Source organism: Vidua chalybeata, chromosome 8 (genome assembly GCF_026979565.1).
Source record: "Vidua chalybeata isolate OUT-0048 chromosome 8, bVidCha1 merged haplotype, whole genome shotgun sequence".
NCBI lineage: Eukaryota > Metazoa > Chordata > Aves > Passeriformes > Viduidae > Vidua > Vidua chalybeata.
In genome coordinates, this window is record NC_071537.1 from 20036574 (window position 1) to 20180752 (window position 144179).

At 40.9% G+C, this 144179-nt stretch overlaps 1 protein-coding gene across 1 annotated transcript; it reads right to left on the reverse strand.

Annotated features, from left to right (window-relative positions):
• Positions 1 to 1863: 1863 nt before the first annotated feature.
• SORBS1 (sorbin and SH3 domain containing 1) lies at positions 1864 to 76140 on the reverse strand. Its single transcript, XM_053948846.1, has 30 exons — positions 76100 to 76140; positions 67411 to 67466; positions 66521 to 66586; positions 61336 to 61455; positions 59811 to 59837; positions 59516 to 59631; positions 52397 to 52538; positions 47928 to 47957; positions 46566 to 46741; positions 45717 to 45780; positions 40372 to 40419; positions 40134 to 40257; positions 38033 to 38147; positions 34754 to 34837; positions 31958 to 32023; positions 31291 to 31392; positions 29898 to 29947; positions 26847 to 27022; positions 23734 to 25251; positions 22899 to 22984; positions 21156 to 21323; positions 19650 to 19696; positions 18058 to 18172; positions 17825 to 17950; positions 16608 to 16802; positions 13938 to 14660; positions 12529 to 12645; positions 6250 to 6440; positions 4889 to 5001; positions 1864 to 4083 (listed from the first exon to the last, which is right to left on the reverse strand). The coding sequence occupies exons 1-30, from the start codon at positions 76129 to 76131 to the stop codon at positions 4016 to 4018; spliced, it is 5061 nt and encodes a 1686-aa protein (XP_053804821.1). The 5' UTR covers positions 76132 to 76140; the 3' UTR covers positions 1864 to 4015.
• Positions 76141 to 144179: the final 68039 nt, after the last annotated feature.

Consider the following 144179-nt stretch of genomic DNA (forward strand, 5'->3'; position numbering starts at 1 on the left):
TTAGACAGAGTTTTGCTTATCTCTAGCCCCTTAAGCACGGTACCACCAATAAAAGGAATTCTTCGATACAGTTTTTTCGGCCAATATTTTTATCTGTGGTTTAGGAAAAATAGTTGTTTCAGTTGCATATTAAGCCCTCAGAAATCTGGTGGACAAGTGGGAAAGGTTGGTCACAGCAACGGCATTGGCATTTACAACTGGAGTGCAAGCATTGCTGCTCATTTAGTTAATGAATACAGCTCACCCATAAGCACATCATCAGCGAGCTATAGCTGAAGTTGGGATTGAGCCACAGCTGGGGAGCAGGCAGCGAGTAGGAATGATGCAGGTCATCCAGGTACTGGTCCTACAAGGCACGGCCACAAATTATCCCATCACAAGGCACACTCTTGCTTCTGCAATCCCCTTTTGTGGTGGTGCCCTTTTTCCTGCATTAGCTTGCCTTTTCACAGGTTCTTTCTTTCTAGGGTCCATGTGTCCAGACTATTAATATCATCACTAGCAGAGAGAAGTAGTTCTTCCACTACATCATTGGTGCGGCACTCGCGACAGTAAAGAAAGTGACTGCTTTGCCACAGCAGTGTGCAGAATCTCCAGAGGGCTGTTGCACACTGCTGGGTCACCTTCCCCTCTCTGCTTGCCCAGCTTCTGAAGTCACTAGCACCTCTAGCTTCCTCACCTTAGAGAGCGAGTAAATACCAATGTTGAGCAGACACAGATGAATTTCTTTGAGCAGATACAGATGAATTTCTTCCCTCCCTGTCCAGGCTGCTGTAAAGCAAAGGTGAGCACTGCTTGTCAGCAAATCCATGGTCAGGCTGCCCTTTTATATAAAGTGACCTGTGAAACAAAAAAAGGGCTTGTGTCTGTGTGCTTTCTAAAAACATGTAAAGTAGCCTGGGGCTTTTGCTGTCGTGGTAGTTTGGTTTTAGGATTGACTTGTTTACAGTTTGACTTCCTAAAATCATTGTGAGAGCAGCCATGACGTTTATCTGTCTGCCTGGCCATCCAGTCGCATCATCACGGAATTTGAATCTGTTGCACAATTTTGGCTTAGCCTGAGATGGAGGTCTCCAGAAAGTTAAAACTCCTTGTGAAATACCAGTCTTTAGCGTGAGCGCAGTCCTGCACAGGCACCATGCAGGAGTCAAACGTGGAGCTGCAGGATGCATTTTTTGGGTACTTGTGTGTTACCGCCCCCCAGTGAGCCCACCCAGGCAGCTCAGCTGTTGCCTTCCCTCACTCTACACCTTCAGAAACTGTTCCCTAACACAAGGTATGCCCAGAAAGTCCCAGCTAGGTGTATTGCTGCAGGACTGGGAGGCATGACACAATCACCACAGACCTACAAACTCCATGAGCTAATGCAGTAGCCATACCTGCCCTGTCAGGGTGCAGCTACCAGATGGCGGAGTCTCAAAGCTTTTGACCCAAGTCAGGGTTAAAAATGCACATGTAAGCCCAACACCAACTGATAACCCTTCCCCCACAGGTTGGCATTTTGAGTTTCTTGCCTGACTTAACCTGGGTGGTCTTTTCATCTGAGGTCACAAAGACCCTTTGTAAACTAGTGGACAGAGGTGTACTCCTGACCTCCCAGGTCTGCGTGCACGCCACAGCAACTGTACCCTGACACCATGTTACGGTGAGATCTGTGTGCAATCACCTTCTCCTCTGCCTTTACACCTTGGTTCCTTTAAGCAAAAGTCACAGCCATCCTACAGCTCAGGAAGGACTCGTGAGCTTGAGCCAAATCACAAGCAGGATCCTCAGGTGCAGGACAGTGGAGAAGCCCATGGCAGACACCCACACGTCAGTATGGATACAAAGCCACAGCGGGGCACTAGTACAAAAGTGCATTGCTACAGGAACAACCAGAGTAGATTTTATTTAATAATTTGTACGAGGAACACAATAGTAATTCAATAATTCCATTTATTAATTGTCAAATAGTAATCCACTGCAATAAGAAACAAAAAATCAACACAAAAAGAAGTTGCAGTTTGTGTGGATATGTGTGGCGTGTGTGTGTGTGTTTGTGTTTAACTTAAACTGGCAAGAGCAAGAACAGAAAATTAACTTTTAAATGAGTATGTTATATACAATCAATATCAACATGTTACTTTGCTGGATAGATTTATTTGGTGTTATCCAATCTTACCAACAGGACTAAACATTGTTGCAAATAACTGGAGGGCAAACCCAAAGCAGAACAACTAACCCATAAATAAGATGCAGGATTCAAGATACCTCCTGCAGAAAATAAACAGTGGTACTTTGTGTCATATCTGAAACCCTTTCATAATGAATATTTTGTGCTAAAACTCTTTATGTGAACATACATGGAATTCCATCACTTAAATTAAAGTGGAAAAAAATCCCAACCTTTCACAACTGCCTTTTTTCCCCTCCCTTCACTCAATGTGTTTAAATTATTTCTCTATACAAGGTAAGTACATTGTCTGTACAAAGTTAAATATACATATTTACAGTCAAACTTCTGAGACACAGAGTCTTCTCTTCCGCTGACTGAGACGGAAGACAAGCCTACTTGATTTCAAACCCAGGAGCATGGCTAGTTTATCAAAACATTGCAAGTCGTGCTAACAGTTAGTTGTAGTTTACTCTTAATAAATCTGTATAAAAGCATCAGCATAAAAATAGGCATTTTATATTATTAAATACGGCTTATGACAAAATAGCAATCTACTCTTTGCTATTTGTACGGCAATTGTAGGAAGCAGAGTCTGATAGAACTGGTTTTGTTTATGCTTTTTCTTAATAACAAAAAGTCTATCAAAAGAGTATTCATAGTGGATTTACAGGCAAACATACAGCCAAGCCATGGGTTTTTTTTCCCCTCAAGGAAATACAAATCTATGTAACTGGTAATAACTGCTGGGAACAGCTTTCCAAATTGATTAGACTTTTTTGTATGACTAAGAGGCAGCCAAAATGCATGTATTTATTTGACCTACCATCAACACTGTGACCAAAATGAAAAAAAAAAAAAAAAGGCACCCTCAGTGATACATGGCTCAGATTTATCAGAGCCTCTAAGATTTAATGCTTGGAAAGAAGTCCCAGCATTTCATCCCAAAGCATATACTGGAAAAGGTGTGTGATCCTTTAGGGCAGCGACAGGGCAAGAGGAGCAGAGAAAGTGAACAGCCATAGGACTCATAAACACCATTTGCCCTCACGGATATTCTGTTTATTGGTTCTATTCTTTGTGCAGATAAACGTCAAAGCTAGGCTGATTTCTCTTTAAAAAAACAGGACTCAGTTAATTTTGCACACAATACATTCACACACACACACCCTGCACAAAAGAAAAAAACCCTGCAGAGATCAGTAGTACGTTATTAAAGGGTTTGGGATTTTTGCACATTTGCATTATGCTTTGGCTGATCTCTCTGGATTAAACCACCAGTCCCAAACTCCTTTTCCACACAGAGCTCTGCAATTCAATTTTAGCAGCTGTCCTCTGCCTCTGCTGGTCTTAAGATGCATGACATGAAGGAAAGGTTTTCTATGGAAATGGAAGGCAGAGAAAAGAGTCTTCAGCAAGGCAGAAACTGGGCAGCAAGCCTGTTTCTTGAACTCCTGTGCCAACGAATGTGAGCAGCTGCAGCGTTGAGGACTGCCCCAAAGCACTACCCTATCTCAACACACAAACAAAACCTATACCATGTGCTTCCCTGAAGCCTTCTCAGAGGTAAGTACTCCGTACAAATTAAGATTATCATCAAAACTCTTACTGGGGAAGGGAGAGGAATACACAAAGGCAGCACTGTAAACTAGAATCTGTCTCTTCTTCAGCAAACAAATCACACCCTGACTCCATGGAAGCAGGGCTACACATTCAACTCAATAGTGTACCACATAACCACATCCTCCTAACACTTCTCATCTCTTGTCTATTACATTCATAAATTGTCTGTTTCTTCACTGTTTAAAAACACCATCTGGAAAGGAGTCCCACCATCCTTGTCATGATGGGATCACTGTTATTTTACAGGTACAGAAGCTTCACATAATTGCCTGGGAAGGTGCCAAATTGCCTTGTTCTCCTGGATGTACCTGTTGCAAAATAAAACACAAGGAAGACACAGTAAGATGGAGACATGCAAGGAAGGCTCCAGGGTTTAAAAAGGTACAGGTGGCAACCTCTTCTGCCTGCAGGCATTGATTCCTCATACTAAATAGGAGCCCTAGTCAAAGAGTCTTTTGGTAGAAACCAGATCACAACTAGTTCCGCTACTAATCACCTTTAGTCATCCCCTTTAACAATTAATAAGGTGCTGGTGAAAGCACCTGGGCCTATAGGGTAGAAGTCAAACTCTTCTCAGTGTAAATGAACTAATCTCCCTTAAGAAGGGATGGCAAGCCTGGATTTGAAGTGCTGAGATGGAGAACACTGTCCAGACTTGCACTCCTTGAAGGTAAAGGATTTTGCTAAACATGCACTTGAGGCTGGATTTTCAAGGACTGAAACTCCTATCCATGTGTTGTCTTCACCCCCTGCTTGCCACTCTCTGTAGCTAGTCATGGTTTCCTCAGCTTTGGAAATGCTATAGAAATCCAGGTTTTTTTTTATTCCCTCTGTTGCTCTGTCATCTGTGTAAACAAGAAGGATCAGGATGAAGAGACAAATGGGGATACCAAGAAGATAAAAAAGAAAGTACTAGAGACCTAGTAAGGAAAACAAAGTTCCACCACCTTGCAGCCTAATTTTAATATTCTTGGTGGGAAAAGATGGGAAATTGTGGAAAAATTGAAGTCAATTTCTTTCACCATTTTGACCCCACAAATGGAAGCAACTTCCAGACACTCTGCAAAACTGCTCTCCCAAAAAGCTCTGCTCACAGGCAAGTGTCACACTCACCCACAAACCAGCCGTCATCACATTTCTCCATGACATCGACAATGTCACCGTCCCTCAGTTCCAGCTCATCATCATTCTGAGGAGTGTAGCTGTAGAGGGCTTGGTAGCTAACTCTAAAAACCAGAAAGATAGTACATGTTAGCCATTGGATTTCTCTGACATCCCCTCAGGAGAAGACGTTCCCCTAATTCCTATTACATACTGTTGAATGCAGTCTCGACCTACGTTTGCCTTTTGAGAGGTGGAAGCCAACTGCATTGAACTCGCTGATGTCAAAAGGTCATGGTAGTAAAAAGCATCATACCTACACTGCGTGGGGTATGTGGAGAGCTTCTGCTCCCTTTCTGTAGTTGTCTGCACAGACAAACAACCAGAGTCTTCCTAACACGTAGCACCTAGACAGCATTCAATTGCAGATACCCTATTAAGTGCAAGCCAAAACCTGGATACACTCATTCCTGGGCTAAATGAGACAGCTGTTTCCTTGCCCAGGCACATAGGCAGAGAGAGCCATAACTGACCAAATGGCAGAGCAAAGTACTTTAGAAAAAGTTATTGCCTACTCCACTGCACTAAGGTTGCTGGATAAATCATGGCTGAGGAGGTCTGGTGGAATTAAAAACCCAAGCCCGAATCCTACACTGATGTAATTTGTATCACAGGCACTCTGTATTCACTAGAAAGGATCCTTATGGAGTGCAAACAATCTTTGGGCAAATCTGGGGAGGCTTGGGTCCCCTGTCTATAGAGCATGAAAATAGAGCTGATGTGAGATGTTCCTGCTCTGCATGAACCAAAGGCTCCTTTCACAAGCCAACTTCTGTGACCATCAGTCCCCAGCACACAGCACAGGCTGCTGTTCTCAAAATCATCAGTGTAAGGCCCCACCAAGCTTAGTGGCAGCTCCACTGAACAGCTTTGAAAATCTCAGCCTTGGTCTCTCAGCTACCAATTCACCTGTGGAACTGGTCAGCAATGCACCAAGTGGCATTGGTGTTGGGACTGTCACTGTACTGTGAGAAGCTAAGAACAGAGTGGAACACATTGATTGACATCATATGATCATATATAGCCAGTGGATATGAACCTGTTGCCAGCTTCAAGATACAAAGACACTGAGACAGCCTCTGTAATGGAGACCCTATCAGGATCATGAGGTCATTGTTTCAGTGCTACAGATAGAAAGGGCACAGTCTCAAACTCATGACGATATATGGCTACTTTTGTTCTTTAAAGCAAAGCTGACATTTCCACATAATTCTAATTTATCTTCTGAAACACTGAGAGCTCTCATACCTCCCTATCTTCACCACCAGTCAGAAATATGGGCCCTGGAAGAGATGGGAACCAAAAGAACTTACATGTCTCGTGGTGTTTGACTTCGCTCAGGGCTGGCTCCTTGCTGCTGTGCTTGAGGTTGCTGAGAAATGATGAGAGATGATTTATGGTCATTAGAGGTCACCTTGTGGCGAGAGTCAAGAGGCTGAGAAATAGTACTGCAGTAATGAACAGACTTTTCTGCAATGTTTATGATCTCATTGCAAACAGCTTCCTGTGTGGTAGGCAGCATTGACATCCAAGAACACCCAAAGGACAGTCAACAGGGGGAAGGGAGGGGAAAATACAGATAAGAAGAGATGGGACATTCCAGTTGCAGCATATAAGTCCAGTAAAAAAACCAAAAACAAAAGAAGAGTTGTAGATCCAGGTAAATATCCAGGTAGTGGAGTGCAGAAGGGATCCAGATGTAAGCATGGAAAAACAGGCAAGATACAGAAGAATTTGGCATTTAGTTTGAAGATTTGTAACAAATACATTTACATATATTTTTTTAAAAAAGCAGCATAAGAGGTTGCTATTAGTTATGCAGTGGCACCATTCCAAATGCTATGAAGTCAGTTCAAGAATGCAAGGTGAGGTTGGGCTGCTCCATTCATGCATTTGGCTTCATTTAACTTATACCCAGGGTCTGGCAGCACAATTAGCCCAACTTATCATTGGTTGTGACAGTTTTTTCTAATTGTTAAATTATCTTTCTTCTGTTGCAAACAAGCAATATATGCAAAGAGATAAATATGTATCTACTTTGCAACTAAAAATAGTGCTGGCATTTTATCTCTTACTGAGATGTTACTGTCTGGGTGAAGAGTGTCTAGGACTACACATCTGAGTTAAACAGGGGCCTTACCACATAGCTCTTTTCAGACTCTGTGAGATCTGGTCCAGCTCTCAATGAATGGTGGGAAGGCTGTGTGATCACCAAGCAAATGATAAGGAAGACATTTTAGCAGATGTTATATTGGTCAGAATTAAAAAAATGTAAATGGAGTGCAGACAACAAAAGGAAATGAACAACTCCTCCCCTCCCCACCCCAACACCATACTTTTTGGACAGCAAGATCCTTCATTTACACAAGAGACATTGAGGCTACAGTAACACAACAGCAGCACACAATGCTGCAAGGGAAAGCAAAACAGAAGGTAGGGCAAGGAATCAGAGTGGAAGGTTATGGACACTGTTACAGTCAGAAATGGTACAATAGTATCATACTGCATTCCTGTAGGGGAAAAAGAACACAGACAGGAACACAAACTTGGGAGCATCAAAATTGAAAAGCCAAAAGCATGCTGGAAGGCATCTGTTGCTGTTTTCAGAAAAGTCCTCCATTATTTTGACACAGAAGAGAACTGCAACTTGCTTTCTTTTTTTAAAAAAAAACAACAGCTCAGGTCCTCAGAAGGCACAATGCCGCGTAGCCCCAGAAAAATCACTCTACCCTGTACCAAGCAAGGATCTGAAATGTTTTATTAATTCCCACAACAAGGCAGAGATTCAGGTCAGAGGAGGCCTTGACTGAAAAACCCAGCTCCAAACACCACCACCAGTGAAGCTGCTGGACTCTGCCCTGCCTCACTCTGCAGTCACAGCTCTACACAGGGACCGTGTGTCTCAGGACACATAAAGGGAAATCAGTGTTTGAGGCTGGAGGTTTTATGGGGAAGGGGAAGATCACTGAAAAAGCCATAAATATCCACAGCTTGGTTTTGCACATTTTTTCATATTCAACACCCACTGGAAGCTGTGAGCAAATGTGAGCAAATGTGAGCTAGTGTACTGCCTGCAGGACTGCTTGGCAAAGTGGATTGAGATACAGAGCATGGCCATGCTCTGTGATCATTCAACACAATTTTCAAACTAAATTTCACAGGCCTCAATTTTAAGCTTTCTGTCCTTCTCTTTATTCACCTCATCAGTGCCCTCCAGTAAAAAGCTGGCTTTTTCATGGCACACTGAGAGAGAGCAGAAGCAGACAGTAGAGAGGTGTGTGACACCTTCAGCACAGGCATGCTCAAAGGCTTTGGAGAAGTGCAGGGGGATGAGCTCATTCCTCTCAAAGCTGTACTGAACGACATCTTGGACCTCTGGAACTGTGCCCATCACTGTACTAAAGCAAACCATCTCTTTTGTCAAGGACTGTGACCCATTCTAGGCCAAGCCAGCCCCACAGCAACTCCTTTGTAGTCAGCTCTACTCTCTGGGCTGGAATCTGGGATCACTGCGCTATGAAACAATGCTCTGTTACCATGTCTATTTCTAGAGAAAGAAATTTAAATGTAAGTTCAATGTACTAATTGCAGTGGAATTTGCATTCAAAGCATTTACTGTGGAGCCTGAAATTCTCACAGGATTTCTGGAAGACCCTCCTGCCTATCATCAGCCCTGAAAGGCAAATGAAAAAATAACAAATTTAAAGTTAATATTGTGCAGACCAACTGGATATAGTGCATCAAATCTAATGAGACCAGAGCTAACTCAGGTGGTTAAGTAGCTGGAAAAAACAATTTTCAGGCTGAGACAGCTGTAAGAATGTCTTTGGGTGGTTTTCTTTTAATTCAAGAAAGCACTTCTCTGTTCCATACCAATAAACTGACTGCTGAAATTGCTCCATGAGCTCCTAAGATCACATGGTCCATTTCCCACTGATTACTTGTGACCTCCCTGCACAGCTTTTCCTCCTAAAAGCATTAATATCTAAGAATGAAATTTGTTTTTTGAGAGCTAAAAATTTGACACTGCCTCTGAATGTTCCACAGTGCAGGTTTGTATTACCAGGAGGTGCGGCATCAGAACCTGGGTCACATTCCCTTTCCTGGCAGGATTCTCATGGGGACTTCCAGGAGGCAGCTGGGCAGTGGTAAAGGCCAAGCAGGAACTTCCAGTTCCTGACAAGACACATAACTAAGTGGATGTCCTCTGGCCTCTGCTCTAGAGATCCATGCAGCTCCTACCAAAGCACTAACTCCCAGAGCTGCAGCAGAGCCCTGCATTGAGGTGGTGAAACACCCCACACTCAGCAACTATGCAGAATCAGCTAAACAGGATGAAAAACTGACCAGATCAGGTCCCATAATTTTGGCCTGTAAATGTACCACCCCACTAATGTAAACAAGTGACCCTGATAGCATGATCTATGTGGCTTTGTATTTTTTTTTTAATCAACCCACCAAACCCAATTCTTTCAGGGAAGGAAGAGATTAAAGGGGAAAAAAAGTGTTAGAGGTCCAAATGCTCTTCAAACATGGGTTTAGACAGTCTATGTACTACATACAGTGGTGGTTCCCTTGTGCCAGGGGTGGCTGAAGAATCAGGAAGTGTTTGGCACAGCTCCAAAGTATAAAAGATTTCCCCCAAAACACTGAGCCAGCCCTGTAACTGCTGAGGGTAAGCTGAAGGCCCTAAAAGTGACCAAGTATTCACAACCTGTGAGGACATCTCAACTTCTACCAGCTCAGCCACACTATGTGCTTTGTTAAGGCTAAGTGAATAAACTTAAGCATGTGCTGAAGTCTCTATGTCTCTGTTTCTACAGACTGTATACACAAATATGCAGTACAGTTAGTCCTAAAGCACAGCTGGCCAGTGTTTCCACCTCATATGGAGTTTGGAGATGGATCTAAAGAGTGCTACAAGTTTGTAAAATTACCAGAAAAAAGTTCTACATTAAGAGCCTAGAAAAGCCCTAAGGCAGAAACATGCTGGAACTGCTCAATAGTGCTCCCCCCTTGCTCCTAGTGAAATTCATGTCATCATCCATTGCAGCTCTTGCTTAAGTGTCTTCCATCCATTTCAGGTGGGAGTTAAAGAACTACATAAGGAAAGACAAAGCTAAACAAAACAGACTAATAGACACACAAGACAGACAGACAAATTGGTGTTCCCTCAGAGGAGAGCACACATCAGCACTGATGCTCCCACATGTGAATGAAGAACCAAGACCAGGGAGGCCTCCCCAGACCAGGTGAAACAAAAGGAAAAACCCTGCACACACCAAGCCCAGCTCTGGTGAAAGCGAATGGAAACCTGGCTGAAGAGCTCTCACAAAGGACACTGAAAAGGCTGCAGAATGGAGCAGCCTGACCTGAAGGCTGTCATAATCAGTGGAAAGACTCCCCAGACCCTGGATCAGAAGTTGAAGGCTGTGTCTACAGCAGAAAAAGGCATTTCCCTTGGAAAACAGGTACCAAATGCCTGCTGCAGGCTGGGCAGCTCTGCCTTGCACAGCAAGCACTCAGCAGAAACATTGCTGTGCTGAATTTATGGAGCAACAGAAAACCACTGGAGGAGGTAAAAGCTTACCTTGAACATGGTGCAAAGCAAGGAGCATGCTAGGGGTAGTTGGTCCATGCTGGAGAACATGGGGTCTGAACATCCACCTCATATGCTCCCCTCTCTACCAGCCAAAAGCAGGTGAACTTACCACTCTGCTGGAGGGGTTCTGTACAAGTGCAAGGGAGCAGATGGATCCCAGCAACATCCGTCACGTTGCTGATACAGGGACCCTTGTCCAGCCAATCTTGCCTTCCCCTCCCCACAGCCACAGTCCAGCCCCAGGGCCAAAGCCACCACACTGCTCAAACACTTTTTACTTAATGTAACAGGTAGGAACAGAGTCCTTACACCAGTCCTATACCAAAGGATCCCGCAAATAACCCTGGGTCAGAATTTCGTAACTGGAGAGGTTATCCATAATGAGAAAGAATACTGAAATTCAAAATCATAAAGTACCTCAAACACCAGGGACAGACACTAATGGAAGGAAAAGCCAAATGTAATGTCTCATTTCCATGTCTGCTAAGTGATTTTCTCATTTGATTAAAATCAGTTGAGAGATACAGATTTTTGAAAAGCCTCCAGGGTATTACCTGAAGTTCTGCTGAAATCATCAACCTCTGTATGGACCACACAGATAATGAGAAGCCATTTGCACATATAAACACCACTCCTGCTCCCTAAAGAACTGTGGATGCACAGCTGCAAATGAGGTCAAGACTACTGCTAATGTCACACACAGTTTTAACTTGATACTGACAATGCTCTGATTGTCAAGGCATATAAAATATAAATATTGACTTGACTTTGACTACAAAGAAAGGCCACAGGGTTTTATTACAACCAGGTGGAACACCCAAAATAGAACTGGGTGCTAATCATCACTGGAGAGAAACATCTTTGTCTAAACATGGCTCTTTCCTCCTGTTCTTTTGGATCACATATATTCAATGCAAGCACCAGCACGACCAAGCAGATCAGAGCTCAGGAAAAAGGCCAACACAGGAAACTTCCATGGATTTTTAACTTGAAGCAGAATATGTATTCTAATGGACTCAGATGTTGAAAGTGAAAGGGGAAGCAGGAGGTGGTTGTTCAGTAAAAAGTTGTGCAAGCTTCAAGTGGAAGAAAATGAGTAAAGGTAATAGGAAAATTTCAGAGTTTAAGCTGTCTCTGTCTTAATCTAATCAAGAAAGTAGGAAACACTGGCAACTACTTCCCACATTTATCCTGCATGACCAACTTGCCTGGTTCACTGATCACGCTAAAGATTGCTTCCCCAATACCCATCACTAAAAACTCAGTCCATTTTTTGTTAATTGTGTACTTTCTGTTTCAAATATTGCCATCTTGTGGAAGCTGCCTTGAAGGACTGATGAGGCACCAGCAGATGTAAGCATTGTTCATTCCCACACTCTGGGCACCCCAGACAGTGCTGAGGCTGAGCCATGCTGCACAGACTCTACTGCAGCCCTCTTTAAAAATGTTTGTAGCTCTCAGCAATAGAGCTTAGAACCTCTGAATCCCACCTGAGAAGACCAGAGTAGGCCCCTGGCATTGTGGATACCAAGTTGTGTGCACCTTATCCCCACCTCTGAGATGCTCAAATCCTGATCTCAGGTGGTTAAACAATACCTGAACCAAATTTTCTTGTGCTACACCATTCCTACTAAGAAGGTCACCAACACTGCTGTATAATGCAATCAAGCTGTAGGAGCTTAAGGCCAGAACTAAATAAGCCCTGAGTTAATCTTTTGGAGGAACCAATAAACAGATCCTCAGCTGGTACAAACAAGCAGAAACCTAGACTTGATCTATGTAGATTTGCAGCAGCTGAAGATTTTGCCCTTACCTGCCCTTCTGCACAGCCTGGAAGTAATTTTTCTCTTTTTTTAATAAAAATTCTAACTTAGAGGGAAATTATCTCACCTGTGTAATCAATGAGTCACTAAAGAAGCATATGACAAAACAATGGCATGGCATGGAAACAACTGTAAGTGATGGAAGATTAATCAGCAAAGATGATTACCTGTGGCTTATTGACTCTGCGTGTAAGTCTGGGAGGTGGCTGTGTTGTGACAGTAGAGGAAGAGAGGGTAGAGGAAGAGAGAGGAGCAGATGAAGAGAATACTTTTGAGTCTGCAGTCTTTTGAAGAAAAGAAAAATTGGTCAGCTTGGCACATACTCTCTTATCACAACCACTGCTAGTGGTAAGAGCATCTACTATCCAGTAATTTTGAAGCAAACACAGCAACAGTAACTCCATGCAAGGACAAGTGCAGCTTCCAGTTGGTTTGTCTGAGCTGACTACCTCACTCTCTTTTACACATGCAGGTTAAGTCTAAAAAATACCACTAAAATATATCTGGATGATAAACAGTACAGTCTTGACACAGCTCCCAGTAGACTTCTGGTTATGATTCAAGCAGAAATCATATTATTTGTCATAAGTTTGCCCAGTGTGAAACATGTCATCTTGGAAACCCTAGTTTCTCATAATTTAATGTTGACTAGATGGGATATGTCATGGAGGCTATTGCAGTACATCCAAGACAGTATTTAGAATTCTATGATTTCAAATCTTCCAAACTTACACTTATGGGGGTACTGTAATGTAATTGGGCTGGCTGTACCCCACAATGTGCCCCAAGGTAACAGAGAGTTGCAAAGTAAAGCATATATCCTATACAAAGACTGAGAGCTGAAGATATGTTGTAGAAGCTACTGGAGAGCTCCCTCTGTGTTTCCTCTAATTGTAACATATGGCTGCATATAACTTAAAAACTCTTTGAGGAAAGCATCAGTAGGTCTAATTCTCTTTTGTGGCTAGAGCCTTTCATATAATTTTAGAAAGGCAAAGGTAATAACTTCCCCTCAATACATAGGTAACAATCAAAACTCCCTTAGTCATGCACATCCTAGACTAGGGTTCACTAAACCATAGGCTCCAGGATCAACAGGGGACTCCTTTCATGATTCTAGGAGCCAGGTTTATGTTTAAAATGCTTTTTGGTTCTTGGTTTTAGGGAAAACAAACAAATTCTATAACCAAAAATGATTCACTGCACACTGTAAAATCTCTGATTAGCAAGAAAATGTCTGTATTCTGCAGGTGGACCTGTGTGATGCTTTCATCTGATGCTTCTGGTAATAGCCACTATCTGGGATAATCGCCTCATTAGATGTGACTGATTGTGTCAGTCCTGTGTTATCTATTCTAAAATAATTTTCTATACACTGCTCTTGAGCCCTCTTCAAAACCTTTTTGATCTGCTATAAGTGAATGCCACTGGTGACCCCTGAAAAAATGTCTTAAGATCATCAAAATGACATGTGGCAGCCACTGGCTCTGCTTTGCCTGCAGAGCAGCACAAACATCAACCCACCAGTTAAACAAAAATCAGCAATTCAGAGCAGCACACACACATGCAAAAGTACCTTCTTTTCCCCGCTTTGAAACTTTCCCGTATCACCTTTCCTCATGTCTCTTTTCTCTGTTTTACCTCCCTGAACAATAGCCATTAGCTCCTGACACAACTGGTTGTCCTCAGAGGAACCCACAGGTCTCCTTTCTGGGCTCGCACGCATGTCTAGTTGGGATGGTTTCAGGCAGCGCTCAACAGAGATCTTGGGGACAGCATGAGCACTCTGCTCAGGGTGGCCACTGCCCTCTCCTGTCTTTGGGAGCCAGGCTTGGCTGGCAGTGGTGTCACGCTGCTCTGCGAGGATGCTTTCGGGGCTCTCCACTGCCCAGCGAGAGGAGTTAGTCATGCTGGGAGAAGGGGAGTCAACAAACTTTTCTTCGTTTTGTGGAGTGGCCTGGTAGAAACTGCGGGCAGAGGATTGAGGTCTGGATGAGGAAGAGGGCAATGGGGATTTAATGGACCTGGGAGTCGAGGAGCCAGAGAGATGAGAATGGTGGAGGCTGACTGTGGGGGAAGGGCTGGCTGCAGCAGAAGGCGAGAGATAGTCAGTGTGAGAGAGGGAGGCTTCAGGCGGAGGAGGCAATGGAGGAGTTATGGCAGGAGTGGTGCTGGGAGACACTCCCACGGTCAGAGCAATCCACTCGGATGTGACCGCCTGCACCTCTGGAGACAAAGCGCGGCGCGCAAAAGGCAAAGGCGGAGGAGTTGGAGTATGGAGCAGCTCAGAGCTGGGAGACTTGTAGGAGACAAAAGCAGGAGAGAAAAAGAAAGAAATGAACAAAAAAAAAAAAAAAAAAAAAAAAAAAAAAAAGAAAATACAAAACCAAGCAAAAGTAAGAGGAGAAAGAGCCAGTGTGGAGAGAAGCAGATCTGTGACCACAAGCATAAGTTTTTCTATGGATGCTCTGCTGTGTTGGAGACAATGCTGTCCACAGCTACTCCAACCACAGAGTCCAGCCTGTATCTGTGCTGCTAATACCCTTCTCCAGCCTTTGCCAGTATCCCAGACACAAAACACCTTGTGGCCTCTGACTTCATACCATAAGCCCTAAATCCCCCAGGGAGCAGCTGAAGACACCATCATAATGGCAGAATATGCACCATTGGACTGGCCTGGCAGCAATAGCTGGGGTCCCAGCAACTCACACTGTGGATCCAGCCAGAATTCACTGCTGCAATGAACTTTGACTTTATCCAACTCTAGCATGAGCATTGACTGCTCCTCAGGATGCATGCATTGCAGAAGCTGCATAGGAGAAAGGGACCAAAAAAGCCAGCTGTGGCTATTTGCTCTTCATTGATTAAAATAGGTTCTGTGTTTAAAGGGCAGAACACGCTACCAAGTCCTGCCTGTGGCTTTTACCACCAGCAGCATTGGTGAGAACAGCTACATTAGCACTTGTCAGGCTGTTTCTCAGTCCTCAGCCAAGTCAAGCAAAAAACTAGGGGGAGTACTGACTTTATAGGGGAGGAATCAAAAGAATAGGAAAGGAAACTAAAAAAAGGTGGATATGATCCCTTCCATCAAAGGGAGAAGCTTGCAGGGAGCTTGTGGAAGATAAGGAACAGCTATGGAAAGGCTGCCAAGCTCATAGAAAAGCTTAGCTGACATCCACTTTGACTGATAATCCCAAACGAGCAACACGTTTTTCCTCTTTAAACAGTGGCTAAGACTGAAAACACTCCTTTTAGGAAAGATCCAGACAGACAACAGGCATGAGTCATGGCATCTTTTTTCCTATCCTTTCTGTACCATATATCCCTTCCTCACAATCCCAGTTCTCTGCTTATGTTTCTTGCAGTCTTGACCTTGTTTTGGTCCCATGGGTAAGAGGGAGATGCACCAGAACCTCATGGCCATGACCCAGACATGTATGCTGACCTTCCCCTGGCATGAGTATTTGCAGGATGGGAGCAAAACATCGGGGGATTTAGAGACTCACTATTTCCCTGATAAATTTGCCATGGCAAACATTCTGGGATCCCCAAATAATTACCTGCTGCCATTTTGATTTCTGCTTTGAACTGCAGTATGGTTTGTAATGAATCTAATATTCATGGAAGATCCCAGACTGACCTGCTCTCAAAACCTGAGCTCATGTAGCAGCAGTTTCAAATAATACAGGCTGTTCTCCTGACCCTGTCTCTAAAAACCTTGGTCATGAGTTAGATCATACAGGGACAGGTATACAGCGTAATTCAAGTTGACTGGGATCAATATAATGACTCTTACAGACTATAGCACTTAAAACCTTACAGACTAAGACACTTCTAATAGTCATAATGTAAAATTCCCCTCATCACAGTAAAGGTGTGTGAACTGTAAACACATACCCAGAAGAAGTGGATCACTCTGGATCACTAATTCATTCCATCTCCAGCAGTGAAATTTAATCACATGGCTGTGAACTGCAGTCCTTTCAACCTGGCCTGGATTCAAGCTACATATCAGAGATAAAAAGCTGAGTCTCCAAATCCCCAAATGATCCATTCATTAACCTTTCCGGTAAATGAAACATCACCTTTTCCTGTAGTTGAAGTTTACTACAGGGAGCGCGTGGCTTTATGGCACAAAATTCTAGTCTTAAATACAGCTTTCTTTCAGCTATTGCTTCTTGCACAAGAATGGCAATATTCCACTGTTTTGCAAGGTGTTGAGCCTGCCTGCATCTAGTCCTAGTACCTGTGGTGAAGCTGTCATGCTGCGGCTGGGGGAGAGGGACACGGGTGGGTCAGGATAGTCAATGGCATTCTTGACCACTGGCCGCTTGAGCACCTCCACGTAAGTGACGGGGAAGATGCCTTGGCGACTGGTGCCAGAGATTCTTCCTTCATACCAGTTCTCATCCACTCGTCGAATCAACGTGATCCTTTCACCCTGTGGGAAGGAACAGCAATGTAGTTGTGATTTTAACGTTTCATCATTTCAAAGCAGATTACATTTTAAATCTTGATGCAGCTGACCTAAAATAATTGGTGGTTCTCAATTTCCAATTTCCTAATTGGAATTATTCCTATTTCAAATTATCCTAATCCTAAACTGTGGATTAAGAGTTAAGAGAAAGAAAAAATTGCAGATCTTCTAGTACTGACTGGGTCTGCCCGCAGACTCAGTTATGCTCACATTTTCAAGACCCTACTTGCTAAAGCCAGTTAAATATGGAAACCAGCTGTTTCAGGCTGACCATGAGACTCTCAGGCATATGAGGTGTATAGAAAGTATGCACAGGTCTGCAGTTTATCCTAGGTCTCTCTGTGGTCTCTCCAAGTTTTGCTGACAAAGTAACTTCCAGATCCTTAATATACACTGCAAGCCTCACCTTCATATATAATTAGAAGACAGAGAAGATCTAATCTGAGCATCAAAACATAAAGCTGGTCAAGATGGAGAAATTCTGCTACTTAATCTAAATATGGCTGACTTTCTTCTGAACAGGCATTACACAACCCCTTCCCACACCTTCACACTTCAGTCTAGCCAGTCACTTCAATACTGCAGAACCTGGCTTGCTCAATGATTTGGCTTGTAGTATGGGGAAAGTGAGTCCAGTTTCCTCCTTTTCTACATCACCATTATCATATAACTGTGTGGGCCTCCACTGAATCTAACCAACCTGGAAAGACCTGTCACCAAGTATCTAACTTGCCTTGCAGAGCCAGATTTGCAGCACACTCAGTTGGACCTAAGGAAACAATTGGCACTTCTTGATTTAGCCTACCTGCAACAAAAACTGCAATGCACTACATAATGTCTGTGGATTAAAAACATGGGTGATGAGGAGGAATCCTGCCTGAATACAGTTTATTTCATTGGAGCTTTCATTTGGAAATTGCAAGTTCCTAGTGCTAAAAAACATCATCATGTCTGGATTCAATTAATCAACACAACAGAAGTCCTACCTTCCTGAAGGACATTTCTACTTGGGTATCCCCATTGAAGTTGAACTTAGCAATCGCATCTCCATATTCCAATACTTGCAATGGTAACGGCTTTTTGGGTTGAGCCTTCTCAGCTGGTGGAAGGAACTAGAATGAACAAACAGAATCAGCTAAATCTCATACACAAAGCCCATAAAGTGGTCTCAGGCAGAAAGGGAGTGGACAAAGAGAACACCTGCAAGGAAAGCAGCTACCTCTATGTATGATCGTGGGAAGATGCCAACTCTGCCATGGTGTTCACCTTCGAGCCAGTTCTGGTCAATCTGCTTGTAAATGTAAACAATATCTCCTTTTTGCAGAGGAAGTTCCCTGTTAAGAACACAAGCACTCCATCAGAACTTCACTGGAGGAGAACAGATGTGTTTTTCAGTCCAGCAATCCCTAGGTACCAAGGTGTGCATCAGCATGTTGATGCACATCATTCTCCACCCAAAGCACAGGCTAAATGTTGAGGATTACTCTGTTCATATCGTGATGTGCAAGACCTTGCTTGTTCTTTGGGCATTCTGTCAAAAATGTTGGCCTGTGAGGGTCCTAATAACCACATGCTCTTCAGAGGCAATGGGGCAAATATGACTCTGGCTATTTTCCATGTTGTATATGATGAGCAGCCCTCAATTCATGTTTTGAAACAGTCATGTCACAAGCACCTTCCAAAGAGACATATGATTTTAATCTGAGCTAGTTTGCTGATTAGATTAACATACTCAGATGGCAAAGTTGATCCTGCAATGGTTGCACTGACAGTCAGCCTGCAGTTGTGCAATCACTGACCTCAACTGGGCTAAAAGTTGGAATTTCAATCCACAGGCTTCAGTATTAAAATTATGAATGTCTGCAGCCTGAAGAACTGTGGCCAGCTTGTACTAGGCTCATAAACTTACTACTTGGGTCCCCAGAGGAAAATAAGCAACACAGCCTTTTCTAAGATGATTTTTACAAGCTCTGCTTTATTTCTGTCTGGCATCCTGATATGTTCTACTCAAGGGACACAACAACTACACCTAATCTGCCTCAGTTTTATTATAGGTGCCGGGGAGATGCTATTTAAATTAATACAAATCATCACCTATAAGAATATATAACAATATTCTCAGGACATTAGCTCATTCATGCAGGTCCTTCACTGAATTCTGTTCTTCTTTCTTCCCTCTCTAGCAATGTTAATATGAGAGTTTCTCCAGGCTCATGCTGAGACAGAGGCTTTCCAGGCCTTCTCTTCACAGCAATCTTCCCTAAAAAGAACAAGTAGTGCCATGGGATTCACCCAAAGGACCACAACAGGACTTGGAAGTACCACAATGACATCTGAAACATCTGCTGATGTATCCCTAGATGCCAGGAGAGCAATGAGCACTCTGCACACTTCTTTTTCCTGAATGAGGAAAATGCCAAGCCAGGGCCCCACATACTTAGAGTGGGGCATCTGTTTAACTTCTGCTCATGGACTATCCTTTGCACAGTGAAAAAGATGATCTTCTCCTGTGGCTCCACCCACCTGCAGTGCAGAGCACTCAGTTGTTGCAGTAAAGAATGCAGGTTTGCCCTAAAAATCATGTGGGATAGAGATGCCCTGAGAAAGAAGACATTTTCCTGACGGTCCTTTAGATGCTATGAACTGCAAGGTTCATACTACTTTTCCCTGCCTTACTATGGACAACTTTGCTTTGGGTACTGAAGACACCCTAAAACATAAGTCCAATTACATGACACTTCAAAAATGCTGCATCCTAGGGGAAAAAGCAGAGAAAGAACACTTCAGGTAGGAGCAACAAGCTGTACTCACTTTAGTGTCTGTGCTTTAAAGTCAAACTTGGCTCTAGCAGGTCTCATCTGGAGATAAAAAAAAACAAAAAAAAAACCAAAACAAAATAAAAACAAACCAAAATCAACATTAAAATAATAATTAGGTTTTCAAACCTCTTCTGAGGAAAATCACCCAAACTCTTCTACAGCTAAGATTAGCATGGGGAGGAAATTGAATGCAGGTATTCTGCTACAAGCTTGCGTGCAACTGGTATTACAGTCCAAATATGCTGGATGGGCATCTCCCACCAGGACACAAAGTGCCAACTTCTAGCATAGCAATAATTAGGAGCTCTACAGGAAATGGATTTAACAGCAGTCAACTTTTAATGTGACTAACCCTGATGAATGAAAGCTGATCCAGTAACTACAGTTACTGGGGCTCCAGGACCAAATTTCTCTTGACATTTGAATGGAAAAGCAAAATTTACTAGCTGGGGAAAATAGTAGGATGTTATTTGATGTGGCTCTTATTATTCCCTGGCCCTGCTGAATACTGAAATGTGACCCATGTACTCTGTATCAATTGGTAGGAAAGAGACAAAGGTGAAAAGGAAATATGAATAAATTAGGCACACATTTAAAAAAAGTCTTCAGTGGCTAAAGAACCAAAATGTATGGTGACAGCAGGCCTGGGCTCTAAAAGGTTTACTTGGCTGATTTTCTAATGGCCACGAAATATTCAGATAACTTTACAGTCATTTTGGTAGCAGAGCATAAAATACAAAGCAGTCACATTGATGAGGTTCCAGAGCATTTGAAACTAAAGAGCAGACAGGTGTACTCCATCCACATGGTGAGCACCCCACCCACCACCACAGTGCAGCACCGCTGGGGAAACAGCTGCTGCCAAGAGCCCAGCAGCAATCCATGCGAGGCAGGAAAAGCATTTGGCCATAACACCTGGATACAACATCCAGCCCTCCAGAAAAGTGCCTTGGGCTCATGGAAAAAATATGTACCTCCTCCTTTGTCTCTTTCAGAAAGTCCAACCAGGTTGAACGCAGTGAAACATGCTGAGACATTTTTCTGAATGTTTCTAAAGGACATTAAGCATGTTTCAAGAGAAGAAACAATGTATTTCTAAAAAACCACAACTATGTGACAGCCGCATGGCCCGGATCAACAAGACATGAAGTTTCTAAGCATAAGGCACAGACAAGAAGACAATGTAGCAATACGATGCAAAAGATGTAGAATGCCTTCGATTGACTACGTAGCTGATATTTAAAGGCATGCATCACAGGTGTGCACCAGCAATTCTCAGCAGGCATGCTTTAATATATGCAGCTTGGTATAGAGATATCAATTAATTTACCAGGCATAAAAGTCAAAGCAGATCTAAATGAAGCCAGAATGGGAAAGGGGAAGGTGGAAAAAAACCAACAAACATTCTCTGAAGAGCTAATGTCGGCCTAAAGCACAATATTGTGAGAGGCAATTATTGCTTTGGGTCAAGCAGCAGACTGAGGTAACTAAAACAGACCTCTGACCCAGATTTCCTCTTTGCTGTATCGTCTACATTTAGGAGGTCCCCAAATCGTTCATTAGTGATAAACTGATGGTGCGTTGGAATAACCCCTGTGTGCCTTCTAGCGGCAATATCAGCTTCTTCTTGCTCACGTTTAAGCCGTCTCTGGTCCTCTAAAAGTTTCTGCCATAAAATTGCATAAAATGGGCAGTAAATCATCTAGTTAAAGGCATTCAAAAGCTGCCATAAATTTGACTTAAGATTTCTGAGTTCCCTGCAAATATCTGGGCTTTGCAGTTTAGTATAAAATAATTGTTTCTACTAACTAAACAATACCCTTTCATTTTACAAACACAGAATGTACATCATCATTACGGCGTAACTGAAATCCAGCTCATACAGAGGATCTGATCCAAAGCTGATGGAAGTCAATGAGGAGTTTGTTTCTAAGTTTTGGGCAGGTCTTAGAAGCTTCTAAGAAGATTGCTGATAATGCAGAGACCTGATCTAAACCCCCTTCCACCAAAAAGAAGTATCTCTCATTGACTTCCAAGAGACCTGAATCAGCCCCATTGAGTTCCGAAGCATCAAATTCTCATAAGCCTTGCAAGGAGCTTGGGAGAGTGCCTAACCACATTCAGGTTCTCCCATACTTCTTTTGGGCTCTTGTAACACACTTTGTAAAATAAAGTAAATAGACACCTAAAAATTATTTTGGATTTCTAAAGTCTCTGGCATGCTGTTCTTTCATTCATTGAATGGAAACATGCATTCTTGTGCATCTGTACAGAAGGATTCTTCCACCTTCTGGGGCTGACTGTAGGCTGAAGAGTTCAGCTGTGTGCTAACTCATTTGAAACCAGGTGGTCTTACTGAATTCAGGTTTTTGTTCTTACATGAGTTTTCATGCTGCATTTTGGAAGTGGGGGAATTACTAACTTTCAAAGGAGAAGAGAGCAAAAAACATTTTTCACACAGGAATTAAGAACAGGTTTTACCATATTTCAAAGCATGTATAAACCTTATCTGAACCCAGAAAGTTAACACTAAAAGCAAAACTGCCCCCCCCACCCCCCAGCAAGGGAAATTAGTTTCATCTTGCAGGAAAGCAAGCACTTTATAATTTCTTTAACTCAGCTTGAACACTCTCAGTGCTGAAAAGTCTATGTGGCTTTCCTATTATTTCAGCCTGTCCCACTGTTACCCAGCCATTTCAAAAAGGACTGCTACATTCTGTTGACAACAACTTCAGACACCATAAAGAATTCTAGTTTGCACTGGGGGAAAACTTACCACGTTCTGATAGCTTAAAACATCTTACACTCACTGCTCAAAACTTGAGGACCCCCACAGGAATAATAGTGTTTTCACCAGTTTGGTTAATACTGACTCAAGTGGCTTGCATGAAGAACAATTACAGATTACCAATCTTTTTCTGCAAGTACCAGGGTGTTGTACCACTTCTCACACACATTTCCAACCTGTTTTATATTACTTAAAGCCTCTGTATGTAATTTTGTGCAATTGATAAGAACTATAAGGTTTATTTGAAACAAGCTGAACTGGACTATACACATTACACAGCAAATCAGTGGCAGAGAGTATTGAAAGTAAAACATACTAGTTACTGCTTGTTACTCTTAACTTCCAGGACACATAGCCATGGACATACAAGCTGCCCTTATGTAAGGCTGAATGCTGTATCTCTTGTGTGTGGAGCTGCTACTACTGTTATAAGGCCATAAAGGAGGGCATTACCTCTTTATCATCATGCCGCCTGCGGAGAATTTCCTCTGGAGTTTCCATGTAATCAACTGGTGCAAAATGCCTTGGTGATTCTGAATCTACCTCAAAACAACATAAGGAAGTTAAAATACACGTGGATTTATCTAGCATAACCAGAAAGGAAAAAAATAGATACTTTTAAACAATTTGTTTCCATTATGACAGTAAGGATTCTCACTTGCCATTGACCAAATTGCCAATCAGATGTTGTTTATTTATCCATTTTCATTTTTTTCCCTTTTGGGCTCTACACGTGAACAAAGATCCAAGAACAGGGAGAAAATAATGATACAGGAAAGAGTAAAGACATAGAAGGACTTTGTGAAGAAAAGATTCACTGTCATCAAAGTATGACTGTCATCAAAGTATGATTTGGCATTTTACTGTTGAGAAAAGTTTAATACACACACGCAAACACAACTAGACCTTGAGAAACTACTCCTTAAAGCAATAATCAAAAATCATCTGGGTTTGGTTTCTAATTCCCACGTGTGTAAATGATACAGGACTAGAAATATCTCATGTTGAGATTCTTGCATCCCCAGAGCTGCTTGAGAGATAAATTGAACCTGATGTGATTAGAAATGCAGCGGAAATTGTTTCTCAGAAGTGCAGCTGTTAATAAGCCCTGAACAAAACTGCTCAGCAAGACACGCAAAAGGACATTAGACACACTAGGGGAAAAAAAACAGAGAGTCAGGGAATGTAAAGGTGGGACATAAAAATGCAAGGGCTGTGGAAGAAAAGAGGAGGAGAATGGAAGAAAGAAGACAGATAAAGGGACACCGGTAAAGAACACAAAAACCACCTCCTAGGTACGTCCCAAGTTCACTTTGCGGGTTGTTGTTTGTGTCCAGGCTGTGGCAGAGGGCATATGAAACAGGGTTCCCATTGTTTAAGGAGTCAGGAATGTCAGCCCGGCCCATGAAGCTATCCCGGCTAGATCCCATGGTGGGGAAGTAGCTAAGCCTCTCCACAATGTCAAAGGAGGACAGGCGCCTGGGAGCAAGAGGCCCACTTCTGGAGCAGGGTTGGTGCTGGGAGTGGTGACTCTTGTTTCCTACACTCTGCAGCTGTATGGGGTCGTCTGGGTTCTCAGGGCTAGGCACTGCCAGGCTTGCCAGGCAGTCTGGGGGCGGAGTTCTGCAGGCTTTGTGTTGGAAGGGCTTTTTCAATCGGAATGGAAGTGGGCTCATTAGGTAGACATTTCTGGGGAGCATATGCCTGTCCCCATAGACATCCCCTTTGAAATCAGTGTTCCTGGAGGACTGCTGCTGTTCATGCCTTCGGATGGTAGTGAACCTGGTGTAGGAAGCTGGGCATGCGCCTTTGCATCTATTGATTTTATGCTTCTGCGGCCCATTCAGGTTGCTGCTGCTGCTGCCACTGTCATTGGAGGCATTTGAGAGAAGATCTATCTCATCAGTGCAAGCTGAGAGTGTGTCCATAGGGATGACATCACTGACATCTGAAGCTGTGTCTTCCACATTGCTGCAGGAGCGGGAGGATTTATCTGCAAAGCTGGCAACATCTTTCTCTTCTTGGTGTGCTTTTGACAAATCCAGAAGAATCTCTGCAGAGTATGCAGCACTCAGACAAGTTTTAGACTGAAGAGAAGTGGTGGGTTTGTTTTGCCTAATGGAAAAGTCAAGTGAGGGCATTGATCGGGATCTCTGGATCAGCTGCTCAAAGGCACTGATACGGGAGGAAACGGTGTCTTTGGGGATCTGCTCTGAATCCTCTCGACTAAGGCTCTGCTCCATCCTGTCCTTTGCTTCATTCTCAAACTGAGATGCAATATCCTTCACGCTGCAGGAGGAGACTGTGTCCAAATGGATCCTGGACCGGTTGATCTGGTGCATGTCTTTATAGAGTGTTGTAAACTCCACCCCACTCTTTCTGGAGGCAGCGAACAGGTAGCCTTTCCTAGAGTTGGTACCATACTCCTGCAGGCTCATGGTACTGCCAGATTTAATGGCATACTCTTGCTTCGACTTCATCAAGATGTTTTCTATGCTTTCCCCTATGTCTACCATGAAAGCCTTTTTATTATCAAACAAGGTGGTGGAGCTACGAAGGTTTTCGCAGCTTTGAGCTTTCTCATGAGACAGCAAGATACCCGTCTTGTCCTGCACAAAAACAGCTGGAGCTGCTAGTTTGGGTTTGAATTTAGAAGGGAGGATTTCAGTAATGCAGGCTTTGGCAGCTGATAAAGGCTTCTTATGTTTACATGCGTGACCTAACATACTGGTATGACTAGCATTAAAGGTTCGGCTATTAACTGAAGAGGGTGCAGTCATATGAGCATTCCCACCTTTACGATCCACTGGTAAGCATGCAGAATAAAATAAATACAACCTGTTAGCTTAAGTGCTAGAAAGCTATTGAGAAAGGAGAAAGAACATGCTTGGATTTCATAAAATGCACCTTAAAGAAACAAAATTCCAAAACATAAAGAAAAGCAGGAAGAAACTGTAAAACAAGCCACACTTAGAGGAGTAGGTGAAGTGCTGCTAACGTTTTGAAAATGAGAGGCTTGGCCAGAAGCAAATCTGGAGCACTTTTAAGGTACCCTCCTAAAAAGTGCTAAGCATCATGAGCTTCCAGGGAAGCTGTGGCACCATGGAAAAGGGCAGCTGAACTCTGGGCAGGATCAGGGTATCAGCAAGAATGCAGAGACACTAACATTGCAAAAATGGCTTAATACCAAGCCTGTAATCACACCTACTATGGTCTCACCACAGTGCTTGCCAAACAGTTTATTCCTGGGAGGAAAAAAACAATCAGAGGCTGACTGTGCTAGCACAAGCACACCGTATCAGCTGACTTCGCCCAAGAGATGCCTGCTTAGAGATTCCCCATACTAGGAATAAGCTGAGTGTCCTTCAGACAATGTGGTTGGCCATGGTTGCTTTAAAATTGAAGAAGTCAGATAAGGACATTGTTTGTTTTTTTTTTTTAATAGGATTCAGTCTGGTTTCAGCTTAGACTGCAGTTTTTAGGTCTGTTTCCGATTTGAGTTCACATTCAAATGTCAAAATAACCATTCAGGTTCAATTGCAGTTTGGGGAACTATTTGAACAGATTTCTTTGTTCAGATCCAGTTTGACTCCCTGCCCTACAGGCCTGACAAAATGCTGAAAAACAGCTGGAAGATGGAGACAGAGAGACCTTTTTGGTATGATGTACTATTTTTAGGGAGAGTAGTTCAGAAACCCAGCACATTCCTTCTCCAGTCCTCTCCCCATCTCAAGCCATTTTTAGGTTGAAGTTGGCTCAGAGATACATTCCCCAGTACAATTCCCTGATGGGAGTCATGCTCTTCCTTGTCTCTTTTAGGGAGTCTGCAATAGGGGGAGGGAAGAGGAGGAGATTGGTCTCTTCTGGCTCACATTCCTGGAGCCTGCAGGGCTGGTTCAGCCAGCAATTGCTGGTTCAGTGTCAGTGCATTCTCTGCACAGCCCTGGCAGGCAGGAGGCTGAGCAGCACAGGGCACCAGCTACACCAGGGTAGCCAGGCCAGCAGACTGCTGTGGCCTGCTGAGATACTGCTGTGGGAAGAACAGAGAAGTCAGGGAAGGGCTCTAGAATGGCAAGGCAGTGGGAGCAGATGGATAGCAAGGCCAGCCTAAGCAGCCTTGAGGAAGAACATGAGGGTGTGGGCTGTGGCTGAAGTGCTGAATGGAGGGAGCTGATCTCTCTTGACAAGAGGAACCTGGATCAGTTAAAGGCATCATTAAAAATATTGGCCATTGTGGTCTGAGAGAAAAAAGGAGGGAACACTGGGGATGGCAGAGAGGAAGGACAGCATAAATCTCAACTGGCTTGAATAGGACTCTAAACCTTGCAACAGTTTGCCCATATCACCTGGCTTTTGACACTTTGCAGAAGGAGAAGTGGTTACTGTGCTCTAACCACCTACCTTTTGTGGAAGCAGAGCTCGAAGGTCGCTTGAGACCACTCAGCCCCTGGAATGGGATATCTCCACCTTCCAGCACACTCTTGTAAATCTGCCTTTCATTCTCCAAGGCAGCAGGGTCCCCCACAGCTAGCTCTGACTCCCTCTTCACTGCATGGTAGCTGGGTGAATAAGTGGAGCTGAAATACACATGAAAAAGGAAAGGGACACCAGGAGGTCACACCTGTCTGCAGAGAGCTTCATGCAAAGTAAGAGAAAACCACACTTGTGAACACAGAATAGACTGTGCATGAAGAACTGATGCTGATGAAGAGGTTATGAATACATTGCAATAGTGTTCTGTGTTTGGCACTACCAAAGAATCCTCCACTTGAGGGAACTCTCCAGTCTTAGTCCCCCAGGAAACAGGCAGCAGGAAAGCATTCCTCTATTTTACAGATGAGACAACAGTCACAGAGTTGATGCATGATTTCTTTGCAGACACAATGAAATTCATTGGCTAGCTAGAAGTACACAAAACCTTCCAGCTTCCAGTTCTCTCTCCTTAAACACCAGCCATGCCTGTCCCATGCCTACAAAGCACAGCTGCTCAGGGGGTCACCTCACCCAGTTCAGCCTCCCAGCCAACACTACAGTTCAAGATCCCCTGACCAGTTTCTGAAGTCCATCAGTGAGGGACTGTGCAGAGAAGCAATAGTAAAGTGCTACAGATTCTACACTATTTTAATTGCCAGAGAAATTCTCAGATGCACACAATTTTGTTTAGCTTTGCCAGAGGCTTCCACTACATGGAATAAAAAATCCTGGACTCTAGGTCTACCATGCATATGTATAAACAGAATTATGTTAAAATTAGTACAATTTTAATTTCTTAGGTTTTTAAAGACTGGGCATTTATTGCAAATCCCTTTTCTAGTCATGAACCTAAGCAAAAGTATGCTTACGCATCTGATTTCTAGATTTCCCTGTTTTCTCTCCAAAATAATAACTGGCAATGCTATGGTATAAATTGCCTTTCCAGGTGCAAAAAACTTACTAAGCAATCAGGCAGATTGCTTTCCTAAAAGCTAAGCTAATCTGATACCAGTTCTCCTGCTCAACCAGGCTCCTTAGAATAAGATGGAGTCTCACACAAAGCTATTCTGGGGCCAAAGCATGACTGCTGGAAAATTTGAAAAAATAAAAATATACAGATTTTCCAATTAATAGAAATATTTGACATCCTGATGTCCAAGAGTGATTCAAATTTATGAGAATTTGGAAATGTTTGTTGTGGATAAATTTGTACATGTATCTGTTTATTTTGGATAGATGCTGTACTTCTGGGGTAAAGAGAAAGCTTTAAACACATCATAGGACTGGCTATGGAGGTGGAATTACACAATGTCTGGATCACAAAGATGACTTGTCCAGAAACAAGGAAAACCAGGTCATATGCAGTCCCATAAATTGCTTTCTGGAGGAAAAGCTCATGAAAAGCACCATGAAAGAGAAAGGGAATGCAGTCAGTTTTTCAACCTAGACAATGCTCAAACAGACCCATAGCTACAAAGCTGTTGTTTATCAGTGTTATCTCTTTGATAAAGAGTGCATCTCTTTTTCAGGTACCTGAGGAAACCCAGCCAGTTGCTGCAGGGAATAATGATTGCCCTGAGGTTAATTGTTAACCTAGTTGTTAAAAACCAAAGAGTTAAAACAATCCTCCTTTGGGACTAAACCTGGGGGCGACAGAGGAGGCATTTGGTGAATCTCTTTACTAGCTGCTCCTTATTCAGGCCAGCAAGCAGTACTGCATTGGAGCCAAAGCAGCCTGCAACATCAGGTGAATGAAGGGAGAGCAACATTGCAAAAAAACCCTGAAACAATAAACTCCAACTATCTTTTCTCTCTGCCCTCTATGGCAGGGCAGGGAAAAATGTGTAACTCCACCGGGCCTCACTCTTGTGTCCCATTCCCAGCATACTCAGCTTGCTTCCTCTCCACTGGCATTCCTGAATGCTCTGTGTGGCACAGACAGGGCCACATGAACAGAAACCCTACCAGTTGTTTGCAAGCATACAATATTTATGCTAATCTCTGGGATTTCTATTTATTTTACTGCTCTCTTCCTACCAAAATGAAACAGTTGCGGTGGTTGTGTGGGTTTCCCAGCAGAATGAACACAGACAGAAGGAAACTGTGTTGATTGAAAGAAGTACTTTGTGAAGATTGAAAGATCTCTAAGGCCTCCAGAGGGGCAGTGAACATACACAGTATTAATGGACATCTGGAGGAGAAACTGCCTTTTTTAACAAACCATCCTCATAGAGGGGATCACTGTGCCTATGGACATGAAGCATTCAGTACAATTAAAAGGAGCAGTAGGCTCACAGTAGGGGCTGGCTCTGTGGCTCAAATAACTCAGGATAACTCAAGTAACTCAACACAGCTCAGCATTTTGCTCTGCATTTTGTGTGTGTGCGCTCCTCTTCTAAAACAAACTAACTCTATGTACAACTAATTTACACAAAATATACTGTTCATTACATATTCTGCTGAAAAAGCAGTGCCCAATAGATCTTTGAGAAGTATTGTTACTCCTACCACTGTTCCCTTCCTGTAGGCTGGAAAATTACTGCTTTTCATCAACGGCATCCATCTGATCTGGTGCACGTAACATGGAATACCTAGCAGCAGCCAATCTATTGCACATGTGTAACAAACAATCTTTGTGTATTCCACACAATAATGTTACTTGCATGAAGATACAGTCAATTTGCAAAATTCATCAAATGAAGTTAAAGGTCTGTTGATTTTTTTAAAGCCACTGCCTAGCACAATCAGCAAATCTTACTTAGACAATGCAATCACTCATGTAATCACTTCAAAACACATTCTGGATCAAAACGCAGACAGTGTACCAGGACTCACCTAAAGCACACGTATAATTCTTATGGTACATGCATTTGTCTATATCCATCCCCCAAAAAGCCAAAGTTTTTCCAACATCCAACACCCCGTCCTACATGACCTCAGATTTTAAAAGAGACATCAACAAGCAATTGAAAAACTTACTAGGAAGAATGGTCTGTGGAAGTTTCCAGAGGAGTAACACCTGCTGTATTCTGCAAAAGTCCAAACAAAGGAGTCATTGATATGCACTTACATGTGAGGAGAAAGAAAAAGGTTTGCTTAAGTAATTTTCCATCTATTGCTTCAATATTAGCCTATAGGAGACATTGAGGTTTAAATCTAAATGCAATTTAAGCTGTCAATGTCTTTGCAGAAAAGCAACAATTTTCGTGAGTTCCTTCAGGGCAGTGACAGGTTTTTAGCACAGCCGATGCCTTTTCGCAGTGCCTATTCTTTTGTCCGCAAATGAGTCATTGTGAATAAAGCCAAAAGCAAGAAGAGATAACCAGCTGGGCCACGACCAGGAGACACATGCTCATAATTATTTCCCCAAGCTTTCCCCAACCGGTCACTGCCCGCCTTAGCTTTAAAGGTGTATTACATTTCTGCAGCACAATGCATTCCTCAGCGTTCAAAAAATATCAAAGCTCTAAAAAGAAAAGCAATATTTCAGTTCAGTTTCCTTACTTAAGAGAAGCAATGCCAGCTGCACAGGTTCAATAGCAAAAGCCAGTTCTTAGCCGCTTGCTTTAAATCCATCTAATGCTTCTTAGACACATTATTTAAAAATTGAAGGCAATTTTAGAAGCAATTCTCTATTTGGTGCCCCCTCATCTATGTGAGGATTTCTATCTAGGAAGAAAAAGCAAATCTTGGCTTTGAAAAAGCAGCTTTTCCAAGTCCTGGTAAAATGCCGCAGCTTCGAAAAAAATCAGCAACAGAAAAAAAAAGAAAAAATGGCGTGTTACCAATTAATCTATCATTTCATGGTTTGAGTGCTGCAGACCCTCGAAGCAGCAGCAGCAGCTGACCTGCCCTAGAAGGCCATGGCGAGGTGCAGCATAAGGAAAATTGTGTAAAATCTCTCAGGAATATCCAAAATCTTGGGTTGGCGTGAGCTCCAAGCAGAGAGCGGGGCTTGTAAGAAGGGAGAGTAGATGGCAACACGCTTGAAAGGCACGAGATGATGACGTGACACGCCAACCAAGAATTTTAAGCTGATTGCTGCTGCTGCCTATTCATGTGAAAAATAGAGAGGGTTTTTTGCAGACACTGAACTCTAAACCTGAAATGGGGACTGGGATGGGGGTGGGGGCAGCCGAATGCAGACGTGGTGGTGGGGTGAGAGACGAAATCACTGTATCTGAAATGGATTTCAAGCTGGATTCTCAGCATCACATTCTATTATTTCTGACAGCGACACAGCAAGCCATGCAGTCAGAACACTCAGAACCATTATTTATCCCAACCTCATTTAATAATCATCCAGCAGTGAATAGATTAGAGCAGAGAGTTTGGAAACGGGGATTGGCAGCATGAAAAGAATAGGAAATACCTTCTGTGGCTTTTTATGTGGTGCTTTATAAAGCTTCTCCATTTTTTCTAAATCTGCCTCTAACTCAGTCTGGTAGAGGTAGAGGTCTTTTTCTAGATCACTCTGGTTAAAGAAGGAGAAGAAGAATGGGAAAACAATGCTTAGGGTTAGGGGAAACCAAAGGAATGTTAATTTTGAAAAAAAAAAAGAGAGCTTTTTTAATTGAAAAAGAGGATGGTGGTATGGACAATACAGAGAAAATCACTAGCAACTAATCATGTTTCAATCATTATAGAGGAAATAGTTTTAGGCAATTAACATTAAAATCAAGAGATGCACAGGCCTGCTAGAATCTATTTCTACAATCCATAAAGTTATAAAACCCACCTGTAAAGAAAAAAAAAGATACTGTAATAATATGCAATATGCTGTTAGTACAATTATCATTGCAAGTCAAGATAGCAAAACAACCACTCTAAATTATGGCTGATTATGATTTAAGAATTGTTTATTAAATCAATTTACTAGCTACTTAATTGTTAGGCTAATGAGCTCAAGCCCAATTAAAAAAGAAAATCACTCACAAGCACACAAAACCCAAGCAATGCTACAAGAAAAAAAAGAAAACCACATACACACATATATACACGCTAGATGCTGTAGTGCAACGTACGTGAGACACAATTACCTTTCTATCCTCTCTAGTAAGGATAGAGCAATCTCCAGGAGTATAATCCCAAATCTTTTTTGGAGGCTGATGGAAAGCAGAGGAAGGAAATGAGGAAATGAAGATAAGGAAAGACATCACAGAGAATATGGAAATTGGATTAGAACAGAGGGGAAATACAATAGGGAATTTGCATCAACACTGAAAAGAAATTATAAAATAACAACAAACCACAACAGAGAAAGAGAGAGAGAAAGAGGAATAAATCTGCAATAGCATAAATATCAAGAAATCATTGCGGGGCAAAAGGGAACATACATGCAGTGTGGAAGGGGCTGTTTTCAGAATTTTTTTTCTGCAAGGTGCTCTATGGGATTTTGGACTCTCTAGAAGGTGCCCATAGCTGTTGCCTAAAGCATTCTTAACAAAAAACCAAAACAAAATGGGGGTGGGTGGGGGAACCACACAGTCATAAAAAGCATTTGTTTTGCTCATTCTTCTTTTCAAAATGAAAGGGTAAACCAAGGGCCTTTGATAAAGAAAAGGGAAAATCTTTCTCACTTCCATCAGCGTACGAATACATACCATGTGAACAAACGGCTGATTTCCCTGTGGTGGCATTGTGGGGCAATGAGAATGCAGAGTTGTTATTTTTTATTTCACTGGTTTGGGGGTTTGTTTGTGGGGATTTTTGGTGGACAGAGTGGGACACAAGAAAGTTTGGGAACTAGCTATTTAAAATTCATCCTACAACTGAAAGGGCCGATTTCAAAATGGATTTTTTTCCTGTTTGGATGAACATGTAAGCATCAGGCAGGATTATGCAGAGTAAAAGACTGGACCGGACTCCCATGACTGCAGTGAGCAAAGCTACAAAAAGCATTTTCTTTGGGCTGTGGCAACAAAGCTCAGAAAAGGCTTGCCAGCTATAAAAGTCTGAGATGGCATCCTGAATTCAAGTGCCTGACATTGACGCACTATTTATGGAGTTCCACATTCAGGAACTGGCATTGTTCTTGGGAAGCATGGCTGCATGGCTTTGGAACTGAAGCAAGTTCAAGGCAAGCCTTATAAGAGAGCAGCACTTGACAAAAGTGCTCTGAGCAAGGTGGGCAACTTGTCACCAGAATAGATGGTCTGCTGAACATGAGGCAGATTGCCCTGAGATACCCTCTTCTGGAATGAGGCCAAGGCTGCATGACACTAAAAGCACAAATCCACACATCTAAAGAACAGGTATACCCCCACATGTAGAAAGGACCAAGGGCATAAATGCTTTTCTTTCTTTTTACATATTTTCCATTAACTCACACTAACTCAAAAGACCACAGGGATGGCAAAGCTTCCCTTCATTCATTGCAAAACCAGATGGCTATTAATTACACGGCAACAAATATAAACAGATTTCTTCTCACTGTGGAAACCTTAAACCATTACAAGTTCTGAGGCGTTAAATCCTTACATTGACAACACTTAAAAGCCTCATCAAGGTGTGATTTATCTGACTTTTACTGCCTAAACATTAGGAGGTCTCATCTCAAACACTGCAGAAAATTCTTTAGCTTAGTATGGAAGGTCCATAGCTATAAAACATAGTTTTCTATGAAAGACTAGACTACTCAACCACTGTACATTCTTGCTTTCCAGCAAAAATTACACTATTTTTACGATGTGATCAGACTGAGCACACAACTCCAGGTAGCTACATTCTGTGTAGAGGAACTTTGCCACCTCTGCCAGAACAAAGATTAGATTTAAAGGAAATCTGCTCTCTAGTGTCCATGTGCAGTTGCCTTTGAAGACAGTACTGAACCTTAAAAAATACTTCTGTTTTGTTGTACACACATGGAATCTCAGCAGCACTCAAAATTTGTGTGCATAGGCATTTGACTACTGACATCAAGGGGAAAGCAGAAATGAGAAACCATCACTATGTTTGAATACATGTGAGAGGCTGATACTGACCCTCTGGTGCAGTAAGAGTAGCTTATTACACAGTATTTAATAACTAAGTTAATAGTGTTTAATCAGTAAGAACCAAGCCATAAAATGCTTTAAAGTCACATTTTTTCCCCAATAGCCATGACCACCGATGTGTTCCCTCCACCAAAATGTTATTTGTCCTACTGAATAATTAAGCTTAAGTTCATCTTTTTCCAAAGGGGAAATCAAAGCCTTTTTTTTCTCTCCACACATAGCAACACAGCTCCATTTGAAAAGAAAGAACACTGTTCTCAAACTCCTTTGGTTTCAGGGAAGGGCAAGGGCTGTTCAACACAGGCTAATGCCATTTTATCCAATGGGCAGCTACATGCATAAGGAAATAAGCAGGAAACAAGGTCATGATCAGTTTATGTAGAGCTGGAAATTACTGATCTACAGTTTACAAGCCAGGAACAGGAATAAATAATTCTCCTTGACTTAAAAGCTACCTGTCAGCCATCCTAGATCTTGTTAGGCAGAAGGAGACTAAGGGCTTTGAATAAGGACTTTTAAGAATGAGAGGAGGGTATTATTTCTAATGTTAACAACAAAAATGCAGTTTGAACTATGGTGTGTGAAAAAATATTACCTTGTTGATACATAGTGCTGAAAGGTGGGGAATGTTTGTAAATGGCTTCAAAACACTAAAAGTGGCCACAGAACAGCTGCTTTATGTTAGTACCAGGATGACATTATGTACAATCACATCTTTAAATGAGTAAGGCAGCTGTTTCAGATTTAGGGCCTAGGAAAGAGATGTGACAATCATAAAAAAATAAAAAAATTTAAAAAAGGTAGGTTGACTTCATTGGTCATTGCAACTATCAAACTTACCGGTTTCCCAAACTCCAATTCCGAAAAGAATTTATACCAAGGTTCATTCTTTAAATCTATCTCTTCTGGGCTTATATCCCGAGTCTAAAGGAGTTGGTGATAGGGGAATGGAAGAAAGAGAAGGATAACATTATGCAAAGAATACACAGAAAGGGACTGTTAGAGATGCAGATCCCATGGCTTCCATTTTAAAATGTAGATATTTAACCTTATAATTTGGAATTTCTATAGCACGTTTCTCATAAAGGCCATGAACTGCTTTGAAAACATCAGTTAAGCCCAATAGCATCATTGTGACCAACATGAATATGAATGAATTGCATTTTACAGGTCAGGAGACCCACAAAGAGAGAGAGATTCTGCAGAGCTTGCCCAGAGTCACAGGGAGACTCAATGTAAAAGCAGAGAGAGCAGCAGTCCGTCAATCCTACTGTCAGACACTTTTATCAAGTCAAAAGCTGCATATACATTATTATTATTATTTTAAATCTTAGTTTGGTTAAAAAAAGAGAGACTCAGTAAGACCTGAATCAAATACTGCATCTTTAACAGCACATGAGCATGTGAGAAACCCTGTTCTATACACTGCAAACAGAGTGGAAGGTGGTTTTCTAAATCATACGAGACACATGTCAGAGAGAGCGCATCCTGAAAGACCTCTGAAAGGATGGATAGAGCGACAATATTACATGTTTCTTCACAAATAAATGTTAGAGTATCAGACAAAACTACAATGAAGGAAAATCAGACAGGACAGAAAACAGTACAGCTGAAAAGGAAAGTCCCTTTCATTCATACCATTTGTCTTAATGAAACAAAAAAAAAACTGAAATAGTTGTAGCTGTTTGAAAACACTGCTGGTGAGGTAAGAGAATAAAAGTCCATTGCTAAACCTTCTGAGGTACTACTCCCCAAAAGTGTGGGATAAAAGATATCTAGCTAATTCTTGCATTTCAGTGTACCTAGTCAAAGGCAGAGTGGATCTCCGTGCATTAAAAATATAAGCACATAATGTCTGCTGTGCCAGTATGATCCCAAGTGCTCCATCACAAGGAAGAAGGAGCCCCACAGATGCACAATGTCCTCATGGAAATCATTTTGTGACAGGGTTACTGAGGCAGTTGACGAAAGTGCTGGTCTTGGATGTCCCCGATTCTGCCATAGCCACTAGCATCACAAAAAAAAAGCTCTAGGAAAAGAGCTCAGGATTGATGCTGAATGAGAGGCAACACAAGATAAATAGTTACATCATGTTTAATGCCTGATGGCCTGGAGAATGATTTGGCTATTTCTTAAAGGCACAAAGGAATCGATACCTCTCTTTTTTATTTACTGCACTCCAACTAAAAGCACTCATCTTATATAACTGTGTTTACATTAAAACAAAGCTCAATGATATCAACAGGAGGCTATTCATTGCTCTGAAATGGTCTTGGATTGGGATTCTGTTAGTCAGAGCTGTGGGTGTGATTATCAGGAGACATTCACAAATCTCCTGTACCTCCCTGAAAGATGCAGTCACTAACCACTATGGTACTGTTCTATTTAATGAGACTGATGGAAACTGTGAAGCTACAACTCCCAAGGCCTTCTTTCTTCTCTGGTCTATGGCTTCAAATTAAAGCTCATAAAATAACATTGGAAGTAGCGTAGCTATCACTTTCATCTTGGTTTTGATGAGCTCTGTACGTAAAATGTTTTTCAGTTATGCTGATAATGGTTTGGCTTGTGGCTTTTAGACTCTGATTCCAAAGCTCAGTTCAATACCTGATGAAGTCTGAACACGTAAACAGTGCCACTGGTGATGACAGACCTTTTGCAAATGCTCAAGTACACAGATGAAGCTGGCCTTTTGCCACAAGTTTTAATCTTGTCTGTTTACCGTGAGACAAAATTGATGCTTAAGTCAGCGGAAATCTGGCTCCAGGATGGACTGCAGGAATGGAGGTGTCATACCATGTTCAAACCACTCCTCAATGGCACTTCTCTAATGGGCTGAGGCAACACCCAGTGGTATCAAGAGGGAGTCATCCACCGCCCATTGCAATAGGCACTAGGATCATGCCCCCATCAGGAGCAACTTTGTTGAAGTCAATGAAGGGACACAGGTGTGAAAAGAAGTTGGCTGCAGCATCTTCAAAAAGTGATGGACCTTGATTACACTTGGAAGGAAAAAAGAAAACCCACCAAAATACTAAGGAGAAGCATCAGGTCCCACATCAGACTTGATTCTTACATTTCTATTGATTTAAATTGTTATTCACTCTTGTGTAAAATCCTAGGCAGGTTTTTCAGGATATTCCTTTATCTATTCCATGCATGGATCAACATCTGAGCTGTTAAGGTACAAAGTCCAGTTTACATTTGGAAACTCACATGCAATTAGCAGTTCTAATTGAATCCTTTAAATCAATGCCTTTAATAGAACAATTATATCTTTATGCATTATCTTTATACACTACTAACAGCATTCAGTATTTTCTAGCAGTTACAGTGTCACACTTGCACCATGGAAGGACACCTTTAGTGATCTGTGCTGATTTATACTGGACTGGGCGATGAGGTTAGCATCACCTCTCTGCCTATCCCTTCTCAAGTATTCTCAACCAAGGCTGAAGAAAGAGACTTTTGTATGTCCCTGGCTGTCACAATTCACAGCACTGCTTACTAATTCAGACTGAAATTGGTAATAGCTCACTTAATATGCCAAGTTACATTCCACCATAGCTGGAGAGCTTACATTGAGTCCTGCCACAGAAGTGGTGAGATCCAGCTGAGGAAAAAAGCAATCCAGAGAAAATAACCATATCCTAATGCACCTCAGAGGCATCCACTGAGGCACACTAAAGACATTCTGAAAACTAGTTCAGTGTTTTAAGCAACAGAGGAACATAGAAACTGAACCTGCCTTCTCTGTTGCATAATGCCTTCAACCCTCCTGCATCAGCTAATGCTGTGCCCTAGAAAAAGTACAGCTGGCAAAACAGCTGCTGAACAGGTCACAGTGTGAAACATGGATTAAAAACTAGGGTTAGTGATCCATACTTAACACGGAAAACAACACGTCCAAAAGGAAAGAAGCCTCTCAATCCCCCCTGGATCTTGCTTTATAGAGAACAAAAATGTTAGGAAGTTATGCAAAACAGTTTTCAAAAAAACATCACACGAGCACTGCAACATCAGCATAAGGAATCCCATCCAAATAGAACCACACAAGCATTTAGAGAGTATTTAATAATCACAGGATAAAGCCACAAACTAGGATAAATCAAACATTACCATCTTTTCATTGTTCAGAACAGAGGACTTCCCTGGCTGATAGTCATAAATGCTCCTGGGTTCTGCACGGTATTTTCTGGTGTCAACCTTCTTGTCTGGAGGCTCCCAGTCAGTCCTGAGGCAAGAAAGATCAATTACCCCAAAATACTGTGGTTTCTGTGGAAATAAACGCTCAATTTGGACTGATGCTTCGCCCCATTCATTATGGTTTAATCTGGGTACTTTTTTTAATCTAGGAAAGAAGACTGCTAGAAGAGGAACAGTTCAGATAGGGCTCCATGTGTTTGTCTATCACAGGCAGAGATGGAAACAGCTCAGCTGCTGAAATAATTGGAGTGGAGGAGGGTTAGTCTAAGAACTTTCAGTAAACTTCCAGACTTCTAAATCTTTCCCCACTGGAAACAGTTTAATGATGGGCTTCAACTAAGCTCACAAATAGAAACATGTCCAAACTTTAAGCAGAACTCAGATTAAATTGCTTTTGCTAAACTTCTGCCTTTTAGCCACATCACTGATAACCTGATTACCACTGCTCTGGATTCTGAAGGCACTCTAGATTCCAAGAGGAGGTTTTTTCTGGGTACATGAATAAATTATCTCAGGCTCTATTTTAATATAGCTAAGAACAGTCCACTGACTACCCAAACCACAATAATTTTGTGCAGTGCTTATACTAACACAGTTGAAACAACAACAGTCACAAAGCATTCAGGGTCCATATCCTACAAGGTCCTCCTGGTCTCAAAATTTATATAATCAGATCCCTAATGCAGAGTAACAAATGCTGTCAAAAAAAAAAAAAAAAGAAATCAGCCCTTTTAAGATGATAAACTAATTCTGATTTTGCTCTTGGCATGTTGTCTTTGATTGGCAATGTGTATGTGGATTCATCTCACCCAGAATTCACCAAACAAAACTGAGGCATCTACACAAAACTGCTGCTCCAGGTTTTCTCTCCCTTACCTTTCTGATCTGGCTAGGACAGAAACAAACCACTGATCTGCCTAAACTCTCTCCGCTGGCTGAGAAGAGACAAAGACAACCCATTTAATTTTTTTCTTTCTAAAGTAAGGCAAGATGACAGCCAAAATGCTTGGCATACAAACAGCCTACAAATTTCAATAAGGATGATCTTTCCTGTCCAGACTAACTTGATTGCTTAAGACTCCAATCACAAAGAAAATTCTGGTGAGGCACTGGTTTGCCACTAGATAATAGGAAGCATTAATGATGGTAATCCTTTCACTTGCAAGAGTTTTCTCAGAGGGCAAATACACTATGTCTTAAATTCCTGCATAAGGACGACACCTTCTATCAGTAAACTTTTTCTCCTAATCCAGTGACCTGAAATGCTCAGTGACCTGAGATATGTCAAATTACAGCTTTGCTCATGTAAGGCAGCAAGTGAAAAACACTAGGAGCATGTAAAAGGTGGTAAAGGAGGGAGGAACAGTTCAAGAGCTAGGAAAATTCAGCAGGACAAAATATTCTTTGCTCATTCTACTTTCCCTTCATTTCTATATGCATTCCTTACTTTACAAAGAGGTTAAAAACACATGGTAATAAACAAAGCAAAAAAAGCCAGGAGGGAAGTAATCCTAAAGATCAGAAATGACACTGCTGACTAGAACCTACTTGCAAGAAAGTTTATATGGGTAAGACTCCTCAGAGATGGAAAACTAAGTTTTTACCAAGACTCAAATCCAAATTTTGCTTCTCCACAATTATCACTACTTTCTTGTATTCTGAGGTGCCTTTACAGTGTCACACTGGGCCAAGAGTTTCCACTGTGCCTATGTGGTAGGCATTGTATAAGCATGACACCCAACTCTTCACCCAGACAGGAGACTATGCAACAAACTGTGTGACACCTGATGAAAAAGACAGACAGAACGGGGGACTGGGCTGTGACAATGAAGGAGTCCGCTGCCACCTAGTAAAAGACTCAGAGTAAAAACTACATATCCAACTTCCAAAAAAGTTTAACTGGAGTTGTGGACCTAAGGCCACAACTTTTATCCCACACTTTTATCCCCTTCCCATTTGACAGCTTTCAGATATTCTTTGAGAATTGGTCTATATACAGCTTAGTTGAGATCACCTTTCTGGGCTTGATTTCAGCGATGAAGTACGGTTTGGCAGTGGCAAAGTGGCAGACCTCTTTACAACCTTCTCTGAATCAATATTGTCCATCTCACTCTTGGAGCGGGGAACTTGGGTTCTGCCTGTAGGATATATCACATATAGGAATATTGGTGAACTGGATAGGAGGCAAACAAATACATGCTTTACATGCCCTTTCTTTTTGACAGATTTAACAAGAAACGTGAATTACTTACTGTCCTCAGAATAGGAATAACGAGGAGAGAATGAATCAGAATCTTCATCTGAAAGACAAAAGCATTTTGCAAGTGAGTTGAAAAAACCTCAAAGAAGAAGCACCAGAAACCCTTTAATTTCTTCTACTACTGCATTCACCATAATTCAAGTGATATGCCTAATACTTACCACAGGAAGAGGATCCTAAAGAGTAAAATTCCAATGAGGTTTAAATTGCATTTGAAAATAATTCCTAGTTTAGATATAAATATTAATATACTATTTACACTAATACCTCTCTCCAGGCTCTCAAAGTACTTTAGAAAATAATCCCTTATTATCATAAAACTCGTCTACAGCAAGGGTTATAGATCCACTTTATCAAAAGCTGAGAGATAAACAGAGGATCCAAAAGCCATAGTATATTATTAAAATAACTCATTAGGTACTAGACACAATAATACAGCTGAGGAGCCCTGCTGACAATCACATATGACTCTTGTATTTAGCTACTACAGAGCATCCAAAAGAAGGCAATGAAGATGGCGAAGAGTCTAGAGGTGAAGCCATGTGAGGAGCAGCTGAGGCCCCTTGGTCTGTTCAGCCTGGACAAGAGGAGACCGAGGGCAGACCTCACTGCAGTTAGAATTTCCTCCTGAGGGGAAGAGAATGGGCAGGCACTGATCTCTGCTCTGTGGTGACAGTGACAGGACCTGAGGGAATGGCCTGAAGTTGTCAGGGGAGGTTTAGGGTGCACACTAGGGAAAGGTTCTTCACCCGGAGGGTGATCAGGTACTGGAAGAGCTCCCCAGGGAAGTGGTCACAGCACCAGCCTGACAGTTCAGAAAGTGTTTGGACAACGCTCTTGGGCACATGGTGTGACTTTTGGGGATGTCCTGTGGAGAGTCAGGAGTTGGACTTTGATGATCCTTGAGGGTCCCTTCCAACTCAGAATATTCTGTGATTCTGTGACTGCAAAGAGAATTGTGAGCCAAAGTATTACTAATATCTCTGCAAAGAAACCACTCAATGTGACAGAGAAAAAGACATAAAAACAAAGAAGATGAAGCTAGAATCAACTAGATAAAAAAAAACATTTCAAAAAAAGTGTTATGTGAATTTAGTGATGACAATCAACACCTTGAAACAAGTTCTAAATTTTCTCTCATGGAGGACATCAATCAGATGCTAGAGCCAATCTCATCTGCTGGGAAAAAACAATTTGGCTAACACAGCTGACCTGAAGTTGCACTTAAGCCTTCATCAAGCCTTTCAGGAAGGCTCAGGGTAGTCTAAACTTCTAACCTATCTGCTTTAGTTCTCTTGGTGAATAAATTAGAAGGTTAAAGTTCTAAAAAGATGGTTATTGATTCTTATTATGTCCATCATAACCTTCAGGTTAAGAAGGCCAATTCCCATGCTTTAAACCTTACTGACAAAAACAAAATAGTTATATTATGCTGAAGTGTTGACAAAAATGACTTGTATTCTTAAATACAAGTTTGTTTTACTCAGATAGAAAAATACATGGTAAATCACAAAACTCAGTAGTCCCTACAAGTACAGATAAACAAATGTCTGAAACTATCTTTACAGCTATTCACCTCTAATAATCTTCTTTAGTGCTGTTAATCAAAGATAATTATATTTACTTACTGGAAGAGAAATATCAACATTCATTATAACTCATCATTCAAACAAGAAAAACCATACTATAAAAATTCACTTCAGATAATGGCTGTTTTCCAATTTCTTATATTCTAATGTCTACAATAATGAGGAGAATAGGTATGCTTTGTCTCTGAGTATCTTATGAAGAAGAGTGTCTACATTTCTTTCCTTTTAAAACAAGAAATACTGAAACAAATCTAGAGTGATTTGATAACATTAAAGAGTAAATGAGAATTCAGTATTAAAATATCTTCTGTTTCTCAAAGCTGCATTCTGTCTATGGGACTCTACTTCACAAAAAAGGTTATCACACGTTTGTGACTTCAAAATCAAATTTCTTTAAAGAAGAGAGGCTATTTCCCTCTAGATGGTAGAGAATCTGCAGGGTTGGATTTCATTTCATGGATTGGACATACTCTGTATGGTTTCAGAAATGCTGAATATACTTTTGAAGGGAGCCCAGATCTTGATGTTTCTAGGAGATCCTATGCATCAATCCATTCTGACATTAATTGTATGAAAGCGAGGCTCCAACCCATCTCTATATAAACACTGCCACTGATTATGGATCTTTGAAGTGTTTTCTAAACATGAAACATGTCCTGCAACCCCTCCAACTCTTCTACATCAAATATTTTGTATTTCTTATCAAGAAAAGAATCCAAGCAAATATTAGAGAAATGTTTCCCAATATATTTAGAAAAAAAATTAAGTGTTTAGTCCAATAAAATTTTAACTATATAAACCAGCAAATTACTTTCATATGCACATTTCTAAGTGCATAGGAGACATTTATGGGAGAACAGACTCTTTAATATATTGTCATCATGGGGTTTGAAAACTATGTTAGTCCAGATGAGCAAAATGGATTTTCAAACCTCATTATGAACAAGGAAATATTCTCTGTAAAACACTTTTATCCATTAATTTCTGAAACAGTTTCTCTCACACCCATACCCACATACCATTCTGCTAAGAGAAAATAACTTACCCTGCATTACAATTTGCAAGACAGGGCTCTTCATCTAATATATTTCAGTAAAAAATTATCAAGTATCTTAGATACCTGTACGACACTTCATCCACGTTTCTTTTAACAGTGAAATACACCTTACATTTCCTTGCCTTCTTTGAGTATCTCAGCTAATACTGCATGCTTTCTTCTTACACAATACCCCCCAGATGTTTAGTACAATATTGAATAAAATGGTTAATGAAGTGTCTCACCAGGGCTGGCTTGAGGCACAGGCTAAGTAGGCAAGTTCCTAGATTGCAGGATCTAAAGTGTCACCAAAGCACCAAGACAACAAGGCTGTCACCAATAACTTCCCAATCAGGAAATGTCTGTACACCCAATGTGTGCAGCAGATTCCAGTGTTTCTCATATACAAATATTTTGCACAGTCACACAATTATCACTGCAACAGATGCTGTTTCACCGTCCCTGAAGTATGACTGCAAAGTATTCTGATTTGAATATGAAGTTTAAAGGAATCTGCTGAGCACATGAAGAGATAAGGTAAAGACAGTGTTATTTCAAGTTGCAACACGTGCTGATGAATCCAAACTCTGTCCTTGCCTAGATATGCCAAGTGCACCTATGACCAGCCCTGAACCTATGCTATCAAGTTATTTTTATTTTAAAAGACTACACTAAGGGACTGATCCAAAACCCACTGAAGCAAGTAGCCTTTTTACTAATATGCTTCAGTGACATTCTGGGTCTGGCCCTAATACTATGTTAATGTTAAAAACCAGAAGCAAATAATTAATGACATTTATTGATTTGGGGGAGGGGGGAGAAATCTCAGTTAAACCCATCTTTACACAATAAAGTCAGCAACATGTTAAATAACCACTGCACACGCAACTGATAAGTGCAGAAAACCAAGCAAACCCCAAATTTGCAGCATTAGTCAAATACTAGTTACAAAGCCAGAGGAGCACTGCAAAGCCAAAAAGGCATCATACAGTCAAGGCAATGCTTAGAGTGCAGCAAATCATTATGAGGCAGCATAAAGCTCAGCAACTAGAAAAAACTCCAGGAAGAAAATAAATTGATAAGGCAGCATTTGTGCAGAAGAAAAATATATGGACCTTTATTATTACCTTCAGAGATAGGACTAGGAGTAGACGCAGGAAACTGGTATGTAGGAGAATAAGGATTGTCTTCTGCAGCAGAGAAAAGCAGTGGATTTTGAGACTATCCACAGTGAAGTGGAGGTTCTGCTTCATCCCCCAACTTCTATCACCACAATTTTATTCCCTACTTTAATAACACTATGGTATTGTACTTTAAAAGAGATTAATGGATTAGCAAAGATTTAGTTATTTTATGCATCATACCAGAAGGTATACTGGGCATAATTGAATTTCCAGGCAGTGTAACAGAAAACTAGAACCTGAATCTAGTTATTATTAGGGCACTATAGTAGAGTTAACTCAAAGCACAAGACAACAGATACTCTGACTAAACTTCTGGTACCTTCAGGTTTTTGCTGGATTTCAGGAAGTTCAGGAAATGTGTAGGTAGGGCAATAAGGGTTTTCTTCAGGATTGTCTAAGGAGAGGAACATGATTTGCAAAAAAGAACAGAGAGGACAGATTTTAAGGGGAAGAAGGGTGAGCCAAGAATCCATTCAAGTCGACTACAGTCCCTCTCATGCTGATGTTCTCGGATGACACAACCTAGAATGCCTCTTTGTTCATTGCTGCCTTGCATGTCTGGGCCTTATGAGAGATCCTGGAAGCCAAGGGGACTGAACTCATTCTCCTCCATCTGAGCACAGGCTTTAGCTGAGCTAAAGAACCTCTGTTAGGAGCAGTAGGATTAGGAAATAGTTTAACTCCTCCTCATCCCATCCACTACAGCACAGCATTTATCTATGCATAAAGCTCATCAGGACAGCACCTGCAACAGCAAATACAGCTCCAGTTTTGCATGCTCTGCATTTTGTTCCAGAAGCACAGACCTGAGCTGCACTTGCCTGCGTGTCAGGCTGTTCAGAGGGTTCAGCTTGCAAGTGCTACTGCAGCCATTTCTCACACAGAAAAATGTGAATGTATCAGCAGTCAGGCATAGAAGTGCCCCAAGGTGGGAATCCCCTGAGAGTTCACCACTATGAAGTTTGCAAGTGCTCACCACAATTCTAGGTTTTCATAGGAGAAAGATTAGGGTTTTGAAAAAGCAGAGTTCAGATTCTGAACTCACCAAAAATTAATGGAAACCTTTCCACTGGTTTCAGTGAACTTGAAATCATGCTTTGTTGTGCAGGTACTAAAGCTTAACAGTGTAAAAAGTTTCCTCTTATGCACAGAGAAGTTTCAGAGATAACCTATTGTATTTTAAAAGTCTGTGGATTGGGTTAGTGGGTAAAACTGGAGTTCAGGGATCTGTTTTCTCTTAGTATGGAATTATTATCAGCTCTTCTGGCCTCAAATAGTACAGTTGATTTCATGAGGGCATTGCAGTTCACCTTTCAGAACAACTCAGACCTTTCTTTGGACTTCATTGTTCCCCTACCTTTGACTTCAAAGATTTCAAATACATTGGTTGAGTTCTGTGGTGAAGAGCACACACTAATTAACATAAAATGCTTTTATTTAACATCCAGTAAAATTCCTCATATGAATGAAACAAAATGTCATCAAGGTGGTGTTTTAAAGTAAATAAAAACCATCTGTGCTACAGTACCTCTATTTAGCTTGTGGATCTGCTTGAACATTGTCTTGTACCAGTCCTTCGATCTGTCTGTATTCTGTTGGAAAAATAAATACACACAGAAATAATCAATAGTGACTTTACCAGCCTTTCAAAGTTATTACAAATCTTCCAGCAATGAAAAAAAATTACACTCTATGTGAGAGCTGTATCATATGAATATCCTGAAATATGAATTATTTCACTCAGATATATCATCTCGTATGTTTCACTCAAGTAAGTAATAATGTAAAAGCTTTGCAGAGGTAGGTTGTAACCTCTTTAGAACTGCAGATTATATGAAATGTTTTGTGTATTGATCTGGTTTGACATCCAAAATTAAACAACTTCCCTGTTTTAGTCATACATACCAATTTCCTAAGTATTCAGTGGACAGTTAGAAACATTGAGTGTTTAAGTCATTCCAGAAACTAGTGTAAGAATAGGTTAATAATTCTTTTCATAATTTCCCCTGAACACTGAATGAATGTAATTACATATAAAAGAGGTATCTGCCTCTAAGATGGCTAAAATGAGACAAAACTCTCCTTCAGCTGCTAGATGGGAAGGAAACAGAGGAGCAAAAAATATTATTTTCAGATATTATGAAAAGAAACACTAATTTTTAATTTTCTTTCCCCTGAAGCAGCTGAAACAGGTCATAGATAACAAATAGAATATAAATACAAATAGATAACAAATAGAATAACTAATCATAAAATATATTGGAATTAGAATTCTATCTTCACTTAAATCTCTGCAGCTTTAGTGAGTTCCCTCAGTCCTAAGGTAGGCAGAATCTAGCTCAGGATTTGTCCATCAACCACATGCTCAGTGTTTTACCCTCAGTGGAATTCCAATGTCATCGACAGAGGTATCAGCCATGTAGTGAGGGCTCTTGGCAGTGCTTCTCTTTTCCTCCACTGCCCTCTTCTCACTTGGCACAGTCTCCTGAGCCGGCTTGTCCCGCAGAAGTGCTGAATCAACTTTATCAGAAACGAATCTGTCTGGCACTGAATCTGGAAATGACAATGGGGGATTTTTACCTCATCCCATCATTTCACAACATCACCATATTCTGCTCTTTTAAGGAAAAATTCTAGCAAGTAGTTGATGAGACAGACTGTCACTGCTGGTTGTGATTAGCAGCTACACTGAAGGAAATCTCCCAAGAAAATCCCCAAATGCCAGCAAAAGCAGGCAAGCATCTCCGAGGTAGTTATCATCACACATCTCATGACAGTCTCAGCTGTCATAGAAGACAACAATTTTGGTTTCAACAATTGTTTGTTTTGACCAATTAGTAACTCTACAATGTCAGTCTTCATCAAAAAGCACCAGTAATACAGTCTCCTGTACATCTTTTTCTGCCAATTGCAACCTAAAGGAGAATGGTATGTGGTAGTGGTACACTACTTTTTAACAGATTGCATTCGCCTGTCTGACAATCCCATTTGTTGCAGACAGTATATGATGCTTCCAATTCACTTCCATGCCCTAATCAGAGTGTGTAAACAACAAATATTGTTTAAGCATACATACGACATGATTGCACAGGAGTCTGCATAAAGATGGAGGGAAATAACTAATTTCTTCAGATTGCCTTGCTTCCAAACTGGAATTCCTTGACACTGCCCAACTGACACCCAGAGGTAGCAGCAGGCATCACCAAGGGACTTCAGCTTGTTCTGAAGGTCTGCTCTGCAGAGCTGCAGTACAGCAACCCTTACACTCAGTGAAGGATTTTTTTCTATGTGGATTTCCTGCAGAGGAAACACCTGCAATTTTAGTCTGCCTCATCAAGACTTTTGCAAATCCTATAATTTTTACATCACTGCATGCACTGAAGAGAGAAAGATATGTTTATTCACATGCACATCACCATCCTGCCCAAAGCCATTAAATGTGTAGAAATTTGATAGGGGCAGACAATGGAGGAAAGGCTCGTGCATAGCAATGCATTGATCTGTTGGTACCATAAGCAAACACAGTTCCGTCCTGCAAAACTCAGAACTAACTGATTTGTGTTTAAAAGGTTGATAAGTTTTGACTTAGGACAAACAGATGAGTAATTTAGGTGTTTGGTATATTTCTTTGCAGTTCCTGGGCAGTGTGTTTGCTAAAGGCACCCCACAAGCTATCAGAGCAGCAGCTTTGCTCCAGCAGAGGTAGCAGCTGGGGGGTAGCAGACCTTTCACATCATACCTGCCAGGCTACTAAGCCTTTTTTGCTGTTCTGTGGTAAAGGAAGAAACAAAACAAAAAGAAATACAGGACAAATGTGTGAGACATAAACAGCAAGTGCTCTGGTGCTGCATTTCTGACAGGCAAGAAATACACTGTAGAATGATAGCAGTTGATGGAGAGAATCTGTTTTCAAATACCCTGCCAAAGTGACAGCCCACAGTCCCTTCTCCACATAGCAGCCTCGTGGGATAACATAAATCTCATAATGCAGTGACCAATACATTTGCAAAGAGCAATTATATTTAAATTTTCATTTTTTTTTCATAACATCAGAATATTTAAAGCATTGGACAGGAGACAATTTGAAAATCAGTAAAAATTCACAGAGTCAAGCAACTTGATACCATTATCATGAAGTACATTTTGAAATAATACTGTTGTAGCATTTCAAAGGGATATAGGAAAGGATAAAGTCATTGTTGATGTTTGCTGAGTCTCATCACATATTACTGAGCCACAGATTCAGTGATTTGTGCACAGACACAGCTTGAAGGCTTTGATTCTCAAAACAGTCCCTTTGGTTAGAGGCTTTTCATTAACCAGTTCCTAGACTGGAGTATTTGTGATATCTCCCAGCAGGTTTTACCACCCTGAAGTTAGTGCTTTCTAAAAGGATGTCCAAATGACTTACCCAAATCACAGCTGGGAATAAACCTAGAATGCTTAGCACTCTGTTCTCTGCTTTTTTATATTCCCTAGCAATTAATTCTTTTCTTTAAAGCATGAAAGCCACTTGAAAACAATAAAATATTTTACTGACATAAAAAGCACAAACAGTTTTGAAAGCTCATATTGTTAGAGCAAAGATTAAAAAACTTTAAAATATTAAACACACCTGTTATATATTTATGATGAATCATGCCATGCAATGCCTCCACAGGAAATAACTGTGCTTTGGGGTGGTACAGAACACCTGCCAAGTAAGTCTGCTGTAGTAACAAACCTCCAGGGGTGTGCTGTTTTCTAGAGGAACCCACCTTCACTACGTATTTGTACTAACTGGATCATCTCAGCAAGGGAGACTGGTATTTCTCCTCAGTGCAGCTCCCTCACCAGTACCTCTGAACTTTGATCTTTAGCCCCAACCCTGTGCCCTGCTGACCACTGATGGCAAGCTGCTCCTGTACATAATGTTCACCTGATAGCTGCCAACAGGAAAAAAACCTCTACATGCACTGGGTAAAAGGAAGGGTCAGTGCTCTGAGCCAGAAGAATAGATGGGAGCCACCTGCTGGCAGGGCTCACTGGAGTAAGCAGGCCACCAGGAATAGTTTGCTGTATTATAAGACATGCTGTATTAAAAGAAATGCTGTATTATAAGAACTACAAATGAAAAATGCAACAATGCCCATCTCTGGAACTTGAGAGGAAACATGTAAGTGACAATGGTGTCACCAAGGAGAACTGTGTTGAATCACTGAGGTCTTCTGACAAGAAAATATAGTTTAAGGAGTCAATGCTTGAGAGATTTTTCCTATCTCTTTCCCACAGAGAAGAGAATATAATGCATTAATAGAATTTTAATGAAAAAACTCAAATGTGCTTTTTACATGAAGGGGAGAATTCCTTTTCCCTTGTATCTCGGTGTAGGAAAGGGAGCAGCTGATGGACAGAAGCAGAAGGAGCAGGAGGTGTCTGCTATTTCACTCTCCTGCCTGACCAGAGCCAGACTGTAGCTCCAGACATACACCAGCTAACTGAAGCTTTCACTTTTGATCTTGTGTTCTGGGACTGTAAGCAAAGGCCAAAAACTTGTAGGCTTCTCAGACAAAGGGTCAAGCAGAGGGATAAAACTGCTGGCAGAAATGAAGGAATGATTATAGATGCCCTCAGAGGTCCCCTAGAGGAGGCAGCACTGGAGGAGACTAAGACTTGAAACCAGTAAAAAAAAAAGGGAAGAGGAAACATTTGAGAACCTGTTTGGTGCAAAATAAGGGTGTTGAAATGAAAATTTGCTAGAAATAAACAAGAGGCCCTGAAATGACTTGTTTATAAGTATGAATTTTATTCAGTTGATATTACTGAAATCCAGGAGAAAAAATTCTGAAATCTTTCATCCCAATTTACTAAGATCAAGCAGACAAGAAAGGATATAGTCTACTTCATGTGTTTCAAATGCCATTACCTGTTTCTAAGTCTCTGATGGCTCCAAATCAACTAGCAATGAACTAGCAAAGAAAGTACAAAATAGTAAGAAGTAATAGTAAGAAGTAGGTGGTGTCTGGTACAACAGTCACTTTAGAGAATAAGAGAGCTAACTCCTTAAAAAGCAATCAATAATCCACTGAGGAGAAAGAAAGTCACATTATCCATCTGGAAGACTAAACTACTGGAGACTTCAGACTTCCAGCATTAAAATGACCTTAAAATTTCTGATTTACAGGGTATTTCAGGGCATACAAAAGGAATTTTCACTAAACATCCTCTTGATTTGAAGGAATTGATTTCAGCACAAAACATAATTAACCATTCAGGGCAAGGTGGAACTTAACCTACTAACAATTTGTTATATGCCATGACAGCAACCTAGTTATGAACAGATAAGATTAATAAAGATGAAACCAAATATGAATCATGTCAGCCAGGACAGAAATTCAACAGATAACTGAAATCTGAGAACCATTTAAAAATACTAAGTTAGCAGAAAGAAATCTTAATGCTATGCTGGGATAAATCCTAGATAGGAATGGAAGCATAAGGAACTGCAGGAAACCCTCAACACAAGAAACGATGGGAAATGTGCACCTACAAGAAGGCAACACATGCTGGGAAGTGAAAGAAAATCGCAGTGGAATAAAAGCATTAACAGAATGTCTCAGGCTTAAAAATAGGTTTGAGGCACAAGAAGAACAAACAGAAACTAGCAATGATCTTGTTCTTTTACAAAATAGGCATGATGGTAATAAAAGGGCAGAAAAGATGACACATCTGATTAGTATTTCCATTCTGCATTTGAAAAAAAAAAAAAAAGCAGAAAAAAATGTATGATGTCTTATTTTGCCTGATAGAGAAATACCTTCCACTACAACAGTAACTAAGGACTATGCTGAAGGACAACAACTGAGGTCAGATAAAAATGAGCATGTTCATGTAAACCATAGTAAGAGTTTTACCATGAAGGAAATTAGTAAACGGAATAATTTCACATCAGTTCTCTCAGAGTCAGCCTGCATGTATCATCACATGATACAATTTTGTCTCTCATGCTCTTAAAGTCTACAGAGGGAAAATATCTTTGTATTAAAATACTCTAAATTTGATGAAAAAAAAAAAAGACCAAAAGCATATCCCACCTCAAGAAAGTCAACAAAAAGCTTTGAGATTTAAAAAGGCTGCCTCAGATCAGATTTTCTCCTCTTGAAGCAGCTGAGGAATCCTCATTCGGAAGAACATAAGCAAAGCTGTTTCAGATGCTAGCAAAAATGAGGAGATAATCCACTCATTACCCCTTAAATCTGCTGGGCTACAGTGAGAACACTATTTTCAAGATCAAAGACTGAAGCCTGTTTTTAAAAATTATCAAAATTCTCTATTAAATTCTAATTAGCGAAAATCTCATGAGGGACTGCAAAGGAGCACATCAATGCTGTAATTAAAATGGCTACAGTATAAGAGTGCAGGCCTTGACCCTATTTTCTGATTTTATTTTTCCTTTAAAAAGGTAAGCCACAGCAAGTCCACTAGAAATCAAGGCAAACTGGACTGCTGTGCTAATGCCAGCCACCAGGAGAACTTAAAAGGAGAAGCAAAGTTTCCCTCCAAATCCAAAGGTAAAAGAGATAGAACTATCTATTCAGCTTTTGTGAGAAAGGTGTTGATTCCTGGGAGATCTCAAACAAGGCTGTTTTGTTCATTTGCAAATCCAGACCTCAAAGATTACTGCAATATGAGTTTGAGTTGATCCAGTTACAGACAGAGGAAAAAATTGCCTAGATCAAACTTGTGGGCAAGTAGATTATTTACTATTGGGTGAATTCTGCTACAAATTCAGAAGTCAAAATCTCTCCCACAATAATAGAAAATACAGCTGCTTTTACACTGCAGTAGCTGAGAAGTAGCATATCACCTTTTCAAGCTACCACAAGCTACCCTGTTTCTACAGACAGATATATGGGACCATACTACCCTTTCCACCACGACAAGACACCTGACAGCTGTTACCTTGCAATAGCTTATTCATATGTCCACAGCCCAGTTAAAAACCTCTCCCCAGCCTCAAAGAGCTTCTGCTCCACAGGTTTTAATTAGAAAAAACTCGTCACTCTCACTTGCCTGCTGTATGCTCCTGTCACTAAGACTATTTTGAGGCAACTTTGTTACTTCTTAGTAGTCTGGACCTAATTATCAACAGCACACATTCTCCAGTTCCTTGTAGCACAACAGTTTGCTCATTTTGTGCCAAAATTATCTATATGCAAGTCTCCTTACCTCGATTGTGCTGCAACAGGACAATGGTGGGATTGACGATTGTGGTAGAAGGATAGGCAGAGGCAGACTTGCTGATGGAAGTGATGGACGCTGGATAGTCAGTGCCAGGCTGGGGCACTTCATTTAGCACAGGACCTGGGTCCTGGAAAGAAAAGCAACACATGATTAGCAGCATGCCAATGGTGCTACACTGGGAAAATCTGGGAAAAACCCCAACATTTTAGGCTGAACGAGAAGCATAATCACAGCAAATTTTAGTAAAAAAAGCATAAGCACAAGTATTACCCTGCTTCTTGTACATACCCTGCTCATTGTTAATGAAATTAGTGTGCTAAGGCAGTACTATAGTTATTTGGTGTTGGGTTTCACAACTCCAACCCCAAAAGAGGGCACTAAGTTCATCTAGCAGACACTTTGGAGCAAACACAAGGTGTCAGAAATGAGAAATCTGGTTTGGGGAAGGGGGAAGATGCAGACATCTTTCCCCTGATACATCCACACACAAACATTTGTTCCAAGAGTATTCCTTTCATAGCAAGTCAGTCATGCAAAACTCATGCAATTCTGGAATGAAACAGTATTACTGCAGCTGGTTTGGTAAGAAAAGTCTAAGGAATTAAGTTAGCACCATCACTCAGGAGACAGTGTCATACCTACCTGATTAAAGTAATGACATAAAAAGGCCCCAAAACTGACAGAGGGTAACAAGTAAGACTCTAGTAAGGAAGATGGATTTGCTGCTGGAGCACAGATAGCAAGCTGCTCTTGCTCTCCTAAAGCATCCAGTTCCATTATTTGCTTATTTCAAACCCACCTCTGATATCACCACAGCTCTGGCTGCTCTGTAGAAATACAGGCTGTGTCTGCAGGGAGACTTTGAAACCTAGCTCACCTTTGAAAAGCCTCAGTCCATGGATATTGGACTTCTGGTGGTGGTAAGGTGGCTAAGATAAAGAAGGGATGATGACTAAAGACTGTGTGTGCATCAGCTTAGACTGAGATTTTTCAAAGCTTCTTAAGGAATTTGGATATACAATTACCCTTAATGAGGACTGAGCATCCAGACAAAGAGAATATGGGACAGCAAACCAAATTCCTGCACTCCTGCTGTTCCACTGTCAGACTCAAATGCTGCAATCCACTGATCTGTAAAATCAGCTGAGAGTTCAAGGGTATTTTCATTGTTATTAAAAAAACCCTGAATAAGGCCAGAATATTGCTCCAGAAAAATCCCTACTTCCAGCTTTTCTGGCTAAGTGCAACTGCAACTCAGTGCCCTTCATTCACACCAGCATCAGATCAAAGGACTTACAGCATCAGGCAGGGCACTGAACAAGGGCCAAAGTGAGGCCTGGCACCAGAGCTCAAAGATAAATCATAGTGACAGTTGGCTATAATCAGAACAAGCACCTACAGCTTCTCCAACCTGGAGGAGAAATGGGGAAGAACAATCTTATTCTGTTGGATAAAGATGATCTTGCTTTAAGCAGCAGCTGGTCAGGCCATAGACATTTTATGGGGACAGAAAAGAATCAATGGTCTTCAGTATCAGATGTCCCATAGAGAGAGACCAGCCCCATTTTGCTGACTGCAATAATATTCCAAACAATGCAATTAGTAAAAAGGAGGAAGAGCCGGGGAAAAGAGTGAGAACTGCCTTTGAGCTTCACTTTGATAACTAAAATACAAATAAGAATCCCTCAAAGAAGAGGGATGCTGGATCAGGATAGGTTCAGCAACCTCAGTGATGTCACCAAAGAGGGTGAACAAAGACCATTTAAATCATTGTGGAAAACAGCTCGCTGACTACATGCCTGAAGTGAGCATGTCCAAAAATGTTTCAATTCTCATCTCAAGAAAGTCAGGTTCAGCAAAGTTTCCACTGCTCCTCTATGATTTGGATGTCTCCTGATTTTTTTTTTCTGGAATCTGCAGATAGACTCCATTAAAAAAAAAAACAACCACAAAACAACCCAAAAAAAAACCCCTCCAAAACACAAACAAAGAACACCAAACAAACAAAAACCAAAACACCAAATCCAAACTTTCATTCATTGCTCTCTGCAATAAACACCCTACCAATTTTAATAAAAATAGAAAGGCCAATACTGAGAACTTCTGAAAATATCATCCTTGGTTGTTTTTTACTTTCCCTCCAGCCCACATGCCTGTTTGCTAGATCCCTATAGTCAAGGGGCAGAGCAAGCATCATCATGAGAGAATGCAGTTTCTGCTGAACTTCTTCCTTGTCCTCAGAAGCAAGCATAAAAAAAAGGTGGCTGTAAGATTTTCAGCACGAGGAGGGTAGGGTACTTTTTGCCTCCTCTGCAATTTTAACTGAGAGTCACTTTTCCTCCTTGTCCTCGAGGACTCTTTTAAAAGGTGATGAGCCTAAAGAGAAACAAAATCTAACTCAAGAAGAACACAGTAAATTCCCAGTTCAAACTCTTGTGGACTGAATTATTCAAAATTTTCAAAGACAAGCAATCGCAAAATGAAGAGACACTCTCTGACTAATCTATCACATAGCACCTCCATGCTTGGAGGACTCTTAGTACAGTAACTGATCTTATAACTTGTAGGTCATTGGATACTGGCAGCAATCTTACACTGATTTTATCAGGGATTTGTGTGGAGACCATATGGTCTTGTGGCTCCAAGTGGAACAGAAAGCCAGCCCTAACCTTTAACTGGCCTGCTGTTGCTGCTTTAAATGTTATTCAAACACAATTAAAGATGCTATAAAAAGAGCCTGAAAGAATCAGTTAGTTGCAGCTATACAGTTTATGCAGAATTCATTATTCTGAGCAAATCCTGTGAAGACTCCTAAGGTGTACATCACCCATCAGAATGGGCACAAAGGGAGACAGTCAAATGTTGCAAGAAGTCAAAAGAAAGTTCAAAGCTGCACAAGGCAGGCAAACTGCATGCACTAGCACAGGACGCAAACACGGTTTCAGTTGTCATGCTGCTGGCAGGGAGCGAGTCATCACTCCTCCCTCAAGTTTAGTATTGCAAGGAGAAAGTAATTTTAATCCAGGAATACAAATTTAGGATAAGGGCGAGGAGGGTACTTGGCAAGCTTACTGTATGTGAGATGACTCCAGTGATTTCAGGCTTCAAGCCCCTGTGCAAAGCCCCCGTGACTGGAGGGACTAGTGAAGGTGGTGATGAGAAGAATGGCAGTTTCGGGTAAACAGAGGGTAATGTGCCAGATGTGGAGGGTGCTTGGTTATGGTGGGAGCCCCTCTGGAGATGTGGGGGAATGAAATCGTCTAGAGTTGGAAAAGTCAAGGGTGAGCCAGGAGGAACAATCTCAGGGAATACGGAGCCTTGCCCGAAAGGAACCAGAGGCGGTGGTGGAGTGCTGGAGCTGCCTTCTTGTTGTCTGTCTGGATTAACCTGAAGGAGGGGGACTACTATAACTCCAGGCTGAGCTGAGGTGGTGGCAGTGGCATCCTGTTGGAAACAAGGTGTTGTTATGCATTGGGGGAGATTGTTACTTTAGTCTAATGCAGCCATATTGTGTCATGCAAGGAATGTACCCAAAATGATACAAAGCCCCAGAAGATCTTCTTTCATTAAGGAGACATACTTCTTCAGGTTTGTAGCCCTGGCCTCTATGAACACAATGTTTTTTCACAAAAATATTTATTCCCCCTCACCACCCTTCTTCTCCAGTTCTGTGTAGTGAGGCTAAATCAAACAAAGAACAGCTCAGCATTCACCATCACTTGAGAAGCTCTAACCATTATACATTACAGAGCTTGTTTCTTTTATGTGTCCCTAAAATAGAAAGATCCTCACCAGTCCAACCCAACTCCCTACAAACACCACACGCATACACGAACACACAGATCAACACTGAGGGACACATTTGGGGTGTTAAATATTATCAAGTAAAAGACCACAAGACTCAGGGCAGCACAACAAGTGCTGAGAAATTAAGGTAGGAGGGGAATAAAGCATTAAGGGAACATTGTAACGAATTAAAGAACTGTTCGCTCAGCTGAAAGAAAACAAGGTTATGGAGAAAACATGTACCATGCTGCGTCCCATTGCCTTGTATGGTGGCTGTCGCTGCTGAGTAAGGTAAGGCTCTTTTCTCATCCTGTCCTCTGTGGCAGTTGTGCTCTGGGGCTCTAGCACTCTGTCCCTCACAGCTTGCGGAGGTGATGACTGAGTCCGGGAGGGCTGGCCTGCACCATAACTAACTGCGTCTTTGCTGAGGACAATGTAAAAGTACGGCCTGGGAGGAATAGGAGGAGGAGGAGCAGCAGGAAGAGACTTTTCAGTGTCTGTTACAGAGGGAACAATGTTGGTGGCTGGTGCCTGAGTGAGCTCAGCGCCCAAACTGGTGCTGGCTGCTGGGTCATGTGTGGTGCCAGTGGAATTTTGAGATGCGCCTGAGCAAGTGCTGTTAGATAAACAAGCTACATATAGTTTGCTGACCTTTTTATCCGCCTTCGTCTCATGACTGGAATTCATTCCAGCCTTACTACTGGGATCTGCCCTGACAGGGTTGTGTTGTATGGATGATGCACCCGATGAGGAGTGACTTTCCAAGAGTGGCTGCCCAGCATGCACCTCATCTTTGGGGCCTGAAGAAGGAGAACGCCCTGCTGGCAAGCCTTGCTTCCCACTGGAGACAGCCCCATAGGGGGTAGGTGATGACAAATAACAGCGTGCACTGGTGTTTGGTGATGCACGCTGTGTGTAAGGCTTGGGTGCATTCAGGTACACACAGTCCATGATGGGCACTGGCAACAGGTTGGTCACTTTAGTGTCAGTGCGAGGACGCCATGCAAAGCTTTCCTCTTTGGGAAGAGGAGGACGGGGAGGAGCAAGGGCCTGATCAGGCAGAGTCAAGAAGGTAGGAAGGAGAGAGGAAGCAGCATCAAATGAAAGGAAAAAGGAAGGAAAAAAATTAAATTCTCAGAACGAATTTGATCATTAGACTTGGGTTAAGCAGGTTTTAATACAGCAAGAATAAAAAGCAAATACAGTATCTGGAAAGCCAGTGCAGAACTCACTCACATCCATCGTCCCACACATTCTTTCTTAGCACAGCTCAATGCAGCACACAAACTTAACCCAGCCCTCAAGTCCCTGCCTACGTGTTTCTCTCTCTGTGCTCAGTAATTCTCACTACTGTGTTGTTTCAAGAGGCCTGCACAGCAACACTCGCCATGCCCCTAGGGAAGCCTCAGTGAAGATTTAACATCATGGCTAACTAAGTCTCATGCTTGCATAACTAAACACTTCCCAGCACTGGGGACATTTGAACTGCAAAGCCAAATTCAGAGTTCTAGGCCATCTCTGCATGTTAAGTGCACTGCTGTAAAATGAGTATTGCCAAGTTTCACAATGCTAATGAAAGCAGACATCAAGCGAGTGCTGTAGCCTACTACAGCTGGCTAAGTAAAAAGTGAGTATGTCTTCATTATAAAGGCCAGCTCTTCAATTCTCTTTAGGATTTTTCCATCCTGAAAATGTTTTCTGGAAGACCAGAAAAATTAAAGTTTCTTGAGGAACTGAGATCATCAGAATTTGCCTCCAGAATCGAGATCACCAAGAGAGAAATCCTGCTTCTAGTAAATAATAAGAAAAGCTTTACTGGTTTTGGTACTTGGCAACATAGAGCATGCTAACTCCAAATCACCTACCTACTGCATCTCCAATTACAGTGATTTTTTTCTGAAAGCCAAACTGTTTTGAGATAAAATAACAGTACAGAGGTTTCATTTTATTTATTGCTTTTTTGCCAGTAGCTGAAAACAAAGATCTATTGGAAAGAAGAGAATACCCACCTGGTGAACAACAGCTCCTTGGATTTTTGCAAATTAACCCTTTGAAGACAGTGAAAGTAGGTTTTACAAACACCCTGTTGCCATACGTTTATGGGCAAAAGCTGCCTATACCACTGCTAAAAATGTCAAAACCAGAGAATGAAGATGCCTTAACAGCTTGCAACATTCAAATCTGGAAAGATATGTCCTTTAAAAGTCATTAATATATGACAAGTTGAGGCAAGTACTATTCTTGTTATAGGGAGATAGATGTAGAAAAGTTTCATAAAATTACAGCTGCTGTTCCAAAATCTGCTGTCCTCATGCTTCCCCTCTGCCCCTCCTACCCTTTCCTTGAAGCATAAGGGAGTGAAGAAGTGGGTTGGTTAGTGCTGTTCTAAAGGGCTTCTGCCTCTGAACAGGTTCATTCCTTTTGGAATTTCTTCCATTTCAGCTCAGTTTGAACAGTAGTTCTTGAGACTTCTGTAACAAGTATTATGTACGCCAGTGCTCACTCTGTTCATCAACAAGATCAGGAAAGGACTACAGGACAGCTCTAAGTACTGAGCAGAAATGGGTCTCTCTTTAGGGTGCTGCTCCTTCCACACCTTCATTGGAGCAGCTCCTTCTTCCACTTTCACTTATGGTACCTGGTCTGTAGCATTGCTAAAGGGACCCTGATGATGGGAGACTGGGATTTAAAGGGACTCTGTTTCACACAAGAATCCAGTTTCTAATGAAGGGTTTTCTTACCAGCTTCCAGACTGCTTCTGTGCAGACTGAGCACCCCCCCCAAAAAAAAAAAAAAAAAAAAAAAAAAAAAAAAAAAAAAAAAAGACATTGCATGCATGCAATGTCAGTCATGTCAGTCTGTATTCTCTTAGCAGACTGGATTCAACAATTTACCTTCAGATACAAATAATCTTTCCCTTGTTGGCTTCTATCAGTTACAGTGTTAAAACTGAAAGGCATTTCCCCAATATTTTATTTTTAATGTAGGGGGCAACTGTGATTTCAGCCTGCAGCAATTTCTAGGAATAAGCCAGCATAAAATACAAAATAATTACAGATGATTACTTCACCTTTTTTCTTACAAATAGCATTGTCCTCCTCCTTCATCCACCGAGGAAACATTGTGGTGTGCCTGAATATATGAGCTCCACAACACGTTGCTGACATCGGTGCTGCCCCCATTTTAAAGGCAGAAAAAGCTGAGGCACAGCAACTTACCCATCTGCAGTCAAGTCTGGAGTTCAACCCAGGACTCCTGATCATGAATTCAGTGCTTGAACCCAGATGATCACCTCAGGGTCACAGAAGGAAGGCTTACCTGTGGCTTGCTGTCTGAAGAAAGGTTTGGACGCACACTCCTATAACCCTTGGCAGCCAGAGAAGATGGCTGGGCATCGCCATTGGCATCAGTGTTAGACGACGACCTCCAATCATCTGTGAGGGGAAAGAAAACTCAGATCACAGATTCCCTCCAGTAGCAGGATAAGTGAAAGGAGGGGACTCTTTTCTTCCTTCCCCCATCCCCCCCCAGTTACTTCTTTTTTCCCCAAGGCAACAAGAAATAATTCCAATAAAGCAACAGAAGTAACAACAGAAGCAGTCAATGTTTATACCTGTTTCTGAGTTTTCTGGCTCCAGACCTAAGTGTTTCGCAGAAAGGAGGGACAGAAGAGGTAGGGGTAGAGCATAGGCATAGAGGAAAAGAAAGGGGGAAAAAAATAAACCATTACATTTCCAGAAAACATGAACCAATTGAAGTCAAGAGTCAAGCTACTTCATTTCACACATAAAATGCTTTCTGACAGGGCTGCGTAATTACCATAGAGACCAGCCCTAAACATGATGTCCTCCTTGTTTCTGACCTTTGTAAACACAAGGCAATTCATTCAGAGCAATGAAGAAACAATTGTTCATTGACATTCTTACTTCAGAGGCAAAAAGGCTGCCTAGCTAGCTACTTTCTAAAGCTGCAGCTTGACATCCAGACACCACAAATTACTGGAAATGTAGGGACCCTGTATTCAGATTATGAAGACATAGCTATCCTTAACAATATCGCTATATGTGATTGAGATAAAGGACTACCAACAAATAGATCAAGTTTTGCAGACTAAGTGCATGAAGGGTGTAATGAGATACAACATCACACTACAAGCCAGTCCCTGCAGCTACATGCAGTGGTCTCATCACATATTTACCTGCTTCCCACTGGGCTCCTCCCCACCCTGTACCCATTTTGCTTTTTAAGTTACATGCACTAAGCTCTTCCAGCTCCAAAGTACATTTCATAAAGCGATCGAGAGAGTAAGCAAAAGAAGTATTAATGAACTGATTTCCATAGTAATGGACCCATTGCTATTCAAGCTGTTGGAAATTTATGAAGCCATCAACAGAAAGGAGAGAGGCAACAGCAGGGGGTAGGAGTAAAGAAACAGAGAAAGGCAAGCACAAAAAGAGGGTAGGTCACGGGTGGAGCAGAACAGGAGAAGACAGAGCCAAAAGTGGCACATTAGGGCTAGAATTAATGGAATTGCCCTTTCTCCAACAATACAGTCAGAAATGATATATGCTTTGCTTTCAAGAGCACGTTTTTACACCCTCCCCCTTAACGGCATCTTGCCTTTGGGAGTTCATCCTCTTTGCCAGCCCCACGACACTGGCCAGGTTTGCTGTGCTTTGCCTGTCTCCTACAATTAAGTAATTACACATCTGCTATTGAAAGACAGCAGAGCTCTGTGGCAACGCTGTCCATCTGGGGGGACGCTATGCCTGCTTCCCTGACAACCCAGCTGAATGCTGCAGTGGCAGTAGCACCACTCAGCTTCCTTCTGTTCCACCTCATGCCTGGGGTAAAAAGAAATGACACAGGCCACCCTGGGGGCTGTGGGGGTGGGAGGGAAAGAAAGAAAAGAACAGAGTTTTTGGTGCTGCTGACAAACTTTAGTCAATTACTGAGCGGTCATGAAACTTGCACTAGGAGTCAGTCTCTCTACTCGTGTGGTCCTTGCAAGAGGTTTCCAACTATGCTATGGAATTCTGGGCTTTAAACCATAATTATAACGTAAGCCCAAGATCCTGGACTGACCTGTCTTGAGGTTACTATGAATAATAGATGCCAGTTAACCTTCCACCACTTACTTTCAGGTTGCTCAACTTCCTGAGGACATGGTGAAGTGATATTCCGATTCCCTTCATAGGATGGAGTTGCCCGGAGGGTTACAGCTCCTTTTCCACTGCAGACTTTTGTGGGATCCATTTCTACAGGAAATGCACATGCACAGAAGAAACACATAGAAAGGGATGATGCAAAGCTATCAGGAGCCATCAGAGCTCTAGAGTAATTTTAGCATGGCTGTCTCCAGGTGAATCAATCTAGTAATGTTTGTGCAGATGAAGATTAGCTCTGTATTTAAAGCATTGAGAAATCAAAGCAGTTTTATATTCATGTAATTGATGAATGTAGCAGTTAAGTTCTGAGTTGGTGCAACAGAGCTAAGAAAGGAGGGGAGAAAAAGGAGTGTTTGAACCAAAGTTCACAGGTCCATTTCCTTTATTTGTTCTACTTTGTACAGAGATACTGTGCTAGCAAGGACAGCCTTCCATTACACCTGTAGCTCTTCTATAGGGATGTGCCAGTGTTATAATGCACACACTTTGTGAGCCAAAGCTTAAAAATGTTTTTTGTGGAGGACTGAAAGAGGAAAAAAAAAAAAAGACTTTTGACCACTGGAAGATAAAATCTTGTAACAATGCTGAATACGATCAAAAGGCAAGGCACTGCAAGTCACCTCCCTGCCATCTCCGCACTTCATTGCGGAGTTTCACCTTCTGACACAGGAACCCAAATCCCAGAAAGAAGGAGATTTAACACATGCCTATTCAGATCAACCTGTGATCAGGATCAGATACCAGATCATGCCAGCGTCCTTGCTGTTCAGCACAGCTTCTGTGCAGGCTTACCTTTGTGTACTTCAGTCCATGATCTGGGTTTGCTCCTCCTGTCATCCTATTAAGTAATAACAAACCAGTACTTCAAAGCTACCTCTCTTTCTCCTCCTATTAAAATCTTTCTGGACAGTTGTTTCCTTTAAGATACCTCTGGAAATAATAAGGCTGAAAAGTGTCTTGTTTCTCTAGGCTATTTCCATACACAAACACATCACCTTCTCTTCTCATGCACTATTAGTGACCTGCAGCTGCCATCAGACTTCATTTACCTACACAGAGGTACCAGCCCTACCATGACTGCACAGGGAGTGTGAAAGGTACTGAGCACAGGCTGCATTACACAAGTGACAACACAAATTTTATTTTTATGGGTTGAGGATCATGCTGTCTCTGCATGGGGAAGGATGCAGCTCTTCTCCAGGAACTGCTATTATAACAAAAATGATGCCTTCAGACTGGACAGAGGGGACAAAGGCTGTTGTTTATTGTCCAGACAACAGCCCACATTTGTGCAGATCAGTATTCCATGGCTGATTTCAGCAAGGCAATGCCCCACCAAACCCACACCAGTACAGTGCCTAGAGACCACGGTAACACCTTGGCTGAGGTTGCAAACCATGCAAACCACAGCCAGTGTGGTCACAGTATGGGGAAACATCAATATGCCAGATGGACAATGGCAGTAAGAGGAGAAACTCAATGAATGCCAAACTCCTGGCTCTCCCTGAAAGCCCTGTGTGCTGGAATCTCCACTGTTGAAGCCCTTACATGGGTTTCCAATGCTTTAGAGATTTCACAAAAAGCATTGTTTTAGATCCATATTTAGGACTATAAAAAGGATGGAGTAAGTAAAAAATCAGAGGATACTTTCCTATAGTTCAGCCTTTAGCTAACTGAGGCAGCATTGAGGCAGCCTCTGTGAGGGGAAAGACTATTCACTCAGACATATCAAAAGGTGTTTCATCCTTAAATATACCACAGCTGATCACAACTCAAGGTCACCCACATCCCTGGTGAAATAGAAGTTGACTTCTCTGATTTTCACATGATTCAGGAAGGATCAGGATTCCTTTTGCCCCAAAGTGCAGTTCTGGCTATCATTCCCATCCATATGGCACAACACAGAGCCCAAGGACTCTATGGACTCACTTTCAAACCACAGCACAAAGGTTTAAGCTCCGAGACTCTGGTTTTAAGAGTGCTCTAACTGTAAAGCATGGACACGATGCTGTTGGGAGTCACTAGGCCTGACACACACATCCACAAGGAGTGCAGGGTAGCTGTCCTCCTACAACTCTATGCCTACATTTGCTTCACAGGCACTGGAGGGAAATGGAAACAGAGCTCAACATGTATGACATGTCAAAACAATATTGCCATCATACTGGAGGAGAATTAAATTTGGGAATACATGTATTTTTTTTAATTTTCCATACAACAGATTAAACCTATATACTGAACCAAAAGAATAAGAGTCAGAAAAAAAATCCTCTGAATGAAAAAAAAAATTAAAAAGCTTTGAAAATATTTGAAAATAAAATCTTGCCAGACTCTCACCTTGGGAGATGAAAACAAATGTCTAGAATGATGTATTCCCTCACAAACGACAGAAAACAAGAATCTGAATCTCTCAGGATAGAAATCCAGCAGCTAGTAATAAACAAGACATTAGCACTGTACTAGTCCAACAAAGCACAAATGTGACAGATTAAGAGAGACAAGCAGTATCAGCTACACTAGCCTGACTGTCCAGCAAAGTTCAAGTATAATCTTGTACTTCTAGTGGGGAAGCATGCGCCTGGGGAGAGGGTGACAGCCTAACATCCTTACTCATTCACATGTGGATTAAATTCAGTGCATGCACAGAAAAACAAACCCATACCACCAATGTTGAACTATGCTTGAACCATTTGTTTTCATAAAGACCAAAGATATGCAGGAAACATTCTTTGGTTCTTCAGGAGTTTTGTTCAAAATGAGTCTATAATAATAATAACAATATTTTTCATAATTGAGCATTAGTAGAAGAGCTTACAATGATCCCAGATTCAAGCAGACACAATTAAGTCTGCAGAAGAGCAGCATAACTGAGGACAGTGTATTGTGCCATCAAGAGTTAACTGCATTACCTACCAATGAAATCTGCAGCTCTGGGAGGAGTGAGAGGAGCATGAAGCTGAGAATTAGCCAAAGCATGTGGGTGAAGCAGAGAGACAATGATAGAGGGAGAGAGGAGAGGGACAATGATGGCTAACTAAGGCATGGCAGGGGAGGAAAGAAGATACCTGTAGGCAGCACTAGGTGAGGAGAACTTTTCACTTTCTTCACAGGGATTATTTTAACGGCAGAAATAGAACGTGTACATAAAGGGACGTCAACAGCTGCAAACACAAAAGTGTAAATGGCACATCCAAAAAGGAAAGAACAGAGTTTGGGAAGCATGCCACAAAATTTTCTAATGTACTTGGAGACACAATAGCAGGAAATTTCAAATACAAAAGCAGTCTAGAGAGCAATGATGCAACTGTTAAAAATATCCCTTCATTCGCCCTAATTCAGGATGCGTCTGTTTTATGCAGCATACAGAACTGCTTACTGAATGGACTAATGCTGACTGCCACTATGCTGCACGCAAAAAGAATCTGGAAGCATTAGTTTTTAGAAGCTATAAAAAAATTTCAGTGTAATCACTGAACTGAGGTACACTACATGCAAAAATAAAAATGTTAAGTAAACCATTAATATGGTTCAGCAAAAACAAAATAAAGTGAAAAAAACCCCAAGTACTGAAAGGTTGAGAGAAGAACATTAAACTAGCCACAATACATGAATTCTGAATTTCATGGCTCATTTTTTACAAGTTCAACAACAGAAGGAATTAAAATAATATTGAAAAAGGTCCCATGCTAAAGGGTAGCATCCATATAGCTATTTCAGAAAAAAAAAATCCACCCATATAAACAGTAAATTGAAGAGATTTCTACCTGACTTCATTAGCTAGCACCCTAATTATATATATGTGGTAACATTGGGGAAAACCATACATAGCACTATGCAAAATTCTAGCAATTGTTACAAAACTGTTCAAATCAACAGGTACAAAGAGGAGTCGTTGTGAAAAGGGCAGTACTATTCAGAGGTGAAGCTCAACAGGAGCTGCCAAGATAAACATCTTGTATATCATGACTCTACCAGCATAATCTGAGTAGTGTTCTTGATTCTGCAGAGCCAGGACTTTCTTCTATAAAACCTGTTTCCTGCATGTGTTATCTGGAAAATGATAGATGTCTTGTCACATTCCATGCCATCTCATGCCTATAAAATCAGGAGTAAGAGGAACCACATTTCTAATACTTTACAGACTAACACTGAGCACTGGGCCAGCTTTGAGGGAGGCATTGACATCAGGGTGGTGTGTACGCCCCCTCTTGTGGCAGATCTTTCTGATACCCGGCAAAACTGGAAAGCAGAGATTTCACAATCTAGAAAAGGGGTCTCAAGCAACAAAAGCCTGGGGAAAGACTCTAACAGAATTTTTTTCAAAACTCATAAAATCATTATTTAATTTGATAGAATTGTTTAATTTTTAAAAATAGTTTAATTTTTTTAATAAAAGAGGAACCCAAATCAAACACTGTTTTCCATAATTCTTCCTGAGCAGAGACCCTGTGAATGCAACAGATCCCAAATCAAACAGCCTGTGGCTTAGGAAACAATCCTGATTCTGTTCTGCTTTGAAATTGACTGAATTCATCCATCCACAATGCAGTCAAAATACTAACCACTATAAAAAGGCATCAAAGGAAAAGAAAGGAAATTAAACCAACAGAAAATAAGCCCATACCCACATATTTTTCACTCTGCCAAAACAGACACAGTCACTCTACAAAACTGAATGCTATAAAGCACACTGCAAACCCGCTGATGTTAACATGAAGACTGGTTTGTTTAGATTTTTTTTCATCACTTAAATGGTTAATTCCTGCCCTTTAATCCCACACTCAAACCTCAACCTCTCCCTGAAGTTAACAGATCACATACAGGCACCACAAACCCATGCTGTCTCAACTCACTACGATACCGATTCACAGGTGCTCACAAGTACCACGAGTAGTGTACAGCTTTCCTCAACACAGCACTAAAAATATACAAAGAGGCAAGTCCAGCCTGCCACTTTAAAGAGACAAAGAACATTTGTTGAGCTAAGAAATGCTGCTGCTACTAGCATGGTGCAGTACAAGACTTTTCTTGTGTCAGTCGCCAAGTGAACTGAATCAGGAAGCCCCTGCTGTAGTGAATTTCTGGGAAAATCAAGCACATCACCAGCTGACATGCGGGAGGAGCTGCGGAGGTATCTCTGGAGATCTTAACCCACCTTTTTCTTGTCCATTGCTGCTCAGCCCATTGATAACAGTTTTTGCAACACCAATTTCTTCATGTTCTGAAAGACAAATGAAGTGGTTTTCAGTTAAGATTTTTGCAAGTCTACAAGGTCTTCAGCTGACACAAATAAAACTGGCTCTTGTAAATTCAGAGAAACACAGGAGACAGTGCTAGAAAGAAGCTCCAAAGGTCATCTAAAGACCTATTTCTGAACCATGAATGAAACAAATCTACCTCTGCCACTCCTGACAAATGTTTGCCTAATGAGTTCTTACAAACTTCCAGCACTACCCTGATGCAACCTATTCCAGTGCTTACCAGCCTGTAAGCTTATCAGTGCTTACACTGAATTCCCAGGTCATGCTTTTCTGGACTCTCTTCATTTTTTTCAAAATGTGCCAAAACCAGGACATGATATCCCAGTCGAGACTTCCTAAGATGCTGAAATTAAGTGGGAATATCATTCTATAGATCTTACAGATTTCTCTTCAAGTCTGGCATCTGCTTTATTTTTCACTCTGATTTAGCCTGTTACCCAGACAAGCCCAGAAGTTTTCCTCTTCCCAACCAGCTCCCATTTCCTGGTCCCTTGTTTTTCTTTGAACATCTGATTTTTTCCTATCCATACGTCAAACTTTGTTTTCATCTCTACTAAAATATATCAAATTCAGATGATTTTTCCAGGTTATCAGTAATTTTGAATTCTTATATTCCATACTGAAATAAGCTACAGGACCTACTCCAGTTCAAGTTGTTTCTAGCTACTTTTTGGGCCAAAATTCAAGCAACAAATGTGAATAATTGTATCAGAAACAAACAGGAATATTACTAGTAATAAAAAGGAAGACCAGTGAGTGCAAGTAGAAAACAACAAAGACTTACCAGAGCTCATTGTGGCAGAGCGACTTGCCTTTTCCACTTCTGGATTTTGTTTATGTCTGTTTAAAGTGAAAGGCAGAATGATTACATTATGTTTCATGTCTGTCCAGACAGCACTGGACACAATGCTGAACATTCACCACAAGAGTCCCGGCAACAGTCATAGTTTCTTTAAAAAAATTACTTTCAAATGCCAAGTGGATTCATGTCAAGCATCATATATTTTTTTTTTTTGCTGATAATTATCAGAAATTAAAGATTATTTCTACCCAATACAAGCACTGCTTCCAGACTTTAAGACTAATCTTCATACAAAATTGAAAGATAGTAATTTAAGTCTTAAGAGTCTATAAAGGGCAAAGTGTAAGTCTAACTAGTTTCTAATATATAAAATGTGCATCACCTTTTAAGAGAATTTAAAAAATCAAAGTGACACTAAAAGCTTTAAACTAAAACCCTCAAATTAGAGCTTTTCTATATCTCAAGGCAATTTTCTGTTCATATCAAAGCTAGTCTATCCTTTGAAAGATATAACAATACAGAAGAGATGCACTTGTTAAAATGCATATTATAACTTCTGTACCAATCATTTCCAGCTGTGCAATGCAGCTGATATTTTCAGGATCAGACTCCAGTAAGTGAAAGGTGAAAGCTGGAAGCTTTAATTCTCCTGTTACCAAAGGCAGTGAAATTGCCAACCTAAGAGAAAAAGTACCAGATGAGGAGCAGAAGAAAAAGTCAGTTTTCATGGTGATCCCAATGTGTGGAGGACAATTGTGAGGTCTATCTGTCCTCACTCCTGTGGGGACTTGACACCTGCAGCAAACAGGTTTCAAAAAAAAAAAAAAAAAGGTGTGTTTTTGACAAGATCTCTCAACTCTCTAAAAGTCCTAAGTTGAATTAAAAGTCCTTTAATTTTGTGTTCCAATCTCCACTTCTCCCCCTGCCAAAATGTTAGCCCCAAAGAAAGTGAGATAAGTGTAGCCCCAGACACTTAATGGCTTTCATGACACCAATAGAAATATGCATCTGAAATCACAAAATCATGCAAAACTAAGAAGCCCAAACTGACAAGTACAGGGAAAATTGCTTGGGGAAGCAAGAAACTAAACAACAGAGCTGGAAATACTTTTCCTTTTACATGAACTGGAGGCAGCAGTGGAACATTTTAAGAGGTGAAAATTCCCTTCAGGGAATTGAATTTGTTCTCCTGCCTCAAGCGTCCCTTTTCTTATCCAGCATTTGTTTCATGCCAGCCAGAATATAATGAGCATGTTCAACAGACACTCAAAAGGAAAGAAAACCCAACAAGCAAGTATAGTAACAGATGAGTCTATAAAATGAGACAATATCTGGGCTCCCCAGCAAGCCACCCTAGGAACAGCTGCCAACACTTAATTGCTTAAATATTTCCTTCACTAAAATACCCACATAAGATATACACTGTGGGTTCATGAAGGCTCAGCAGGATTCAGCCTAGCTCCAAGTTGATCCCAGTCAAATACAATGTAAAGTGGGGGGTACAGTATAAAACCAGTCAACAACAAAAATTAAGTCCAGCTTGAAAGGTTGGCTGCCTCATTTTGATTGCCCGTATACTATCTGCTTTTTGTTTCTAGCATTTCATATTAGAAGTGAGTCCCTGAAATAGTAATGGTTGACACAGCCTGAAAATGTAGACAGACATACTTAGTAATAATGGTCCTTCTGATCTCTGTGTGTTTCCATTCCAGAAAGATGCCTTAGTTCAAGCAAATAAAAAAGAAACAGTCTAAAATTATGTTATCCAGCTTAAGGAGATTTGTAGCAATATTGTGCTCCTCTACACATAGAAAAATGTTACATATTAAACTCATTGGGATAAAAGCCAGTCCTTCCATGGGCCAGGAGAAAAGCACAAGAAGGGGCAACAACTACAGCAAATCTCATCTCAGCTTTAGGATCAACATCTCTCTGAAGCTGAGGAGGTTGCTGATACCCAGGTGTTTTAACTCAGCACTGGCCCTCCCCATGGGCTTCATGCAAGTCAACAGAGAATTTCTTCCACTCCAAGCATCCCCAAGAGGTTGCAATGCTGTCCTTTGGTATGCAAGATTAAAAGGAGTGGGAAAAAATAGTTCAATATATTACCTTTTCAGGAGAGGAGAGAGGATTTACTGCCTGTAATGTCTGGGCAAAGGCAGGCTCCACTGCTGCTGCAATGCCAGAGCATCACAGCCCCTCCCACAATAGCAGTATCGAGCAATCAAACTCATGACCACATGCTTCACCCTTTTAAAAAGTCTCATTTGTTTGGAAACAGTGACATCACAACTGCCATAAAGCTCTGATTTCTGTCATGTCTTTTTGATCCAGTCTTGACATTGCTTACAGTGTGAAGCAACTAACCTTCACTGCATTAAGAAAAGCATTTAGGAAAGAATTCATACCAAAAAGAAGTATAATTACTTAGCATTAATAGATTAAATTACTTTTTACAAACAAGTGATTTGAGGAAAAATATGAAGTGATAATTAAAGAAGACTGCTAAAATTAAATGGAAGACATGTACAAACCCATTAGATTTAGATTGGATCTGGAAAAATTACTTTTCCACATATCCCCACACTTAGTAGCAATTATGGAATTCAATTAAAATAACAAGCATCCAATGTTCACTTTCTGTGAAACTAATCAATTTCCTTCAAGCACCCAAAGATGTGCTTAGTGCAAGTTCCCATATACAGAATGGATTCAGTGTGCTCAGGGTAGAGCAGCCAATCCTGAGTCCCTGCGTTGGTCTAACTCCAGAAACTCCATTTAAAAGCTGATTTTGATCAGTTGATTATCTGCACACAGGTCTGCTGCATGCAAGTAGAAGTAACTCCTGTTTAGGCCAACAAAATTATGGTGCATGTTTGGAGTTGAGAACATGCTTTGGCACCTTATTGCATCAGGGCTACAGAGTTATTCTACCTGTCTTCCACGTACTTGAGCCAAACCACAAACTGAAGTCCTATTAGGCCTGTCTCAGTCCTAGGGCTGCCCTTGGGATCAGATGGACAGTCCAGCCAGGTAACACACCTGGCTCCACAGTGCCAGTGCAGCCAAGTATTGGCCTCTAACAGCTGGGAAGGCACATGCCGTAAGCCAGTGTGCTATGCACATTTGGATCCTTAGGCAGCTTAGTCCCTGCCAGGCTGGGCAGACAGGCTGTTCCTGGAAACAGGTGGGTCTGGAATCATTTGTTGCTCCCAGCTCCCCTCAAGATCTTTCTGTAGACATGGCCAAGCTGTTCCTGTAGACACACAGAGTAATGCACAGCAGTACTTCAGAAAGGAGTGTTTCAAAGGGAACCAAGAATGAAGTCCCTCGTGTCAGTGTTAAAAACTGAGAACTTCCTATTGCCAGATCAGGCAAAGGAAAAAAGAAAACTAGTAGAAAAAGTACTCCAAAGCAAAACCCCCACATGTCGCCTTTCAGCTCCCGGCTCCAGCTAACCAGTGTGTCCTTGCCAGACTGGAATTAGTGCCTTTCCTGAAATGTGACAGACATAGCAACAAAGGCTTCAAAGCTGCACACATGCAAAACACAATGAAAGGTAACGAATTCCTCAGGGCATAGACCAGCAGCTGTAACCCTGAACATGCCAGTGTCCATACGTAACATCCACCAACTCCTTGTCAGTTCAGTCCTACCTCTAGACGGATGTTTAACTTTTCCTTCCTCCCTTTCACCCCCAACACATTTCTCCAAGGCTGCAGTCCCTTCCCTACTTGGTGTGGAAAAGAGAGCAGTGTGCTCAGAAGCCTATTTAGGAGGAATGCAGATAAGTGGCAACCACTTCTGTACAGCCTGTCTGGATTATCTCACATGCTCTAAAGGTTTGAATACTCCCCCCCACAAAGGCAGGGGGTACCAAACAGCTCATTAATAGTTCTGAGCAAGGACACATGCTCTTAGGTCACTGGTATCTCAGCTAAGAGTCGTGGGCAGTCATTATTTTTGGTGGTTTAATGTGAGCGTGGGGAAAAGTAACTTCCTTTTTCTTCCCTTGTTATTACTGACAGCTCCAGTGACTCAGATAGGATTTTAAAACAATTGCTAGGCATGAGATGAACATTAAAAATTTATTGTGCTTGTCCCTTATATTCCTGAGATGTAGACTCCTTTATTTTTCTCAGTTTCAAGTTTTTCACATTTTCGAAGTTTTCTCTCTAAATACAAGAGCTTTAAGTGTTTTGTGGGTGCATTTACATGAAAAATCAAATTCTAATTTATATTAGTATAAAGTAGGAGTTGAGGCTATCAGAAAAATTGCAAGCTTTCAGACTGAAAGGATGATTAGCAATAACAAAACTTACTTTTCACCTGGTCAGGTCTTACACATCACTGGCAGCACTCATTTGTTTCTCCCTGGCTCAGACCCTTTCTCACAATGCCATCAGTGTCCCTGACCCAAATGCTCCTCTTCAGCGAGCCATGTCAGCAATATGGAGTCTCAAATCTGGAAAGTGGGCAAAGAGCTGTACTGCAGTCAGTGCCTCCCACTAGCACGTTCCTCTGCTTAAAGGAACTTGCTGGAAAACACATCTCCTGTGCACTTCTCACCTCACATCATATAAAACATGACAAGAAAAAAAAGTAACTCAGAATAGAGCAGGCAGCTCAGATTAACCCAGGCAATCAGCTCTCTCTTCAACTATGATTATTCTCTTATTCTGGAATACTGAAATATGTTGTCTATCATTTTTATTTTAAGGGTTAAAGAACATCCTGTCATTCCTTCAGAAGACATTATGGTCCTAAGAATAAAAGTAATGAAAAGACTATGAGTAAGCAAGCAGTGCACATAGAATTATCACACCAATTCTGTACAAGACAACAGCTTCCACACACTCTTCAGCAAGTGTTAAGACAGCAGAGAGAGAGCACTGAAAGCTTACTAAATGAAACAAATGGCATCATTACATGGTGTTCTTATAAATAATTGAACTTACAGCTGTTACAATAAACAAACACAGCACATTTCAAATGCAGTACCACTTTCTTTTTTTTCCTTTAAATATAGTGTGTGTCTGTTGCCTTCCAAATGAGCAAAATTAAATAGGTGCCAGTTTTGGTGCAATATATAAGGAACGTGCCTCTCTTAATAATAAAAGTTAAATAGGAAATGTAAACTAGGAGATACAGCTTTAAGAATTCTGAGATGCTTTTGAAATAAGTCATCAACTTCAGAGTAAACAAAGTTTACTGCAACCTGAGTTGACTCAGTTCAAGGTCACCATTTGTGGAGCAGGGGGCAGAAAAGAATCTCCTGGGTCATCCAGCCTACTCCCATGCTATTGCAGGCAACTGTGTCATACAACCCTGTGCAAGAACACTTCACATTCCAGCTTAAAACTGCTAAAGTTTCCCGCCTCCACTGCTCTTCCTGTAAGCCTGCTCCAGAACTCATTGCTTTTATGGCATGAATGCTGTTTCTCATTTGCGACCTAAATCATATTCATGAGCAGCTATAGATAAATTGTTTTGCACCAACTCAATTTTTCTGTTTAAGCAGGTCTTCCTCCTTACATTCACCCCTATCCATGCATTTTAGAAAGCAATTGCACCTCTGAGTCTTCCTCAGAAGTGCAATTGCATTCCCAAAGAAATTGGCCAGCATGCTGTCACCCATCTCATTAAAATCTGACAAATAGTGAAAGACTTTAAAAGATCGGCAGGCCAAAGTCTAAACTCCACTTAACGTCACAAAGCCAGTGAGCAAAGCCTACAGCCAACATGCCCAACAGCTGAAGAGCAAGGTTGAAAAGGTAAATCATCTCTTTTTGTCCATTCTAACTCTGACCTGTATACTAAAATGAATTCCATTATTAGTGCTAGTTCAGATAGTGATTTGATGTCTATAGGAACCACCCTGCAAAGAAATAGACTGGAATAATGTCATATTAGCCACTAAACCTTCATTAAAGACCACTGACTTATACCTGGAAGACTGTGGATGAAAGGTGGCTCTTGCTTGAGCCATCAACCTCCTGCTCTGCTGCAGACTCAGGGTTGAAAAACAGCCATCCAGAAGGTTGTTTGGCTCACAGCAGACTCGGCATGCAGTTTACTACCAGTTCCCTCTGGATAAGTAACTGCTCACATCCCTGCCTTACAGTCAAAAACATTTCTTCTCCTGGCAATAAACTCTAAATACACTGTAACTGGGCTTTGACTTCCTCCTCAGTCTGTCATGACTGCCCTCTGTCTTTAGTTTTTGGTGGCTGAGACATGGTGACAGTAGCCCTGGCCCATGTATCATGGGTGTCAGCTGAAGAAACGAATGCCTTTCTGCCACACCCATATACCCAAGCAACTCACATGAACATTTTGAAACTTCAGAAAGAAAACAAACATTTCCCAGGATATTTTAAATAAAATCTCATCTCCATCTTAGCAGAAGATACAAAGCACAGCACTTGACAGCAGCAGAAGTTGAGATTTCTGTTCAGATTTATCTGCAATATGTATGATCACATCTCATAGATGGAAACACTGTACAAACAAGCCTATGTACATCCTATAAAAGGGAGCTCACTGCGCACACATCTCAGGCTGCCAGCTCCAGGGAAGGTTGTAAACAACTTAACAGCATACCACATCCTGGGACTGTTCAGGACACTTAACTGAGATTCACACAGGAACTGGGGCAAGGAGCACAAAACTGCTGAAATTGGAATTTATTTACAGGTAAGAGTTCATTTGTTCCATGACACCCAATTTACCTTTGTTGCAAAAGGAAAACCTTTCAGTCTGCAATGACCGCACCTAGCCAAGAGGATGCTGGCTTTGTACTTCAGCTGGAAGAAATGGAGGATTCATTGAGTTCAAGCTGTTGTGAGACTACTTGTAGGAGCTGTGCAGCTGGGGTGCTCTGGGTGCTGCACCTAACTCTCTGCAGACCTCTGATATGGGGCTGCTTGTGCCTCGGCAGAACAATTGCTGTAAATAAACAGACCCAAATTCCAGAAGCCCTAATTATGTATAACAATGAATCCATTCAGCTGACTGCAGGATTGAGGGACACAAACACTGCATTGCATTTACTACAGTGAATGGCATTCTATAAATACAAATCAATTAGATCATCTAAACAACATCCAGCAGCTTCTCTTGCATGATTTTGTATAACAAATACTACAAAGGCTGTCTTCACCTTTATCACACACTCAAACAGTAAAGTAGTAAATAAGAGGAAGTTGCATTAAGTAGAAATACTAATTAGAGAATGACTAGTATCTCAAAGTTCAAATCCAGTTTACAAACATTTCATAAAAATTAAAGAGAAGACTCTGATGTACCTTTGAGATATAAACCAGATACTCTAGATACTTTAATGCTACAGACCACCTTATACCATTCCAGACACATCCTGAGATTTCCAGTTGTGTAAGGCAGAGGAATTGTGCAGGCCTGAATGAGTGCTCACTGTGGCAACCACACCAAATGTTAATTACAACCTCTTCTAGCATTAGCTGTTCTGAAGCTCTGAACAAACACTCACTAAGCAACAGCTAATAATTTTCAATACATATAGATGATAGTCTTATTTTATACCAAGATGGAAGATTCGTGCCTCTATCCTATGCAACATCCAAAACTAGCTGATTTGGCATAGTGTAACGGGGCTTTATAAGTATCAGTCTTACAGGTTGCTTTTTAAAGTTTCAAATTAAGAAAAATCAGTTTGAGAATTGGTCTCCTTTACAAACAACTGCAACAACCTCCAGAGAACCACATAGAGCTAAGTCTAACCAAAGCACACAGGGAGCCAGGCATACAATATTGCCAACACATCTCTGACAAGCCTAGTTGGAAGCAAGCTGAAATGAGACAAGGTCATTTTCTTTAGCCTTTTCCAACCTGGAAGCACTGCTATGCTAGCAAAATTGCCAGGGGACTAATTCATCTGCCTGGATATCAGACACAAAATGGTCTCAGCAAAACTCAGAAGTCTGGCCACTGTCACACATCCAAGGCCAGACAGCAAACTTGTGCCTGCCAGGGAATTCAGGCTGGAGCACTGGCTTGCTAGTCCTGATGGACTGCGCTGCCTCCAGAGTCACCTACATGCCAGAAGGAAGTCACTGCTGCTCTACTCACTACTGAAAACACGCAGAAAATCAAACTGATGGGTGAAACAACAGTCTGACATTGCAAGTGTCTCCAGATCCTCTGTCTCCAGAAATAGCAGAAAGTTACATTCCAGAAGCCAGTCCTCATCTTTACTTCCCTCTGACTCCTGCCTCAGGTGACAAATTCATATATTGCTGAGAATTCCACATCCATTCTCTTAATTTTCCTCTTAAGTAACTGCCTCATAATCTGCATTCAGGAATTCCTTTCAATTTCTCCTTCCCATACAAATAATTACGAGAAAGATCACTAGGGTAAGGAGGCAAGTATGTGCCCATTTCCCTTAATGAGAATACAAACCCATGTAATGACTACCCTGACATTGCCTCTTTTCAATCAGCAACCGGAAATACCTATCCAAATGAAAGTAGCATTCTGAAAATCACTGTGCACTGCCCACCAGACCTACCCACTCAGTGTATATTAGCATATGCCAGAGTCATATAAAGTCCTGGGAGTTCAGCTCACAGCAGGTCTAGCAGAAGTAGATGTGACTAACCGTGACTAAAAACCATACTAGTGTCCTTACCTCGATTCAGGCTTTTCAGTCAATGGAGCCATTTTCTTAGTGTCTTGATTTCACTCCAAGAGAGGTATGAAAGAGTTAAAAAAACCTTTCACTGTGTTGCCCAGTCACTTGGCTGCTGAAGTGTAAGAAATTTGTGAAGACATCTCTCTTTCTCTCTGGCACCCTTAAATACTTTGCTCCTCCTACTGCTGTGCTTTAATTAGCCAGCTGGTTCTTAGTCACCCCATCCTGTCACTAGGCTTGCTCACCAACAGCCACCCCCACCCAGCCTGCCTGTCACTCCCCTGCCACTGTCATCACGAAGGACAAGGTCTCTTCCTGCAGCTCTGGAGCTGGGGAAGGGAAAGAGAAAAACGTTGGAGGTGACACTCCAGGGTAGCATTGGTATGGGATGCACTTGAGAAGTGACAGAAAGACCTTGAAGGGATGTTAAATTACAGAAAAAGTACTTGAAAAAGCACTTTTCTGTTTTATTTTAAATCAGGCAGCATCCACTTGTCATTAGCACTGGACATGGCAGATCCCATTTCAATGGCTAGGAGCTGAAGGGGCAGATAAAGTTTCTGCTCTTGGCAGCTGAGATTTGTAGCATAAATACCTGACATAACACAAGAGGAAACTAAGTGCTTGTATGGCTATTACTTATTATATGCCCACTCCTTGAGCATTTTAACAGGCATCAAAGAAGTTTCTGAGCCATCAGCAGGACTAGGGTGTCCCTAGAGGGGAGTGCCCCCACCACAGTGCAACTTAGCAACCTAAAACTTGCCCTGGAGTGGAGGTGATGCCAGCTTTTAGAAGAGTGAGGGAATCTCACATGCCCAGGCCTGGGCAGCCCATTAGTGAGGAAGGCAAACTGCAGCACAGAATCACCCTTCCTTCCACAGCCAATGTCTACAACACAAACAACTGGGACAACTTCCTCAACTCAGACCTTGGAGGATGGCTCAAACAAGACCAAGTGATAATTTAATAGTGGAAATAATTTGAAGGAGGCCCCTAAGCCTCTTGGTACTATCCTTTGTCACCAGCACTGGCTTTCATGACTGACACTCCTCTGTGTCTCTATTTGCAGCCTGTCCCTGGATTTTGATTCCTCAAATACACACATACAGGCATTGATCTGCTGCCAAACCTACAGACTGATAAAATGTACTGAAAATTATTGCAAGACGAGCACCTCAGCATTCAAATGAGACCTGGAAAGCAACACAGACGGCAAGAGTTACTGATTGCAGAAAGGCATAGGAGCAAAACTGATTCTGTAGGTCAAAGCTTACACTACTGATTCTTTCAGTGAAATGTTAGCAAAGGACACAGAACAAAGGTCTCCAAATACCTGCACATATAAATCCATACTGATCCTCTGTCAAATACTGACTCAGGTTCGGTCAGCAACACAAGCTCTCCGTTTTCCTTCCCAATACCTCCTTTAGCATCCCAGTACTTACCTCCCACCAAATGAAGCATTTCATTGTAAATCAAAATGGGCATAACTGTAACTTGGTATATTTATGGCTAAGAGGCCAAAAAGGGCTGCTCTATTTTACTTCATTTAAGACAATCCCAAACCTCAGTGTGAACATGGCAGTGATAGTTCTAAGTAGAGTAAACAAAGGGCTCTGGAGCCTACATTTAATACCACATCCTAATGTTAGGGACCTTGTACCTCAGCTTTTGATTTCATCTACCACAGCAGATACCAGACACTATTAGCAAAAGTCAGGCCTGGATCTAGGTTTAGGTTCTAGTCCCTTTACATTTGAGGTGTGTTTGGTTTGGGTGGAGGAGGAAGAGGGTCATTTCAGAAGTATCAACAGTCAGAATAAAGGGTGATGGAAAATAATATATATGTTTTGAGTGGTCAGATCCTACTCTCCTATTCACAAAGCAAATGCAAACCAATCAACCAAACAAAAAAACCTAACGCCATGTGGCTCTCAAAAACAAATCAGAAAAGCCAACAAAAACCCCCACATTCTCCATAGTAAATTGTACAGTCATCACCAGCTCCAATTATTTGAAACATACTTATTTCCACAACATGAAACACAGTTTACACAGTATGCAACAGGAGACCCCTCACAACCCAAAGACAACCTCCTTGATCTCCTTCATGTCTGTTGTGAAGCCTGGACCACATGAGAGTAGGTCAGTTGGAAGCCGTATTTGCTGTGTAGCAGGGGTTTATAAACAAGCCCCAGATAGTTTGTCTTCAGGTAACAAAAATGACAGTGATTTAAAAAAAACATACTGTAAAAATAACAGCTAGTGAATGAAAGCATGACATCTAGGGAGAGGCAAAGTAAGGAAGGATCCAGAAGTTGGCTCAAGTCCAAAGTTAGGATGGTCAGATCAAGATGAGGTTTGAAACATTCTTGGTCTTTGCAGAAACTAGCTTAGAGGACCTTCAAACAGCTTGGCAAGGAGGGAGGAGTATCTGTTGCAAACCACCACTTGAATGGAAAATAGAATTTTCACAAAATTCCGCCTGGATGAAGATCAGCAAGCTTTGCCTGGCTGCAGGGCCACAAAGCTTGGCTGTTTCTAGTCAACCCTGAGTGCATGATAAAAAGCATTATGAAATGTTGATGTTTTACCATCAACCTACTGTACTAATGTACTGTGCACTGCAGTTTTCCTGGCATCTGCTGCTGCACAATCTCTGCTGTGTTTTTCTCCATAATACCATGTCTTTGTGAAAGATAACTTCACCATGGTGGCGGAAGGAAATAGCAAAAAGGAACAAATTAATTTTCTCAACAAAGGAAGTCTTTGGCATAACAGAAGTAGATGCTGGTTCTAGGATATTCTGGATGCCTGCTCTTGTAGCAACTGGACAAACCTGCTTTCACCAGAGGGAGTAATTTTACCAGTTATAAGCTACCCTGGAAAGTTTTGTTGCCCAATCCATGATGGCTTTTTTATTTTGGTAAATATCACACAGCTATACTAGTTCTTTTATGCCACCCCAATATGCTATGGGACTAGGTTTTCCAGCTACCAGAAGAAGGCGGAGGTGCAGTGACATGCAGTTTAGAAAAGGAGGTACTTTTCATAGATCTGGGAAATGCTAAACAAAAGTGATTGAAGTTACTTCATTCTGCAGATGGAGGAGGAAGGCAAACAAACTTACATCATGCTAGTGCTTTTAGTTCAGTTCCAGGGTTTGAATTGCAAAACAAAACTCAGCCAAAATAACACGTTGCTGCCAGAGTTCCACCCAGTACTGTCAATGAACACAAACTCATTCACCCAACATCCTTGCCCTGCTTTGTTACAAAACAGCCACCCAGGTTGTGGTTAGGATAGTATGACAGCACCTTCCCTGCTATAAAAGATGAGCCCCACCTTGCCCCAAAGCTCCCAACACATGGACCCCCTTGACCTGAGGCTGAATTCTGCAGCTCAGTCCTGCCCAGCTGAAACAAGGGAAGCAGCACCACCGCAGAATGAAATACCGTCATCAGCAGCCCCTACAATCTGCCAGGCTGCTCCTGATCCTTCCAGCTGCACAAGGACTCAGGAAGCACTTCCAGCTGAGTCTACATGACATGAGGGGTTCAGACTGTCACCAGAGACTGAGAAAAATTCTTTGGAAAGATATACAGGTCTTTTAAGAGCTCTAGATAGGAACTTAATCTGTCAGTAAGAGCAAGTCTTCAGGACACAAGTTAAGGGCCTGCAAGAGGTCCTTGTAAAAACAAGGTAAGTACCAATCCAGTGAAAGCACATAACTTGCTAAGCATAGAGAGAGAATAGCAGATAATACAAAACAAAGAGCTAAAAATTTTTCTCAACTGGCTGAGAAAAGCAAATGCAAAATTTGTCTTCCTTGCTGAAGATTGAAGAACTGTCCTAGTGTTCCTTTTGGGTGTTGACAATTAGGGTTGTACTGGAGATTGGTGATGCCCCATTTAAAAAAGAATGAAATTTCACCTGGTTGGATCACAGTTTACCAGCACTCAGGATCTACAGCATCTTAAGGGAAACTTCAGTAGAGGCATGGCACCTGCTGCTGTTGTCTTCTGACTGCAGAACTCCATGGGAGGTGGACAGACTCTCTTACACCAGCACAAGCAGGGAGTGATCAGCTGTTTAGCAGGCACCTGAGTAGAACATTTTTTCCAGCTCCTACTGATCTGTTGACCTATTTTAACTCCCATGCATAAAAGAAAGTATAACCTTGCTCCTCTTCCTAGAATAGCTGGTGACCCTGGTTCAAGCAATTTTGTGGAATTCAGGACCTGCTAACTGCAACACTATAAGGGAAAAACTTGGCTATGTTTACTCTAAGGAAAGTCCTAGGAAATGAATGGCAGAATGTTACAGAATGTGATTGACAAAGCATGCATCCTCACCTACACATAAGCATCTCCAGCCCTTTGTACCCTCTGCTCCCACATACTCTCAGGCAAAATGGAAGCAAAACTTGCATGCTGGGATTTGTGGCATATGTGCCAAACTGGGGTGTGGGACACAAGGATTATACTCAATGATCACAGGATTGCTTGTGGCAGGAGAGCCCAGGCTTATGCTCCTCTACTACAAAAGGACAAAGGCATTTCCTAAGTTTAGTTTAGGCCAGAGCTGTGCTTACTGACCCAACCAGCGCCTCAGTCAATGAAAGGCACTGTTGACTGTGAAGGCAACAGAATACAACTCCAATCAGTATTAAAAGCTTCTATAAAGGCACCAGCTGTTTACCACTGCTCTTAACCTCTGTGCTATAGAGCTTAAATTAACCTTAAGGTAGTGTCAGAACAAAAATCACCTCCTATATGACACAGAAAGAAATTGAGTTTTGCAAAGTTCTCTCATTTTTCTTTAGATCCAAAATACTCAGATACTAGAATAATCTCTGTGCCAGCACCTGAGTTTACTGCCTCTTCCAGGGACAGTGATTTGCTAAGTTGCTGAGAGTGAAAAAGGAGATACAGAAGTGCAGTAAAGAAGGGAACTTGTACAAGCAGAAAAGAAAATTTAAACTGTGCTCTCTCTCCATCTCAGCATTTTCTTGCAATGCTTTTTCCTGCACCCTAAGTGCTAAAGACAAATTAATATCAAATCAGGCTACCCACAGCTGATCTTCTGTTCTCCAGGAACAGAACTACAGAGCCAAAAGAAGCAACATGTGGTCCAGGAGACATACCTCGGCATTCACAGAAACTAAGTCCCAGCAGTTCTGTCAAATGTATTTGATGTGTGTGTCATTAAAAAGCATAAATCCAGCCCAAAACACCAGGCTGAGGAGAAACTTAGATTCTAACTTGGCCAGCTGGCCAGTTACATTTGTAACTATGAAAGCTAATAAGAGAGTAATCATATTTCACAGTTCACAGCTGAAAGTCATTTCCTTTAGGAGTTAATGATGGTTTAAATTCCCCCTTGTTTTGGTTTCTCTCCTGTAAACTGTGACAGAGTTTTGAAGGCCTTACTTTAAATCTGCCTTCAAAGAGCAACGCTTTGGTATACGTGTATTGAGAGGAAAAGTGCTTAAACCTCTCCAAGAGGAAGAAGAGAAAAGCTGATCTTCCCTCATCCCCCCGCTGCCAACAACACAACCATTTCTTGTCACAGCAAAGAAACAGCAACTGGATGACTAAATAATGATAATGACTGCTGCTCAGTGCACTGCTGGGCTTTGATTAGATTCTTCTTGGCCTCTAATCAGATTTAAGAAAAAAAAATAAGAAAAACAAAACCCCAAAGAAAACACATCGGCCGTTCAGAAAAGACAGGACTGATTCTAATAGAATCAGTACAGTGCTCAGTTAAGATGCTCTGGGGTCATTGTCTCTGTCCAGAAAGACCAGATCCTTCGTTTCAGTGACTTGGAATGAAGTAAACAAAGAAACTGCCCATCAGGCCATGAGCTGCTCCCACAGACCTTTGCATCAAAAGTTCCATAGCCCAAAAAACACAGCTAAACAGGCCTTGGGGAACATCCACCTCTGGAAGCCTGGGGGTGTTGAAATTTTCACATCCTAAACTAACTGCCCTGTGCCAAGCAGGCATGAGCTATGAATGTATAAGCAGATTGGGAAGACATTAAGGAAAACGTTTGAAACACACTGTCCCTTCCAGAATCTCTGCCTCATCAATGCTCCATCTGTTCCCAAAAATTCAATGGAAAAAATGAAAACTCCATTTTCCTGATTGCTTTAAATTCACTCTCACTGTTACCGCTCTGGTTTCTGGCACAGTGCTGCATCATTTAAACCTCTATTACAGTGGGCAGAGCCAGTGTGGAGGTGGTGTGATCAACCAGCTGAAACCAAAATTACATTCTGGGCAACACCTTCCTCTAGAAGACATTCTGCTCTGACCCAAGGGAAAGTTGTGAAAGAAGACTTGTTACACCTTACAGCAGCTTGTCTGAATAACCTTCAGCATTCACTCAAAGCAACAAATTCCAGAACTGAATAAGGCAGCAGCTATTGACCAGCAGGCTCTGGGAAATCTGGCCATTAGTAAGAATATCTTTAACTCTTTAGCAACTCTCCAACAGTTCTGTGTATGCACTAAGGGCACTTTTTCTCAGTTATTGAGCCTTGGACCTACTGTAGCATTTTCCATGCTTTGACTCCCTCATCTATGACAACAGAAGATTCAGTCAATATATATCCACTGTACTTTCACAGATTAACTTTGTTTCATGGTGTACTGCCTAGATATTTTCCTTCCCCTTCTGTGCCTTTGGTCCATCTTGACAGCCCTGGAACTGTTTTGCATTGCAGATCAATGCATACTGGACTGATGTAGTATTCATTTTTCTCTCACATAAAAAAGGTAATGTAAAAAGGGCCATTTAGGGCTCCAGCTAAGCTGGAATAGGGGCTAAAAAGAAGGTTGTTCTCCTTCAAACTCCCATATGGGCTATTCAGGCCCTGGTACTCAATGCTAGGAGCTCCCTGAAGAACAGATGTGTTATGCCTTGATGCCACATGACAGCCAGTAGGACTAAGCAGGCATCACAAATAAGGGAAGAAAGAAATGCAGATGTCATCACTTGGCTGATGACACAGGTCAGCCACAGCACAAGCATGAGGCACAGTGACTCCCAGGCATGTCTATAAGAATCAAGGCTTCTTGGAGATGTTCTTTTTCCAGATCAATGCCTGACTGCGAATTTCTGCCTGGAAGAGAACCAAATATCACATTCTCTTCCCTCTAAAGCAGTCACACGGAGGGGAGGGAGCTTCCATCCCTTTCGCAGGCTAAGTACAGGCTCACATTCAGGCCAAGTGTAAAACAGCCCATTGTGCCAGTTCAACAGTGGGGTCAATGTGATTTTGTTCATTAGGCAGTAGTAGGAGAATGACATAAAATTTGGCTTCATACATCCCAAAAGTTTCTCCAGCTTCCTCTCCAACAGCTTGAACTTTAATTCCTTAGAGAGAAGTAATTCATAAAAGACAGTACCATCTGCTAACAACAGCCTCTGCATGTTCAGCATGCAAGAGACCGATACAGCCTCACTGGAAGGGTTGTGTATCCCCAAAGGAAACAGACATAAGCAACCCTTGAGAACCATAATGTCAGTATGGATGTGACTCTGGCATAGAGACAACACCAGGTAAAGAAAGAAGTAGCCAAAAAGAATTGTATGTGTAATTTCTGTAAAGCCAGAAATTCAGTCTTTGATAACTGCTGTTTTGACCTTTGCCTTCCTGATCACAAACAGGCTCCCTAGAATAGTCGTCCTAAAGGAAATTCCAAAATCCCACCACCTCCATCTGTTTCTGACCCGGAATAAGGCACAGAATATTTACTAGCACTAGCATCAAAATAAACAAAAAGGGATGTCACAAATGCAGATAATAAACAAGGAGGATGTAACAAATGCAGATAGCAAACATTATGGCACAAACACAGATAGGAACACATCTGATGGTGGCAAAGGTGAATTTAATTCTTTCTGGGACTACATTTTATCTAATGCATCTATGAATCACCACAAAAGTAGCATTTGGAGATTGTAAGTACTTAGTCATGCTAAGGTAAGTATTGACACCCCTCATCCTTAATCACGTCAAGAACTGGAGCTTTTGACTGGTTCACATACAAAAAAAAGCCTCTGTAATACAGTGGTACTCTTGGCACCATACAGCTTTCTGCTGCACAGCCCAGGTAGGCTGCTGCTAGGATGAAAACTCCTTTACTACAAGTGATAGAGACAGTTGTGATTTTGGTGCCTGAAGTAAGGATGAAGTCTCCCAGTAATGTGCTCCTTCCCCTCCCTTTCAGGCTACTCACATCAGTCAGCTGGATGAACTTTCAGGCCCAGCTTAGGACAGGATCTTCTGACAATGACTTGTACTCTGTCTTCTCTTTAGATCCAACTGCTACATAACAGCTCATACCTACAAAAGTCAAAGAGAATGAAAATGCTTATTAGTGCCATTAGTCCTGCTGTCCAACACATCTACAGAGAAGGCTGTACCAAAGCAATAAGTCATTCATAGAAATAATGCTACTTTTAGATGAAACAATTACCTCTGCTCACCATGCAGGAAGCATAGCATAGTCAGTATAATCATCAGTCTGCCCAGATCCGCATCCTAGCATCCTCTGTATGAGAATCAATATTTATGTCTGTCTCCAGGGAAGGCTGAAACCACATCCGCTGTCCTGCTTTTCTCTTAGAGATTCCCCCTCAAGCAGCAAGGAAAGCTGAATAGCACAAATATTCACACCTCCTTACAACCTACAGTCTGTTTACCAATGTAAATCGCTGTTGATTTCAGCTTCATTTAGTATACTAGTTTGCAAAATGCAAAAAGAAGAAGTAAACACACATCTATGCTGCTATCCCTGATGTGTGAATAGGCTTGGCTGATACAGAGCCTGGGCTGGGAACTAGGGATAACAACAACCATGAAATCTAACTCACCACTGCCACGAATAAAGAAGGAAGGCTAGGTAGTAAATATATATTAAGAAATACACACATTAGATTGTATTCAGACAAATTCCTTAGTTAGGATGCACACCTAGACAGACAGGCAGAATTCAAACAGAAAAATTTATTGCTTTTCTGCATGCATTGATGCTTACTAAATGAAATTATTTAACTCCAGTCCAATGTTAAGTCTAAATGGTAAGATCTGACATAGATTTGATAGACGGCTGTGCACCTTTATTGTTTCACTCAATAACATTAACAGCAGTCCGCTGTAGTGAGATGCCTCTGCAGTTTGACTTATAAGGTAAGTATTGACAACCCTCATCCTTAATCATGTCATTTATCAGGCTGGCCTAGTCAGCCAGTCACCCTGAGCTCCTGCTGTACTGAGAGGACAGAGGGGTTCTTCCAGAGGGGTTCTTCCAGAGGGCAGTGCAACTTTTTTCTATACTACCTTCCTCATACTTCTCTGTATTCAAGAACTTTAAGAAGAGGTTGAGGAGACCAACTTGCAAAGTTTGATGCCTGTGCTGGATGACTGAACAAATCCTCATATATGTTTTATTCAGCTCTGAGGGGAGTGAAGTCACATTTCTTTCAACAAGCAATGCAGGACCAGGACCTCCAAGGGCCTTGTACAACCAGCCTGTAAGCCAGTAAGCCTCACCAGACAGATATTCTCATGGCAGTGCACACAGGGCAAAACACAACACAGAGAAAGCAGAAGGTGATGCTCCGAGATAAAAGCACACATAAGGAGTATCAAGGACCTTGCATAGGAGCCATCTCAGACCATGCTTACAGAGCTCCAATAATATGATTTTTTTTACAAGCCTCAAGACTTCTTTAAAGACCCAGGAAGATTTCAAGCAATGAGTCTAGAAGAACCAGGATAGTTTTTCAACAAAACTAGAAGAGTCCTAGGAAAACAAAAGCTAAAACAAATTAGAATTTTCTGCTGAGGGTGGTCTAATAGTTTCTCCATCTCCAACAAGTAGAAAGGGATCAGCAAAAGGACACACATTTGAAAGGCTTATAGCTAGTACTGGAAAGAAAATTTCCTATAAAGATGTCCAGAGTATACACCAAGAGAGAGTTAATATTCCAGTGGCAAGGTCAAGCCTGGTTTTCCTGCAACACAAGAAGCTGCCCTGCTGGCATTAACTGCAGTTTGTTTGCTTTCCCAACCTGCCTTGTCCTTGTGAGTTGGCAAAAGACTGAAGCTGGCCAGAGTCCCAACTACCAAACACTGCCCAAAGCAGAGAACTGCTATCACAAGGACTAAGAGCAAGATTGAAAGTGGGAGGAGAGAGAATAAATGGCACAAAACCCAAACGACAGAAATGTCTCTGGTGCTGAGAATTGTTACAAGGCTCTAACCTGGCACATAGCCAGGGAGCTCAGCAGGACAAGAGAATACAGAGGAAAGTTATGATTGGTGTGTGAAACATTCAAACTTTCCCCTTAGAAATATGCCCCCTTTAGCTTCTGGAGGACCATAAAAAGCTATTTTTGCTGAAAAAAATCTATGCAGGACTCACAGAAAGATTCAGTTTATACCCAGTGCTGTGGGAGTACTTCACTTTCTGTCAATGGCAGCAAAATTAGGGAGCTGAGAGTGTCAGAGAGAAAGGACACCATACCAAGAAGTTTTCAACGTATTTTAATTTTACTTCTGTTAGTAGTCAGCTGTGTGCTGGCTTTATCTATTTCTAAAAGTTTGATTTCCACCACAGAAGCAAAGTCTGATGAAAGAGTTTCTAATAATACAAAAGGTACTTGGATACTGCCTGCATAAGAAGCCAGCAACTGGCACCAATGGTAACTGAGCTGCTCAGTGAGCTACAAAAAGCAAGTTTCACATAGGAACTTTGAGTGAATGCAGCAGGTGAGAAAATCAAGAAAATGGAGAGAAAACAAAAAAACCCCACTAAACCAAACTAAACTAAAATCTCACCACACTGCTAATAAAGAGGTTTCACTGCAGAGTTTTGAATTTTCTTCCTTCTTTTTTCCCCCCTTAAACTTTATAACTAAGGGTTTCCCTAACTCTAGACACATTTTGAGTTTAAAGACAAATAAATCACTGTGGCTTAGTGCAAACTGCAGATTGTGTAGTTCTGATGCATTGAGCAACAGCCTCAGTCTGTCCTGGTACCTAAACCTGGTATAAGAGGCTTTTCAGAGTGACATGGGAAGGGAATAGCAGGAACACCATGGGAATGAGACTAAAGTACAAAAGTAGTAAGGTCTACAGTTTTACAGATGTTTCTGGAGGCTGTTTTATTCCATGCTTAGGACTGATACACTGGCTGACAATACTATGGTAGTGCAGAATCAAGCTCTCTTGCTTCTTCTCCCTTTTTAAGATCAACAGCCAGGCACATCTTAGAAGAGTTGGACACAGACCACACTCAAACCACATCCCTATGGAGGAATGCTGCCAAAAGCAAAAAGAAGAAGTGAGAAACAGGAGAAAACTTCTTAATGAAGACAGCGGCCAGACATGATCCAGAAGGACAAATCTACAAATACACTTAAGAGCCCTGATAAGGACACCTAGTCCCAACTAACCCATTGTAGACACGAACATCAGCTCAGCATGCTGCTATTCTTGCAGTAATTTTCCACACTCCACAGCCTGAGCTCACACAGAACCAAGCAGACAGCACAGCTTCCAGTACCCCTTAGGCAGCAATGGAAAACACTCTCCAAGTGATCTTACACCTGAACACAACAGGAGGGCAGCGCACACACACACACAACCTCCAGTTCAAGAACTGGAGGTGCCAAGCAAAAGAAACATAGGAGTCTCACATTGTTTTCAAGGTAAAAAGAGAAAGGGCCTGACCCTGCTTGACTTCATCATGTTGTTTGTACAAGCCCCTGTGCTTTGGGCACTGAGCTGCAAAATCAAAGCAAGTACAATGGCAATGAAAATATAATCAAACACATCAGTGTGGGACCAGCTTTGTAATGGAAAAGTAAGGAGCTGGAAACTAAGATCAACAAACAATACCCAGATCTAAAGGCCATTTAGAAAACAACAAATTCAAGTAGCTCTGTAAGATTAGTAGGATAAAAACATTATATTTGCCATTGTCCACATAAGAATAGGCAGTCCCTTTTCAAGGAATGTAAATGGACAAGACACATGAAGGGGAAAAAGATGCATGGATGAGGAGTGATTTGACCTGATCGCACCAGAATCAGTGCCAGGAACAAACTGTGACTCCAGCTTTCCTAGCACAATGCTCTTTCCATGGTCTATACTGCCTCCAAGGCTGAAAACTGACACCCACCTTTTGAAAGCGTTTTCACCGAAAACTACTTGTCACCATCCCACCTGCTGGAGCTTACAACTCCCTACAGTGCTCATAGCAGAGGTGTCCAAGTGAGCACTTCATAATCCACAGAAAGCTAAATCCACCAAGCTAAACTGAGCAACTAGTGATAATAAATTAAGCTGATCTATTTTCTCAATGCTGATCACACAGTGCTCACACAGACCCTTTAGCTGGCAAAGCTCCAAGTGAGGCCAACCATCAGTAAAGCAACAAGAAGCAGCATGGAAGGGAAGACAAGGGTCCCTGTCTTTAAACTGAGCAACTGTTTGCTAATTTGATGCTTGTACTTGGTCTCAGATATAGTTATGCCCTTCCACTCTGGAAGTCCTAAGACTTGACATTCAGCTCAGGAAAGGTATAAACAGATCTTTTTAAAATTTCTTACCTGAGCCACTTCATCACAAGAGTTCTAGCTTAAGTATCAAACACAGCAAAAATGGCATCCTCAGCTGGCACAGCAAAGATCAAATTCTGATAATATTTAGCTAACTAAAATTATTATTAATAGTAGTAGTAGTAATAATAATCATCATCATCAAACTTACTGATAAGCCATCTCTAATATCCCTGGGGCTTGGATAGTTTATTAGATTTTACAAATCAAACTGCCTCTATGCTCTGAATATGGACGGCTTAGGGGCAGATGGGAAGAGTTCAGCCTGTTCCTATGGACTAGAATGACTCAAAGAATACTGCTTTGGGCTAACACAAATACTAAAGACAACAGTGATGCTGTTACTAATTTACTTGCAAGGCCAAATCCTGCTAAAGCATGTCATTTTCAGTGAAGCCAACAAAAGAGGCACAAGTACATTTCAGGGTAGATGCTGATTTCTCAAGATTGGCTTAGATTTTCTCAATATACAAATGAACTCTTCTGCCTGGCAGACCTTTCATTTTAGTGGGCTTATGTAACCTGTGGCTTTCTTCACCCACTGTTCAACAAACATGACCTATATAGTATGTGACCTCCAAATGCAAATTCCTTACATGGACTACTTGGGTTCAACTCTTTCAAGAAAAACTGCCAGCACAGAACAGATGAGCTCGAGCTGCCTCCTCAGTCAAAAGGTTGCTGCCAAAATTCCTCTTTCAGCTTTGTTCAGTCCATGCCCAAAAGACTGCTTTTACCTGTCCAAATTAATCCAAATGAATCCATGAAATCCATTTCACCTCATCTCCAACACAGTGTAGGCAGCATACACCTCCATGGTACAGGCAGCAGGGCTAGCCTGGTGCAAAGCACCCGTTTGCTCAGGTGTGGCTCTTTCTGCTTGGGCATACCAGCAGGCAGCATTCCAGCAGCACTTTGCAGAAGTAAAACTGCCCAGAAGCAGCTAATACATACAAATCATTAATACAGGCTTCCACCCAAAACATATCCATTAAGGCATGCAGGAAGCTGGAGAGAATGTTAAAGTGGCAGCTCTCAGTATGACAGAATTTAAGAGCACATCTGCACAAAAAAGGGAGAACAGAAGTAGATATCTGCAGAGCAGGCATCCCTGTTTCTTCCACATCTGCATCTCAAAACTGAGGTCAGGAATAAACAGAAAACAAACATAGAAAGGAACAAGGTCATGGTACTTCTTAACAATCACAGAGAACCAAGCTTGTAGATCAACGCTGATCCACTCTCAGATCCTTAAGATGTAATTCAGCAACACACATTTGACTGCCCCTACAATTCACTTGATACTGCTTGAAAGGGAAAAAAAAGGTGTCACCAACATGTAGATGGTGATCAGAAAGAACTGCACTGCAGTGATGCCAGAGCTCAGGGCACATTCTCACTTTGTCACCATTTTCCATTAGCTAATACTGTCAGCTCCAGAGAGGTGAGATATGACTTCGCCCAGAGTAATACCATCCACATACAGAGGTTACTCTCAACTGACCCCAACCTAAGGGAGATTAGAGTCAACCCCTCCCCTTTCCACCTCTTTCACCACCTCTATATTTAACTGCAGATTAACTCATTTCCTCTATCCACATGTAAGATTAAAGTGCACCAAGTGCTGTCAGCTCAAGCGGAGCCTCAATGCATCCTCATGTAAATCACCACTCAGTGCATGTTTTAAAGTATGTCAAGGAGGAGAATGAGTCACACCTTCATACTCACAAAACCATACACTTGTTTCTCAAGAAGTAAAACTGGCTGGCAGCCCACATCCCCAGAATAGTAAGAGATATCTCCAATTCTAATCTTTCCCCGTCTGTTACATAAATCTCAGCAACATAAGAAGTGCCACTATTTACCAATGTGTTTGAATGAAATGTGGGTCAGTGACCAAAGCAAAGGGTCAAACACAGTGACCTGGCCTTTAGGCACTGCATTGATTACACTTCTCTAGGAGGAAACAATTGCCCCTCATTCCAGAAAGAGGGGAAAGTAATGCAACAAAATCTCACTGAGATCTCATGCTCACTAGATTTGGTTCAAAGAGGCTGAGAACTACAAAACTGACTAGAAAAATGAAACACCAGCAGGGAAGGGAGAGAGAAATAGAAAGCAGTGAAAGACTTCTCAGCCTGCAATGCCACTCATGAAGGGCTTTGTACAAGGATGAAAATGCTTCCCTCAGACTGTAGCTTTCCACCCACTGTGAGGCAGACTCCCAGGAAGGAGAGAAGTGCTCTACACTGTGAGGGGGCCAGCAGCCATAGCCCCGGGGCTGCAGGGATCCCACCCTTGTCTGGCCACAGCACTGCTGTGCTCTGACCCTTGGGGGCCACAGCCAGCACCTGACACTCCCATGGAAAGCAGGTGCCTTCTGCATTTGCATCCTCTCTCTGCATCTCAAGACACCAGATGACAGCATTTTATTTCTATCTGACCTCTCTGGAAATCACTTGGATACCTGCTTTATAAGATCTTTATTGCAGCTTGAAGCAAGCATTAGGAAGTTGTAAATAAAGCTGAGACTTTAAATCCAGCCGCATGTGTTAACACCATAGTGAATATAATTTTTCACAGCTAGCAACTACGGTAATGAATTTTACCTCAATAAACACAGAAAGGGTGAAGCCTGTAAAATTGAGAACAGGAGTTTCTTGCCTTAGATTTTTTATCAGTAATCCTTTAAAGTAAAAGCACTTGTTTTCCTCATCTCCCTAATCTCTCTTGGTCTAACACTTCAAGCAATGAGGTTCCCCTTAAATTCTAGTGGCTAAAAAAAGAGGCTTCCCTATTTTTGCCAAAAATAATAGAAAATCATTGTGGACAGCAAGCAGGGAAACATGCAGAAGAGATACTGGCATTTGCTTCAGCTGAACAGCTGGAATAAGTTGTCAATTCCTCTTACTGTATCCTCCAACTGCACTGCCTGATAAAGGGGGCTACTAAAAAAGAAAAAAAAGGAAAGCAAATGCTTCCAACAAGCTTATGACACATCTCAAAAGCAATCACTGTGTATCCATTATTCAAGAAATTCTGAAACTACAAACAGATGGAAATGAGAAAAGAAACAGTAGAATGACAAAGAGGATTCAGCCATAGATTGCAGGAGCAATGGGGCATGGCAGGCAGAGGTACCATTGCCACGGCAGAATCTGTCTGATCTAACACAGGGAATGTGTCGCCTGTGAATGAAATCAAAACATGCTGGGCAAAGACAGACACAATTATTAATATTTGGTGCTGCCATGCATATACCAAAACAGAGATGAACATACACCAAAATATAGAGAATGAAGAGTAAAGTGGCTGAAACCTCCCATGAAAAGAAAGATCTACCTTGCAGGGATCAAAAACTACCGAGGTGGTGGTGGATTCTCTTTCAGCTCAGACATTCCCAGAGGGCTATAAACAGATTGCCATGATTTTCCATTTATTTAAGAATGTATTTTGGGGTGAACGTGTGACAGTTTTGTTTTCCGGCAGTATGAGGTCACTATATAAAATTTATAGCAAACTTAGGACACATCTAAAAATCAATAGCAGGCTTCTAGTGAGATGAGAAGCTGAAACACTGAACAGATGGAAAGGAGAAAAGGAACAATGCACTGCATGGGGTCACTATCAGTTCACAGAAAAGCTACAAGACACACAGACCATGAGCTGCCTAATAGATGTGAAAGGCCTCTCTGCTTTCTCTGTACATTGGCTCCGTGTTGCAATGAAACTGCAAGCATGTCTCATGGAAGTAAGTAACTTTTCTTGCTTCTATCCCTGTCTGCCACTGTGCTTACACACCACCATCCCCTGTGTTTGCATACATGCTTATTTTATTGTTCTGCTGAGCCTTTAAGAATGGAGTTCTTTTTGTTGCTCTTGTAATTCAGAAATTAGACCCTGAAAACATGGCCTATTATTGGCAAAACAAAGGGCAAAAGACTCTTGATCAAGTCTAAAGGAAAAGAATACTTCCTGTTCTAAAGAGCAAATTAGTATTACATACTTCTTTAAGCCTCATGTTGTTTTGATATCTTTATACATAACAGAAAAAATGAAAATTGATTGTAACCACTATGAGACAAAGTCTCATCAGATACAATTCTGCATTTTGGGACTGAACAGTGCAAGTGACCAATTAGCTGGCAAAGTTACATCCGGTAGAATTGTGGCAATGCTAATAGTCAGGCATCCTTAAAATGGGTGAAAACAACTAACAAAGAAACATCTTCTGCTCAGACAGCCTTTCTGTAAGTCTAACCCCCAATAAGTCATCAGCTCTCAGAGGGTCAGTGTTTGGCCCAGAGCATGGCAAGTCACAGCTACTTCACTGCAGGGTACTGCTATAGGATGCTGAAGGGAGAACACAGGAGACAATTTCAAGGCTGCTATTTCTGCTGGATAATGCACCATCCTATCTTGGGTGGAAGGATCTCACAAACATGATTTAAGACAATTCCTCCTTGTCTTAAGCACAGGAAGGGAATAATGGAAGGAGCAGCCTGAACCAGGTATGTGGAAGCTGTGGAAGTCCAGGGACCACACCATTACCTGGGCTGGGATTCATAATGAACCAGGCAAAAGCCACAGTAACAATCAGGCAGACTCTTGAAGAAGCAGCCCAGAAAACCTGACTCGTTAACCAATGTATAATTAAATAATACCAAGGAACATTGTAAAATTAGGCAACTGAATTAAATCAATGCTTAAGAGAAAAGGTGACAAATGTACATTGAGGTTACAAAGAAGGATTAAAGGAATATTTAGCTGAAAAAGATGGAAGCATAGAAGAAAAGCTGATTAATTTCAGGCTGCAAGTCAAATAATGAATGAATAATTGTGAAGCAAAACTGGGAAGCACTGATTTATTCTGCTCCATGCTAGAAGAAGGCACTAGGTGTAATAGATATTATTTTATAAAAATAAATTTTTAAAGTTGGCATGAAAATCAGCCTGAAGAATTTATTACCACAGGGCAAGAAGGGAACACTGTAGGGAAATACCTTTACTGGCTTTCAAAAATGATTAGACAATTATATTAACATCAATAATAGCTACAACTGGCAGAGCTACATGAAGAGTTACAAGAATAATCAGCCCAAAGGCACCTCTCTCTCCCATCTGCAGCCCTATACTTGTGTCTTCAGGCAAGGTCTGCTCTTTCTGAGTCATTGTTGGAATTAAACAGGCTGTAAAATTTGTATTTAGCCCTTACATGGTTTTATGTGTGATGGATGCTCAAACCATGGGTTTGGATTCTCAGTAGTTTTGGGGTGCACCAATGCCAGTGAGCAAGGCGGAAGCTTTGTCTGGTAGGACTGGTAATTCTACTCCTTTAGTGAGCTGGAAAGCTAATGAGCACAGCAGCAAGTTGCTTACTTTAGCTCAAGCATCATCCCACTAAAGTCTGCCCTAGCTGTGACTCAGTCTGCTCTTGTGAATGAACATGAGCACCAAAAAAAAACCATCTTTGGTCTTCACACTCAGACCTCCCCAAAGTCCACAAGATTTGACAGATTAATTTCTCATATAATGGCCTTAAAAGTCACCCTGTCTTCAACAAAGCCCCCACGCTAAAAAAACAGACCAGATTTTCTTCATCATGAAGAAAAAAAGCTTGGAGAACCAGGAAAGAACAAGAAGGCAAAGAAAAGTAATTCTAAAAGAATTCTAAAAGAAAAGTAATTCTAATATATATTCTTGAATAACAAGCAGAGATAGCTTAATTTGGGATGGGGGAGCCCACATTCTGATTCAAGAACATCTGAAGTGGCAATACCATGAACACAGAACATAGGACTTCACACAGTCCCCCAGGCATTCACTCTTAGGAAATACACATCCTACTTTAGACACAATACAGGCCTACAATACAAAGGAGGGGAAAGTCAAAAAGAAGCTGAAATGCTTAAAAGCTAAATGCTTGGTGACATTTCTAAGGCATCACTGCCTTCCTCTGACCATCACATGAGCGCTCTGCGTGCTGTGACAAGGCGATGTACTCATTGAGGATCCCTCAGCAGAGTCAGTCACTTCTGCCTGTGCACGTTGAGAGCCAGAGCAGCAAACATGTCAGACTTCTGCTACATACTGGCATAGCTGGAAAAAGCCCAACCTGAACAAAATCAGAGGTTTTCTTCAGCCTCTTAGCCCTCAGCCTCTGGTGTCCACTGTAATTTCAACAGCTCAAGAGGAGGAAGAGCTGAATACTCACAGGGGACACTTGCTTTCCCATCTGTCTTTCATGAACATGCTTGAAATCTGTCAGAAATCAGAAATTGTCCTCCCCTGATGGGAGGAGGTGCCTTGGTCAGTCAGAGAAACATGAGAATGGGATGTTGAGCTCAGCAAAAAGAGGCATAAGTGTCAAAGTAGTAGCTCTCCTTGGTCCAACTCGTTTCACAGTTTACTCTGCGGCAGGCATGAAACAGAATTCGATCCTGCCTTGCAGGAGGCTGTCCTTCCCTGGGAGGTCAGGGGATACTAACCCATAGCAGGTCAAATGTGGACTGAATGCAGAAGGTGCAGCCATGCCAACTCTTGTGCCTTGACTGTGATTCCCACAATAGCTGGGTTTTTCTGCAAAATCTGCATCTCATGCAGTAACCAGGAATCTTAGGTTTCAACTAAACAAAAAACCAAGGTTCTGGGAATGCCTACTCTGCACAATGCAGGGTTATACAAAGACTTGTGAGCAAGCTCTGAGCTAGCTGTTAACTGGCTATGGCAGCATCATGCTCCTGGGCACAAGGAAGGCTGCTGCCAGTCCCAGTTGAGATCAGCTAAGTGCTTCATGGGGTATTTCCAGTGTAAATCTGGCCTAGGCATTTTTTGCCTCTTACAGGCTGACTTCCCCTTAAAGATCCTTTTTATTGCCTCTGAAGGCCCAGGCTGGGCATCATCCTTCAGAGCCCATAACTACCTTCATTTTTTTACAAAAGTGAGCACTATGCTTCCACTGCAGAAGAGCTGCAATGTCTCCATCCTCTTGCAGAGTAGGTATAGCTATCTTCCATAAAGGGCTAATAATTTATTTTTCTTTTTAATTAGTGGACCATATAAATATTAAAGGACCTCAGGCTTCTTTGTGACTACAGAAAACAAGTTTGAAAAACATTATCAAAAAACTCAGAAGAAATTAAAAAAAAAAAAAAAAAAAAAAACCCAAAACCCAAAATTGCACAGAAAGATCCTGGTACTATTTAAAAATCCACATACTTAGTAACAGATTCCATACAACAACCTTGCTATTGCATTGAAAGTCCTTCAATTCATTAGGATTCTATCAAAATGCAGAGAAACATACACTTCATAGCCAAATATCTCACAAAATGTGAGATATAATGGTAACACAGTTAAGAATGGAGCACATCTGCTCAGGTTGTACAGAACATCCCTTAGAATTTCTCTGTCCATATGAACATCAATGCTTCCTTGTCCTGTGCTGGCATATTGGCCGCTTTACATTTTACATGGTCAAAAGGTACAACAACAGCATGACCTACTTTTTAAGTATCTTTGTACCTACTCCAAGAGTTACTTGCCAAAACAGATGCTATCCTTGAATCAGAATTAGTGGCCTTTTCTTGTCTTTCCCATGAGATAATGTTAAAGTTCATATCTGTGAACAAGACAAGCTTTGATAACTCTCCTCTTGTTTACAGCTTTGCATAAAAGGCAAGGTCATCAAGTCAAGTTGTTTTTCAAATTCTGTAATCATACTAAACTTTCTGAGTTAATCCTATAAACTAGATTCTCTGGGCTTTCAGAGGTTCCCTAATATGGTCATTAAATATCTAAGAGATGAGGACACCTCACAAAAACCCAAATGAACTATAAACTCTTTAGGCTTCTCATTAAAAAAAGAGACAAAAGATATGGCAGATTACAAACTGGCACCAAGACACAACTAAGGCATGTGCCTGATGAGAGCAGCAAAGACGTGCAGGATAGCACAGACAGAGCTGTCAAACATGGTTGCAGAATTTTGAAATGAAAAAGGGATACTATCTGGAAGACTGACTAAGACAAGATTATCCAATACTCTGGTGCTTTTTAAAATGGTTCTGAGGTGACATTACTCCATTTTTTCCCACATTTAAAAATCAGAAAAGTATTAAAACCTGAAGTACATCAGCAACTCTTTTGGCATCAGACATCCAGACCAGACTCATCTTGTTTCTTATTTAGCGCTGTATAAGATTCTAGCTACTCTTACTGATGTCTCTGCAAATATTTATACATTTAATACAAGTCAAAACTTCAGCCTCAGATAGTGTTGCCATTTATAAGACTGCATCTTGATTAGATGAATTTTATATTAACCCTGTGATGGATTTTACACAGAGCCTCTTCTTGTTCAGACTCAGGAACTTAAATTTAACCTGGACTTCATGGAACTTCACTGGATAGACCAAATCAGGGCTGTGGAGAATCAAGTGTCCTTTCACCCATCTGTCATCTATCACACATGCTCTATTTTAACACTGGCTGAGAATTTAGCAGACCCTGCCCATGCAAGCAGCTCACCTGCCCTAGTGAAGGGGCTGCTTAGCAGAGCTTGGCCATGCATTCCAAAGCAGAGAATGCTTTGGCTCAAGCAGACAATTTCCTCTGGATGGTAAGGGCTGAAAAAACCTTTGGAACCTGACTTCACAGTAAAAGTGATCCATATTTCAGAAGACCAGTAACACATCTGCTTTGTATTTGGCTATAATATATGAAATATTTTTTTCTATCCACCCATTCAGGTAACACAGGGCTTGGCTTGATTAGAGCTCAGCTAGCTACAGTGATGCTGGGCCAAAACATTTTCAACAAGTTGTTCAAACATTATTAGTTTTGTCCTGAAAGGAGCAAGGTACTCACTTGTCTTGGGGGTTACACACTGAACAGATGTTCAAACACTAACAAAGACATGCAGCATCCAATTCCTAAGCCAGGATCTTGGGAACTTCCACTGCATTGTACTGCGGTACTCAGCAAGCATAAGCCAGCACTTTCACCACATTTCCCTGTAAGTAAAGTAAACAGAACTGCTCCCATCACAGCAGGAGTGGAACGAATTAGGAAGATATCCCAATTCCAAAGATCAGTATCAAGAGGCACAAAGTATTACAGGCTCAGTTGTTTGTTTCTTGACAGCTAAAATCTGTGAGGCCTGTACAGAGTGAAGGTGACTGATGAATTGTTATGCTGTCATTTGTAATGTGTGCTCATGGCAAGATACTTTTGAAACAAGTTCAAACTTTACAAGAAGAACTATTTCATTCTAAATTCCTCATAGCTCATATATGTTATAGAGTTCCAGCTGTATTACATGTCAAAAGAAGATGAATAAATTTTCACAATATTTCAAAACCTTATCTTAATTTCCCACCTTTTATTGAACAAGAAACTTCTTGTGGTTTTTTGACATGGGGGTCAAACAGAATAGTCTTAGGAGGCTCTCTAACAGTTAGAAGTTGCTTAGATCATCCATGTACATGCATGCCATGGAGGTAACTGCATGAACAGTCTCTGTCTATTGAGCCTTAGCTTCACCCCAAAGTCACCTCCACACTGGAGGAATTTCTTAACCAGGCCCACAGATTTCCACAGCCCCATGAACCAGCAATTACCACACCTCTTTGTCTTGTTGATGGTGTAGTGACAATAAATCTGTTGTGTGCAGGAGATGAACACGGCCATGCTCTATGGCAAAGCATCCATCGATTTCAAGGCATTTTTATGTAAGCGAATTCTTGAGCCTGGTTTCAAAAGCAATAAAGCAGCATCTCTGTTTAACAGGGATAAGATCAAGGCCCTTGAAAAAGTAAGGAGCTGATGAAATGAAAGTTGATCTGCTGAGGAACTGGTATGAAATATGATCCATTACTAACTTTACCAAGATTGTGTCAGTTATAGCCATGCTCTGGGATCCTGCTGTTTCTTTTTAGAGATTGCGGAAGGTGGAGTGATCTGTGTCCAGAAGCTGCAGTTTTTCCATAACTTACATTCACAGCATGCACACATTTCTGTCACACTGTACCAATTAAATGTTCTTCTCATGGACCTGACATTGTACAAATTAATCCTCTCTTGCTTTGCTATCAGGAAACCATCATGTAGCAAGAAGGAAAGAGGGATGCTGCATGTACTTGGTGAAGAGGAGGGTGACTTAACAGATTTTAATGCAGTTTAGATTACATATCTCAGAGTAAGTTATCTCAGTTGTACATAAGGAGATTTTCCATAGAAGACTGACTGAGTCACTGAGTTCTCTGGTACATTTCCTGGAAGGAGACAAAATTCTACAAATGCAAACAATGCAATTCTACAATGCAAACAATTTCTATGCTAGTAACTTCTGCAAACCAAATTTGGATGTATTCTGGCCTGTTTTACTCTCCTCATCATCGACATAATTCACAGGAATGTATTCAGGAAGCCTAACCCTAGACAAGCAAAGGATAAATCTAATTTAGAGCTTTCAGAAGTCAAAAGTCCATACACAGATGATTCAACAGATTTGATACTGGTAACTAAAATAGTATCTGCAGTTAATTAGCAGTTGAAAGGTCCAACAGCACCCTGTGCTCCACAAAACACTGCAGGAGCTCTACTGAAACAGAAGCCTAAGCTCACTTTCATCTTCTACCAAGTTTTATCATCCCACTGTGTCACAGAGAGAATTGTCCTAGGGGTATGATCCACAGGTAGGTCTGTCACCACCACAGCCTGGCAATAGGCACCTCCTTGGGAGTTCACAGCTTTTCCACTCTCCATTTGCCATTCAGAACCCTGTGCTTTCCCAGCCCCAGGGTTCCTCCTTAGCTCAGACTGAGTAGGATGTATTTCAAGTCTTTGCTGAAGTAAATCACACAAATGCTTTGCATATTTGGCAAGCAATATCCTTCTCCAGCATTTTCTATAACTAGATGCCAAGTCATGCTGTTTTACTAACTCAGCTGCTGAAAATTAGAACAGCACTTTCCATAAAGCCCACATTGCTCCAAGACCTTAGGTTGAGGAGTTGGACATTGTTTCTTTTATTCTGAGAGGGTGACTTAAAGTAAATTGCCTCACTGTGAGGCCTTTTCAGTGGCATCAGCAGTCCTGAAGCAGTATTTTGTCACACACTCCACTCCAAGTGTAAACCATTGCTCACTCTTGGCTCCTGTGCACAGGCAAGTAGCCATGTTGCAGCATCTTGCATCAAGTTGCCTTCCACCAGCATTCTTTGGGCTGCAGAAGGCAAAAGTCAGTACAACGCTATGGTTTACCAATGACCATACATTACTACATCTAGTTACACACATGGTAGTTGCCCAGAGTTGCAGAAAGGCAGTGCTTGATTAGGAATTGCTCCTGACAGGTGAAAACAGTGTTGGCAATTAGTGGGGACTGCCATGCAAATTGCCAGCGGCAGGCAGCCTATTACCAGATATAGATCTGTGAGGAGAAGCACTGTGAAAACAGACTGAGTGCACTGTCACCTTCAGGGCTGGCTGCCAGTTCCAAATGTCAGGACTGTGCTACTGCAGGTCTCAGAATCCTGTCCACTGTAGGAGCCACTTGACATCTTAATTGGCTTGCCAAAACAAGAAGCATTAGCTATTCAAACCTCTGTTTCTCTCTTGCACCAATAAGTCTCTTGTATTTTAAACACTGCTAACAGCACTTACTGATGATGCAGAAGAGTGCCGAGCACTCAGGAAAGCAGCCTTGCTTCTGTCAATGCCAGCATGATAAGTAAGGTGAAGAGGAAACAGAATGAAAATATTTAAGCCTTATTTAGTCTCAGCAAAACCTCTGGTAGCTCAGCCTGATCTACTGCCAACCCTCTACATCTGGACTTGGTTTCTGATGAAAGCATCTACAGAAACAAATAAAGTGATATATTCCAGTCCTAACTAATGAGCAAAGCTTAGGAATAGTCTGCCATGACAAATGGAAACTATTCTGTTACAAATAGCAAGAACTTCCACAGAGATGCAGTAAGAGAACTGCTGTAAGTGCTGAAGTCCTGGAATTCTCTTCTTAAAGATAATTACAAGGGGTAGGGCAATGCTGCATTTCAGTCAGAACAAAATGATACATTTCTCTAACATATGTCATCTCAACAACTTCAGAGTAACTCTCAGCTGAAAAGTCCCTTTTGCTGGGACTAAGCAACAGTTGTCCTTGCTCTGTCAATGGAGAAATTTGAAGCACCAGCAGGACGCTTTGTCTCAAGTCCCAGAGGAAACCACAAGTAGCCCAACAAACTGTGTCTACAGTGCACTCATTTGTCAGTAGACTACTGGAATGACAAAGAGCATCCTTAATAATACAGCAAACCCTCTCCAGGTTCTGCTTCTCTAAATAAGCCAAGTGATTTGGGGTTTCATGTCTACAATACAGATAATAGGAATTAATTAATATGCTTATACAGCAAAGTGTTGACTCCCTTCAACAAAGACACTCCACAAGCGTGCCTAGAGGAGTACACAAACAACATAACAAAGAAATTAGATAACTCTGAAGAGAATCACTCTCTACACAATAACTGTTCTATGACAACAGGACCTTGAAGCCAGTCTCAGAGTGAGCAGAAGTCACCTTTATATCACAGTTTTACTGGACTGTGTGAAACAAGTTACCTGCTCAGTGTCTTGTGAAGAGGAACTTATCATACACGCATGGAAGCACCTTCCATCCAAACAGTCCCTACTAGGAAACAGCTCAGGTCACATCAGTGAAGTAATTCAGCAGATGACAGAGTGAAATCCACTATTACTATTAGACAAGGACCCAGTATCTTACTACAACTCCTTCTTCCCACACCCCCAATAAGTTGCTAAAAACAGAACACCAGCCCTCCTGATGGATGATAAATTTGGTCTCCCGACATTTCTCTATGTTAAGGAAAACACAGTATGGCTTGGATAGCATCAGGTACAGGTTTCAAAAAGCTGAAAAACAAGAATTTGTCCCTGCAACTATTTAACTCTGTGTCCATGACCTCTTTCACTGAACAGAATTAAGTAGTACTGTAACTTTAAGGATGTAAACAACTACAGTTTTAGGCTTCTGAAGAAAGACACCCCTTATGCAAGTGCCATTGGACCTTACTAAATAGATTTAACTTTACCCCAGCTTGCTCTGGATACTTAAACATTTTGAAAATTCGTAATAAGATTTCACAACAATTATGTGTTATGTTCAGAGCGGAACTGCTCCTTCCTAATTAAAAACTTTACACATGCTAAAAGGCTAAATCCCATTCAGGTCTAAGTAACCACCGAAGATATCATGCACTCAAAGCATTTGTAACACAAAACATCTAATATTTTAAAATTCTCAGAAACTTTAGATCTTGCAGAAAGCTGTAGTTTTCATTATCTCTTCATGACCCATAATGTTCTATTTCCCAATGAGACCGGCTATTCATTGCTTTCCCACAGTAAGAACCCTCAAAAAAAACCCATGTTGCCAAAATGTGGTTTGCAAATCAGCACATACACATACAGGGCATTCATAAATCCTCATTCAAGATGCTATCAATTCTAAACATGGACATCTCACATGAACAAACATGAGAGACAAATAGTAATGGTAGGATCCACTTCACCTAACTGGAATTAGTAAAATGTCAGGCATGTAGACAGTTGCCTCTGTAGTCAATGGTGAGTGACAAGGGCTTTGAAGGGACAAGTAATCCTGTCCTACAACAAACACATAAGCTGGAACAAATCACCACATGACAGTGCTTTTATTTCTCTACTCATTATGGAAAGAGCCTGGAAACCTAGGGTTTTTTAACAGAGATGTGAATTTTCCCTACGAATCATAGCAATAAAATCTGTCACAGCCTCAGGCGGCAGTAGCCAAGACCATGACATTTAGCTCCATGTGGATCACAGCACACAGGCAGCAGCCCACATTTGCAGGGCTGTTCTCATTCCCTGATACATGGAGCCACTTAATCCTTTACAGAAGGGAAGGGAACAACTCCCACTGAGCAGTCCCACAGATTTCTTGTCCCATCAGAACAGTATATGCAGAGCTGGGTAGTGTTGGCTTGTAAGAGACTTAAAGGTGTGAGTTTTAAAGTTGTAGTTTGTGTTGGCAGTGAGATAGTTTCAAGCCAACCATATTTGGGGGAAATACCACAGCAAAAGGGGTCAATTCCAGACTGGAAATATGGTTGTACTTAAAATATAGACCAGGCTATGCTGGAATATTCAGGATCCTGTAGCACTAAGTTAACAAACCAAATGGCAAACAGCACAGTTCCTTGGTGAAAGTGGAAGGTCTGGAATGGTAAAACGGCAGTTTCATAACAGGGTCAACCTTCCACCTTCAGAAAGTTCGCATGGGGACTGTGTGGCTGTGCATTCAAACTAACTAAAATCCTGGCACCCCTCTCTGCTCTGGTGGAGATGAGGTCAGGGCCCATCTCATAAAAGCTGTTTTAGGGTCTATATTCCTCAGAGGAAAAAAAATCTGCACCCTGGATTCAGCCATAGTCCTAAGGATGGTCATTAACTACTAGTGGCCTCTGGATACAACATCTTTGGAGTACTGGAAGATCTGGACATCTGTACAAATCGTAATAGTGTAGCCAATAAAGTGTAATGCATTTAAACATAAGCTGCTTAACATACGCTGCACTGGTCACCAGAGATGATAAGCAGTCCTCTCAGCTGGCTACAGAGTTACCAGAAAAGTGCAGATTTACTCATTTCCAACCTGCTTTACTGCTCCTGTGCTAACAAACCCAAGGTAGGCTTCACTAATTGTAAAATCAGGGTGCATTTCAGGAACAGTCAATATCAAGTGTATTCAATAGGCTGTTCTGGTGGATCCTGTTGTCAGATTCTGATGTCAACAGATAAAAAAAATGCAACACCAGAAGAAAGAAACATAGATTATGTCCATGAAAGTTTTATGTACATTATTGATCATGTAAATCCAGAGACAACATTACAGAATGGAAATGGAATGTGCTGTTTCCTGAAGTAACATTTTAGACCATGACCTTTTTTGCACCATACTCATGTGCTTCAAGAGATGCAAAAGCCCTGTGTCACAAGGCAACCCCACATTTGCACAGAATAACTATGCTGCATTTTTTATTTAGGGTTTGATTTTGCAATTTTTTACACACAGCCTTTTCCAAACAAGTCCACTGACTGCAAGGCAGTTGCTCATGTAGGCAGAGATTTCTCTTTCAGGCAAGGGTTTTTAGGCATCTGTTAGTACATGTTTGTATGTTCCAATTAAATTGAATGCTTACTGTGGTAGTCTCTGAACTTATATAACAACTATTTCAGCTCATGTAACAATAACACTTAAAATATATTTTTATTTTTATTCCTGCTAACAGTTTTAGTATAAATTGAGCGATGTGATCCTAAGCTACAGTGTGGTATTAATTTGAGCTCTAGAATGTCAACAGGAGAAGTTCATCAGGGTAACAAAATGCTTCATTATCAGTCTGCAAAATACACATGACATTTAGAAGACAGTGATCCTCATATCCTTTTGAACTTTTGCAAGGATTTGTTACAAAATACCATTAGCAATTGACAGATTCTTGTAGAGCTGGGACAGAAACAAATTGGCTCCACCAAGAGTCTCGTAACCTGCAGCATGGCTAACATGGACCCAACACCCTCCTGCAATGATACAGTCCTGCACAGCAAAGTCCTCATCACATGTGAGGCTCTTAAATTCATGACCAACACATTGTCTTGCTAAACTGAATTACTTGGATTTAGGAGTATTTCTCATCAAGACAAAATACAAAATTTTCACTGATGAGAAAGTTAGTTCAAGTTAATGATGCAAGTAGACACTTAGGCAGCCCTGGACATCTTCAAATGGCTGGACAAGCATTTCATTAGCTTTACTGCATTTGTAGGTAAATGAAGCAGGTACATGATACTAGGCTCATTTTAAATAAGGAAAACACAGAAGCCAAGGCTGAAATTATTAAAAAGCAGATCTGTTTAATCTTTCTTCCACTGAAGTCAATGGAAAAATTATCAGTCACAGATTTGCATTTCCACGGGATCCCTTTATATTCCTGTGGTAGGGCAAAAAGCCATGTTTTAAATATCTTGATGCTGCCAGGCAGTATAATGAAGCCTTAGTGGAAATAAGAATTAGGCCTCCATCAGCTTGAATAGGAACAGATTTACATAACTGCTGTGTGCTTTTGAAAATTCTACCCAAAACAAGCATATTATTTGACCAATATGACCAATAGGCTTGTGACAGACAGTAGAACAACTCAGTTCATCTGACATCAGTGAGCACTAGACCAAATCAACCCCTCTATGTTTGCAGCTTGGAAGAGGGCTCAGTTACACAGAAGTGTAACTGAGACAATAATAATTTAAAGACACAGAAGTCTTTCAATTATTTTAAAGGACATTTTCAAAATCGAAATGATATACAACATTTGATCCAATGCTGATGACCTATTACCAAGCTGCTCAAAAGTAAGTGCTGTCCATGACAAACTAGTTTAAGGGAAGAACAAGATAGATATGCAAAGGGTTCCCACCATTAACAGATGGCAATATCAACCAAGTTATTTCAATAATGTGTGTAGAAGATGGACAGAGGCAGAAAGGCTGAAGGAATCTTTTAGAAATAGGATTCCAGAAAGGATCCTGGTTAAGAAGATGGGCCTGAATGGAGGGAGCATTGAGGTTATCTACCCTTACTGGATACCAACCCACTGCATGCACTCTATATTGAAACTTAATTCCTCTAGCTTCCAGCATGATTAAGACTGAGAAATGCCCTGCATGTGAATATATATGTATGACTTCAGGCTGAAACGCTGTCTCAACAAAACCACCCAAGTTTGTTTAAAATTCTATCAGCTTAGTAGGTTGTTCCCTCCATCCTCCCCCTTCCCCCCCCCATCAGTGGTTACACTTTAACCATGTATGGAAGAGTTTCCAGAGGTCTGAGCCATTAAAACCTACAGAGAATAAAAAACTTGGCAAATATGAAATAAAAGCATTTTAAATGGCTCTGAGATAGCATGCTTCCCCTTGCTACTGAAAATGTGATAGATGTGCTCCCATTTCTGTGTAGGAGGTCACGATCTGAGGTTTTGGACAAGACTATAAACTTAACTACACACACTGTGCCTCCAAAACTGTTTGAATACAGATTAGCACATCAAAACCTGCAGGAAATATTTTGATCTTATTTAAAACAACAAAACAAACAAGCAGCTACACAAACACAAAAAACCCTACACCCCAACACTTAAAGTAGTAGTGCTGTGTGTTACCTGCAGACAAGCTTTCCGCCAAGTATTCTACATGCCAAAAACTATGGTTATTCTTGGACAATTTCTTATTTACAGCCTATTAGTGTGCATGAAAAAGTGATGTTCTGCCATTTTTAAGAGTGGCTGATCACAAAAAAAACCACTAACACATCTCCTCTCAGAGCACATGATTTATGGGGAGAACATTACAGCCACGCTCCTCTTCCCTACAAGAAACAGACATTCAAGAAAGAAACAAAAATCCAACACAAGATTAAGAAAATATCCAGGACACAGGAAACATTGTATAGGAGCTTACACAATGATAAGAAGCATGTGGAATTTACCACAGACAACATCCTGCCCTAGTAATACTGTAAGGTGCAAAGAAAATTAATGAATAAGTTTCCCCCCTTCCTCCATATTTTAGAAGACTACCAGATCTGCCTTTAGAAAAACAGATTTTCTGATGATGCTCCCTTTCAAACCTTTTAGGCTGTTCTGATTCAGAGAGTTGCTAAGTAATCATAATTTAGTGGGATATCTTCTCCCGGAAGACAATACAGGGGAACTCTCACAGAGCTCATTAAGGAATTGGAATTCAGGAAATCTAAACTTTATTCCCAGCCTTGTGTAATCACTGCACTAGAAAGCAGCATCTCATTTTCCCAATTGAAAAACAGAACTAAAACTGCTGGTTTCCTTTTCAAATGCTTAAGAACTTAATCAAGTAACCTCTATCACTGTGTTAAGTACTCAGTCTCCCCACCTGAAACCAACCAGATTTTGACATTTATTTTTCATACTCTCCTGGAATATTCCAGACAACATTTATATCAATTCCACTACAGAATCATGATTCAAGAGCAGAGACTTACTGCTGTATCAACCCAGAATAATTGATTTCAAATGCTGTTAGTCCAGGTCTCAGTTTTATTGCTGTAAAATCCAAGTCACAGCCCTCATCATGGAATCCGATCTACGCCACTACCTGCAGCCATACAGATCCAAACAGAAAGTGTGCCTTTGTCTGTCCAATCACAAAATAATTTAGGAAGTGCAACACAGAAAAAAATAGGTCCTAAGTGATTCCCACTGCCATTTGACTTCTGGCAGCATTATTAATGATTCCTTTACTTCTAAGAACCCCGCCTTCTCTCCTACCCAAGTCATCCTGACCTTGTGACATGAATAATTTGGGAAGAATAAGAATACTGTGTACATTGAAAGAAAAATGCACCTATGCCTTTTTATTACTTCATGAATGACAGCCTTTCTATGCATTCTATTCTTCAACAAATTCATTAATTTCATGAAATCTTTAAAGTATCACTTCTACATCATGCAGAAAATCATATTCAAGTAATACTGTCTATAAATCTTTTACTATTTTGTCACATAGAACATATTAGGGCACTGAGTGAGGATGAAAACTCTGAAGATGTGTATGAGAGCAAGCTGCAAAACAGATTAGCAAATATTTGAGTGCCAAAAGCTTCTCACAACCATGCAAAATTATGAGATATAGACAAAAAAACCCTAGACTTCACATTTTATTCTCTGTGAAAATTAAGTGCGTCCTAGAAGTCTTGGTTACTCAGAATATACAACTGTGGGAATTCAAAAACTAATCAAGTCAGGGGTTGGATGGGATTTCTTATAAAACAGGACAGCCCTGAGTTATGTGCTCTTGGTCCTGGGGAACCTACCACATACAGAGCCAACAGATTTTAATGAAATGTAAAAAAAATATTGTAAAGTTATATTAACACATGATCACGTGCTAAACATTACTGCAGTGTGCATAGCAAAGTACACCAATATATCAATCTATGCTTCCCTCCCTTCAGATATTATCAGAAATTACAATCAAAAATGAGATAAATATCTCATTTTTGTGTATTGATTGAAGAGAAGAAAAACAGACATGCTCTGTGTAACAGATATGAATCTTTTCTAATAAAGCTTTCAGCAGTTCTTTAATTCAGCATATGCCTTTTATATGGGTAAATATATTATGGATATTATAAAAAACCTTACCTGAAAGGTTTTCATGGTACAATACTTTTTATCACAGCATTACTTAAAGGTCCAGTCAAATCCTATCCCTAATGTGCTAGGTGTTATAAAACTAGACACCTTATCAGACTGTACAGACAAATGAAGCATCATTACTGCCTATCATTCATAGGTAGGGAAATTTAATGAAGACAGATGAAATAAAATGCTAGAGATCACAGAGGGTTAGATATTAAACTGGCCCATCTTAGTGAGCCTCAGTTCACTTGCAAAGCTCATTTTCAGCTGCCACAGGGGAGGCTGGACAAGGCTGCTGTGCCCAGTTATGTCTCCATGCAGTTATTTCTCTCACTTGTTTGCAACAGACCATAGATGTGCAAGACAGTAAATCATCATAAGATGGCCATATAGAGAGGATATTTTACATAAGGGGAGACCATTCAGTCACCTCAAAGGAGTCTCAATGGAAATCTCTCCTGCAAAGCAGGCAGGAAGCTCTCAACAAGGTGTTTTAAAAGCTATTAGCCACACTCTGGGTTCTGGCTCTTCCTCTAAATGACTGCCTCTGTTGAACTGTATGCCTTAGGAAGCTGCAGAATAACAAACTGTCATTTAAATGTCAAGAAAATATTCTGGAAAAACTTAACAGAAAACTGAGCCATGGTGTTCAGGGCTGCTCAGCCTCCTGAGCTCAGACCATTAGCAGCCATCTCAAGTCACTGATGGGAGAACTGGGAAAGCACTCACGGATGCTGCAGAGTGGGACTCCACTTGGGAGCAGCAGCAGTAGCCTTTTATATGCAACAATATATAATGTAGCCCCAGCCTTTCAGAATGACCATAAATTACTAAGCAAGAGGATGAATACCTAAAAGAAACATTAAAGTTTAAGTCAATAATGAGAAAGAGACAGGGTTTCTATCTTCAGCTATCACCCAAATCTACCTAAACCAAGGTGGTTTTTACATGATCCTGTATTTACTATAATCTCTCTCTGCTTAATTTAATCTTGGTTTTCCCAAGTAGAACAGAGGGGCTGTTCATAGCCTGGAGCTATGCCAGAATGAAATCCAGATTAGCTGCAGTTTTAATTTCTTAAACCAGAGCATGTGGAAGAACTCCAGTACCCAAGAGCAGTTGCTGGGCTCTCTCCACAACATAGGCTACTTGTGGCCATGCTGCCATGCCAATCTCAGATGCGGCAAATATTGCAAGGACAGATGCAGGTGATTACTGGAGTAGAATAAAATTGGAAAACAAGAATGAAGAACCTGCCCTGACATCAACCATAATGCTTGTCTTAAAGTCCAAGCATCTGGATGCTCACAGGCACTGAACTTTTGAAATGAAAGAACTTCTCCTCCCATATTTTATGCCAGAATAACTAAGAAAGACCTAACCCTCAGTCTCATTCATAATGTGCTACTAATTATTGAGTCAAATCATCAAGTTTGAGTCTGGCCCTAAATTGTTCCAGCCGCAACTGAGAAATCTAGAATCAAACCCAAACTTAAGTTTCAAAGGCTTAAGGTCATCCTTGAGTTTCTGTTAAATTAAGAAAATTATTTAAGACACAAATTAATTAAATCATTAAGCAGGCTTCAAAATAAGCCCATCTTACTTCCAGTTTAAGTTAAAAAAAAATCTCAATTTGAATTTGCAGTTTATGCATGGCATTTCTTACATCTATTTCAGGATATTCATTTGGGGAAATTTAACAGGCAAGAGATGCCTATCTGAGAATGGAATTGATCAGGAATGCAGTTACAACAGAAAGATTTTCAGCAGACCATAAAAGACAAAGAGAAAAAAAAAAAAAAAGAAAAGCCTACTACAAGAACAGTCGAGCAAAACGCAACTGTAGTGAGTTTGGGCTGTTTCCCAGTACTCCAGGGGGAATTCTGCTATTTGCTGAGTTCAGTGAACATAATCTAGCCCAGAAGGAAAAAAAAAAAGTGCCGCTGCTTTCACCATTTTCTCAGTTCAGCTTCATATGAGAAATCATATAAAAGACAGAAAAATTATTGTATTACTATGACAGCACACAGAAGCTTGCAAAGCAGATGTTCTCATGCACACATAAGAGGGACTGATTGGACTCTGAATAAAACTACACAACCAGAATGAAAAAAAATAAAGTCACTCAGCTGGCAGAGATGAATAAAGAAGTAGGGAATTCAAAAAGTAGTTTGGAAATAACATCTGTAGCAATAAGTCAGTCTCATTTTGTTAAACAGGAAAAGGGAATCAATACTTTCCACCACACTGCATAGACAGCACTATTTGAGTTACTTTCCTCCAAGAATCTCAGTATGCAATTGTAAGGAAATTAAAAATCATTCAGAACATACACAAACAGTTAACAGGAAACATAAAATTAAGTAATTGAAACAAAACCTACCCCCAAAACCAGCAGATACTCCACAAGTTATTTATAGCAGAAAATTTATACGAGATTGGAAAGGTCCTAAACCTTCTGCAGTTTCAAATACTTACTTCTTGCAGCCAAAATCACATCAGTGGAATATCCAGGAAAATTTTTAAAAGATTTCATTAAGAAGCTTGACTTGCTGAGAACACGATGTAGCCTTTCCTTTGGACCGTCCAGCCATAGGCATTTACTCATTCAACAGAAGCACAGCGTAATACTGTAGTGCAGCCTTTTACATAGGGATACCAAAAAGGGGGGAGGGAAGGGAAAGCCCTTCCCCAAAGACTTTAGTTCAGCCCACTCATTAAAATACAGAGTGGAAACAGCTGCTATAGAAAGAAGAGGATGTTCAACCAATTTTTTGTTAACTTTCTTAGGTGCAAACTCATTGCATTCTGGAGTGTCAGTAAGAAAAATAATTTTTCTTTTGAACTTCACTCTTCCTCTGGCATTGCTCTTTAAGAAAGTAACTCTAGCTCCACTTAATAATAAAAGTAATAGTGGATAGTCAGCTCTCCGTTTTCAAAATCATTACATCTCACTAGGGGAAAACAGATCCCTGAGAGATCTCTCTCTCTCCACCATGCTTTATAACAGTTAAGTCTCTTCACAATATAATATTAATCTCAAATGACTTCCCACCAAGAAGTCCCAGGCAAACAACAAATACAAGCTCACTGATAGCAGCATTTAGAATTGACAGCATGTCTCCTATAGATTAGCACCTCAAAGTTAAAACTAGATAAAGAACAGAGGAAGGAGGTAAGAACAATGAAAGTTCCTCAAGTGCTTGACTGGGAGACAGTGGATAAACAAGGATTCTTCAATCTGAGAAACAGCTGGCAGAGGGAGATGAGAGAGTGTTCTATTAAATCATGAAATGCACCAAAAATGCTAATCTGGGAATGGCAGCCCATTCCTTCTGGTAACAAGAACTAAGGGACACTGAACCTAATATTTAGGCAGAAGTTTTAAAACAAACAAAAGGAAGTTATTTTTCACATCATTAATAGAATGACTGCACAACTTGTTGCCTATGATCTTGTGGAAGTCCACTCGGTGAGCAAACTCAAAAAATTAAATTCATAAAAATTAAAAGAACAGTTCTAATCCTAGAACTTTTGGCTTGGGAAGCTATCAACCACAAGTTACTAGAAGGTGTGGATATCTCATGAATTATAACAATTTGAATTTTCCCTCTATGTGAATCCTTCCCCTAAACCAGTGACACTGACCACTGCCAGAGCAGCAGTCTACATTAGAAGGATCTTTGAACCTTCTGGGCACACAGGTGTGCCCATTCTCATCCACCCATTTATCTAGTTTTCACAATGCTCCTTAATGAGAAATTGTCTGTGCTATTAGGTCCATCTCACAGATGGGGAACTAACTATGTACATCAAGGCTCAGAGTAGCACAGCTCTTTGGAAATTTTGCCTGGTAACCACAATTCAGAAGATAGGTACAATCCTTAGAAGTCATCCTGAAGTCACTTTCTACTTCTAAAGGGCAGCGCCCTTTCGAACTTCTGCACTTGTGTCTGTTCCCTGTTCACTCCAGTATACCTACTCCAGTATCTAATTTCATGGGCAAAGTTATTTACTAACAGGAGCTTTTCCACAATAATTTCAGCAGCTATTATTCCTATTTTCTGCTCTCTCTTTGCCTACAGTTGCAAAAAATAAAGCATGCTGATAGTGAAATCTTACTGCAGCAAACCTATTTTAAATACATATGTGCTTTTTATAGATTATCAAATAGCATTTTTGGTGTAAGGCAAGCTGGCTGTTCTTAGAGCAGCAACTAGCAAATAGATTGTGCAATCAAAGTTGTTGTTTTCTTGTTTGCTTTTTAAAAAATAAAAATACATTTTAAAAATACTCTCAGAGTGGCCACTGTGTGGTAAAAGGGTAACTGCCCACTGGCCTTGCTGGTATAATGGCTTATCTGAATTAATACTGAGAAACAAGATACTTTTATGAAAAAGAAGTAAATTGACTTGAGATTTTTTTCATATCAGGTCTGAGAAAATAAAAAAAAAAAAAACCAAACCCTGTTTCCCTTCTCTGCTCTTAATTTTAAACAGGGGCTTCAGAGCTTTTTGTCTGCCTCAGTGTGTTTAATGTTTCCTGGAGGCCTGCAAAGGCATGCAAAATATTTTAGTTCAGGGCCTCTATATGGTTGTAATAGGAAATAGATGTCTCCCTTAAAGAGAGGGGTTAGTATAGAAACATTAACTAAACGACAGCAGAGTCTTAAGTGTTTATTTCAAAGGGAAGGAAAGGACAGATAAATATTTACTGCTTTCTGTCCACACTGTAAAATACATTCACTGCCCATTTTCAGTTACTTCTTGTTTAGTAATCCAGGTTATTGTCTGATCCTGTTCTCTTGGTCACGATTTGTCTTCATGTTCAAAAAGTTCTGATGCCATCATTGACAGATATGTCCTTTAAGCTGCAGAAGAGTTTCACAAAGAGAAAGCTAGCTGTTTTCTAAAACCTGGGCTGGTCAAGACCTTTATGTTTGTACAAGATGTGTGGTCACCAGAAATGAATCACAGACTTTTTGGTCTACCTGGGAAAATGCACATTTCCTGTGTAAGGCTTCACACCATGCTGAAATAGCCTTTTGGAAAAAATCAGAGTGTTCCGGTGCTAACAGGCTGAAAAATGGTGGAGACACAAATGTAAAGAAGGGTTCACTTCTTACTCCTATCCCCTCTCTCACTTCACCCAACCTGAAGGGTAAGTGCCATCCCCTCATCCCCTCCCCAGCAGGGTAGCACATGATAGAACAAGAACAGATGTTCTCTTTCTTCCTGCACAAACCTTAATCAGTAATCTTCAGGTCCTGATCTTTGATCCATTTGTGGCAGGAAGCTTTGAGTCTGAGTCTCCTATTCCTCACAGGTCCATCCTTCCTCCTTTTCACTCTCTTCTGTACCTACTGCTAGAGAACCAACAGAACTAAAAGTAACTTTGGGACGATTATAATTTCCTAGATGCAGTCTTATCTTCCCTATTTCACAACTTGACTAAAACAGATGAGATCTCTCTTCCTCACCCCTTCTTTCCCTCTTTTAATTAAAAGTTGCATGGTAAATCAAGAGGAATCCAGAGGGGCTTAGAGCAAATCTTGTTATCTTCTTTTAGCTGCAACTACACTCTTATATAAGAAGATATTAAGGAAATGACTGATGGAGTAGGTGCAACTCAGTGGAATGTTGATTATTAAAACAACAGTCGAGGGCCAACCATACATTCTGTTCAGTAGATGAATGAGAGATCAATAGCAATGGGACATATTCTGGGATGCTTCTGTATGCACAGGCATTCTTCTTCATAAAGCAACTTTATTAAAATCCCCTAAAATAAGCAGACTTCTGATAATTCAATAGCTGGATAGGAAGTCCCTAAGGTGTTAAAGAGGAAAATGGTCATTCAATAAATGCCATTTTCCTCTGAACAAGTACTTTAGCACAAAGCCTTCAAACACAATTGTTTTTAAAGATCTGGAAAGTTGCTGTCATGTTTGAAGGTGCAAATGGATAACCTTCAGCAGGCCCAGTTGATGAGAGTTACACCTGCATTATAAGCTGAAACAGCACAATACATTTTTGCAGCAACTGTAATCCAACAAGATTTTCTGTGCAGCACCTCAGAGTTTTCACCTTGTCTCATTTTAAAAATACATTTTTTTTTGTAAAGTAATAAATCAAGTTTGGAATACCAGTGAATTTCTCCCAATTCTGTTTTCTCTTTACCCTCTTTTCCATTGGGTGGAGCAAAGAGATGAAAAAGAAAGGAGAAGAAAGCTATTTAGATCAAGGAAGAGGAAACAGAAGAAAGGAGAACAATTTTTCAAGGAAAGGAAGGGATTTCAAAGATGAGAAGTGAAAATTTTTTGTCTCATTCTGGAAACATAATGCAATTATTCCTGACATTAAAACAGAAGATCTTCTTTTGCCACATTTTGTTATACAGTTCACATCACCAATTGTTTCCTTCTAGAAACATACACAATTATTCAAATTCAATACTGAGAGGGAGAGGGGAGTTGCACTATAAATGGACTAGATGGACAAATGCACCAAAACAACAACCTTAGACTTTTGGTTCTGGAATGGCATGCACTGTATTACTAGTGATGCTATTATCTCTGGAAAATTCACAGTGATTTTATTAATACCTGTAATTATTAACTTCAGACACGTAATATTATTAACTTTGGCTTTAGACCAATGTTTCTATGACATAATCAAGGTGTTCATGGGATCTTTCCCAGATTCTGCCACATTTTACTTTTTCAAGCCATTTCTACAGCCTGCCTTGAAAAACAGCTTTATGTTTCCACTGAGAAAAAGATCACTGAAAACTGTAAGTGAACAACATCTATCCTGACTGGTCTCTGATAACAAATCTCTAAAAAGTGGTAATGGGCTACTGCCCTTTACTAGCATCTGCAGGCTAATCAGCAGGCCTGAAAAATCAGACACAACCCTAGATTCTAAGTGCAATATTTTGGATAAGCTCTCAATTCCCACTTTCAGCCTAACACGTGCTAACACGTTCCTCAGCAGTGCTATCATTTAAAGAAACAAGCACTTTCTCAACAGAGAGCAGCAAGTTGTCTGTGCCCAGCACTTTATATGAACATTGAAGATAAGGTTCGTTTTGACTGAGGTCACCACAAACTGCAAGGCTTAATCTGAAGTTCCATGGGACATTTTAATACCTTCCCTGAGCAAAGAAGGTTCACATTTCTCAGAATCCACTAAAAACAAACAAACGAACAAACAAAACAAAACAAAATACACACACGCTTTATGGAACCAAACTGAGATTGACCTAACTTGGAAAACTGGCTGGCTGAGGCAATGTGATCAAGCATCTTAGATGCTGAGCAGAACCTCAACAGTCTCAGTCTGTTCACTGGATTGTGAAGCCTCTCCCTTCCGGCTCCCTTCCCCACTCACCCTGAAAGCGCTCTGCTTTGGGAGTGGCTTTTCTCACCAGGGAAGCGAAACTTTCTTTTAATGTGGTTCATGGAAAGTTTAGTTGGTTTTCTTTCTCCAGCCCACCTAGGCTGGAAAAAGACATTAGCCCCAACCAAAATCCAGTATAATAACTGGCCATCTGTGGACAGCTCTTTTCAACTTGCAAGGAAGCAATCCCACAATTGCAATTTCTTGTGTCTCACTATGTTAATGGTGGTGTAGCACAACCACGCAAAGAGCTGTACTGGAATTGAGTATAATTGTTGCACAAGCTTTCAGATACCTTCATCCAAAAGAAGGAAAACAGGGATTAGATCAATTCTAGGGGTCCTCTAAGTATAGGAAGAACTACCAATAAATTAAAGGGTAATAGAGGCAATGGGCTGCACAGGATGAATTTTATTTTGTCTTTAATGATACACCATGGGTTATAGAAACTGAGCTGTGGAGTACAAACAGTACAACCACGAGGCATAATGAATGGATTTATTTCTGATCCAAAGTCTGCTATCAGTAACATCTATCATGTTACTGCTTTCAATGAGCTTTGGATCAGTCTCCCATGAGCACCATGTAAGGATAAGAAGTCAGACAACGAGAGAAACAAGGATAGCATAATTTCAGCAATGTATGTGGGGGTAAAGTTTACTTTCCAGAAAAATAGGACCTGGGAGATGCCACATATTATCAGATCACTGATTTACATAAAGCAAAAGCTTTTATCAGTACCAGAAGCCTCATGGTCACATACAAAAAACCAATCAGCAATTCCAGGAAAGCAGCAACTGGGTGTTACTCCTGTTTGACAAAGGCACATAGTAGCTTCCCCATGTCTGTGAGGCACCATTTTTTCTTTGCTGAGTAAGTTTTCAGCTGGATTCGTTCTCAGTTCACCTGATAACATCACATCAACACTAGAGCCAACACAATGTAAGGGTGAATTTGGGATAGGGCCATATTCTTTCAGTAGCAGCCAGGACTTGGATCAGTTTACACCAGTCCTGAAACCACAGATCCACAGAATAACCTAAAAGATCTTTTACAGTGCAACAAAGTAAAAGCCAAGAGAACAACTCAGGTTCAAAAAACCAGGTATTTGGGAACAAGTAAGCTTGTACTTCCAGAGGAATGCACCCAGCCCTTCTAAAGAGCAAGAAACAAAGATCTGAGCTGACTCCCAAGGAAGAGAGGAAGGTCCCAAAGCCCTAATCTAACACCATTCCTCTTTGGCTGGCTTAATGTTCTCCAGGCAGATAATTCTCCTCCTGATTACAGGGTGATATCTCCCCTCCATGAAGGACACACCCTTTCTGATAAAAGGTTCTGTATGTTTACCACCTACGCTGCTTTCAGCACAAATCCAAAGAAAGCACCCTGCTCCTTTCCCTGAGATGAGTCTAACTCAAAGGCAGTGCAAGTGCACTACCCACAGACACTCCAAATTTACACTTCCATTCTAGACCAGAGTGGTCTCTTGGTCACAAAGTTGCAGTCTGGGTCCTCCCTCTGCCTATTTCTTCGATTTGGCTGAAGCTTTATCCCAACTCTGCCTCCTTTTCTCTCCTGTTTTTTACTGCAGCCCTGGTGGTCCCTGCACACTGCACAGCTCCTCCTCCTTCCCTCCTGCCTAAGCTAACTCTAAAGTGTCTCCTTGGACCAGATGTTTTCCACGTTTTCACTCTCTATTTTCTTCCCCACCTCTTCTAAGGCAAGATCCAATCCTAAAGTATCCCTTAACCGACTTGTCCAGCTTGGTTCTGTGGCAGGCAAAAAACAAGTCTCTGCTTTTCCCTCCATGATAATACATGGGCAGGAGACAAAAATAAGCCTTAACCTTGGCACTGCCTTTAGTTTCCATTTCACCTTCAGATGATCAGCTTTGGCTTTGGTATTTTTTGGCTTTCTTTCTGGATTAAATTTTATTTCTTGGAAATATTTTGTTAAGCACTATTAATACCTGTATCACTTGCCACTTTTCCTTCTAATCGTCCTTCTGTTTATTAGCTGCCACTGAAGGTTTATTTACAGGTACAAATCTTAAGTTTATAGGTACTTCACAGGTCCCATCCCCTTCTCTGTGACATTTCCCACTCTCCATCTGTCTTTCCTTGGCACCAGTGCCTGCAGTGGCAGTAGACATTTACACAAATTACCACCACTCTGCTTCATCTCTCAAAAATCTGCTTCGATATCAGCCCCATTCAAGCCAGTTTCACAAGCTTATGTTAACTGTGGATCAGACCTAAATCAATGAACTCCAGCTGGACCAGTACTGTAACACCCATTTTAAGGTACTACAATTTCCAGTCACTTCAGGTTTTGCAGGAAAGGGATGGGTGCAGCGTTTCCATCCCCTCCTGTGCAATGTCATGTTTCTCTGAGCAGGCCTACTCACTTCAGCCCAAGTCCTGAACATGGTCATCAGTGTACCAGAGGAGCAGTAAACACATTCCATAGCTGGTGGGCCTCAAGGAGTGGGTGAGCATCCGAGCACACAGTGCCAAAGCTGCCAAGAGAGAGATCAGCAGCAGATCTCAAGCACCTACAAACCTGAAACTAGATACTACAGTCATGCAGATTTTGTCTAAACCACACAGTCCACAAAATACTTGTCAATAGGGATTTCATTCTTTCAAGTCCCAACTCTGGTCTCAGTCACGAGCAGAGAGTAGCTGGTGGCTGTGCTGTTTCTGCGTGCCCTGCAGCCGAGGCACTTGTCCCACACAAATGGCCTTGAGCAGGGCAGACAGCATGAGCAGCCCCCTCGCTTCACTGGCAACTGTATCAGAGAACAAAAGCCGGTGGCAGGACATCCCTTTTCTGACAGCATTGCTTCTGAATTTGCTGTCTCTGGGAAAGCAGCTCTCCAGCATGTGATTTCCCACATACCACAAGGGCTCCAATAAAAGCTGTTGCATTCAGCCAAATGTTTAGTACTCCTCTGATATCTGTATATTAAAAATTACTGTGGGGGTGAGGGAGAGCAAAAAGAAGTGTAATAGTCTGAGAATATTAAGTGTAGCACTGAGTGAAGAAAAATTTTGCTTTCCAAATGCCACATGCAGATTTATTGCAGGAACAAAATGGGTGCGTAGGCACTGAAAAGCCTTAGGCAAAGTGCTGCATTTCATTTGCTGCATTACCCAGAGCCTCTCTCTAGGACTTGAGCTGTGTCACTTCGCTTTTTAATATTTCATAAACAGGCAAAAGTTTACACTAATGCTGCATATTTTTAAAGGTTGTATACTCAGAGTCTTTCACTATACCCACTAAGATGGTCAAGATTTTATGCATTTTTATGATGAACCTGGCGGTGTCAAAATTGCTGGGGAGTCTTGCTGCTCTCAATACTGCCAACAGACAGCAAGGAGGAAAGTAGCAAGTGATGGCAATTCTTTCTCAACACCAACTATCTCACTGCTTCATGTACTCTTCCATTTGGACAATTCTGGTTTTAAAGAGCAGAAAGGAGGGGTTTTGAGGGTGGGTGGATTTTTGTTACTTGTTGGGTTTTTTGTAGTTTCTTGGGGTTTTTTTTTTGATTTTGGTTTGGATTTCTTTTGGGCTACCTAGACAGCTCTGCTCAGTGCCTGCTCATGTTATAACATCCCTATTTCTCTCTTCCTATACAGTTCACTAGATTTAGAGATTTATTAAGATTCCATTTGGCTGGAAGCTCATTATGCACAGTTTCCTATGGCTCCCATATAGAACACTTTGCAAGCATCAGATAAAAATATCTGTACCACTCTTTGGTTTTCAATTCCTTGATACTGCTGTTAAAAATAAAAACAAAAAGTTTCAAGAACTCAGTATTAACCTAGGGAAAAGAAATTCGTTTCTGGAAGCACCAAATAATAAAAGAAGCTTCCCAGGCGGAGCACAGAGAAGGGAAAAAATTTATAGAACTCCAAAGACCAAAAGGTAATAAAGAACACTTGCATTTTGATCAGGACAGACCAAAGAAACTATACATATGCTTTTAAAGACAAAGACTTCATTTCATTCTGTCCTATCCTCAATACCTGCAAGACACTTTCTATCAGATCTGCATACTGAACATATCACTTGAATGTAAAAAAGTGGCAAGAGAAAATCCTCCTATCCATTCCTGGCCATTTCATATTCAAGCTTATCTCATAGTTAACAACTTCATTTCTATTCTTTACGACCTCCTAAACTCATTATCTTGCTTCATTTCCCATTTTCACTCTTTTTACACTTTCTGATTTGTTAGTTCCTAGACCTGCAAATCTCTTTCTCCAGTCACCATTGTCTCAGAAATCACTTTTCCTTCACATATTTCTCACCCTTCCTCCTATAAGCAGCTGTTCTCTATGTTATTATCTAGGCAGGATTGAGACTGGTGACTCTACAGTGCAAAGAACAGGTCTTATTTATGTTTGTGAATCCTTGTCTAACTTTATGCTGCTGTGTAAATGTTTAATAGGTACTAATGCATTTGCTGGAACAAGCTGCATGCTTATACTCAGTGGACTGTTTGGATACAATCCTTGCTGACTCTCAGAAACTTCTGGAATAAAACAAAATGCAGTTTTTTGGTGACACTGCAGTTTCAAAGCTAAAGGATCCAACAGCTGAAGTAGTCTAACAAACCACCATAGTACCGGAAATGGCTTTATCTACCATTTCCATGTTTGAAACAGGATAGAGCTTGAAAGCTAAGCACTATGGAGGTGAGGCTGCATCAGCTACAGCCACTGTACCTTATCTCCTCTATGTTACCTAACTCCAGAACTCCAAGGTCACAATATTTTAAATAAATCTTTCATATCTTCGCTTTCTCCTTAATGTTGGCTGAAGAGAACAGAATGGTCTTGTCCTCTTTTCACATTGGTCTTGGCATGATTTTCCTGTGGGCTTGACTGTATCATGGCCTGTGTAGAATTAATTGTGAAATGGAAACCCCAGTGGCAGATCAGATGCATAGTTTTTATTTCAGGCACCAAATAGGAGCTAAGTGATTCATAAGCACAAGCCACCACACAAGCAGCAACTGCTCAAGCAAACAGGGAATGAATGATGTCTTGGCCTCAGGGCCAATGAACAGTGATGCTAACATAGAAAATGCAACAAGGACAGCCGGAGTGTCAGGCCTACCTGTCATCAAGTCTCATGGAGGCAAACAAACCACATCACAAATTTCCAAAATTTGTGTGAAAGGAAAACTTTGGGGTTTGTTGTTTCTACATCAGGTTGTTCCTAATGGTGAGACTGGTGATGACAAGTCTTATCCCATAATCTTAACAATTTGTGCCCCATTGCCATGAAATCCAAGGATATAAAGAATCACTGTTATGGTATGTTTGTAGGGGCTCTGAAATGAGGGGTGCTGGGTGATGCCCATCCAGCCATCCACTTCCAACACTGCATCCTAGGATCAGGCTCTCTTTCCTGTTAATTTTAATATAGCTTCAATAATAGTACTCTTGATGTCTTAGCCTTGAAAGAGAATTTGACCAAGAGAGGAACTGAGAAGGTTTTCTCAACTGGCAGTCTGCATGTGAATTAGGAAAGAAAAATAGCTAAATCTGGTAGAAGCAAGTCCAAGCAAAAGACTTCTGTATTAGAAAACAATTCTGTAGCAGTGAAATCTGTTGGACTTTTTACAGTTTCTTCTGTGGCATAAAACATATGCCACCACTTCAGTCTTTAAAAGGAGACTGGACTAAGCAGTACAAAAATACATTGCAGGGCCACAGCTACATCAGCACGGTAGTAGAATACACGAGCTAATAACTATCTTTTCTCTCATGTTCAAGATTATGCATGACAAGATTTCAGTACTAGTCAACATCTATTTTCCTGTAACCAACACAATTTTCAGAGTTCAGATTTGGTGCAAATTACGATCTGCTTGGGAGGAAAGGTGTGCATGATTCATCAAGTCATGATCATTACAGATCTAAAGAAAAGGGCAGGAAGGGGAGAAAAGCTGCTTGTTGCAAATGAGTTAGGGACAGAGACTTTAAAAAAGATCAGAACAGAAACACTTTAGAAAATCTGCCCCTATATGACTGAAAGCTGAACTCTTTACAGAAATTCCCATCCAGTTGCAAATGTTCAGCACTTGCACCAAAACCTGTCCCCAGCTCTTTACCTGCTGTAACTGGTGTCAGGAACATTTCTCCTAAAGATGTAATAATTTTCATGAATTTTCTAGCTCATCAAATATCAGAGAGCACATCACAGGATAATGTAAATCTTATCACAGGATAATGTAAATATTTTGGTAAAGCCCTCATTGTTTGAGGATATTATTTTAATATTATTTTCAAATAATATTAACTGTTGCATCATGAGCTGGACAAGTGGTACCATGCCTTTGAGCTTAATGCAAACTAATTTGAAACAAAGATGGAGATCTGTTCATTGTTTTATATTGCCCCTAAAGAACACAGTTTCAAGTACCCAAATAAATAATCAAGAGCATAGAAAACCGAGCAATTAATCTTACATGATCTATTCAGAGTTCACAGCTTGTAGGAACTCTGAACCTATTGCTGAAAGTGCACCCGCCATCTGTGAATTAGTTTTGTCAAGGAATCCAGACCTAATTCTCAACAATGTTTTTCTGCAGAAGCCATAAAACTGCTTTCATAAATGTTTTGCTTAGTCTCTGGTTCCTTTAAAATGTAACCAGTTTGGACTCAGATATGATTTGACTAATGTGCATTCATTCTGGTATGAACTGAATTATGATGCCTTGTGTATTCACAGAAGAGTCATGTCTTCAAAAGGTTTGTTTCAAGGATGAACTGGTAAGCCTTGGGGACTAAGAAGCCCTTTAAAATTGGGGTCAGGCTAGGCAGTTAGATTAAAAAATAATAAATAAATCCATTTGGAGACAAAGGCCTATTGTATACCAGTCTTCCAGGAAAACCCATGGATGGCTGAGAATGACTTGGGAAAACTTAGTGGAAATTAATTCCGACTCATTCTCAGTTCTTTCTTCCACACTGAAAAGAGGGGTTAATGGAGGCAGAAAAGCATTGGTGAGTTCACACAGGGTCAGGGAATATCTGCCATTGCAGATGTAGAGCTAAAATATGTTCATATTTCCTGTACCACTGAAAGAGAGAATCCACACCTTCCCTGCCTATGGCTCACTGAGAACCCTGGCCACCACCAGCTCCAGCTACAAGAGGGTGGTGTATACTTAGAAGGTACAGAGAGGAATAAAAATTGCAGTCAAAGCTTATGTGGCACAATAGTTCAAAGAAACCACTTCCCACTCTCTGTTCAAAAGGAAGAAAAAAACCCAAAAATACAACTAAATCCAAAAAAAAAGTCCCACTGTTCCTCATCACACATTGCTTTCTGTTACTAGGCAGGCACTGTCAAGCTGACATGTACAATTAGTTAGAAATTAGAATTTTACTCAGGAATTTTGCATTTTTATATCTATTAATAATTAGGCTACATAGTTCTTTACATTTGTTCAAAAAAAATATCATGCTGTATTATGGGCTTTTAAAGTGACATTTACAGAAAAACACTATTCTTTACTCTTAACTTTGCAATCATATGTTAATAATTATCACCACAAAAGCTATTTCAATTCTTCCAAGTTATACAACTAACTAGACAGCAAAGACAGCTTTGAACCTTTGAACATCAGGTTCTTATTTACCATATTATCCTATTTTTAGGTCAAAATTTTACACATTGGCTGAAACCACTTTCTCTATGTCAGGCAGTTCTCCTGGTACAACTCCTTCAGGTATCAAGCTGCTGAGGAGGAACAGTACAGTCTTGATTCAGTGCCAAAGTAGAAATCCAGACATACTTACAGAGAGTGAGGAAGACTCCCAGACTTGGCAAGGGAAGGAGACAGTGCCTCCTTTATGCCACGTTTTTTTGCTCAGGAGGTGGAGTATTATATGGGGAACCACTAATTAACAGACACTTTGAAACTAGAGTCCACCTACTATTAAATAGCTATGTTCTTGTTCTTCAGCCTCTGAAACACCTATCATCTATTATCAGGCAGCCTAAACTTGAACACCACTTGCAAGAGTGTACAAACAGGATGATCACTGTTGTGTGCATTAATCTGAATTCTCAAACTTCGTTCTGATTCAATGCAACTCTCTGGAGAAGACCTTTGAATTTTGTTTGAAATATTGCATTCAAAAATCAAGGAAGTAGTCATCTCCTGCCAGCAGATTTAAATGTCACTTTTCAGGAAATTTCCATAGTGCCATTTAGATGAACAAAGAGGAGAATAACAGTGCATAACATACATTTACATTCTTTTGGCAGAGCTCAGAGAAAGAGAAGCTGCAGCTCTATATGTATGTTCTGGACTCCTCCTAGAAAAGAAAAAAGAGTAAATGTTATAGAATACAATAAACTAATGTAGCTGTTAGACAAAAAAAAAAAAAGCTCTCTCAGTTTAAAATAAAAGAAACCACCACCCTGGGGTAAACAAGAAAATTCAACAATTATTTCTAGCCCATCAGTTCAACTAGCCTTGCTAGCCTAGCCTCTTAAAGCAGTCACCATTTGCCTATGAATCAGCTTTTATAAGACAAGATGCTCCATGTCTGTATGAAACACAAGGCAACATCATTTGTGTTTATCATTCTGTAACAAGAAGCAGTGCCAAAATTCTGCAACACCTACTTTAGCTGCTGAAATCCAGAGAACTGAATGTGCTGCTGTTAGCATTTGGAGACAAGAATATATTTTCATCTAATACATCCTACATAGACTCACTTGGTGTCAAGAAGGTACTAGATTCCATAACAGGTTAAAATAGAGACAAACATGAAAACACTCTGCATGCAACTTATGCAGAGTAACTTCTACTCATTATATGTGATTTTTTAAAGAGTGTTCTAAAACTTCTAAAAATACCATAAAAATCTGCAAATAGCTAAATTCTCCTAACTTGCCACAAAAAATGACAGCTTGATTGATGCATATGAGTTTTTAAATATTACTTTTACTATGTTGTGTTTAATTCAAAGTTACGTGAGAGGCAGGACTAGTACAAAAGTTCTCATATACAAAGAAATCTGCCTCAGAACTTTGGTCTTTACTATTTAGTCAGGTGCCTTCTTAAGCACTTGCCAAGGACACAGCCTGTGGATAAATACCTATATGTAGAGACACAGTGAGTGTGCCACTGCTCCAGTGGAAGGTGACCCTGCCCATGGTGAGGGGTTCAGAACTAGGTGATCTTCAAGGTCCCTTACAACCAAACCATTCTAGGATTCTAAGATTTTTCTAACCTACTGGTCCTTTTCACAAGACTTATGCATGTGTTAATATGTTCTTACTAGTACCCCAGTCAGTGAAGAATTTTTCCCTACCTTTCACAATGTTGCTAAGGGGAGTAAAATGCTCTTCAACTTTCCTACCTCTTCCTCCCTCTCAGAAAGCAACATGCCTCACTGCTTCCTGGCACCCAGAAGTAAGGACTGGGGCCAGGAACACCTCACCTCTCTTCGTTCTATGTCCTCAGTTTCTGATCCTTGTTTTCTTCAAGAGTCAATAGATAAACCCTACCACTCTGGACAGTGTAACCCCCAGCCATGCCATAACACCACTGGGCATACCAAGCAGGTATCACATGGTACCACTGACACCCTCAAGCCCCTTTCACAAGCACACATTTTGCCTGCATGCCTAGCCTGGCTCTCTGTCTTCCTGTGCCATTCAGTTCTTAATTTCTCACTTACCGTCAGTAAAGTGGGAAGAGTAACCCTGTTCTACCCAAATTGACATGCTGGCCTCCCTGTAAAGGAACTCTAATGATGAAAAAAAGACATGGCACGGTTGTATTCTTTATTTCTGTCCTCTACTTACTCTAGATCACACCTATCCAATGTCTATCTTATGCTCTAATGCCAGTGCTGTTATGAAAAATACAGTTTCACCCCTACCCCATGTTAATTTATGAGGGGCAAATGCTAACTACAGGTTAGCAAACATATTGTTTACCTGCATAAAAGCTTTCAAACTCAAGTCATGCCCTACCCTCAGCCACACAAATAAGTGGCTCTGGAAATAGAAACAAAACAGGACCAAAAAATTCAGACCTCTACAAGAAATAAAGGCCTGGATGCTTTTTGCTAGAATTTAAGAGTCAAAGGCTGAGAACAGTAAGTGAGACACATATACCAATTCCAGCAGGATTTGCTCAAGGAAAATCATGGATTTTCCATGCACCACAAAACAGCCAAAAGCCTAAGTATACTGGAGCAAACATTATTATGAATAACAGCAATAGATAAGTAACTCTGACATGAACCATTCTTATCTAATGTTAATTCAGAGCAGCAAAGGACTGTTCTTTCCACTGGTCTGCAATGAAGGAGAAATTCTTTGAAAGTCCAATTATGTTCAATCAGTAACACATGCTTCCTACGGATATCCCTGAAGATCAGACACACATTGCAACTGCATTCCAAACAGCTGGAAAGGCAGCAACAGCAAAATGAAATTCTGCTTTTAAACTGATTTACAGTTTGAAGAAACAGTATCCAGGATGCCACCCATTCCCTGCAAAAGGATCTGGTGAGGGCAAAATATGCAGAGATTTCCTTTCTGGCAAATGCAATAGTCTTTTTGGTTAGGTGGCAATCATGCAGCTTCCAAACAGCTTGAGCAAGATAAGACTACGGTATCCAAATTATTAGCTTTTAAATTAAGGAGTATGCAAAATGGGGCTCAAGCAGATTTTTTAAAATTACTTAGAAATGTGAAATGTTTGGATATCCAGGTTGAAGCAGCAAAAATACATATTGTAAATATCATCACTAAAGATGATACAGTACTAGAAGTTGCTGGAGGTAGGAGGAGATATTCTGGGCAACCTTCCCTGCATCTCATGAAGAAATCTCATTCATAACTATCAAATCATCCTTTGCTATACTTCCTAATTACTGTTCACTGTGAGCCTTTCAATTCTCCCTTGTGCACTGTTCAACCTCCCAGATGATACTTCTGTTAAGCACAGATGGTACCTGTTAAGTATTCAAGCATAAACCAGGTAGAAGACCTGGCAAAGAGAATGTATCTGACAAAGCTGGATAAGACATGGTGAGAGCTCTGGAATAATCACTAGAACTTTATGGAGCTGAACTCCATAGCTCGAACATGCTGCCAAGCATGATCCATGTTTAAAAGAAACAAACAAAACCAAACACCCCCCCCCACACACACACTATACAGAATCACACATTTATTAGAAAGCAGAGAGCATGTATATCCATCCCTCTACCCACAAGAGTCTAACACAGGGCCAATTATTGCCTGCAAAAAGTAGTTTGGCACATCAAAGAATGACTGCTGCACTACTTGAAATAATGTGATGGCTGTCATTCTCCACACACTGCCTGTGAAAGACACACATGCGTGGTTCTGCAGTGTACGTGACACATTGCAGTCAGCAGCCATGTCTGTAAAACCTGAGTGCTGGGGAGAAGGGAGGAAGGAGACTGAACAGAACAGTGTCACTGCCTCTGTCATTTTGGAGCACTTGTACCTTTTCACCACAAATCAGTCCCTGTGCAAGATACTGAAGGTTTTACTCACAGTATACAATGAGACTAACTAATTTTTCCCAACTTAATCCCTAACTTTCAATGCCTTTTTAAACAAAAAGCTAGGAAGAGCTTCAAGGAGTACAGCAAACAGTGATGCTGTTGAAAGGTCTTAAAACAAACATGACTATGCCTTTGGAAAGAATTACTTATGTAATGAAAAGAACAAGCGAAGATCCCTAAAGGAAGCTGAAGGGACACTTTTTCCTCCTCCTCTTGCCTTATGAGAACTGTAATCTTAACAACCATAGTTGTTCAAAAGTGGGTGTAGGATGATAGGGGAAAGAAAGGATAGCATTGTTTATAGTGCAGCAGGAGCCAAATGAGGAGAATAACTTCTGTGCAAGAACGGAAGAGTGAAAGGAAATGGGTAGGTAAAGACAATTGTAGGATTTGTACAGTACAGAAGAGAATCCCTTCCATGTAGGATGCAATTTCTTCCATGGAAAAGATGTTTCACCCATGGAGCTAGCTGACGTAACTCCTCTGGAATAGTAACCTTTCAATGTTTATCTGTAGTTCTGTTACTAGACAGGTTCTTATAATTAGCACTTTATCAGCTAAAAAGTCAAAACATTCCTTGCATCAATGTATTTAGTCTTATGTCACCTTAATGAGATGGGTGTCAATTAAGACTGAAAGGAGTGTCTGGTATGAATCATAAATACTTTAAAGGGTTCTCAAAGTATGAATAATCAACACTTTCTGAAAATAAACTTCCTGGAATAAGCTTCAGGGTCACTTCACCTCAGCAAACCTTTCTGATATCCTGGCCATTCCCCCTCTTTTATAGCTAACAAGACAGAGGCACATAAAGGCACCAAAAGAATCATATGTATAAACCTAAAAAGAGGGAGTTATTTTTTCACCAGTTGTCAAGTACTTCAGATCTCGCTAGGAAAATTGCATTCCACCTGCAGAATGCTATACAACTGTTTGAAACCCCATTGAAAGGCATCTAATAAATCCCACAGGATTGAAAACAATGCCTACAAAAGCTCCATTGCATTAATCTAGCACCCGCACAAGCTTCTCTACGGATAGATTAAGCAAAGTGGTCTGCTTGCTGACCTGCATTAAGTATGACATTAAGTACTCAGTCCACAATTGTGAAAATACTTTCTTAACTGAATTGTGTCAGGACCAGAAATACATGCAGAGCCCATATTTTCTGACTAATAGTATTATTTTACCACAATTACTTCTATGTGGACTCCTTCTCTATGGCACCAGAGGAGTCGTACTGATACATGTTTTTTTGTGAACTGCTTCAAGGATGACCATGAAGAAAAGAAAGTCTGCTTTCAATGGATTTAAGTCAGATACGGAGGGATCTGCCACTAACAAAAACTCCTAAAGGGTCCACACACAGAAAAGTGTTGGAAAACAATTATTTTAAATGATGGTATGTTATTATTGTCCTGAAAGTAATTTCTTTAAGCTTCTTTACACAGTCTAAATAGTCACACTACTATATGATGCTCTCAGATAAACAGCTAAATCATCTGGAAATGCATGCTGCAGCAAGGCAAAAATACACCAAAATGAAGGGGAAAAGGATCCCCAGGATTTGATGGAGCTGTGACAAGCATCCAGAAGGAACACATTTCAACATTAAACTTCTTTGTGTTATTTCCAACTGATTTTTGACACTAGAATTGACTTTTAATAGATGCAAAAGAGATAAATGTCTCATTACCAAAAATAAATTTGTCTGTTAAGGATGACATAGAGAGGCAAAAGCATTGCACTGCCTATTATGGTATTGAGCAACAGATTTCATTCCCTCTGCTATATGCCCATTTATTAAAAATGTGGCAAGCTTTATGAAAGAATTCCTGAGCTTCTTTGGTCCTCTCTTTAATTCCTCCATAATTCTTTGTATATATAAACATGTCAGGTCTGGAAAGAAGTGGACAGGGACATAATTTACCACAGAGCTCTTTTTCTATTCAAATACTGGTAAGAAAACAATAAAAGACAAAAGGGGAATAATGCAAAAAATTAAAGCAATGAAACAAATGTGCCGGCAATTCACTGTCCAATCACCAGATGAAGCTTCTTAGAACAGCAGCAGAAAAGGCAGAAAAATAATATTTTTCTGCCTTTTTGACCGCAGAGAGAGATAGTCTCTCTCTGTGTCAGAACTAGATGCATCAGCTCCCAACGAGCTGAATCACGCTGCATCCCTGCCTGCGTTTCATGAACATGCGAGACACTACTTTAATAGGAAATGAGAGCTGGCTTCAGCGTTACCAGTGTGTCACGCACAGCCACAAGGCAGCAAGGCCTTTGTTCCCTTCCCAATGGGTTGCCTTTGTAAAATACCCTCCTAAGGCCACACAGAGTAGTAGAATTTATTCTCAAAATTGATCAAACACAGACAGACCTCTCGCTCTGTCAAATACACACATGCCCACACGCTCTCATAGATAGCCATACTCACAGATTTTTGCCTTTCTTCTTGCTCTCTTTTGATGAGGTAAAAATCACTCCACAAAATAAAACTGCACATCTGTGCAATCAGAACAGTTTCTGTTCAGATCACTGTTATACTTTAAGTAAAAGAGCCTGGAAAAATTTTATCTGGAATATTGCTGCTTATGAGGTTCAAAGCTAGATGTACATGTAAAACCAGAAGCATAAAAGCCGTATCATACAGAAAATGGGATCCTGTGTTTTACTCAGCTATTCATCTGTCCTTTGAAGCAAGTCCAGTTGATGCAATTCCTCACAGGCATGCAGGAGGGCTAGATAGCCTAATAGGTCTCTTCCATCTCTAAGCAATTCATGCCTTGCATGGCTTATTTTTATTGACTTATCTTACTGGCTGTTTGTGGGCAGAAGCATGTGCCTCATGCAAATGCCAAGACCACTCTTGCTTTGGGATGCTATTGCGTAAATGGAAGTGAATCAGACTTAAAACAAAAAGCATGATTTTATTTCTGAAGGATTAAGTCCATATCATCAAGCATAGTTTTTACATATACAAGAAGAAGCTTCAGCAATACCACCCTGCAAGCATTGCATTAACCAATCTAGCCCTTTCTGGGCTTCACTGCTCCTACTTTACCACAGCTGATACCTGAGCTCTCTACAAAGATTAGAGCTTTAACACCTTGAGAACACTTTGAGCAGGGATTCCCAGTGGAATGTGCCCTGAGGCAGAAGTCTTGACACCTGACACAACCAGCAAGACAGAATAAATACATGTTGTAAACACATGGAACTCTTAAAAGTGAAAGAATCCTCCTCTTCCTTAAAACTATTTCGTTTGCACACATTTTTTATCTCAGCAGAAACTGGTGGTGACATTTCAAGTCAGCAGGAGGAAATGCTGCATTTGTGGCCTTAGCTGATTAGGTCCTCAGCTAGTACAAATCAGGGCAGCTATGTGCATTCATAACTCAAAAGAAACAGCAATTCTGAGTGTGCTTTCTGCCTTAAGGAGCTACGGTATCATCAATTCAAATCACAACATTATTGAAATGACATTTCTGACCAAAAGGACAAGAATGGAACTTCTACTTACAAGACAAAGTACAGAGGGGAGGGAAAAAAATCAGTCTCTTACCTTGAAAAAACTTATTACACATTTCAGCACTAATTCACTGCATGAGATTCTTTCCCTATCACCTGGAAGCAAGAAGCAGCCTGGATGAGAGCACTTAAGAAACAGAGGATTCCAAATTTCTAGTTTTTAACTATCTACAATTACCAAGCAAGCTGTAGTTTTAAAAGTTAAGCAGCAAAACTTGACTACAGGAAAGGAAAGTCTGCTTTCACTGCTTGGAAACGTTCCTGATTTTTTCAGTGGGAACATTCAGTAGTGGACGTTAATATTTAACTCTGTGTTTTTCCAGTATTACACCAATCTTTCTCCAGGGATGCAGAGAAGTCAGTGGCATAGTTGAACTGTTATGGTCCTTTAAAAGCAAGAAAAGTGACCACCACAGAAAAAGCAGCAGCAAAAAATCCAAGATGAAATTTTCTGAAAAGATACTTTCCATATCACACATCACAGAACATCTTGATGAATCAGCAATTCACATAGACAGTAAGCAATGAAAAAGGAGTTAATAAAAATCATTAACTGTCATATTTAAAGCTGCTCAGAGAGCAACAGTACTGCTTCACTTGGTCACTTAGTCTTTCTGAAAATACAGTAAGTCAGTCTCAAGAAAAGCTTCAAACATTATCCAGTGAATACCTGCTCTTATCTATGCCATTGCTGTTCCAGCTGCTGGGGCAAACACAACAACCTAAGTGGAAAATGCCCCAGATGTCCTACTGGAAGGAATTCCTACTGTCTAGTTCTCCCTAATTTTGTTATGAGACACTCCCTTCTGCCTGCCCACTTTTTCCCTGAATGCTTTCCAAGTCCATTTCCTTGTTTTTGGAGTTAGCTAGAAACAAGACTTTCAAATCAAGTGCCAAAAGGAATCTGTCCATGCTCATAGTGAGACGTAAGCAAGAAACAACTGCGTGTTCAGAGATGGTACCACCTGAGGTCCTCTGGTGAACACATGCCCCACATCCCCTCTTGTGCCAGAGCACAGGGGCATAGGATACTTGCAGTCCTGTTCTTCAAACACACTGGACAGGACAACACAGTTCTGACATTTCCTATGGAAACTGGTGGTGAGTGACAGAGGAGTGACCATCATCTTTAGAAGAAAAGACAAGCTGTTTTGGAGCTTCAAAGGCTCTGGACAGAGAATGCCTTTAATGGTAGAAAACACAATGAGCAAATAGAAATTGGCATGCATTTCCAGATACCCACCTCGTTGTAATGAGATGCACAGGGAAAGCTGATACTCCTACAGACAGTAAATGCCTCATCATATCAGTGCCTTCTACCCCCACCATTCTATTCAGCATCTTCAAGTGGGAGGTATTCTGCAGCCTTTCACACTTGACCTCTTAATTAAAGCATGATAAAATTAACATCTTAGACCAATAGATCTTTTATCCACCAACATCAGTAATTAAACCAATTCTCAAGGGAGCAAGAGCATTTGTTATGTGTAATGTAACTTTAGCTGGGGTATTCCAAAGAAGGAAAAAGAGCTGATGTAATAAATGCAGTCATTTATATTTTAATGGAGCTATTGTAAATGAAAGAACACCTGTGACAGCTTGAGGCAGCCCCAGCCAAATGAAATCTTTTGTGTCATGCAGGGACAGCACACTGCATATGGCCTCCCCATCTCCAGCTGCAATATTGAATAACTTAGTGAAACAGATAGACCTTATGCCTTTTCTGACTCTCAGATGCACTATAATATGCTTTCAAAACCAGTGGAACTGTACCAGATATACACACACACACACACACACACACATATATATGTATATATATATATGTGAATTTCATATTCACTCTGCATGAAAAGCAAGATAGGCCAAAGTAGGTCTAAGGTCTTTCTTATTGGCAATATTTTGCATTTGTGAAAATCCATGCAGACCTTCAGACAAGACACTGTCCCATTACAAAGAATTGAACAATCTTATGCAAAGAGTTCGTGTAATTAAAGATGGAAATGACGCCACGTGAGAGTGGCAGAATTGAATATTCTTTTCATCCTGATGTATAAAAAACAGAGCAATAAGAAAAAAGGTCCAAGAAGGTAACAAAAAATGTACATTGAACAAAGAGGATTGAGAAGATGGAACATGGATATAGAGGACGCTTGAAGAGCTACAACAGCACAGAACACAAACCCCATTCACTTAGGAAACAAGACTGGTGACATCTCAGATGCATGTTTTAGGGCCTTGGTCTGTGCTTGAGCCCAAAAGCATGACAAACATTATTTCAGTTGTCAAATTTGGTCCTTGTTCAAAGGATGTATTTACCCTGCTGAGGCATAACTGTTGAGAAACATGGCCTGGCAAAGGTCTGTGCAGTGACTAGGTAACCTTGCTAAAGATTTGTCTTAATTTGCCACAGGCAATCCAGCCTCAGTGAGCTTCAGAATCCTCCCTCCCAGGCATCTCTCCCAGACAGGTTTTAAATGCATAGTGTTCAGATTATAAACAGTCAGCATGCATGTGACATGCTGTCTCTCCCCAAAACCCAGTCAAATCCACACATCAAAATTCCTTCAGTCCTTCTCTGCTGTATTACAAAGTATTCAAACAAACTACAAACAACAGTCTAAATGCTCATCTTCAAGTTTAGTTGATACCATGATTCATTCATTCACAGCTACTCAGTTAAGACTGACTGATTGCCTGTCAGAAAAAAAAAAAAAAACCCAAACCAACAACAACAACAAAAAAAAAAAAAAAAAAACCACCAAGCCAAAACAAAAAAACCCATACCAATATTTTATTTCAGAAAGAAACCAGCACCTTGGTAATTTCTCTGACACAGAGGCCATTGCTTCGGCTGCTTGGAAGTCTATACCTTTGCCTCTGCCTGGGGTTTATCAAATGAATGGCCACCTCTCCAATCCCAAGGGAAGCATGTCCAATTCTGCCACTGGTATTAAACATCTGTTCACTGCAATCTCGCCAAAGGCCAAGAAACAGGCTCAACAAATTTAGCCTTGCATATTTAAGAATTGCTCTCTTGCTGCTCATCCAAATTTCAGTCACATGAACAAGTCATTCTGGTTGTTTTGCATTCTGCACCAAGTTACCAAAATATTGAGTCCAAGCAAAACACCATGAAGAAAAATCTATTTCAACTATATTTTTCTTGGCTTACACTGCTCTCTATGATTAATCTTTAAAATATTGCTAAGGAAATGAGACAACTAAGTGGTCATTGTCTTAAGTACACACTGAACATCTTATAGCCCAGTCAGTTTATTCCAGTTCTACTGCTTCTATTCAAAGCATCAAATACTGAACACACAACAGCTAAAATAATCAGAGGCATTAATTTGTGAATAAACAAGGCCAAAGCAGAACATGAATATAAAAAGAGAAGATTTAAAATCTTTAATAAACAAATTCTTATCAGCCCATGGAAGGCAAAATTCATTGGGGAAATTACCATCATATCCAGGGTACCATCTGGAAAACTAAGAGAACATTTTCAAAAGTAATTAAGAGGACTTATTATTATATTAACAGCATTAACTGGAGTATGTATAGGCTCAAAAGACTGAATTCTCAACAAGTACAGTTAGAGTACCGTCTTCAGTCAATGGCTTTACACCAGTTTATAGTGGAACACTGTAATAACAATACTAACACATAGTTTTACTTCTCCTCTTTGTTTTTACTTGCCAACACAAGAATTTCAACCTTCAAATACATCTCTTAGCTATAGATCCCCCACAATCTTCATTCTAATGCATCCAGTACCTTCCCTCTAACTAGCATTGCTCTAAACTTACAATAGTGTAATTACACAAAATTACAGAATCAGCTAGGCTGGAAAAGACCTTTGAAATCATCAAGTCTAACCTATGACCTAACACCACCTTGCTAACTAGACCATAGCACTGAGTGCCACATCCAGTCTTCTTAAAACTTCCAGGGATGGTAACTCCACCATCTGGGCAGCCCATTCTAATGTCCAATCACTCTTTCTGTGAAGAAATTCTTCCTAATATCTAGCCTAACCCTGCCCTGGCATAGCTTAAGGCTGTGTACTCTTGTCCTGTCACTGGTTGCCCGGGAGAAGAGACCAACGCCCACCTGCCTACAGCCTCCTTTGAGGAAGCTACGGAGCGATGAGGTCTCCTCCCCTGAACCCCCTCTTCTCCAGGCTAAACAACCCCAGCTCCCTCAGCCATTCCTCACAGGATTTGTGTTCCAGACCCTTCACCAGCCTTGTTGCCCTTCTATGGACTCACTCCAGCATCACAACATCTTTCCCAAACTGAGGGGCCCAGAACTGGACAAAGCACTCAAGGTGGGGCCTCACCAGTGACAAGCAGGGGGGAAGACTCACTTCCTAGTCCTTCTGGCCACACTATTTCTGCTACAGGCCAGGATGCTATTGGCCTTCTTGGCCATGGGCACACTGCTGGCTCATGTTCAGGCAGACCCCCAGGTCCCTCTCTGCTTGGCAGCTCTCCAGCCACTGTCCCCAGCCTGTAGCGCTGCATGGGGCTGTTGTGGCCAAAGTACAAGACCTGGCACTTGGGCTTGTCAAACCTTGTATCATTGAATTAGGCCCATCTATCCAGCCTGTCCAGGTCCCTCTGCAGAGTCCTCCTACCCTTCAGCAGATCAACACTCCCCCTGAAACGTGGTGTCATCTGCAAATTTGCTAATGGTAGACTCAATCCCCTCATCCAGCTTAGCTCACAGCTCTTAGCTCACACCCTCAGTGACTGCCCACGGCTGGATGTGGCACCACTCACCACCACTCTGGGCCCAGCCATCCAGCCAGCTCTTGACCCAGCAAAGGGTGCACCTGTCCAAGCCCTGGGCTGCCAACTTTTCCAAAGGACAGGGCTCTCTTAGGTGCCAACTTTTCCAGGAGATGGTGTCAAAGGCCTGGCTGAAGTCCAGGTAGACAACATCCACAGCCGTCCCCTCATCCACCAGGTGGATCACCTACCCACCAGGTGCATCAACTTAATTTTTAAGACTTATTAAGAATTAGATATAGTATCATTAATACCTTAAGTGTTGTAATTTCTGTAATTCCTTAAATTGTTTCAGGTAAAACAATTTTCAGTACAAATGTCTCACAGTAGTACAGCCCACATGATCAAGATTTTACATTTGCAGATTTCACTCTTTACCCCATGCAATGGAAATACACCAATGCCGAGAACTGACACCTTCTTTTGTCCACCTCAGTACAGAGTAAATTATTTGTCACTCAAACAAATCCTATGAATTATATGCCAGAATAATGTAGTCCTTATAGTCACAACACTGGATATTCAACTGAGAAATTTTATATTCATATAAGCGAGAAATTTGTGAAAACTACAGTAATACAGTGATGTAAAGAAATAAGTCAAAAATTTTTTTCACTATAAGAGAATTATTGAAAGTTTCAGATACGAAATGACATAGGAAACTTGTTCCTAGATCTTTTAACATAAAACAGTAGCCACTGATTAGGAGACAATTCAACAAATAAAAGAACTTCAGTGGTCTGATTAAGACAAGACAGATAAAGGTTCATACTAAGCCAGAGGATGACCTGCTCTTCATTTATTTACACATAGGAAACTGCTGCAATGTCACAGAAGGAAGGTACCACGGCATGAAGAGCAAAATTCATCTCTCCATTGTGTCTGGACTGACTAGTTTCCAGCAGATGCTTCTAAGCATCTGCTAGATGCTAGATTTCTGTTAGAAGCACCCCAAAAAATGTTAGAAATGAAAGGAAGAGTAATGCTCTAAAAGTACATTGGCAAAAATGTTGCTGTCTCCATCCAGAGCCATTGGAGTGCATTAGCTTTGAGGTCATTAAATTTCTGCTCTGTTGGAGAAGGAACAGGGCAGGAGACAGTAAATCATTCACTTCAGAAACTCTCCCAGAAAATCTCTCAGGACCAAAAGGACTGAGGCTATCTATTATCACTGTATGGAATGTAACCCTCCTGAAAATATGGTCTGAAGGAAAAATATCCTGAGCTGGACCACAGAGAACATTTGAAAAGTAATCACTCTGCATAAGGCATGGCTTAAGACTTGTGAAGATTCTCTAGACAAGTCTGCTTAGGATTTCATACCATCCTCCACTGAAACAAACCTCCACAACTTACATCCTACCTGGCAGCAACTCTCTTAAGCTGGCTGCTTTGGCTCTATCAGCCTGTAGTCCACACAGCCCATTTCCAGAGAGTCCTGACAACCCACCTAGGTCACCAACAACTAGCTCTTCCCCTCATCTCCCCATTCTCTTTTCTGTAAGGAAGCCAAAGGACAGGGCTCTCTTAGGTGACAACTGCAAACTATCTGTTATCTACTATCACAGAGACCATTACAGCTCACGTTTGTTTCCCCATACATGAACCCAGCTATCAGGAGAACAGCACAGTAGGAACACACACCATGTTCAGGCTGCTGGAGTGGACTGGGAGTCCCACACCAGGGACACACTACAGAATGAAGATTATTTTGCTAGTCTTTGAGCACCACAGAATCGTAGACTTTTGGTGGTGTTGGATTTGGAGGATGGATGGACTGAACTTTATTCAGTTGTTTTACAAGAGCATAAACTAAGCCAGGTCAAGGGTACTATGATCAATTCAACCCTGTTATGGAAAAGACAAATTATGTCCCCCACAAAGGGAAAGGGTTTTCAGAAGGGGCTACAACTCCATCAGTACAACATGCTTGTATATTACATTTCTGAAGGTCAAAGAAGAAGGAGTTGTAGGTACCTGTCCCCTTCCCTGATTACTTTACTAGCACAGCTATGGACAGCAGTGTAGACACCCACAGCTCAAAAACATTTGGTAATCCATGCTGAGAAGTACAATGAAAGCTCAAGACACTAGTCCATTCAGAGCGCCTGGTACCCGACCTGCTGTCTGACCTGGACAGGGTCATAGGAGGGGGCACAGGGGGGACTCAGAGGAACACACATAGCTTGTTTCTCTTCTGGCTACTTTTCTGAATATCCCTCATCTCTTCTCAAATAAAAGAGGGCGGAAATAAAGTAAGTTTCTTGCCACACATCATCCTCGGAAGGCACACTGATGACATTACACTTGAACGTGACTCTATGCTAATATTGTAATTAGATCCCAGCCAATCAGCACGTCAAGACAGCCAAAATTGTCAACCTTTCCTATCAGAGACAACAGCTTAGGGACATTAAAGTGCAATTTACAGTTTCCTTGTTATTTCCTTCCTTCCAATTTACAGTTTCCTTCAGTTTCTGAGGCTGCCAGAAACTGAAAATTATGGTTGCAAAATAGCAGTATTTTTCATTCAAATCCTAGGGCATTAATTGCATAAATATTATTATATACTGCATTTCACAGTCTCTTCCCAGCAACCTTGTTAGGCCCTTTTAATAATGCACAAGCATCATTTCATTCCCATGAAATGGAGGAAACCATGTTCAGCACAACTACAGATGTCACTGTGAGGTGTTCCTGCACAAACACAACAGGCATCAACCTCTACACATATCCAGTGGCAGAAATTGGCCCTGATTGCATGTTCAATGATATCAGAAAGGATAAAATATTTCATGAGGACAAGGGTAATGGTGCCCCAATCAAGGACTTGTCATCACTTCCCATTAAAAGTTCATGAGTACAAAGCCTGTTTTCATTTTAGAGATGCAGGCAAAATAGCACCAGACTCAGTGATGCAAGTGAGAAATAAAACAAAAATTAAGGGAGAAAAGGAGCAAAAAAATCTCCCAATTTGAAATAGAAGGGCTGCCATGTAGTCACACTTCTACAGTGAGAAAGAAAACACTGCTAGTCTCCTTTAGGAGCTAAGTGTAGAGGCTCAAGAGAATGAAGAGTGGTTTTTCTTCCCCCCCACCCCCCCCAGCTTTGTTTTTCATCCAGATAACAGTTCATTAAGATAGGAGAAGGAGCTAAAGAACAGAGGAATAGAAAAGTACATTTTCTCCTCTACAGCCTAATAACTCCTGCCTGGTTTCAATCTTCTGTAACTACTGGGTATCATTACATATTCCCTCAGGAAGTTAGGACAGCTCTAATTAGTCCATGATAATGAAAGATACCTTTAACTGCTATATCCTTTCTATCACATCCTGGAAGCCATTGGAAGTTTTAACAAACTAAAGCATGGAGGGATTTGACCCAGACCAGCCATGCCTGCATTCCTATTAACCCTAGTGCCCATAGCCACCAGATGGGACTACCAAAAAATCCAGGCACGGTGACAGTGAGAGGACACTAGACACCAATTAAAATACCAATAGCTATCTATCATCACTGTGAGCACTAGAGCACCTTAGGGAAGGGAAATGCTACTGTAGATTAGGCCAGTCACTAGAATGGATGTTTCCTGGTTTTCCATGTTATGTTAAAGCTAAATAAGAAACACAACAATAAAAAAAGAGGTTAAGCTTGCAATTTTTTAGTTCAGAAGCTAAGAAAATAAAAGCTTTTCCTACTGTGCCCACATGCTCCATTTTATGACTGAACCAAAGCATATAACAAGTTCCCTATTTTTATAGATGAAGGAACACAGGAACAGAGCTTCTAATTTAGTTACAGTTCATACCACCTCCCAAAACCTTATCATCACACCCACATGGGCACCTGGAGCCAGCCTTCAAATGTATAGAAGGTGATTCCACTTTACAACATGATCTATTCAATTATAGCTGAAGAGACCATCAAATAAACAGAGACTCCTGGCAGGAAGATGGTGGAAGGTGCAATGCCAGAGGCCATACTTGTCACAAAGGTAAGTTGGGGGACCCTGTGGTGAAGAGCAGAGCTCAGATTCCTTGGAAGGAAGCTTTCTGAATAACTTGCACAAATCACTAGAATATATACATAATAAGACACTGTAAAAAGCAGTGCAAGATTGATTCTACAAGAACAACCATATTTCAACTCATAATTTTATCTGTCTTGTGGCTCTGCATACACTGTAACATGTATGCTCATGTATATTGCAAATCCAACCACCATAACAAGATGAGGAAATACTTGCAAATCAAGTCATTTCAGGGGGTTTGGGGGTTGAGTCTTACTGCTGAACTGATACAACATATTACTTTAAGAACACCTCTGCTGTGGATGGTGGATATTTAATAGGTAGATAAACTTAGATCCAAGGTGCAGATGTCAAATAAAGTGAGAATAAATCAATTAGAAGAGGTCTGAAAAACTGACATTGAGTAGCAGCCATTGCTACAGTTTGAGAGTACAAGAAACCACTAAGTAGTGTCATAAGGAAGAATTACACAGCACTGTTTTAGGCTCAGTGAAAATTGCTTTCCACTTCTCAAGCTTTCAGTTCATTACATGATCCTTCAATGAGGCAGATAAAAAAAGATACTTTCATTTAACCACTGATAAAATGTTCCTACACTACAGCATTTGTTGCAAATGCAAGCTTTTTGGAGCAAGAACTAAATTTCCTTTTGTTTAGAGCCTGAAAAATGGAGGCTGTTCCTGTGTCCTAACAGCACTACTGTAATACAAATACTGTAATAAAATAATTGTCTCCTTCCTTTCTAACTAACCACATCCATCAAATGCAGCTATATGGAAATAGGAGATACAACATCCTTTCATCCTCACCACCCTTTGCAGACACCCAGGCTGCAGTAAAAGACAGTTTATCATTTCACTTTTAGCAGTCATAGAACAGTTAAGTTAAAAGACCTGGGGAAAACAGGTCTTGAGGAAGTCTGTAAGCTACTGAGAAAATTAGCGTCTTTTCCTTTGACTTCGTCTCTACAGAGAAGATATCATGGACTTTAAGATAACAAATAAAGTTGAATACACCACTTCCTGACTCTGGATCTTGTTCTTGGCACTACTAAAAGAATAATATCCACAGACACAACAATAGGGCTTTTTTTATTGGTAGTGGTGTTCTTTTTAGAAGCTGTTTTTTTCCATGATACACAGATTTCCCACAGCTCACACTGAGGTATCTGATCAGGTTTTAGACTCTTATCTTGCAGTCCCTGTCTCTTGTTAGTGAGTTAATCTCTGGGAATAGTGCTACAAAAAGTGCTGAAAAGAGAAAGACATTGCAAAGGACCTTGTGTGAAAAGCTATTTTGGTTTAAGTGTTTTAAATCTAAAAGGCTTTTCATTCTGATTCCCCAAAAACCATTTTAGTTCATGTTTAATGAAAAAAAAATGTTCAAGGAAGATTATTATAGATGAATTGTAACTGCCAGTGAATCATATGAGCTCTGAATAGGAAAGCATAATGCCTGTAAAACAAATAAACATAATATTTAGAACACTCAAAACATGCTATCAAATGGACAGATTGCAACACTGCACATATCACCTAACCTAGCAGACACACACAGGAGTTATTCTGTTCTCAAGCTGCAATGTCATTTACCAAAATACTTTCTTTGTCTGAGCATCGAGTATCTTATTTGTGAGGACTTTGGACTAATTCAAGATCCCTACCGACAAGCAACCTGATGCCTGATACACAGTGAACTGGACTAGTTACACCACAGCACAACCTTTTGTTCATGCAAAACAGAAACCATCTTGAAGGACACATTCATCTGAGGGCTTAGGCATTAAAGATACACTTCCATATTTCTAAGGGTTTGTTTATCCTTCATCCACCTGTACTTGCATCAGATACTACATAATCTTAATTTCTGCTCATATTTCTTTCTAAGAATTTAATACTTGGTTCATATCTCCTGCCTCCACATGACTAGGCAGTAATAAAAGCTGGAATCTATTGTAGCCCCTAAAAACACTGTCTTAAAGACTTAAAGCCTAGGAATCAGTCAGCACAACCCTTTCCATTATATTTGCTTCTTCCCCATTTAGCTTGCTTAATAATCTACCACCACTTTGCCTAATAGCAGTCACAATAAAAACCCAGTAAACATGGAGCTTCCACATCTAACCATTTCAAAGACTACTTAAATTAGAATAAACTGCAAAATTTCCAGAAGTAGGCTTACAATAAACATTCAGACTTTAAATTTTTAGTGTGAGAATGGGTCTGAAACTTTTCTAGTACAATATATTTTCCTACATAAGAAAAGTCTCTGCATAAATGGAAATTAAATATTCATTTACTAAATGTACTTGGTATGCAAGTGAGCAGAGAAAAAAACCTGCCTATTGTAGCAAAAAAGGAGGCAGACATAGTCAAGAACCTGGAATGAAAAACTTTAAAGGGGATATTAATGGGCTTCCATTTAATAGCTTACTACAGAGCTTCAGCAGTGACAGCAGCATGCCATTACAACTATGAACACAGTAGTATTTTCCCAGCTGTATTTACAGCCTTTGCTAACCACTGCTCAAAAACAGGTGGTACATTCTCAGCAGAGTGTTATTGACTTTTTCTACTCGGGATTTTCAGAGAAGTCCAAGGTATTTGGGAACCTAACTGTTATTAAGAATCTCATGCCTTTCAGCACCTGTGAAATTCCCAGTAAAATAAACAAGGGAATTTGTCTTGACATTTCAAATTTAGCTTTTGAGACAAAATAGCACTTTGGAATTTGGGGCTTAAATTTTATGACATGGTGTTCTTCTCTCCGCACCAATGTGCCTAACCAAAAACACTTTGATGTGTTTTGCTACTGATTATCCTCCTTTGTTCTAAGAAAAGAATACGCTAGGAATATCATTCCGGGACAAAACACTTTAACTTAGAAATACAAACTTCTGCTGCTTCAGATTAAAAGCCTTTGTCCATCAGCTCTAAGAACACAACAAATACAAAAAGCTCTAACATGTGGTCCTGCCCTGGGGTATATACAGCCACCCTTTATTACTGAGAGCTACTGTACCATTGTTGTATGTTAATAAAGGTTTCTCTGACTTCTCTTGACTTCTCTACCTTTACCACTTTTAATGATAAGTGTTCTTCAGCATCCAGTAAATTCCAGGTATATTTGACAATGCAATAATTTCCAAGGGTTGCAGAGAAAACTAAATATTTGACATTTAGAAGTAAATATAGAAAAATTCCTCTCAGCAGTGAAATCGCTTTGCATTAATCCTCAAAGAAGTCTTAAGAGAGAAAGGAAAAATTACCACTGTGGGATGCTAGAAGATGTAACACCTAGATAGACCACCCAAAACATTCTCCTTGGAACTCACTGCTCACTTTAAACAACCTTGTTGAATGGTCAACACATGAATCAGAGATAGATCAGTCTCTCTAAAACTTGTTCAGCAGCCTTGAGATAAATGGCATTGGCTCAGATTGCCCCTTATTACGTGCCCAACTCTGGTGTTGTGACTATTGTGCATTTTAGTTCAAGATCACAGTAAGCGCTTTGGACAACCCAAAATTCAAGAAAAGCCCGGCTCCTTACACCACCAGTGGAGGAGAGTAAACATTATGTCTATATTGCATACCTATCACTGGTATTTGAACTGAGCCCAAAGTGATATCCCAACAGGTCGTAAGAATTTCAACCCACATAATCTGTACAAATTTTAGTTCTGATATAAGTGGACATAACGCCACAGGATAGATGAATTTAAAAGTTAGCTGAATTTAGCCATATGCTCAAAAACAAACTTCTCCCTTGAGGAAGAACCTTCTCAATTGACTGTTAAGAACTTAGTGTCAGTTCTCTGAGATAAATAAAATCAATAATCATCATATACCTAAATGTCTCCAAAGATCTAAATATCAAAATGTCTAAAAATCACACTGCTGCACAGCTGAATTTTTTAAGACCTATTGAGGATTTACAGGACTCAATTCTGCAGCTTCTTAAGTTTTTGCATGTTTTCTCATTTCTCTGCTAGGAGAAAGATGAAGCTAAGTAGTAAGTTTAAAGAATTTTTTTTTTGATTTTCAAGAAACTTAATTGGAAACAAACAAAAGTTTCTAAAGGACTGTCTACTGAACATGTGCCCAAAAAACAAACTTGCAAGAACTCCAAGCAAAACAAAAGTAATCCAAGGAATGGCAGTGTTTTGAGGAGATACTAAGGTTCAAGCTGATGAGATATCAATCATGGATTTCTCTTACAGTTGGCTAATGTCTGTTGTAAGTCTTTATTCATACCAATAGAAGCATGACATGGCTCCAGACTAAGCCCAGCTGGTGCTGGAAGTGGCACAGGCTACATATGTATCTTATCAGCCTCACATCCCCTCCAGCCCAGCATTGAAACCTGGGCTCACAAACTGGTGACTCACAGCACTTTGAAAAACAAACATCAATAACAAATTCAAAGGCTTTCACCTCTTCTTCAGTAATTTGAATCGAATTACTAATTTCAAAAATCTGCCAAAAACTGTTGTGCTTTGGCTACTGTTTTGCCAAGGCCTTGAGGGATGTTTCCAGGCTAGTTCCCAGTAACCAACAGGCAGCTACACGAAGGTGTTTAGGCACCTGGAGATACGTGAAGTCTCCTAATAAGATCTACAGTGTGAATTAGGATTCTAATTTACTTAGACAATTCTGAAATCCCATTTAGAGTCTAATGGCTCTTAAGCAAATAAATACCTTGAAAATCTGACTCCAGGTCACTTAAAGTATAAAGATTATAACAATGGATGTCAGCAGTCAGTAGTCTCAACACAAAG

Excerpts from the sequence above, each read along its gene's own strand:
- SORBS1 (XM_053948846.1), bottom strand. The coding sequence starts at position 76,131 with ATGGCTCCATTGACTGAAAAGCCTGAATCGAG. Across the intron at positions 40,258-40,371 it reads TTATTCCTATTCTGAGGACA|GCAGAACCCAAGTTCCCCGC; the intron begins GTAAGTAATTCA and ends TATATCCTACAG. Across the intron at positions 4,084-4,888 it reads TGATGACGGCTGGTTTGTGG|GTACATCCAGGAGAACAAGG; the intron begins GTGAGTGTGACA and ends ATTTTGCAACAG.